The 144,179-nt window shown below is 44.7% G+C and overlaps 1 protein-coding gene across 1 annotated transcript; it reads left to right on the top strand.

The window, feature by feature from the left end:
- The first annotated feature begins 31,996 nt into the window (after nucleotides 1-31,996).
- COMP (cartilage oligomeric matrix protein) lies at nucleotides 31,997-135,085 on the top strand. Its single transcript, XM_085640005.1, has 19 exons — nucleotides 31,997-32,157; nucleotides 39,364-39,449; nucleotides 58,728-58,779; nucleotides 80,785-80,960; nucleotides 82,920-83,057; nucleotides 91,622-91,696; nucleotides 92,737-92,889; nucleotides 95,486-95,590; nucleotides 95,680-95,787; nucleotides 99,056-99,215; nucleotides 100,610-100,728; nucleotides 106,983-107,035; nucleotides 112,113-112,306; nucleotides 115,255-115,433; nucleotides 124,807-124,855; nucleotides 125,674-125,870; nucleotides 126,748-126,920; nucleotides 131,009-131,148; nucleotides 134,316-135,085. Exons 1-19 carry the CDS (start codon nucleotides 32,085-32,087, stop codon nucleotides 134,372-134,374), a joined length of 2,289 nt encoding a protein of 762 aa, XP_085496131.1. The 5' UTR covers nucleotides 31,997-32,084; the 3' UTR covers nucleotides 134,375-135,085.
- The last annotated feature ends 9,094 nt before the right edge of the window (nucleotides 135,086-144,179 follow it).

Here is a 144,179-nt window from a genome sequence, read left to right as displayed (position 1 = left end):
AAGACTTGAGAAAGTTAAAACTTGACTGCAAACGTTTAGAGTGAGCTTGGAGAAAAGGCTACATTAAGATCAATAAAGAAGCGTATAAATCAAGTCTTACGCTTTATAAAAAATTACTGACACCAAAAGGACCTTTTTCAGGGAGCAAATTAGTCAGGCTAAATCCTCTTCCAAAGAACTTTTTAAAACCATAACTAAAAGGTACTGCCCCCAACACATCAGCCCTGAACTATGTGAAACTCAAGCCACGTTTTCTCAACAAAAGGTGGAAGCCATCTTTTCCTCAGTCACAAATCTACAGAAAGAGGATAATAAGGCATCAGCTAGGGTTGTGCCCTTTGGATTCAAACCACCACCGATACTAGATAGCTTTATGCCACTGGAGACACAAGAATCTATCAAACGCTTGTCAATACGATCTGGATCCACTTTGGATCCTTGCCCTGCATCCGTGAGTAAGCAAATCACAGAAGTTATTGGGACGGACCTCACCCCCGTTTCGTACCATCCTCAACTCAGGTCAGTTCCCCAAAATATGGAAAATCGCATCTATTCTTCCATTGCTTATAAAAAAAAAAATCTTGATTCGAAGGACCCGAATAACTATAGAACCATCTCACACCTTCCACTTCCAGCAAAAATGATAGAGAAAGCTGTTAATACCCAACTTAGCCAGTTTCTCCAGACCCACAGCATACTGGATCCAACTCAATATGGCTTTCGTGCTGATCATACCACAGAGTTGGCCTTGATCAAATCCACAGAGGAGTTAAGAGAGGGCCGGGGAGGCGCCGCGATATTTATCATGTTGGATCTCTCGGCAGCCTTCGATACGGTTCATCAGGAGGTTTTGATGGACCGTCTATCAGAAGGTGGGTTACAAGGCAATGCCTGGAACCTCTTGAAATCCTTTCTTACCGATAGAACTGAAACGGTGGACCTGGACAAAGATAGGTCTAAGCCTTTCTCACTTCCCTGTGGGGTTCCGCTCGGGTCGTCCCACACTTTAATGTATACGTGTCCCCACTGGCAGCCCTGGTAAGATCCTTTGGATTTCAAGTGACATCCTATGCCGCAAATAGTGCTATCCCTCCAGCGCAGCCAAGAAGCCGAAACTGGAACAAGCTGTCACGACTGCATGAAAGCTATCTCGGGGTGGATGTCACCTAATTGCCCAAAACTCAACCCAGGAAAAACAGGTGATATTTGCAACCTGAACCTAGACGCCCGACTGGTGGCCGGAAGAATTGGGAAGTCTACCGGTCCCCGCCATGAAAGTGAAGAACCTGGGGGTCATTGTTGACAGACTCACTCTCATGGGCCACATAAGTGGTGTTGTCTCTGCAAGTTTCTCTGTTCGATTCTGAGGAAACTAAACTTCCTTCTTCCAGTAGAAAGCCTCAGGACAGCGGTTACAGTACTCATTTTGTCTCGATTGGACTACAGTAATGGACTCTACCTGAACATCCAAAAGAGACATTTGAACAGGCTCCAAATTGTGCAAATTGGGCACCTAGGCTGTTGACTGGTACACCCAGGTTTGTGTCAGTCAAGGAGGGACTTCTACATCTCCACTGCCTCCCAGTAAAACAGTGGGCACTGTTTAAAGCACTCTGTATGGTCTTTAAGGCCCTAAAGGGAGCAGGCTCTGCCTACTTGTACCAACGGCTCAAATGGTATGTTCCTAGAAGAACTCTGCGTTCTACAGAAGCTAAACAAGCGATTGTTCCCCTTGCAGAAAAGCCAGCTGGGGTGGTAGGAGCTTCATCACTTGTGCCACAAAATACTGGAACAATCTACCATTCCACCTGAGAAATGCAACCGAGTTCGCCTCCTTTAGGAAGGGGTTGAAAACCTGGCCGTTTACTGTATAGTCATTTTACCATAGCAACCAATTAAGCAGTGCTCAGCGCCAGGACACCCAGGGTATCCGTCACATGTTATACATTTTATTAACATAAATATAAGTAGTTCACATGACAGGTCTAAGATCCATATTTGGTCATTCACAAGGATCCCAGGCAACTGCCATTTCCAACCAATGTGGACATAGCCACCACAAGATCAGAGTTCATATCCAGAAAAATCCAAGGTGGTTAGCATCCCCCATCCACAACTCTAGCCTCATCCTCTCCAGGATAAAACGACACCCTAACGCCTCAAATATTACAATGCCTGGCTTGCCAACTGGCTTCTGAAAGGCAGGGCAGCAATTCATACCGTCTGAGTCGAAGCTGTGTTCAACGCTCGCCAGGCTGGTGACTTGCTGGTTATTGCTTATTTTAACTTGATTTTATACTGTGATTGCTCTTGTTTTTCATATATTAAAAATCGGCACCTTGCACTTTACTCGGCCTCGTGCTGACTTTTCGGTTATTGCTGCTTACTGGGGGAACTATTTAAAGCACCGCCATCTTGGCGGTTAGCGTTCCAGTCTTTGCTTCTTAGGTCTATAAATTACCATGCTGACGCGACCGCACAGCGGGCGCACCAAAGGTGCGCCAAAGGTAAGCTAGTCTGCACCCGTCCGCGCTCGGTCTGGGCTCAGGGCATCTCCCTCTGGTCCGTTTCTAGCCAGCTCTTTAACCTATTCGAGGGAGCAATTGTTAGGGTTGGATGATAAGTGGACTAAAGCACACTGCCCAAGAATTATCCCTCACTTGGAGGCATAGGACGAGCATTGTCCCGAGTGTTCCTTCTCTCTGCCCTGTATTATTGAGAATCGGTGTATCCTTTATGACAATATAAAGACTAGCCGAGCTCCTCTGCCACCACTTAAATGTCTTTTGTTAAACGCCAGGTCGTTAATTAAACATAGTGTGGAATGCGCTCTTTATGGAAGACAATATTAAAATATGTTTTATAACAGAATCCTGGTCTCATGAAGCTTCAGGGCCTGACCTGCTTAAAGCCACCCCCCCCCTGGCTCCCTTTGTTTCACTCAAGACAGATCCTCAAAGACAGGTGGTGGGCTGGCAGTTATTTATCACGATTCCCTTAGACCCACAGTCACTAAAGCCTCCAACCAGACCTGTGAATCTTTGCTAATTAATATCCAAATTTCTAACCACGAGACCTTTAATAACGCCCTCCTCTACCGGCCCAGGGGTGCGTTTTTAGATTCCATAGGATCTTTCCTAGAGGAAGGACTGTGTAATAAGAACTTCACAATCGTGGGCGATTTAAATTTCCACCTGGAAGATTGAATGACCCTGACAATATAAAACTGCAGCAAATACTTAGCGGGGGCGACCTCAAACAGTTAGAAGACTCTACTCATTCCGCAGGCCATACACTGGATGGAATTTTCTCCAACAACCCCAACCTTGTCTATTTAAATTCCATACCTCTCACCTGGACTGATCATGCAGCTGTCCTATTTGAACTTAAACAAACTCCACCCAATAATCATAAACTTCTGGATACAGCAACTAAAATAACCAGGTGCTGGAAAAAGATTTACCACCTTGTTTTAAGCAATCTTTTACAGGGCTCAATACCTGCACCTGTGACCGATGTAGATGAAGCCACAATTACTTATACAGACTGGGTGGACTCGGCCTGCAGGAAGTTAGTGCCAGATAAACTGTATATTGCGAAGCGGGCACGGCCAACAGCCCCATGGTATTCTGAAGTTTAAAAAAATAAAAATTAGAGTGTAAAAAGTTGGAAAGAGCATGGAGGAGGGAGTATAGAATTACTGGTAGGGAGGCTTATAAGACAGCATTGGCCAAATATAAAAAATTACTATTTGAAACAAAAAAAGTTCTACTTCGGGGAACAGATCAGAGGTGCTAGTTACTCTTCTAAAGAGCTGTTTAGAACCATCTCTCTGTTAACCTCCTACACCAGCCCTAAGATTGAAAGCAATGTAGAACTTGGCGAATCTCTGGCTGTCTTTTTTCTCCAAAAGGTGGAAAATATTTTTTCTTCCCTTGTATTTATACCCATACTTTCCAATGAGGCAGTGCCAACTGTGTGTCAAGAGCATAGTGACCCCACCCCCCGCTTTTGATCACTTTATACCTCTAGACCAGCCTGGAGTTACCAAGCTCATTTTTTAGATTCGCTCTTACTCCATTGTTTCATTCTTGAAATTGGTCGTTTCCCTGCTCTTTGGAAGATTGCCTCTATTCTCCCATTACTTAAAAAACCTAATTTAGATTTAAAAGACCCGAGCAATTATAGGCCAATCTCTCGTCTTACCTTTCCTGGTAAGATGATTGAGAGGGCCATGAATATTCAACTTATCCTAATCCGGCAATCAAATTCATCCTTAGACACTACGCAATTCGGATTTCGTGCCGAACACAGCACTGACCGGGCACTAAAGATCTACAGACGAGATCAGGGGGGCCCTAGATAAGGGCGGTGCTGCCATACTTGTCCTATTGGATCTCTCGGCTGCATTTGACATGGTCCATCATGAATTTTTGATGAACCGTCTAACAACGGTCGGGGTTAAAGACAGGGCCTGGGACCTTCTGAATTCGTTCCTAGCAAATAGATCACAAACGGTGGACCTCGGCAGAAACCGCTCTAATCCCTTTGTTCTCCCCTGTGGAGTTCCACAAGGTCTTCACTTAGCCCGACACTGTTTAATGTGTACGTCACCCCGCTGCCAATCCTGGTTAAATCTTTTGAATTCCAGCTGTCTTCCTATGCCGACGACACGCAAATAGTGTTATCAATTAAAAAAGGAGCAGAGGCTGAAACCGCCTCTAAGTGCCACAATTGCATGCAGGCAATTGCTGCCTGGATGGCATCAAATTGCCTCAAACTTAATGCTGAAAAGACAGAGGACATACTTTGGGAATACGGCCAACCTGTGGACACCGGACTGGTGGCAGACTACAATTGGAAGGCCCCCTGTTCCAGTCGCGAAGGCAAAAAAATCTTGGAGTACTCATGGACTCTAAACGGTCTTTCGAGGATCAGGTCAGCAGAGTGGTTTCATCCTGCTTTTTTACACTTAAAAATCTTACGTAAAGTAAAAAAAATTCTCCCAAAAGACTGCCTGAAAATTGCCGTTGCAATAATCCAGCTGCGATAGAATGAGTGCAGTAACAGTCTTTATATCAATATCCATAAAAAACATCTGTCCAGACTCCAGACCGTGCAGAATGCTTACTGGCACACCCAGGTTCGTTTCAGTAAGGGCGGGACTCCAATCCCTTCACTGGCTACCTGTGGCAGCACGGATTCAGTTCAAGGCCTTATGCATAGTCTTTAAAGCTCTTAATGTCATTGGCCCCGACTTTTTAAAACGTTTTCTTCTGTGGTAGGTGCCTGTAAGAGCCCTGCGCTCCCTGCAGTCTAGACTCGCTATCCTCCCTCGCTACCACAGATCCAGCTGGGGTGGTAGGAGCTTCTGCCATTGTGCCATCAAGGCTTGGAACAGCCTTACTCTTTATCTTAGGAACTCTTCAGAACTTCTTCTGTTTAGGAAGGGTTTAAAAACCGGGCTATTTTCCTAGACGATATCTTTTGCCTTCAGTTCTAACTGTCCTCTCAGGTAGGTAGTGTATAGCGCCAGGACACCTCCGGGTAGCAGTGCGCTTTAAATCTAGATAACATAGGAACAGTTGTAGTGAAAGAGCCCCACATTTCAATTTTTTCCACAAGCTTCTGCTGCAAGATACTAGGCCTGGCTTAAATGTACTAGTTAAAAAAAAAATTAATTTTTTTTATATATATATATATATATATATATATATATATATATATATATATATATATAATCTACTGGCAGTCGCCAGTAGATAGTTATAGTTAGGACTGTGTTTCCATAGGAAATCTCAAAATTCTATTTTGAATAACTTTGGCGCCGGTTGACGAATCCTCGCGAAATTTTCAAAACTAATGGGGCGCTCCGTTCAGCTCCTACCCTGAAAGTCTCGGGGTGATACGTCAAGCGGGGGCTGAGAAAAAGGGGGGGTCCCAAAACACGTTTTCCCCATGCATTTTTCCATAGGACCTTTAGTCCGAGCTACAGCCCGAACGGCTGAACAGAATTACTTGAAATTTGGCAGAGAGGTAGTCCTCAGGTCAGAGATGTGCCTTTTGCAGGTCTGGTGTGAATCTGTTCAGTAGGTCCTGAGAAAATAGCATTTAAATCAATATATATATCTGTAAGCGCGCTCCGTGCGCTTACGGTAAGCTTACCGTACGCGTACGGTGCCGTGCGCGAGCTCAATTCTGATTGGTGGTTACATGACTGTAAACATTCGAATCGGTCGAAATCAGAAAGTGTCGGCCGCCATTTTCTGTCTCTCGCACTGAAAAACAAAGGTGGATAACGTGAAAAGGGGGCAACGAAGAGAGTTGCAGACCCCCTAGCGTTTGTCAGGGGGTCCACGAAGGACCAAAAAGTACGAAAAATACATTCAATAATTTTTAAAAAAAATCGCGGAGTGCGCGTACGGTAAGCTTACCGCACGGCAAAAAAAAATAATTAAAAAAAAACGAAACAATCACATTTATAAAATAAATTGAAGGACCCGCAAGGGAGAAAAAAAAATTGTTACTGTGTAAAAAAAGGCGAGGCGCGCACGGTATGAACTGCGCAACGTGGGCGCTCGGTGCGCGAAGTGCCCACAACAGGGTGTGCGCACGGTGAAAAACCAGAATAAATACATAACTTAGCATTTAAAAAACCGTACAAATTCACTGAAAAAAAACCATAGGTTTCACACACGTTATAGTTAGCTGTACATTTCACTCGTAAAAAACCAATGAAATTCCACGTTATAGTTAGATCAGGTAACTAACTTGTGCGACCGCAATCCACAATGTGTCATTTCAGATGTCATCATTGATGTGAAGAGTGATGTCACTGACCATGTCATGAGTGATGTAATATGTGACGTCATCAGCAGTTTATTGTGGGCGCGCAAGTTATAGTTACCTGATCTAACTATAACGTGGAATTTCATTGGTTTTTTACGAGTGAAATGTACAGCTAACTATAACATGTGTGAAACCTATGGTTTTTTAAGTGAATATATATATATATATATAAAAAATAAATAATCTTTAACATGGTCCTCAAATGTGTACAGAGGAGACGGGGTGACCACAAACACCCGGGATAACCGAGTGATCCGATACTCCCTCGCCTCACCGATGACCAGCACGAGGGCCTCAACACAGAGGTCCGACTGGAAGACTTGAAGGAAGCACTGGCCGACATGGCCAGCTCCAAATCCCCAGGCCCGATGGTCTCCCCGTAGAGTATTTCCAGACATACACTCCCTCAAATCCTAGAAACCCTGCAGGAGGCCAAGAGAGAAGGACTTTTACCACCAATGAGGATCCAGATAGTTCTGCTCCCCAAACCGGGTGGGGAATCCAAGCATGCCAGGATCATATCGACCCCCATCAGTGCTGGGAGTGGATACAAAAATACTAGCGAAGGCACTTGCAATGCGGTTGAGCAGGGTTATCACATCTAGTCCACAGACCAGTGCGGACTCATGCCTGGGCACACAAATTTACATAGATTGTCCCATGTCCTGCATGCTATGGCTAATATGGATATTGGTGCCACAGTGCCAGCTTTAGACATTTAAAAGGCAGTCGACACCTTACGATGGTACTACCTCTGGGTAGTGCAGACAAGAATGAGCCTCACCCAGGAATATATCCCCTGGGTGCACCTTCCATACAATTTTCCGAGTGCAAAGGTGCACAATGGTGATTTCTGAACTCTCAATATTGAACGGGAACAAGACAAGGATGCCCATTATCCCAGCTCTTGTTTGCTCTCGCAATAGAACATTTAGCGATCAGACTATGAAGAGACATGAATCATTGGGACGTTCAGGTGGGTGGCCGGATATACGTATCCATATATGCGGATGACCCCTTGCTAGATTTAAACCGTCCAGGAGGCAATGCCCATTCTTCTAGACATCCCATTGAGTTTCAGGGCAGTATCTGGACTGAGTTAATAAATGAAAATCAGCCTTATTCCCACCCGCCACGTTAACAAATAGAGGCGCCCGACCTGCCCCCCCCAAGTTCCAATGGAAGTGTGACCATTTCCGCTATCTGGGGATCCAGGTAGCATATACGGTGGAGATGCAATATGCATTGAACATGGAGGGAGTAATTACTGGTTTAAAGTCATCCATTAACTTCTGGAATCGCCTATCTCTTTCCATCATGGACCGACTGGTCCTGGCTAGAATGGTACTCCTGCTGCGCTGCCCGTTTACCGTGCAGAATTCTTTCTACATTAACCCTAGATATACCTTAGAGACCCTGAATAGCCTCCCATGGCTGGTTTGGGCTGGAAAGCACAGTACCCAGCACTCTGGTGTGCGGAAGGCCCCGACGTGGAGAATGACCTCCTGGCGGATTGGGGATGGGAGAATAACTTAGAGATACCTTATGATGGGATCTCGGATACCCCTGGAATGCCAATTTGTGGTATGTCAAGTTGCGAGGGCACAGGAACAGGCGGTCACAAGTGCAGCGTAGTGCACCATATGCACGAATACTACCGTTACAATGGTTGCTTAATTTTTGCATACCCAAACTAATGGATTGGATGAAGAGGTTCGAGGGGGGGGGGGGTGCCTTACTGGGGGCGACCTAAATTGTAATGGGCCCTTCCTCACATTTGCTGAAGTGCAGGAGTGCTTCGGGATCCCCGGAGGGCATTTTTTACAATATGTAAAACGTACGCACTACGCGAGAGATATGGACTTCCTACTCCCAAGAACCAATAAAGTCCATCACATCAATGGCGATTTTAGACCAAGGTACCCACAGGGGATTGGTTGCCCTTCAATACCAAGCACTCCAGGTCGATCAGTGTTTAGGTCCCTCGCATTCGAAATAGTTAGTCAACAGATCTACCGACACCCCTCACATATAGTGAATGGAGGAGCTTGCGCAGGCACAGGAAGCAGCCATCAACACTCACTTCAAGCTTCTGCATTTTCATCATTTGCTTCGCACCTGTATGACCCTGCTCAGATCAGCATGCATCAATGCAGCGCGCTCCTCGGAAGGTCCCCGCTATGGAACCAGGCCAGCCATGTTCGCTCATAGAAAGTGGGATTGCCCTCAGCTCAGGCATGATTGGTTAGGGTTATTGGAGACGCTCCAAGAGGAGACTGGCCTCTGGATTGAGCAAGCTATTAAGCAATGCCTTTTAGGGGTTTTGCTGACTCCCAAAGACAAGGAATAGAACGCAATGCAAGTTGGCGAACTTGGGACTTGTACTCGCAAGACAGACTGGTACTTGCTAGAAGCCACACAGCGATACACTGGACACAACCCATACCCCCTAAAGTGCCCAAATGGATGGCAGATGTGTGAATGGGGGGTGGCTGAAGAGCGGACATCTGCGCTTAGTCCGTACGGGTGAAAAGGCCGAACAAGATTTAGAGACGTAAGGATTATTACTGAACAAATTACAGGCCCCGGAAGAGGGGGTGTGGGACCCGATATCTATTTGCAGACTGGAACCCAAGGCACACAGACGGGAAGTGGTGGAGGTACCCCTTATAGTCCAGATAATCCAAACAGATAATTGCTAGAACACCGCCTTCAGAGCCCTAACACAAGTTGGCAAGAGCTCCAACAATAAAACCAGAACTGATGAATATAGGTTGCAACCAGAAATAAAAGATCCCAAAAAAAAAAGCCCTTCTTAACACCAAGTTTATATAAGCCTACTTCAGATCCCAGAGATTAAGCCCACCATTTTTCTGGTGGCAAATAGATGCACGGATCCGGTGTAAGGACTGGCTAGAAGGACCACAGAACTAGTAAAGGACTTCACTGGCAGTCACCAATTTCACTTATTAGTTTGCCATTTACAGGTCCAGTTATAACTATTAAAGCTAGCTAGATACCAATATAGGGAACTTTCCTTTGTCTGAGATGGAAGGAGGGCACTCGCCAATTCAAATAAAGGTTTCTCAAAACGATCACGCTACACTAACGGAATGACAATCTGTTAGACCTGTCAGCCCTTTGGGTGGTCCCTCCTCATCATTATTTATTTTGTCCCACTTTTGCCTCAAACCCTGTTTGAATTTTTCCTTTTTGGGAACCACCAGACTTTTTCGTGTTGCTGCAGATTCAGGGAGCCATTTTAGCTACCCCTGAAACTTCTGTCTGAGGGCCTGGAGCACAAAATGGTGGCCACCTGTGACATCACCAGCATCCACTGGAACCTACCAGCACCTTCCAGAACATTCCAGAACCCTGTGACAGTTGGAGGCGGTTTAGAATGTTGGGAAGCTAAGACAGAGAGTTGGCAGTTGGAGCTGGCAGTTGGCACCTGACTGGTGAGGAGTGAGCAGCAGAAACCTGAAGGAGGAAGGAGTGAGGCAGCAGGGGTGGAAACTTGTGCCTGGAGTGGGGTCCATAAACCCACCCTTGATACTAGTCCCTACTGACTGAGCCCAGCCTGGAGCCCTGTGTGGGAAGAAGCAAGAAAAACCATCCTAAGGACCTGGACAGCAGGAACAGGCCTTAGAAACAGAGAACAGCAAGATCCTGACCTGGAAACTGGTTTCCCTGGAGTCCGACGTCGAGTAGCCTGAGACCTGGAGCCCGAGGTGGAGATGCGGCGCTGACTGGAAAAGCAGACGTCGTACCCGGAGCCGCCAGAGGTCGAGAGAGGGCACCGTCAGAGGTCGTGAGGAGTACCAGAGGTCGAGGAGGAAGTCACCCGAGGTCGAGTGAGCGGCGTCATCGGAGGAGTGAAGTCCGCCCTCCGGAGTCGTCGGAGACCAAGGTGAAGTGTACCGGAGGTCGGGAGTGAGGATCGCACTCCGGAGTCGCCGGAACCTGAGAGAATCGTGCCGGAGGTCGGGAGTGGAGGTCGCACTCCGGAGTCGCCGGAAACCTAAGGAGAGGAGCACCGGAGGTCGGGAGTGAGGATCGCACTCCGGAGCCGCCGGAAGTCGACATCGAGTCAAGGCCGGCCGACGTCATCGAAGTTGAGGTCGCCATCGGACCGGAGCCGCCCGAAGTCGACATCGAGTAAAGACTGCCCGACGCCATCGAATCGGAGGTCGAGATCGAGCCGAGGCCGCCGACATCGAAACCGGAACCGCCTACCGGCGTCGTCAGGAACTGACATTGTGCCGAGGCCGCCGACCTCGAATCGGAACCGCCTCACGGCGTCGACACGACTCCAGCGGCGTCGGAGCATCAGAAAAAGGGCAGTAAGTGGAGTAGAGGGCGCCTAAGGCCCTGTGGAGACCTGAGAGACTGCTCTAAGGGGCTAGGGAGGTGCTGGAACCAACCTGACTGTGCCAGGGGTGAGCTGGGACTAATCTAGAGAGGTTGTGTGGAGGGAGAGAGCCAGGTCTCTGGTATTCCCCCCTTGATCTACCTCAGTTTAGGCCTCAGCCTTGTTCAAGCCAGGGAGTAGACACCCCCAAGCCTTCCACATCCCCACAAGCTGTGCCTGGGCCAAATCAGCCCTTAGGAATTCAAAAGTGATCTGATTCTATGAGTGTCACTGTCAGCTTTTAAGTATTTATTAGGGGCACTGTATTTATTGTATTTAACCTATTTATTGCTTCACTGTATTTATTGGTCCACAGTATTTATTGATGCACAATATTTATTGGTTTACAGTATTTATTGCCTCAGAATATTTAATTGCCTGTATGTATTGCACTTATATTTATGCCTTCATTATTTATGATCACCCCTATTTATTGAATCATTAAGCCAGTATTTATTTGACCTGCACTATCTAAAAAGTTTGTATATTGTGATTGTTATTTATTTATCCAATCAGCAACTAAGAGAAAAAGAAGATAAAGAAAGATATTTTCATAATTTTTACGGTGTAGAGTCGTTTTTGGAACGGATGCACGCATGGTTATTGTATGGGTATGACGTATGCTTAGCACGGTGCCTGATTCCTGACCACTCGAGCCAAGCTACCACAGTGTGTTGAGGAGGACACCACCACCCTTTCAGTGTGGGAGTGTGTTTTTCTAACACAATCGAAAATGCTATTTCAACAATGCTGGCTTAAAACCTGAGAATTGATATTTCAAGACTGGAGAAACTTGGTATCACTTAAGGGTTGAGCTGAACGGGTTCTGAATATTCTGATGGCAGAGTAAGATTTGGCTCTTAAGCACCAAGTAAGTTGGGAGATGGCCAAGATAACCTATGGGGGTAAGGAGAAAAACAGACTGAGCCCAGATTACTCAACGGAGGCACAGTTTCTAAAGTTACGATTTTGGTCAGTTTTAAGGCCTCCAACCACCCCTTGCCTCCCTGGGTGGCACAGTTGGGTCTTCACTATCTGGAGTCTGGTTACAAAGAGCCACATTGTAGTTTAACAGAAGAAGCCTTCTGGCGTGCCACCTAGTTTTGACTACATGCACCAGTGTTGCCACATTACTCAGGACTGCAGCCAAACTGAAAGGACCGGAATTGCCAAGGCAAACTATACCACACTGTGCCAACTTGTTCCACTGCATCTCTGCAAAAACCTGGAATAGAGGAGAACAAAAAGTTAAAGCTAACTCCACCCAGAACACCCCTTCAAAGCAGACCACTCAATTGGGGGGGGGGTTGCACAAGGAAATAACAGAATTGTACTTCAGCCAAGTCTGAATGCATGCAACTGTCCCATCAGACAAAGAGCCACGGCTGCGCCCACCACACTGAAGACCATCTTCCAGCGGATGACCTAGGCTAGCGGGTAAAATACCATCTGCTACATCCCCACCGCTTGCAACAGGAAACGGTAATCAATGACATGATGAAGTCACAGGAAACAGAGGTCCACCTTCAAACCTGCAAGAAAACAGAAATAGACATTGCAATGCGCGCCGTCTTTAAAGGAAAAAGGTCGAACCGCCACACCGCACTCCCACTGAAACCCAAGACCATCCTCTCCAATAGAGAGAAATGTGCCCCCTACACAAACAACCTACCAACTGTGGCCCCTTGTACTGGTCCAAACAGGGACCAGAACCATTTAGCAACAGCCCCTAAAACTTACCAATCTGAGTGATTGCACAGATGTTACAGCTGCTGCCCCAGGAGACACGGTGAACTAGACAGCTGCCGAAAGCTGTTCTGGGGCACCATCTTCCGAAACTCATAGGCGTTACTCACCCTTGATGCGCCTCTCCCACAACCAGAAGAACAAGTCCTCCACCTTTAGTCTGTTCTCTAAGCAGTCCCTGCACTTGGATAAGGGACTTTAAAAAGCGACCCTCCCCTCGTTTGAGCAGCACCCCAGAAGATGAACATTGATGCCTTACCTTGGAACCAGTTTCATGGGCTTAAAGAGTCACCCAAGAATAAATAAATAAAGTGTAAAAAAAACACCCCAAACAGCATTACTTCACAATATAATCATGAAATCGACATGTTTAAATGGCCAACAACCTGCACAAAACGCCCCCACCCAATCTTAAAGCTCAAATTATATAAAAATGTGCCATCGTCCACCTTGAACACGGGTTCCAACAACTTGTATTGCAAAGTCAAAGAAAGTGACATTTTAGTTTCCATCATCTGCATTTCAGGTTACCCCCGAGATTTAGTTTTCCTTGCGAGACTCACAGCTGCACTGCAACCATAATATAAAACAAGCATTTACAATGCAACGGTCTCGGCATTGTTAAAGTTAGAGCTATTGGCATTGCTCATGACAATGCCGTTTCTTTAAATGTTTTAAAAACAAAAACATAAACAAAAATAATGTCATGAGCAATGCCAATAGCTCTAACTTTACCAATGCCGAGACCATTGCATTGTAAATGCTTGTTACCCCTTTTGAGTGGAACACCGAGCCCAAGTATGCACTGATTTACCACCCGGTAAATGCTGCGGGATTTTCTTTCATTGGCTGCGGACAGTCGAAGGGTGATGGGGGCCGAGGGGGAAAAGCTTTTTACTTCAGCTGGGGGAAGTTTTGTTCTGCTCTTTACATGGTGCTGTATGCAGGCAGAGGGGCTGGGGCGGGGCATGGCAACTGCATGAGACTCCTGGTTGGGTTTATCAGATCCAGAGTCTGCAGACCCGATAATTCCGGGCAAAGAGAAACCCCAAACCTTGGGGACATCACTTTAGGCAACTCCTTACAAGGGCCCACGTAAGCTACTCTAGGCGAGATATCACAGGGGGTGAAACATTCCTAGCACACGACGCATGGACGGTTAATGCACCTGCAGCGCAGAAACTGAACAGCAAGCACTCATTTGGAAGCAATGGGTGAAAATCCCCTTGTTATATAGTGCAACTTTCAGAGGGTGGCGTGACGTCACCATCCTATAGTTCTGTAACGGGTAAAGCTTCTCAACGCCTGAATGTCACAGTCAATATTGTGGGTCAGCGCCAGGTCTTCGTTTCGGACTAAAAGAAACATTCGGGATACAAAGATCTCTTCAGTGGAAAAACAAAAGAACTGGCGAGCGACACCGTGAGGAGAAAATGGGCTAAAGGGGAAATGACAAAGCTGGAGGTAACTGTAGAGTAAGGAAAGGGTTAAGGTTAAAATGTAAATGGAGAGAGTCTGTTTCAATGAAAAGGGCTGCAGGAATCCTCCCGGGTATAAATAAAAACAAATACTTTGCATTTTAATTAAAAATGATAGATAACTGCAGAAATAAAAATCGGAGCTAGAAATGAATCCCCACAAGATTAACCCACCCTGAGTACTGATTAATTAACCTGAAAAACCAGCCGGAACCCTCATGTTTTACGGCAGTTCTAAAGCAGGGGTGTCCAACATTTGTCCACAAGGGGCTAGGATGCCGGATGTTCATGATAACCTCGGACTATGAAATGAATCTTCTCTGCTAAAGCTGTTTCTTCCACTTGGCCCATGAAATGATTTGGAAAGCGCTCTATCCTTTGGTTTTCGTGCCCCCTGAAAGGCGCTAGCAGCAGATTCGGAGAATGAAAACAAAGACGGCTTCGCAGGTGGAAACACTGCAAAAAATGTGTTTACCTTCTCTCTATCCTTTGGTTTTCGTGCCCCCTGAAAGGCGCTAGCAGCAGATTCGGAGGATGAAAACAAAGACGGCTTCGCAGGTGGAAACAATGCAAAAAATGTGTTTACCTTCTCTCTATCCTTTGGTTTTCGTGCCCCCTGAAAGGCGCTAGCAGCAGATTCGAAGGATGAAAACAAAGACGGCTTCGCAGGTGGAAACAATGCAAAAAATGTGTTTACCTTCTCGGGGGAGGCTGAAGCCCGGTGAGCCCAATGGGTGTTGCGCGCCAACCAGCACCCCTAGACACATGCCTTAAACGTGGCTTTCGGTGCTCCCCAAGTCAGGCTAAAATAGGACACGTTTGCGTTTCAACATTAACAAGAAGACCCTTGGAGACCAGAGCAGCAACCGGACGAAGGGGGAGCGGACGAGCACACGACCGCCTTTCTCCGCTCCTTTTCGGATTCGGGGGCGTGTTTTGCTGTTGTCTCCTCCCTGAGACTTTTCGCAAAAAACACGCCCCCCGATCCGAAAAGGACGGGGCATGATTGGAGTGACGGGACCTCTTCTCCAATGGCTGGCCAGCATTTACGAGGCCAGCCAATGGAGAACAGGGCAGAAGAGGGGCGGGTTCAAGCCCCTCTTCTCCGAAGTCATTAAATCTCCGGACTTCCGGTCTACCGACCGGATGGTCCCGAGACCTAAAAAGTCATTAAAATAACGTACTCAAGTGCAATTTTGGTGCTTAGGGAGCTCAAGTTTACCCAAACCGGTGCTTTCCTTCCGGGTATTTTTTATGGGAGTTACTCCAGTTTCTAAAAATGAACTACAACTCCCAGAACACAATTGTATATTTATAATGAAAAAAAAAAAAAAAAAAAAAAAGGCCCCATGACAAGTCCTCTAACCATAACTACACCAAATAAAACCATTTATAATACACATTTTTTATAGTAAACAACCATACATAAACATTTACCTCAAGACGGTCAGAGTTGAAATGCATAAAAACTAACATCAGTTTAAACGTATTGTTCAGAACCAATTAATGTTTGAATTACAAATAAAATAAATACATACACGGAGTAATCAATTCTAAAACTTCAAGATGAATTACGACAGCCTCTCAAACACAAACACTGTCTGGTGAAAATATACATCTTCAAGACAGATTAGAGAAAGTTATACAACAATGCAAAGTAAAATAAATTAAGAATTACAAAGTAGATAAAACAAGTATATCACCAACACTCGTCGACTCACCTCCAAAAAACCGTTCAATCTTCAGCCTTCATCGGCGCGCTCCTTCGACTGAAAATGAACATCAAAGTCCTAAACTACAAAACAAGAAAATTACGGACACCAGTCACCCGCAAGCGTTCGGTAAGTAACAGAACTTATAATAGCACTAACGCAAAAACACGTAAATAATACACAACCTATCTTACCAGAATATAAATAAAGCAGCACAGCCGCTTCTGCCCATTTTTAAATCAATAGCGCAGGTGCGACACGTGGTCGCGTAGCCACCTTTGGACAAATCAAAAGCTCTCCGGTAATTAGAAGCCACGCCTATTGCGGTCACGTGACAAATTTCATGGCCAATCCAAGGCTTCCCTGAGATTTTGGCATCAGCAAGAAGGAGCCAGGTAGGATGGAGCCAGGGGAACCATCCAGGTACCGTTTCATTGGCTCCCGAGTGAGAGCGGAGGCTGCGATTGGCCACGTAGTATTCGGGTGAAAAAGGTTTTGAGAATTTATTTTTTCGCATGCGGAAATTAGAGTTGTATGTTTTTGCATGTAAATAAAACAAATGAACAAGTGTACCAATGCGCTTTCTAAATGTGTTATTTTTTTCCAGAAAGAAAATGATTTTCCCCATTAAGAAACCGCTTCACCTCCAGCACCTTTGGGAGGGCACCTTACCTTTTCCTCTCGGATAAGAGCACGCACATGTAGAGGGAAAGCTGAGCATTTCCTGGACAGACCCACACAGCTCCCTGGAGTGCTGCATTGATAGAGATCAGGGTGTATATAATATCCCTACTTCCACGGATAGAGTAATCTCACAGTTACACGCACATACATTCTTCATACACTAGGGCCCATTTCACTAACATACGCTCAAATACTCTACCAGCAATAACCTGTGGAAAGAAAAACTCCTAAACACCCTGCATCTATATCGGGGTCGATAAGATCTGGTTATTGAGACTGCCCTTAAACATAATCTAAACAATCTATACAATAATAATCAAAATAGGATACTCAATAATTGACAAGAAATAATAACCAACACCATATTCAAAATTATATTGCTTTATCTAAAATTAGTCAAAGAAAATCAATCAGAATAAATCATTTTTCTCATAGTTACCTATTCTAGCTAAATGTCAGAACGGGTCAGGACAAGTCTCTCGGTAAAGTCTCTCAAGACGAAGTCCTCTCAGCAACGATCCTCACCAACGCAGATTCGGAACGCGGCAAAGGCAAATGGCAAGTGGCAAAAACCCTCTCTAGGCTAACAATTCTTATAGCAAGTTGAACAAAGGAAAACATAATTTGTATTAACTTCTTCCGTCAAACCTCTGAGCAAAGCAAGAAGGAAAGGATGTAGCATCGCTACATTTGAAAATCTCCGCTCAGGAAAAATCACAAAATAAACATAACGGAACAGGAACCAAAAAATACATTTGTATCTTGTAATTCCACGTCTCCTCGGCAATGAGATCACAGTTCAGAGTCTTTCTTTAAAGCTCCTTTGTTTCCCAAAGCTGCCAAGGACGCTTCATTTCATTTGGAGATCGCCCAAACTGCTGCTGTCCTCACGGAAAATTTCAACCAGGCAAAGCAAGGACTGTGGTCAGCTGACTTCAGGACCATATTCAGCAAGGCTCTCTCTCGTCACAGATTTCTACTCGAGGCCAGGTTTTACATATCGGCCATCTTTGTTTAGGCCACAATAGGCCACAATAGACCATCTTAATTAAAAGAGACAAAAACAATGTTACCACAGCATAGTGATTGAACAGTGTTAACCCCACTAATACCCTTATGTGTATGCAATTATCTAGCTCTTGCAACATAGAAAAGCATTAATTCGAAAAGCGTTTCGTGCTTTAAAAATAAACAGCACTCAGCAACGTTTAAACATGAAAACATGCACATTATTGTTAAACAGCACACTTATGCATTCCCACGTGTAATTCTCTCTTGTTAAAACAAACGAGTTGATTAGTATAAACACTTACACAAGACAAATAATTAATAATTAATAATTAATAAATTAATATAACAAATAGACATGCCAGAGCTTCAAAACCCAGTTAATTTTCAAACTGAAAACTCTGCTCTAGCACTGCATCACACATGTTTGTACAGCTCTGAGCTGGGCGTGGGGCCGGGAGGTTCACTGTGCTTCTCATGTCTGCAAAGCAGTTGTAGGAAACGACTTACACATAATAAATATATCTATTACATGAGCCAGCGGGGTTTGGAACCCTCTTTGATTGAGTCACCCCACAAACACGTGCAAGAGACAATAGCACCTGTGAGCTTCCCGAAAGAAAGCAGAAATCCAATTCCTAATGTGGATGCAAATAAAAGTTGAAAAACGTAAACTTAGTTTTCGTATGGCCATGTAGGGTAGCAAGGCTGCCAGCCCCCCCCCCCCGCCCCCTTCCTCTACACCTCTAGTTAGGGTGGGAAAAATACAGCAATAGACAGGGTTCAGTGCACTACTCCCCACGGTCTTTGGGCTTCGGTGCCACTGAACCCTCGGCGCTATTGATAAGTACACACCGGGCACTGTGAACAACCATTTTTGTAAAATACTGCTAATTTGCGACATAGCACCTAGCTGCCTTAGAGCTACAGCTGATAGGAACTTGTATTCCGTGTATCCCCTAACTGGGTGTCAGTGGCTGTCGATGTAGAAGGGTACTGGAGTGCTTAATTGCTCACATTTTTATATATATATATGCCTGTGCTGTCCCCATATCTATCTGTTTGAGTGTGTTTATTTTTAGGTCTGACAATAGCCAAGACTTTTTAATTTGACTCCAATTATAAATTATAATTATATATATCTATATCTATCTATCTATCTATCTATATATATATATATATATATATATATATATATATATATATATATATATATATATATATATATATATATGTAGATATATATATATATATATATCCAAGAAAGAAGTGACTCAAACAGATAGATTCACCAAAGAACAAAAATATATTTATTTCCACTACAACGTTTCAGCTTCCGCCTTCCTCAGGTAGTACAAGATGGTTTGCTCTGTGGCTGCACAGATGACAGCTGAATTTTCAAAAAGCATCATGAGTGAAGATTCCATTTGGAATGTGGAATCAATGCAGTCCAGAGAGCTCTTGAGATATGCAGTAATCCGGTTGTGTTGTCAGTAATGTTCAGTCCATCTGGATGCAGTGATTTTAAACGGTACATCCAGAAGTTTTCCCTGGAGTCCAGTAGTTCTTCCTTTGAAACATGTTCCACGGGGAAAATCTTCAAATCTGATAGTGAATGATCCACAAGGTTAAAATGATTGGCTACAGGCTGGTCAATTTTCTTATTAATTATTGCAGATTTGTGGTTCCTGAATCGTGTACAGAGGTCATTCACTGTTTGGCCTACATATTGCTTTTTACAGCTTTGCCGTTGGCACTGAATCACATAAATAATGCATGTTGAGCGACATGTAAGATGCTGCCTTATTGCATAGGTCCTTCTCGTAACAGAACTAGTTACAGATGATGTTTGTAAAAGATATTCACACGTGATGCACCTTTTAGAGTCACAGCAATGAACCCCTGCATTTGTTACAGCTTGCTTGAGTTCAGCTCTCACAATAAGAGATCGTAAATTTGGAGCTCTGCGGTAAGCAATGACTGGTGGTTTTGGAAAAACCTTTTGCAATTTTTCACAAGTGGACAGTAAGGGAAATGTTTTTTGCATTATATTTCTGTAGTTAGGAGCTGATGGATGATAGTCAACTACAAATGGAGTTCTGTCACTTTTGTTTCTGCCGTTGGTATTCCAAATAAGTTCTTCTCTGGGTAACTTCAAAGACTTGTCAATTTGTTGCTGTATGATATGCAGAGGATAGCCTCGCCTTTTAAATAATGTAGCAAGCTCCTGTAGATGGTCTTTACAGGTTTCCTCATTGCTGCAGATGCGTCTTATTCTGAGTGCTTGGCTGTAGATGATGCTCAGGCAAAGCTCCAACTATACATCATCTGGTACTCTTTCAAGGCCACCATCACTCCTCCGTCTAATGTTCCTGTTCATCTCTGAAATACTCACCTGCAGACTATTAATCTTGAAAGAGAATCCAAATCACATTTCCAGGTGGCTAAACCTTGTGTTACCTATGAGTGTGGACATGCATAGCCTAGCAACCCACACACTTCAATACCTGACCTGGTTCACTGCTGCATAAAGAGGGAAAGGGGTTTGAGATCTGCCATTGTGTTGACTTCCCCACTGCACAAAAGTGTGAAACTCATAAAAGGCCCAAACCTTTGCCAAATTTTAATTCTCCAAGACTGAATACATGGCTCAGCCTCTTTCACCAGTCTTGATGCAAAACCCATCATGGTCTTTTATTTCAATGTTGTTATATATAGTACGCCGTCCCATTTCCAACTTACGTAGAGGTTTAGAGGAGTAATGGAGTGCCCATACATAACAAGTTCTGCCCTCCAAATGTTTTTTAAAAACCCTGGCCTACTGCAACTCACTTCCTCAACCCTTGACATATACCCTACCCCCTCCCATGTAAAAGAAACATAAATACCTGTCTTCCTGTCATTCACCAGCTTCGCCCGCTGAAAACTGCCCACCCCTGTCTAAACCCAAATATTAAATTAAAAAAATAGCTCCTTGCCCTACCTTCAACCAGCCTTTGCACTATCCTGCCCCTTCCTGCCCAAAACCGCTCTCACATTGAGAGCGGAAAGCCTGCACCATGTTGACAACGGTGCTATGAGAGCTGCTGGTCATCATGGGATGTTTTGTCCTGTCGGCACGAGTCTACAGAGACCGACGCTGACCTGGAAGAAGGAGTTTGGCACAGGCATAGCCCGCCTTCTCCCGCCTCCCTTGGGTCTGCGGAGTCTTGAGAAAGGGGGATGAAAGCAGGTTAGACTGACAACCACCATTCCACCACTGTGCTTGGGTCTCTGGGGACCCAGACAAGGCTGAGAAACAAAGGTGGACTTAGTGGTTCCCTTGTTTGACGTCACAACAGTGGATAAATGCCTTTGGTACCCACTGTTGTGATGCCCCTGCAGTGAGTAACTGGACTTTAACCTGATCTTGTTGGAGACTTCCTGTGTAAGCCACATATAACCATAACAACAATAATTATTATTGGTATAACTTGTTCCATTATGTCACTTACTTCTTTATTTCACCCTTTAAAAGCAGTGAGAAGCGTTCCTGCTACCCAGTGCAAACGTAAATCATTTATGACCCATATAAAAATATAAGGCCAAGCCAGGCCTGACATGATTTAAACTTGTTACTGTGGGCCACACCAGGTGTTAACAATGAGTGCTTAACTCACATGGATTATATTGCTGGTAAATGGTTCTAATTCTCTCCTGAGAGAAACATATGCAGATTATCCTCAGGCCACACTTTTTGTTTTGTATTCTTTTTTTTACATCTCTGAATAGTCTCCCTTTTGGAGCTGTCCCTTTCGTTTTTACAGGCGCCACTGCCGGGCTGCCGTTTCACAAGTGAATCAAACACACAAAAGGTGATGGGAGGAATGCTTGCAATGAGTCTAACTGCTGGCAATGGCTCGGGGTAGCACTCCAACCCATCGTTCTTTTGCTCACCATGGCACCTCAGTTTGGACCCAGCCATATGCAAATCAGTCTTGACCTGCTCCAATGGGAACAGTCCAGCCCAAACTGCCAATCCAGGTCCTCCCTGAACCGGAACACAAGCAACGCAGGTCCGGTTTCACCCTGGTTATGAGTTCATATGCCGGGCATAGCTTGGTTACAGTAGCACAGTGAGCATAGGACCCACATCTGGGCATATTTCTTTGTTTGCTCTACCGCCCTAAGTGGTGAGGGTATGCCGGCATGGGCCACTGGGCCACATCAGTCATTAGCTGTAAGTGGTGAGGGTATGCCGGCATGTGCCACTGGGCCACATCGGTCATTAGCTGTAAGTGGTGAGGGTATGCCGGCATGGGCCACTGGGCCACATCAGTCATTAGCTGTAAGTGGTGAGGGTATGCCGGCATGAGCCACTGGACCACATCGGTCATTAGCTGTAAGTGGTGAGGGTATGCCGGCATGGGCCCTGGGCCACATCAGTCATTAGCTGTAAGTGGTGAAGGTATGCCGGCATGGGCCACTGGGCCACATCGGTCATTAGCTGTAAGTGGTGAGGGTATGCTGGCATGGGTCACTGGGCCACATCAGTCATTAGATGTAAGTGGTGAGGGTATGCCGGCATGGGCCACTGGGCCACATCAGTCATTAGCTGTAAGTGGTGAGGGTATGCCGGCATGGGCCACTGGGCCACATCGGTCATTAGCTGTAAGTGGTGAGGGTATGCCGGCATGGGCCACTGGGCCACATCGGTCATTAGCTGTAAGTGGTGAGGGTATGCCGGCATGGGCTACTGGGCCACATCGGTCATTACCTGTAAGTGGTGAGGGTATGCCAGCAGGGGCCACTGGGCCACATCGGTCATTAGCTGTAAGTGGTGAGGGTATGCCGGCATGGGCCACATCGGTCATTAGCTGTAAGTGGTGAGGGTATGCTGGCATGGGCCACTGGGCCACATCAGTCATTAGCTGTAAGTGGTGATGGTATGCCGGCATGGGCCACTGGGCCACATCAGTCATTAGCTGTAAGTGGTGAGGGTATGCTGGCATGGGCCACTGGGCCACATCGGTCATTAGCTGTAAGTGGTGAGGGTATGCCGGCATGGGCCACTGGGCCACATCGGTCATTAGCTGTAAGTGGTGAGGGTATGCCGGCATGGGCCACTGGGCCACATCGGTCATTAGCTGTAAGTGGTGAGGGTATGCCGGCAGGGGCCACTGGGCCACATCGGTCATTAGCTGTAAGTGGTGAGGGTATGCCAGCAGGGGCCACTGAGCCACATCGGTCATTAGCTGTAAGTGGTGAGGGTATGCCGGCATGGGCCACATCGGTCATTAGCTGTAAGTGGTGAGGGTATGCCGGCATGGGCCACTGGGCCACATCAGTCATTGGCTGTAAGTGGTGAGGGTATGCCAGCAGGGGCCACTGGGCCACATCGGTCATTAGCTGTAAGTGGTGAGGGTATGCCGGCATGGGCCACATCAGTCATTAGCTGTAAGTGGTGAGGGTATGCCGGCATGGGCCACTGGGCCACATCGGTCATTAGCTGTAAGTGGTGAGGGTATGCCGGCATGAGCCACATCGGTCATTAGCTGTAAGTGGTGAGGGTATGCCGGCATGGGCCACATCGGTCATTAGCTGTAAGTGGTGAGGGTATGCTGGCATGGGCCACTGGGCCACATCGGTCATTAGCTGTAAGTGGTGAGGGTATGCCGGCATGGGCCACATCGGTCATTAGCTGTAAGTGGTGAGGGTATGCCGGCATGGGCCACTGGGCCACATCAGTCATTAGCTGTAAGTGGTGAGGGTATGCCGGCATGGGCCACATCGGTCATTAGCTGTAAGTGGTGAGGGTATGCTGGCATGGGCCACTGGGCCACATCGGTCATTAGCTGTAAGTGGTGAGGGTATGCCGGCATGGGCCACATCGGTCATTAGCTGTAAGTGGTGAGGGTATGCTGGCATGGGCCCTGGGCCACATCAGTCATTAGCTGTAAGTGGTGAGGGTATGCCGGCATGGGCCACTGGGCCACATCGGTCATTAGCTCTAAGTGGTGAGGGTATGCCGGCATGGGCCACTGGGCCACATCGGTCATTAGCTGTAAGTGGTGAGGGTATGCAGGCATGGGCCACTGGGCCACATCGGTCATTAGCTGTAAGTGGTGAGGGTATGCCGGCATGGGCCACTGGGCCACATCGGTCATTAGCTGTAAGTGGTGAGGGTATGCCAGCAGGGGCCACTGGGCCACATCGGTCATTAGCTGTAAGTGGTGAGGGTATGCCGGCATGGGCCACATCGGTCATTAGCTGTAAGTGGTGAGGGTATGCCGGCATGGGCCACTGGGCCACATCAGTCATTAGCTGTAAGTGGTGAGGGTATGCCGGCATGGGCCACATCGGTCATTAGCTGTAAGTGGTGAGGGTATGCTGGCATGGGCCACTGGGCCACATCGGTCATTAGCTGTAAGTGGTGAGGGTATGCCGGCATGGGCCACATCGGTCATTAGCTGTAAGTGGTGAGGGTATGCTGGCATGGGCCCTGGGCCACATCAGTCATTAGCTGTAAGTGGTGAGGGTATGCCGGCATGGGCCACTGGGCCACATCGGTCATTAGCTCTAAGTGGTGAGGGTATGCCGGCATGGGCCACTGGGCCACATCGGTCATTAGCTGTAAGTGGTGAGGGTATGCAGGCATGGGCCACTGGGCCACATCGGTCATTAGCTGTAAGTGGTGAGGGTATGCCGGCATGGGCCACTGGGCCACATCGGTCATTAGCTGTAAGTGGTGAGGGTATGCCAGCAGGGGCCACTGGGCCACATCGGTCATTAGCTGTAAGTGGTGAGGGTATGCCGGCATGGGCCACATCGGTCATTAGCTGTAAGTGGTGAGGGTATGCCGGCATGGGCCACTGGGCCACATCGGTCATTAGCTGTAAGTGGTGAGGGTATGCCGGCAGGGGCCACTGGGCCACATCGGTCATTAGCTGTAAGTGGTGAGGGTATGCCGGCATGGGCCACATCGGTCATTAGCTGTAAGTGGTGAGGGTATGCCGGCATGGGCCACTGGGCCACATCAGTCATTAGCTGTATTGCATATGGAGCTTCAGCGTTTTAACTAACAATGTGTGCACATCCACCTAAAAATAGACAATTTCAGTGCCACGGTTGGTGTGCCAAGCGCTGTGATGGGTAATTGTTTTCCTTTTGTCTTTGAAAGCATAAGCCTAGCACCCTTCATTTTTACTTTTTTTTTCTTTACTTCCAATCTTAACTTGCATTGCATATGCTAGTGAAAAATAAAAATAGATTGCACGCCAAGGACAGACCTATTGGCGCAGCCAATGCTTGTTGATAACGGGCGCAAGAATAGATTCTCAGAACCTAGGGCGTACAGGCCACATTAAAGGCTAGCAGTCACTGCTCCAGACAGAAGGCTTTACAGTCAAGTTGGCAGGCAGCATGGCTTGTTCTTGGCAGTCAGTGAACCCATATTCAAATTTCGAGCGCCTTAATGCATGCCACTTGAAGCAGTGTGCCGCATAATGCTTATTAATTAAGGTGTCTGTTTTCCAACCTTGCCTCTACGTTAGACTTAACCTACCGAGCCCCCAATGTTGCTTTATTACAAAATGATAATTTCATTCCGAATTCTGAATTACAGGCTCCGAAAACCTAATTACCAACGCACACTTTTAACCAACCACTTTGAATTTATGTATGCGCGACAGAGGGGTTTTGAGCATAATTGTTTCTAATTTATTCTACATATTTTACATGAGTCAAATCCGATTATGTTAATCATTCTGCCTTTCCTTTGTACGTGTCAAATGTGTCACTGAGCAGCGTACAACAGAAAAAAACCAGTAAAACAGCAGGGGATGTGTGGGGCTGTATGTCTGTGTGCTCACGCCGCCACCCATGTGATATTCAGGGGGTACGCGTTCAGCGTGTCTAATCTAGGTCTCAATCCAGACCATGTTTTCTTGATAACCTCTCCTTATGTAAATGAATTCCATTTAAATTCATTGCATGCATATTTATCTTGGAAATCCTGAAAATCAGGACTGGATCTGGCAGGCCTAGATCTGCTGTAAAGTGTGTTTAATCTAGATCAGATTCCAGGCAATGTTTTCTTGATAACCACTGCTTATACAAATGAGTTACATTTAGATTCACTGCATGCACATTTAGCTTGGGTATCCTGAAAATCAGGACTGGATCTGGCAGATCTGTGGTAAAGTTTGTCTAATCTAGACCTGAATCCAGGCCATGTTTTATTGATTACCATTGCTTATGTAAATTACTTCCATTTAGATTAATTGCATGCACATTTATCTTGGATATCCTGAAAATCAGGACTGGATGTGACACTCCTAGATCAGCGGCAAGGTGTTTCTAATCTAGATCTTAATCCAGGCCATGCTTTCTTGATAACCACTGTTTATGTAAATAAGTTCCATTTAGATTCAGTGCATGCACATTAATCTTAGCTATCCTGAAAAGCAGGACTGGAGCTGGCACTACTAGATCTGGGGGAAGGTGTGTCTAATCTATGGTTTGTTTTCTTGATAACCATTGCTTAGGTAAATGAGTTCCATTTAGATTCATTGCATGAACATTTATCTTGGGAATTCTGAAAATCAGGATTGGATCCGGCACTCCTAGATCTGCGACAAGGTGGGTCTAATCTAGATCTGAATCCAGGCCATGTTTTCTTGATAACCATTGGTTATATAAATCAGTTCCATTTAGATTCATTGTATGCACATTTATCTTGAGTATCCTGAAAATAAGGACTGGATCCGGCAGGCCTAGATCTGCGGTAGGATGAGTCTATTCTAGATCTGAATCCAGGCCATGTTTTCTTGCTAACCACTGCTTATGTAAATGAGATCCATTTAGATTCATGGCATGCACATTTATCTTGGGTATCCTGAAAATCAGGACTGGATCCGGCTCTCCTAGATCTGCAGTAAGGTGTGTCTAATCTAGATCTGAATCCAGGCCGTGTTTTCTTGATAACCATTGCTTTTGTAAATCAGCTCCATTTAGATTCATTGCATGTACATTTATCTTGGATGTTATGAAAATCTGGACTGGATCTGGTGATGCTGGATCTGTGGTGGATTCCCCTCATTTACTCTTAAATGATGTCAGCGAATGGGATGGGTTAACTGGTTCAAATTTTTGTTGCGTAAGTGAGACTATAGGCTCATTCAGCTCACGATGGGTGTATCACTCAAAGGCTCAGGTGGTGAAGGCCGGCTGTTGCTGGCCATTGCAATACATTTTTTCCTTAAAATTTCACATCTGCGAAAGGATCTGCTTCAGGGAAAAATAACTTGCAATTATAACAAGGACAAACCTATATGGCCAACGGGACTGAGAGTAATGTATAGAAAATAAAACAATTGTCCCGGGGGCTCATTGACTGAGTTACCCTATATATCACTTATGACTCCCAATGCAATCTGTGAATTACATCCCATCGATTCAATGGTAGATTTAATTAAATAAGAAATGAATTCACCACCAGCCACTCTTCTCTGTAGTTGCAAGTGTTGTAATCAATCCAGTGTATATCCGGTGCAATATATACATTTTAATTAGGGCAGGTGACGTGGTGTTTCTGTAAAGTGAACATACATATATTCAAACAATGGACAAAAAACACTGTAAAACACCCTGGTTGCTCGGACACAGATCATGTTTGAGTAAAATATAGCATTAACCTATACAGAAAATTCTAAGTCTGAATGCATCAAATGGACAACCATGGGGAAGGGGTGTCAATGTTTTGACCTGAAATGACTCCTTGGATCTCATCGGCACTTGGTCATCTGTCTAATGCACCTCGGTTATACTCTTTATTCTAGAGGACTACCGCCATATTGTCAATAGCAAGTTCTTCCTGAGTCACGTGTCAGAAGCGATCCTGATCACAGCCCGTCTCAGCGTGTAACCATCAAGGCAGAACGTACACTGACCTCGTGGGTTAACAAATCCTAGCGCTGAGATCAAGCCAGCTCCTGAGTAATCAATAATCAACGCGTGCACAGGCTTGTTGTTGTGTCCCTTCTGGTATCCTTATCATGTATGTGAAATGGTCTGTTGGACATAGTATCATAAGCAAAGAACCATCTCAAAGGGCTCCAGAATATTGATCATTTCCTTTAATGACATGGCGAGGAAATTGAAATCCACTCGGCGTGGAGTTCTGCTCCTTTTCTAGTGGTCTTCCACGAAGCGAGGCTCCGGCAGATGTGCCTGGGGGTGCAAATGTCCAAATACAAATTCTCACTGCGCAACACCCACATCCTTCGCTTCAGACATTAGAGCCAAAAGCTCAAAGTAAAGTCATAATGTTTTTCACTGCAAAACACGTATGACTTCTCTGGAGCGAAAAGTGTCCTTTGCATAGAAACAATCTTTTCAAATCCTCACTTCTGTCTTATGATCAGAAGGTGTGGAGACGGCCTACTGAACTTGGCCATTTGTGGTCTCTGGACAGCTGAGGTGGGTATTAACCAGACTTGGGAAGCCATGACTCCCCCTCTCACGCCTCACCGGCATCCCGAGCAGAGGTAGCAGAATACTGTAAGCAGTGTCTGACATAAATGCTGTGTCCTGAATATCTTTTACAAAACTATTGCCTCATAGGGGGATGGTTTTCCATTAACTCCACACATGCAGTATTTCTGTCAACAATAGTTAGGACTAAGTATTTCTGTCGGATGACAGCCTGGTTACAATATTCTGGTTTCATCCCTCTGAAGCTCGGGAGAGAATCTTGGCTTCCAGCTTTAGGCAAAAGCCCTTTAAGGCCATTTTGAAGAGGATTCTAACATTCACATCATGGACAAATGCTTAGGCACTTATTACAGAAGAAATAGCATCAGCACAGGGAGGGGTTTAGGCAAGGGGTTTCTCCTTGGGCGGGCAAAGAGTGGCTGACAACAGTCTTTTCCAACTCTCTGGGACTTTTCCACTCAAAGGGCCCCTGAATAACCAGGCAAAAATATTCAGCTGGGCGGAGAGGACCATGTGATGTCCATCCATGCGGGAAGGGTCTGGGATTCTCTGCCATCCCCTGATTTATCCCTAGAACATCTGCCGGTTACCCTTGCATGAAAAGGATGCTGTTGGTGGGAGGTGGACTCAGTTCAAGTGCTGGCCCTGTACTGATGAGTGGGAGGTGGAGATCAGCTGGCAGCATCGTGGGGCGGCTTCTGCCCGCAGGATATCTGAACCGGTGCTTGCCTCAGATTGTAACCACCAAGGGCTGTGCAATGAGCAGACAGCTCCCACCATAGGCAGTACCATCCGCACTGGGGCATCTTTCTGCAGTGTCATGTGTGGTTGTCCTTTGTGTGCAAGGGGTGCTGTGTGGTATCTGGGTGTGTTGTTAATGCTGGCTATACAGAGTAGCTATCAGTATCCTTTGTGCAGCGTTTACTTTGTAAAAAAACAAATGAGTGCAAGGGCTCAAAGTTCTTCTTAGGAGCTTGCTGCGAATGCCGGGGTTGATGAATTCCAAGGCTGCCTAGCCTTGGTTCCACCCCATGCCTCTTTATTCCTCCACTGTGCACTTCCTGTGTCTTTATCTCATGAATACCAAGTCTGCGTGGTCTTTATTTCACCTCAAGCCTCTTTCTTTCACCCCCTACACTTCCTGCCTCTTTATCTCATGACTACCGAGGCTGCCCGGTCTTGATTTCACCTCATGCCTCTTTCTTCCAACACCCTATACTTCCTATCTCTTATCTCATCAATACCGAGGCTGCCTGGTCCCGATTCCACCCCATGCCTCTTTCTTCCACCCCCTACACTTCCTGTCTCTTATCTCATGAATACCGAGGCTGCCTGGTCCCGATTCCACCCCATGCCTCTTTCTTCCACCCCCTACACTTACTGTCTCCTTATCTCATGAATGCCAATGCTGCCTGCTCTTGATTCCACCTCCTGGATCTTTCTTCCACCCCCAACACTTCCTGTCTCTTAATCTCATGAATACAGAGGCTGCCTGGTCTTGATTCCACCTCTTGCCTGTTTCTTCCACCTCCTACGCTTCCTGTCTCTTTATCTCATCAATACCAAGGCTGCCTGGTCTTGATTCTACTTTATGCCTCTTTCTTAAGCGACTCTACACTTTCTGTTGTTTTATCTACTTCATTCCTACATTCTCCCTTTGTCACTGTTTTACTATCTTTCTCGTCCTCCTTCTTTTCACCTTTACCCTTTCTTCTGCGTTTCTCTCTTTTTCTGTGAGTCAAAATCCTATGAGGATTAAGTCTCAGTCCCCAAAAATGAATGCCGATGTCCAGCACCTGCAAGCACCGGCACAAATAAACCACTGTCTGTCTGAGTTATGGAACGCTTGATGCAAGAGTGTTTTGAGTGAACGAGGGTTTCACCAGGACTCTCTGGGAGAACTCAAGTTGGATATATACTGAACTAAGGATAACATCACTGCTCCTGGTGGGGACAGGTGCCTGTACGCATCTTACAGGAGCTACGGCCTGCACCTGTAAAGACTTAATAACAGAGCATCTCGATAAAGAAAAGGAAGTGCCTACGATTTGCTACCAAAAATGCAAGCATATCTAAGAATTAAACAATTTAATATCACTTTGTAAAATGAAAAAAGACACAAATAAGCCACACTGCGGCGGAACAGATTTCAGAAGAAACAGATTTACTGTTCTATTTTTTGAGCTTTGTATCTAATGTTTTATTTCAACTCTCTCGCTATATATATATATATATATATATATTCACTTAAAAAACCATAGGTTTCACACATGTTATAGTTAGCTGGACATTTCCCTCGTAAAAAACCAATGAAATTCCCCCGTTATAGTTAGTGCAGGCAACTATAACTCACACGACCGCAATCCTCTGCTGATGACGTCAGATATTACATCACTGATTACATATGTGTCTTTCTGAAAAATAAATATTTGTAATATATGTATAGCTAAAGATTAATGGAAGAAGACATGGGTAAATAGGTGTCTTAATACAGTGATGTAATATCTGACGTCATCAGCAGAGGATTGCGGTCGCGTGAGTTATAGTTGGCTGCACTAACTATAACGGGGGAATTTCATTGGTTTTTTACGAGGGAAATGTCCAGCTAACTATAACATGTGTGAAACCTATGGTTTTTTAAGTGAATTTGCAAGGTTTTTTAAATGCTAATTCCTAACTATAACGTGTGTGAAATCTATGTTTTTTTAAGTGAATTTGTACGGTTTTTTAAATGCTAAGTTATGTATTTATTAATATTTTTTTTTTCAGGTTCTTCCCCGTGCGCGCACGGTGCGCACACGGTGCGCGCTTATAGATATTTATATGCTTTTAAATGCTATTTTCTCAGGAACTACTGAACAGATTGACACCATATATGCAAAAGGCACATGCCTGACCTGAGGACTACCTCTCTGCCAAATTTAAAGTAATTCTGTTCAGCTGTTCGGGCTGCACCTTGGACTAAAGGTCCCTATGGAAAAATGCATGGGGAAAACGCGTTTTGGGACCCCCCTTTTTTCTCGGCCCCCGCTTGACTAATCACCCCGAGACTTTCAGGGTAGGAGCGGAGCGCCCCACCTATTTTGAAAAATTCGCGAGGATTCGTCAACCGGCGCCAAAGTTATTCAAAATAGAATTTTCAGATTTCCCATGGAAACACGGTCCTAACTATAACTATCTACTGGCGACCGTCAGTAGATTATATATATATATATATATATATATATATATATATATATATATATATATATAATATTTATCCTGAACAGCTAATTCTTTCATAAGGCCTATAGGGCTGGGAAAGTGTCAGTTGCATATCTGATACAGGATTGACTCAGCTTCAGCCCTACAGGCCTCCAACAAGTATATTCTCGAAATCTTCTAATGTCCGTGTAGGCCAGTCCCCTCTGCTTCCCGCTTGCCTCTCCATCTCTGGGCGAGGGCACGTTTATTTTGCTCCAGAGGTTGGTGCCTGCCAGTTCTCACTGGCGAGCTCCTCATAATGGCTTTATCACATTGCTTATTTCTGTAACTTCCACACACAAGACGGGCAGCCAGAAAGTGACGTGCGCCCTGCTTTGCGTCACAGAGTAAATCCTTCAGGGGAAGGAAAGAACGTTTAAAACTTGGAAACAGGTCTGGCGCTGCAGACACAACCACAGACCGAAGCTGCAAGCGGGCTGGGACATTCCTGTCAGGGAAGCAGGTCTTCTGGACTCCAAAATGTTTCTGTATTTTTGGTTGGTCACTTTCTTGGCTTTTTATGGCGCATCAAGTCAATCGTCCACTGGAAGAGGTAAGATCAAAATGCAATGTCTGCTGTGCATTGGTCAAATAAAACGCATTAATCTGTTTAGTATTCTTTTAAAACAATTTTATAGCGCCGACATGCTGTTTTTCTGCAACTTAGGTGCATTGAAATTTCATAGACGTGAATTACTTCCGTTTTTTCCCCTTACTTATAACTGATTTTAGACTGTCTTAATCCAGGAAATATTGATCCTATTAACAAAGATTTTTCTCTTGCTTAAGACTGTCCATGACACAGAATATATAGTCTTAAACTGTCTAAGATGAGGATAGTACCCTTTTCGGACAGGGCCACATTTCCAGCCGTAATATAATCCCAAGGGTGTTTTAAGGCAGAAAATACACTTTTAGGACTGTCTTTGGTTACTAGAGATAGCCTAAAGGCTGGTTTAGATTGCTGCGAAGACTCGAGCGAGAATAAACGGCTTGTAAACCAGGGCCATTTTATCTGGTTTAAGCCAGTCCTAAACCTGTTCCAAAGGAGCTATCCAGCGGCGCTCTAGAAGGCTGCTATGCTTGATGACGTCACCTTGGGTTTTAAGACGTACTGTGATGTCATTCACAGGCGGCCCGTCAAAGCCAGAAAGCTGAGTCTTAAGAATAGCTTAACTCCAGAACTACAACAGGCTGACGTCTGTTCTGGGCATCTTTTAGGACTGTTTTGGGTAAGGTCAAAGCCCCTTTACTGGTTTTAGGACTGTCCCAAGCCAGCTCAGGGTATGCGTCTTGTGCAATGTTTCATATCTAATCCATAGTTTGACCGAAGGTCTTCGTGTGAGCAAGAAGCAGCCATTATGTGTTTGAACTCAGACAGGGCTCCTCACCGGGGTCACACAGGGTAAAACGTCCCTACATCTGAAGACAGACCCTTAGAGGACCTGCCTGCGATGTAAATAACATGCAGCGCTCTCCTCTTCAATAGAATTCTCAGAATTCGAGGCGGGAAAACTGCAAACCGATTCCAGCGCGAACATTTATTGTCTTAACAATTATTGTCGCAGCGCCCGCGTTCCCCGCTCATCTGACACACGCTTTTGATTCCTTGTTTCGCTTTCTTTTTAATTCATTCTTCATGTTTTTTTCGCTCGCTTACCAGTTGTTTTGTCAACAGGTGTGGCACAGCAACCCACACCAGGTTCTGTTTGGATGTGGTTTGAAAAGTGTGGTACAGGGCCACCCCATATCCTGTGAGAATGGACCAAGGGTTCACACAGCAATTTGTAACATGTCCAAAGGATGTCCTGCTAGGATGTCAGTTCCACAAATTTCTTAAAATATTCCCTGCTGGGGCAACTTTTAAAAACTCGTGCAATGTCCGCTGATAGTTAGTGATTGGAGGGGGTTGGTCTCCTGGCTAAGTGCTGCAGCGTATTTATCAGATCACGCCGAGGGCCTAATTACGACTTTTGGCGGAGCGGTGACGTGGCCGTGGCAACCGTTGCCACTCTGCCGCCGAAGGTCGTTGCCGCCCACCCGCCAGATTACGACGAATTTTGTGGTCTGGTGGACAGGCGGTGTGGCAGTCCCGCTGCGGTGCATCTCTGAAAGAGGCACTGCAATGGGAACGCCACACAGGGTTCCTGCATGCCATTGACTTGAAAGTCCATGCCGTGAATAAATCTGGATGCATGCACCCAGGGGGGCAAATGTTGTGCCCCCCTGCATGTATCCCTAGGCTGAGGGGGCACAGGGCCCCCTTTGTTTCAGCATCGCCAGCCTTTTCATGGAGGAAAGACCTCCATGAAAGTGCTGGCAGTCCTGAAACTTGTAATATGCATGGCAGTGCCGCAGCGGCACCACCTGCATATTACATAGCCCCTGACCGCTTGCCACCGCCAGGGAACGGGGGTTCCCTTTGCGAAGCCGACAGTCCAATTACGGTCCGACCGCCCAAGTCATAGGGCGGTCAGACCGCTGGTGCAGCGTGGCTGGGCTGCCACTGCTGCGCCACCATGGTTCTGGCGGTCTTCGGACAGACTCGTAATTAGCAGGAGCGGCCTTCATGACTCATGGGTGGGGGTCACGCGGGGGGAGGTTTAATTTTAATCATATAAATGAAAGCTTATCTTAGCCGGCCTGATCCGGTCCCGCGTCGTCTTTGCTTCTCAGCTCCTCGCAGGTAGCAGGCAGCCTCCCTCCCCTCCCCTAAGCCAATCACAATTCTGCAATGGCAGCATTGTGATTGGTGGGAACGGCACCCAGCCAGGCACCTATGGGGAGGCCATTTTTTCCATGTAGGTTGCATGCAGCCTACATTGAGAAAATGGCAGAGTGCGCATGACTGGTTTGGTCGGCCCTAAACAGTCAGGGCCAGCAACATTGGGCTAGCCACTCCTCCCCTGCCCTGTTGCCGGACAGCCCACCCGCCCGCCCCCAACCAAACACTTCTGCTTTCTCGCAGTGCGAGAAGCAGGACTATCAAATGGTATCCATACCATTTTATGTTAGTGCGTCTCGCACTGCGAGAAAGCAGTGGGGCGACGCTCCTCCGCTCACATGGAGGAGCCGATGCTGGTAATTAGGCCCTTAGTTTCCATAGGGATAGATCTATAGTGTGCTGCGGGTGGACATGTTGGAATGTTCACATTTTATGTTGATCATGTCTACCGGACGTTGGATATGTTTACAGGACCTGTGGGATCTTCTGTAGTTATGTTAATCTCACCTGCGGGATCTTCTGTAGTTATGTTAATCTCACCTGCGGGATCTTCTAGAGTTATGTTAATCTCACCTGTGGGATCTTCTAGAGTTATGTTAATTTCACCTGTGGGATCTTCTGGAGTTATGTTCATCTTACCTGTGGAATGTTTAGGGATGCTGTGTTATTCTACAGAATGTTCTGTTTGGATGTACAAAGAATGTGCAACGTTCTACAGCTGTGCTACGCTCCTCTACATAGAAATGTTAGGCAAGAGTTTGGAATGGTCTACGTTATGGTCTGTTTGGATGTGATAACCATAACTATCCCGCCTACCCAATGTTGCCTCATCAGCAACCACTGACAATAGCGGTTCCGGAACGTCTCTTTGTTTGATGTCATCTGGTTGGGTTATAAATCCTATTGCGACATCATTCATTAGTTAAGGTAAGAATATATTTGACCGCGCAATCTGTCATGGAATGTGTACAGTATGCTTAAGAAGAACAGCTTTATGAGACCCCGAATTACTGATTGCCAAAGTCATTCCGCATTCCTTAGTGGACCTCAGCGTCCAACTGGTAATTGAGCGGATTTTCCCATACGTTTCCCTATACATGGCATTACTAAGGTTCTAGGTATCGATAATACCTGGACAGAGGTTGTAGCTGTCAATAGTGCAGCAGGTGCAGTGGCACCAGGGGGCAGAGGTATGAGGACCTCACTTCACCCATTTTCTGGTAGCCTTTTCACTATTAAACCAGTAGATGCGGGGCCCAATTTCCGTTCTTGCATTAGGGCCCATGGGGCCCTTGCTACGCCAATTCTCTAGTGGTGGGGAAATGCATTCCATTTAACGGACCCTAATAATGAGGGCCTATGAGAGGACGATGACAGCATGGGCACGGAGGAGGACACGGTGGGGTCCCTGGCGTCATCACTCAGACCCGGACCTCAGTCTGAGAGCGCCAAGCAACGCTGCATCCAATTCTGAACTTGATAGGAATTGCGTGACTTGCCGTCTGCCCTCTTCATTTGAGATTTTGTTGCATAATTGATTGTTCTCTAAACATATATGTCACCAGTGTGTTTTTTACAAGGCTAAATGTATGCAATCTTGCCTTTCAATTTGCATTGACTGCATGTATCAATTGTCAAACTTTCCACATTTAATTTTCATGGGCACTTTGACATTCCAGCCATTTTGAAATGTACCTACCATTGGTATTAGGGTATTTATTTATTGTATTTTAACAAATAGCTGCTGTTTTTGTTTCTGCATGCCTGAGAAAGTATGCCTCAGAAAGACATTTTTGAAAATTCTGAAAGCTACTGCAACATTTCCCCCAAAACTTTGCTGCTTCCGATCCACTGTAAGTTAAAGAGTTGAGATACTCTAGGCATTCACTCGAACAACTTACACAACAGCAGTGCAGAATGTTGCACTTGTCACTGTTTTTCGTACAAAGTGATAGAGAGAAAGAAGTGAAAGTGCCTGAGGTTCTGAGAGCAATCTCTTCTTTTCTTATCAAGCTAGGTTACAGGCTCGGGTAATAGTCTGGCAAACAAATATCCCAGCGTATGGTTAAGGGACGCCATTTTCCATAGTGCACTGTGCATACATACCATGTACAATATAATATGACATTTAAAAAAATTATATGCTCTTAAGGTAATTTTTAAATATTTTAAAAAACCTTTAGGATGTGATCTGTATAGGTGTCTGTAATATCCAAGCCTATACGAACGTTTTATCCTTTTCCTTTATTTTATTTTATGTTTGGTGTAGCTCTTTGGCTGATAGTGGCGTTGCCTGCCTCTGTTGATTTCTATGTGACTCCCTTGCAGTGCCTGTGGCTGGCCATAGGTGGTGTGTGACTTACTCCAGCGCTTCGATGGAGTACAAACGAGTCTGTTTGGGCTGCAGTCTTACTGTAGTAGATGAGGGATGAACGTTTGTAACCTACAACTGACTGGCCCGTCTGTAGGTGTTTTTTTCTATTTGCATGTCCTTCCTTGTGCCTCTCCTTAAACAACCCTTTCTTATGCCCACTCTCCATTGCCACACCTACATTTACATCTAAAATGTAACACTATGGGTGCATAGTTCTAGGGCACTCTCACCACAGAACCCCACACATGGCAAATACGAGAGGAGTAGGTATGCGTGTGTGTGTGTGTGTGTGTGTGTATATATATATATATATACACTTGTCCTATGTGAATTGCATGTATGAGTATGTGAAGTACTGATGCAAGAGTACTACGTCAGGGGCGTCGTAAACCCCAGCTTTAGCAGCTACTGTGGCGGTAGCGTTCATGATGGGCCTCTTCTGTCCGCAACTCGGCAGACAAAATCTCATCATTAATGGGAAGGTGAGTGAGTGAAAGGATGGATGGGTGGGTGGGTGGGTGGGTGGGTGAGTGAAGTGATAGAAGCATGGATGAATGAGTCAAAGGATGTATTTGAGCATGGATGAGTGAAAGGGAGGAAGGATGGATGGATGTGTGGGTGGATGGATGATGAGAGAAAGGATGGGTGGATGAGTAAGTGAAAGGATGGAAGATGAGTAAAAGGATAAATGGATGGTGGATGGATGGACGGACGGATGGAGTGAAAGGCGGATGGTGGGATGAAAGGAGGGATGGAAGGGTGGGTGAGTGAAAGAATGGATGAATGAGTGAAGGGAAGAAAGATGGATGGCTGGATGTGTAAGTGAAATGGTGGGTGGATGGATGAATGAGTAAGAGGATGGATGTAAGGATGGGCGAGTGAAAGGGAGGAAGGATGGATGGATGGATTAATGAAAGGGTGAATGGATGGATGAGTGAAAAGGTAAATGGATGGATGGATGTGTAAGTGAAATGGTGGGTGGATGGATGAATGAGTAAGAGGATGGATGTAAGGATGGGCGAGTGAAAGGGAGGAAGAATGGATGGATGGATTAATGAAAGGGTGAATGGGTGGATGAGTGAATGGGTAATTGGATGGACAGATGGATGGATGTGTGAGTGAAATGGTGGATGGATGAATGAGTAAAAGGATAGCTGTACGGTGGGTGAGTGAAAGGGAGGAAGGATGAATGATAGATGAGTGCAAGGGTGGATGAATGATGAGAGAAATGATGGATAGATGAGAGTGAAAAGATGTATCAATAAGTGAAAGGGTAAGTGGATGGATGGATCAATGGTCAATGGATCAATGGATGGACTGAGTGAAACAGTAGATGGATGGATGAATGAAAGGGTGGATGAGTGAAAGGAGGGATGTAAGGATGAATGAGCGAAATAGAGTGTAGATGAATGGTTGGATGAAAGGGTAGAATGATTGATGAGTTAAAGGGTGCAGGATGGACAAATGAGGGAATTGATGTATGAATGGATGAGCGAGTGAAATGGTGGATGGATGGATATGTAAGGATAGGTGAGTGAAAGGGAGGAAGGATAAATGGATAGATGAGTGAAAGGGTGAATGGTGGATGGGTGGATGAGTGACAGGGTGGATGGATGGATGATGAGAGAAAGGATGGATGTATAAGAGAGCGAAAGGATGTATAAATAAGTGAAAGGGTAGGTGGATGATGGATCAACAGATGGATGGATGGACTGAGAGGAACGGTAGATGGATGGATGAGTGAAAGGAGGGATGTAAGGATGGATGAGCGAAAGGGAGGGTTGATGGATGGCTGGATGAAAGGGTAGATGGATTGATGAGTGAAAGGGTGCATGGGTGGACAAATGAGGGAAAGGATTAATGAATTAATGACTGAAAATATGGATGGATGGATGAATGGATGAAGGGGGATAGGTAAGTGAAAGGATGGATGACTGACTTAAAGGATGGATAGGTTTGAAGATAGTTGGATATGTTTGGATATGGATGAGCAGACTGATGGACAAAATGAGGACAGACTGAACGTTGGATGAAAGACTGAATGAATGACAGAATGTAAAGGGGAATTGGTGATTATCAGAGGGTGGATGGAAGGAAGAAAATAATTAATCGATGCTCGGCCGGAAGAGACAAGCAAGTTCTTCTAGGGAGGATCGTAATGATTGGCTTCTCTTGCTTGGTGCCATAAGAGCTTTGGTTCAAAGTGAGGGGTATTTCATTTGTTTCTGGCTACTCTCCTATACTACATAGTATTACTACTTCTCATAAATGTCTTTCTTTAGATTCCCCTTCGTCTCCAAATATCCTGCTGCTGTGTGTGACTTTCAGGTACAATGATAATCGACTTATACCATTTGATTCCCAATACACTCTAAAGTACTATTGACTGATCTATGATATAGGTCATATACAATATATTGACCTATGCAATATATAAACAATAAATATAATTCAATAAGAAAAAGTCATCAATATAGACAAGTTATTCTGTAATCATCAAAGTAGTCATGCCAATCTGTAATCAATAGCTAACGGAAAAACAAAATACAGGTATGCAATTCTTTGGTTTGTATTAAATGTTTTAAAAGTATTTTGTCAAGCGCGTCATGTAAATAAAGTTTCACACATTTTTTGCTCGTGCAAACCTTTTTTTTTATTAGTGGCACACACGGAATCACAAATGCTTTCAGAGATGAGGCAGTCAAACACAGTGCTGAAGGAGGTCAGAGATCTGCTGAAACAACAGGTAAGGTGATAAGAAGTGAAGTATTTGTGAATCTGCAAATTCGCGACAGCAATGTAATTGAAATACTCTCTGTTCTCCAATCTCCTGATACCTCTCTAAAGCCCTGGTTATGAGTGGGACTGAAAGGGAGAAAAGGTACTTACCACACCTGGCAAATGCCATTTCCCCAGAGTGAGGGATTTAGGAAGTGCTGTACCTACCTCCCAAGCTGAGAATGCCCGCGAAAATTGTCAATTACGCGCAGAATTGGTGCATTCCAGATGCATCAGAAAATGCCAGATATTTTTCCTATGGCAAATTTCATGTGGTTTGACCTGTCAAAACGTAGCTAGAGAAAATTACGGAGCTTCAGTGTTTGCTGGACAATAATTCCACTCTCGGTCTAAATACAGATTTGCACTGGGTCCATGCAGCCATGTATAATTTTAAGTATAACTATTTATTGTGGTTTTGTTATGTATTGTATGCTGCTTTTAAGATCCTGGAGATCAAATAAAGCTTATTCTACTTATGCTAGGTTTGCACGGGGTTCATATTTAGCCACACATATCGAAAGAGGGCCTCACAAACAACTTCACAGAATGTTTTCCCTTTCCATCAACTATATAGAGATATAGCATGGGTTATAGCCATAGACACGATGCTATCTGGCATACAAAGTATAGTTCATGTGTGCAAATAGTTAGTCCATGGACTTGGTTTAGAAAAAAAAAAATCAGCTAAAAAACTTCAAAAATATTGCATTCTGGTGAGTATCATAAGAAACAAATCATACAATTCCTATTCACTATGTGTGATTTCAAATTTGCACAGTATATGTATGATATCTACACTTTGAAAATATGTGTAATATGAGCTACTGTCCTAAAATGTGTGATTTTACAATACAGTATTAATTTATGTTTAAATATTCAGGCAATGCTGACAGGGATGTCACTATATTCACAACTCAATAACTTCAGAAAATAAATGATTCAATACCCAAGCCCAGAATAGTTTCATACCCTAATACCAAGACTATTATCTTTCGATGATACTGTTATTTGGAGTAAATTTTCTTTTCTTGGAACTCATAAAGCTTTCCAGGAGTATTCTCCAGAAGCAGGTACAGACACATGCTTCATACTCCAAAGCAACGGTGTAAATTCCTATTTACACACATTCAACACATACATATCCTTAGTAAATCAAATTAATTAACTTTATTCGACCTTAACCCTTAAGGTCATAAAAGTGTGGAATTCATACATACAGTCAGTTAATATATCTCATTTTCATAACATAATAATCAGTAATTACAGATAAAAACAAGGTAAAAAGAGTTGGATTAAAAATATAATATTAAATTATATACTTAGTATACATTTACGAGGGCTTAAATATCAGGCATGAGAGTCGCTGCAATTTGTAACTTTCTTTTCCTTCATGGAGAAAATATTGTTCTCTGCAGAGGAATCCCTGACCCCAGACCCACTCATTTCAGGGGGTCCCTTCCCATGCCCACCCTGGAAGTTAATTTACACCTGCTGCTGCTGCTGGTAGTAAACCTCCACCGTTGTCTAGGGTGGGGATGGCCCAAACTAAAGTTTTTGAATACAAGCTAGGACTTTTGCTCCTTTTTTCACACTTCGGATGCGTTCAGTAAAACCTTTTACAAGAGTAAATTCACCTCTCCGTGAACCACAAACTTGGCTTCACCTTTGTGCATTTAAGTTGTATTTACGTATGCTAAGATTTTACAAATCGGATACAGTGAGTTTGGAGAGTATACCATTTTGCCAGAAAAATCTGAGGGGTTGTAGCTGCGGACCATGTAAACCCCTAAATGGTATTTGTGTATGTATGTATGTATACGATACTTCTATAGTGCAAACCTACTCAAAAGGCAGCGGAGAGCTGTACGTGTAAATGGTGTCCTTGCAAAATGATTATGACATAGGGCTAGTAAGATGTACGTGGGACAACTTTGTGATCTATCAAGCAATAACTTTCATCACTCTGTACTGCACATGATCAAAACACATGAATTCCATTATTCAAGTGTGCCACAAATATCTGGGAGGAAAGCCTGTCTCACCAAGGTCAACCGGTAATGATAGGGTTAGCAAGTGTTATATAAATGCAAACCTTTTCCTTCTATCTCTCTGTTATGTTTCTGAATCCAAATAACTGACTAACATATCCTCCACTCAAATGACTTTCATATTTCACTATAATAACTCACCACTAATCCTTTTTGGGTTCCGGAGTAGTGTGCTACTTGCAGAAAAGGAGCCAAGGAACCACCCAAGGTAAGTACCCAGGACCCCCATGGAAGCCGTGTGCAAAGTGGAAACACAGCTGTGTACTCAATGCAAGTAAATGGGGAAGTTGCGTTGCAGTTTTGAAGAAGAAGGACCCTTCCCAGTGGACCCTGAAGAAACCCAGTGGAAGATGGAAGGTTAGAGAGTCACACCACCCGTGGATACTCCAGGAACCAGGATACCTACACCAGGGAATCCAGGTGCATAGGTGTGAAGTGACGTCAGAAACCGCCGTAGACCACAATGGAGGACTTCAGTGAAGATGCTGCTGGCACAGAAGGTGAAAGAGCCCGGTGGAATCCAAGGATGGATTCTTGAAGAGAAGAACCTGCAAGCAGAGGGGACAGAGTCTATGCCACTCAGGAAGGACCAGTAGGCACGGAAGACCAATAACCACCGATGACAGAAGATGCAGGAGAGTTGATGGTGACCTTGTCGCTGCAGCTGTGAGGACCAGGCGGTGTTGTGGAAAACCAGGAGCAATTCACGAGCGGTCCCACATCAGAAGTCGAGAACCAGGGGGTCGGTGACCGGCGGGAGCACCAACAAGCCTTGGCAGCAGCAACAGACATGGAAAACAAAGAAGGTGCAGTGTTGTAACCAGCAAGGTCCAAGGGCCTCACCAAAATGCAGGAGAGTCAAAGCAGGCCCGAGCAGGCAGGGGAGCCCACTGAAGCCAAAGAAGACCCTCCAGATGACCCACAGGCTGAAGGCACAGGAGTCACAAGAGGATCTCGAGCAGATCACCAAGGATCAGGCCCACTGTGCAGAGGATGCGGTGTGGACGAAGATCTTGGTAGGATCAGATGCTGGAGGCTGGAGCTTCTTGTAGCCCAAGGATCTCTGGGGGACGTGCTGAGAAGACAGTGCAGGCCTCAAGGGAGTTGCAAAATCACCACCTGTATTGCTGAGCCTTTCGAAGTCCGTGGGACGTCAGGAGCAGCAGACCGGCCAGGTTAGTTGCAATGCCTGCAGATGCAGGGGAGTGACTCCTTCGCTACAAAGAAGATTACTTTGGGTGTCCTTGATGCCCAGTGGCCTGGAGAAAAACCTGGATGAAGCACAGGCACAGATGATGCAGAAGACTGGCAGGACAAAGAGACCAGGAGCAGCAGGATTCTTCCTTGATGCAGTCTTGGTTCCCAAAGCGAAGTCCAATGAAGTCCATAGTGCCCAGACGGTAGAAGTAGAAGTGGCTTCTGATCTGAATCTTGTCCCACAACAAATCTGAAGAGCCACCCACAGGTAAGCCCTTAAGTGCCCTAAGGAAAGGGTTGGGATGATCCAGGGATCCTTCACAGAGGAAGGGGCTGGACAGAGGGGATGATACTCTCATGTCCTTTGTCCAGTTTCACGCCAGAGCGGGAGTCAATGGCTCCCTGAACTGGTTCCAACTGGAGTATGGAAGGAGGGCACCAAATGTGCCCTTCAAGCAGACTGAATGGCGCTCGCAATCGCCCCCACCCTACCCCAGCACACTAAGTCCTGTCTGGGAGGTGGTCACACCTCCCTGTGACAGGAAACCTATTGTTCTACCTTCCTCTGCTCAAGCTCGAGCTTGGCTCAGCAGGAGGGCAGAATCATGTCTGTGGTCGACAGCACTAGCTTGCCGTTAGACCCTGGGAGGCTGGTACCGGGAATACAGGCGGTCTCCCTAGGGGAGCCCCCCAGTACATGGGACCCTACATCCAACACTGGAATCGGTGTTGGGATAGGATTCCAACATGTTTGATACTAAACCTGACCGGTTTTGGTGCACCCAGTATATAGTTAGACATCTTATAATTGACTTGATGTCCACTATATGTATTAAATGACTGACCGCACTTACAAAGCCTGGAGAATTGACTACGGGGTTTGTAGGGGTGTCCTGCTCATGCAGTGCACCTTCACACTTATAACCTAGCATCCTGCCTTCAGGATTGAAAGGCCTGTCTTAGGGGTGACTTATAGTTTTTAAGTGCAGTGACCTCAGATATAAGGAAACTTATATCTGTTGTAAGTGGTGCTAGCACCAGCTCACACAGGCTGCAATGGCAGGCCTGTAATCACAGTTTGAGTGGTCTCTCAAGGGTGACATAATACATGCTGCAGCCCATAAGAGACCCCAGGTTTACCTATGCCCTGGGTACCTTAGTACCATATACTTGGGATTTACCTGGGTACAGCAGTAGCCAATTGGGAGGGTACCAAGGTACTTACCATTGTCAACTTTAGGGAGAAAGCACAGTGACTGGGGTCCTGATTAGCAGGTCCCAGTCAGACTAGCCATAAGCACACAGACACCAGGCAAAATGTGGGGTAACCATGCCAGAAGGATCCTACCTTCCTACAAGTTTCTCCAAATAGAGCACGTGCAGGACTGTCAAAGGTCGTTAGTGGAAAGTATTGTGTCCAATAGCCCTTTTGCATCAGTAGTTTTGCTAATCACTTTTAGAGTTCGATATAAAAAAACTGTAAGAGTGTTGGGATACACCGATCAATTTGCGACTTTGCAGGTGTTTACCACCTTTCCCACCATCAACCCTAAGATTACAAATGCATAAATTCCAGCTTATTTATGTTTTTTTTTCCAGTAGTAGGTTCCATCTGCAAGTGTCTAGGTCTGCAGATCTTAATTCTATAAATCATCATTTGCCCTTTCCAGCTGAATTTTTGTATGCCCACGCGAAACTTACAAAATGAGTTGGCCTTTAATTTTAATTTTCAGCCACTGAAATCCATTGGGAAGAATAAGAGTCTGGTTGTGACTCAACTTCCTCCGAGGCACTCCCATATTCTCTGTCACTCTGCCCAAAATGGTAGAAACTCAGAAAAACATGACTATTCCCCATGCTCTGGTTATGGAGTCGGTCTCCGCATACCCCACGCCTTCATTTCGTTTACGAGCACGTAAAAATAAGAAAGATCACCATTCCATAAACATTTACTCATATTTAGAACTGTAAATATTGGGTTACCTCAAATAACCCCCTAGCACACGAAAAATTCATTTTGCCGTCATACTTGATTTTTAAGCAGATCTTTCAAATTTTTTAATTGTGTTTTGCACAGTTCAATATCAACATTTTGTGATATGATTTAAAGATTTTTAAATGAAGCTACAAAATATTATTTTCCAAAATTAAACAAAAAGGGATTAGAACCAAGAGGAAAAAATGTAGAATTAGATCACGCTTGGACGGTGTGGGAAAGTGCAATGAAACACCCAATTGCAGATGCCAGAGTTGCTGCATAATGTGTTTTGGAGATGTGAATCCGGATATCGCTGCTGAGATATTTTCCCAGTGTCACCATTAACGCGGATTTAAGAGCTCTCAGAACACGTAAGCGGTGTCGGCATAAATTTGTCTTTTGGATTTAGAAAGACTTCTTTATTCCCATGATCCACTGGCTCGGTGACAGCAGACAGAACATCACAATCCTGGACTGCTGGACATTTGGCACGGGGTGTCCGGTTGGTGCCAGAGTAAATCTGGTTGTCTCTGATGTGCAGGAACAACTTTATAAATATCCAGCAATCACTAGGAAACCTGTCTGGTTAAATTCCTACCCTTCTGAGGCCACAAGGAATTTCATAAAAGTTAATGGCCCTAGTAAACAGAATTTTTTTTCTTAGACTATTTCCTACTGTAATATCCTTATGATATTTATGCAACATCACACTGGGGTTGTAGAACTTACTTTTGAGGACAGTGGGGAGCTTTGAATTGTTTTATTGTGCCCTGTCAATGGCAAATCACAGATGTTTCAAGAGCCAGAGGTGTTGAAAATGTCTTTTTTTGATCAAAGTGTCATAGTCAAGTCAAGTGCAGGACCAAACACTGGATTGGAAACTCAGGGGAAGAATCATGTAAACATTAGCACTTCTGTAATATTCATCAAACTTTTAAAAACGTTTCCCTCCTTTTCAGCTCATTGTCTCCTTTCATTCACCTCCTTATATTTGTAAACAAGGGTTCTCTTACCTGAAGCTGTGCACTAGTCATGGCATGCAGGTAACAGCCATCTTGGTTGTGGAAACTTCCTTCCAGCTTCCTGCTGGACCTCCTTAATGACTCCATACACCAGACCTACCTGGCACCTGCTGTTCATGTTGCAGAGCAGTGTCTCCTGCCTGCACTCTGAGCTCTGGTGGAGACGCTCATCACATCTTCCGATGCGGTGATGTCAGACTCTGATCTCAGTGAAGGAATCAGCTTATCGATATAGCCCCTCAGACACCAGATGGTCTCAGTAAGCTAGGCTACGCCCCTTCATTTGATGGGCACAGTCGTGCCAGAAGTGAACCTCCTCTTCTCCTTTCGGTACTAGTCGGATGCTCAAAAAGTCAGTAACTTTCTCTATACGGCCCATCAGTAAGGAAGTGTGTTAGTTTGGCGATTGCTCGGCAGAAAACAGAGTTGGTTGTACAGTGATCCCTCTTAAGGACCCCACCGGTATGTTATGTGTGTTTGTAAACCGCACTATCTCCCGCGAGGGCATCCTGGCGTCGAGCAGAGGTGCATTCCTAGCCCTGCCCATGGAAGGTGGGTTAATTGAAAAGCCGGGTCTTCAACTTCTTGCGGCATTCAAGCAGAGAGGAGGAGGCTCTGATGTGGAGTGGAAGCCCGTTCCACGCTCCATCGCAGCAGCAGTGGTGTCCAAGTTGTACCCGCTACAAGCCGACCACTCCTGTCACTCACATTCATCTGCAAAATGCCCACTGCCGGTCCCCATTCAAGTCTCCTTGGCGGTCAGATTCATGAGTTCCACCATGGTCAGGCTGGCACAGAGGGCATGACATTGTGACTCCATACCGTTGAAGTACTGGAACAAGTACGTTACGCCCTCAGTGTCCTTGAACGGACCCACCGGTCCTTGCATCGAGTGGGCGCGGAGGTAGGGGCAAGGATGTGTCTGGTGGCTTGTCTTGAACTCATTCCATGTGACAATCCCTGCTGAGTTGGTGGGTCACTGAGTTTCCGAACATGGACCTCTATCTCAGTTGAGCTTCCAAACAAGAGGTAATAGTGATGGGCGAGCAACAGGTGACCGGAGTTAAAGGGGTCATCTATTGAATGATGTTACAATGTATCGAAAATCCTGCTGACACCGTCTGTAGCTGGCGATTGTTGGTGATTGTTTTTTGTTTAGCGATGCAGGGCGCGGTGGAAGAACTGTGTTTTTTTTTATCGACACTGGTTGGCTGCTTTAAAAGTGCACTGAGGAATGGAGGGTCTCAAAGATTTGCCCCAGGGCAGTTTTTGCTGAATTTCAGTCCTATCGTTGGGCTTGTGTGAGGGGTTACTTCTTTGCCTCTGGTTGAGGACACCTCTGGTGCAAGATGTTGGAATCGCAGCCTGGTGTGGCACGTGCATAAGGTGAAATCTGGAACAACACGCAAGCTCATACACCACTCGCAAGCATCACATAAACACTGTGAATCAAGACACGCAAACCGTACCTGTGGAACAAAAGACGACAGTGAGTAAAAAACGAATAACTATGGGCTGGTCATCGCAGGGCCTATACATTCACTCCTACCCTGCAGTGCATTCCAGCTCTGTAGGCCAGGCCTGTTTGTGTGCATTAGGAACCCCTGGAAAAGGTGGTAGTATCCAGCTGAGCACAGCTGTAGGACCTGCACCCATGCCATGGTAGATGAAATATGGGAAATGTCTGCCATGGGGCTGCTAGTGGCAGTGCAGTGCACTAATCATGAACCCTGCGAGGCCTCCTACAGTGTGGAAGAAAGAGCAGGCCAGAAGCCCTACTAGGGTGGATGTGAATAAATATAGTTCGGGTCACTGCAGACGTGGAAATCGAGAAATGAAGCATAAATGCAGCACAGGAGTCTCAAAGTAGTGAACCTACAAACAGTGCTCTGGAAAAACACAAAGGTGCAGCAGGTGCAGTGGTACCATGGCCGGAGGGCTGATTATCCCTGTATTTTATAATACAAACAGCAGCCGGTGGGGGCAAGTTCCTTCCTTGAACCAGGCCCATGGCACATCAGCTACATGACTGGGTCTTGGGACCTCTCCTAGGCTTTTAGGTCTTTGACCCCACATATGAGAAACAAGCATTTACAATGCAACGGTCTCGGCATTGTTAAAGTTAGAGCTATTGGCATTGCTCATGACATTATTTTTGTTTATGATTTTGTTTTTAAAACATTTAAAGAAACGGCATTGTTATTTACAATGTCAAAAGCTTAATCACTCTCAAATGCGAGACCTATTGCATTTGCACCCACACACACAAAGCCACCCACACACACAGAGCCACCCACACACACAGAGCCACTCACATAAAGCAACCCACACACTGCCCCCCGGCAGCATGCTTTGAGCCACAAGAAACATCCCTCGCGCGGCCTGCGCCACCCGTCCCCCCCAAAAAACCTAAACCAGCGGGGGAGCATGCCTTACAGGGGGCTGTTGGAGACAACACTCACAAACCAGATGTCACACAGCAGGAAGAAGAAACTGACGCCACCGTGCCACACCCCAGTTCACACGCAGGTTAGTACTTCACGTCAGAGCTCTCGCGTCATGTGAAGGTGACGTAGCCCTTCACCACCCTGGTTACAATTAGTGAAATACAACAACACACCAAGTCATTAAATGTCGCGAGCGAGACTGCGCAAGCGCAGCCTTCGCTAGCTGAGACCTAAAAAGGAAAAGAAAAAAAAGGAGAAAAAAAGAAGCAGAGATGAATAAGAAATTGAGAACTAAAGTAGAAAGAAAGAAAATGAAGGAAAGAAAAATAAAGAAGGAATATGAAGAAAGGAAAAAAGAAAGAAGAAAATCGGTGATACGGAGGTGGGGGAGAGGAAAGAAAAAATAACGAGAGGAATAAAAGTGATAAAAAGTGAAGAAAGGGAAAAGCTGATATTTTAGAGCATGAGAGAAAGTAAACGATTACAACAAAAACGAATTATTAAGAATAAGTTACACAATTGATTTAAATTACCCAAAGTACGTGAAAGGGGAGGGGAAACAAGAGAGAGAAAGCAGACAGATTTTTTTTTTTTTAAATAATGGGAAAGGGACGAAAGAGCAAAAAATAAACATCTAAAAGAATCCGAAGGCAAACAAACGCAGAAAGCGAGAAGTAATTCTAGAAACGAAGCGCACGAATGAATGGGGTGAACGGGGAAGTGTGATTTCACAGCCCTCTCTCCCTTCAGCAGCCCCGGACTCGCTCCACGTTTCATGCACACTTCCTGTCCCACACAAGGAAAGTTCTCGCCCCCCTTACCTTCATATCCTGCGGCACCGGGCGCTGTCCCCCATCGTAGCCCGACCTCCTGAGGGAACAGAACGGGTGTCCCAGCAGGGCACCAGGCAGCCCTGCCAGCAGCACCAACCTGCAGCTCAGAAGCTCCCAAAATCCAGAGCCGGGGGGAGAAGCGAGCCTTGTGCGAGCGAGCACCGCCCCTTCCTGTAGGCTGGCCCCTTGGCGGCGCGCACTGCAGCCCCTGCTATCCGAGCCCCCAGCAGAGCCCTCAGCCCCCGCTGGATCCCGAACCGGGCACGGCTGGAGATCCAGCACACGCCCCCGCGGAGAGTCATGCAGAAATCACTAGAGCCGACACGCGACGTGCGTGACAACCAGGGACCACGGCAGCGGCATTCCGAGCCCCGGCGTCTCACGGCGACCTGCTGCAACTCGACAGGGAAGGGGCCAGGGTGTGAGGTGACTCACCAGGCAGGCATCAGTAATGGGCTGCCTGGCCTCCTCGCCGCCCCCGGCCCCCAGCAGCCAGGAGAGCTGCCAGTTAACCCCCAAGGCACAGCCTCGGAATCCGGCTGCGCGCCTCTCTTTTCACTTTCTTTGGAAAACACGGCTGTGCTCTGGAGAGAGGCCGCTTCATGTCAGGGGGGCTAGCAGCGGAGATCACCCGTCGCCCGTAGTTGGGAGGGTGTGCGTGGCCTGGATTCATTTTCAGTGAACACACGATGCTCTTTCTCCTGTTTATTCATTCGGTTTATTCATTCAGTCATACGCCTACCGATGGAAGTTCAAGTTGAGCCAGCCGTGCAATGTCAAAGTGCCCACACTGCAACGTTTTAAAGATTGGGCGCTATAAAACGAACGCTACGATGTAGATGCCAACTTGTAAAACAACGTGCCTGAGGCATGTGTCAGTCTCACGCCTTTATCCCCTTCAAGCAAAACTAAGCCTACCAACAACTACTGCCTCGCCACATAAACCTCAGTGCCAATCTATCGTCCCCTCAGTGGAAGAGAGGGGGCAGAGGACAAGCACACCACTGCCTTTCTCCGTGGTGAGGCAGAAATGCCTCGGAGAAACGCAGCGGCGGTTTCGGATTTGGGGGCGTGTTTTTATTTTTCTCTCCTCTTGCCATTGGCTGGAGGAGAGAAAAACACGCCCAGCGAAAAGTAACAAAAAAACACGCCCCTGAATCCAAAAAGGACGGGGCTTGTTTTGCGAGACAAGCCTCTTCTCCAATGGCTGGCCAGCATTTAAGAGGCCAGCCAATGGAGAAGAGGAGAGAAGAGGGGCGGGTTCAAGCCCCTCTTCTCCAAGTCATTAAATCTCGTGAGCGAGACTGCGCAAGCGCAGCTTTCGCTAGCCGAGACCTAATAAAAGGATTGCATCCAGCCCTTCCCTGGCAAAGCGGGAGGGAATCAGAAAGTTCTTGTTGTGGCCGGATGATCACCGCTCGATGGTTCTAACCAAACACAAGTTGGTCCTGTTTTCGGAGACACCCTTCGGGCTTCTGACTGGCAAAACCGGGTTGACATGCAGGTATAAGCCCAGGTACAAACTTCGCTTCTGGAAGGTCCCTTCAAAGTGTAAACAGAACCTCCCCCTCCAAGGTGAGTGGAAGAAATGACAACCAATCCCAGAGGAAGGACGGTTGCTTAGAACGTTCCCTGCTACGTCACGCTGCCGAGACGCTTCCACCAGCGCAGAACGTTCTCACATGACCTGGTGATGTCAGGGCACCTAATGTACAGAGAGAATTAGGCCAGGTCCCTGTCACTTTCAGTTCTTCATGATTTTTTCTGAGTGAGCTCCTCCCTGGTTTTTTCTGAGACCCAGGTCTCATGTAGAAGTCTTTCCACGAATATAGCTATGAGGCAGGCACATGCACCCCTCCCCCCCCCCCCCCCACCAGAACAGCTCTTTCAAGCATCACGCAAATGGGGTTAGACTAACGCAAATTAGTCATTGTTCCCGCATTACCTCATTGACACCTTGTTGTCACGCTATTTCATGGTCCTTTGTGGTCAGCAGTACAATTTCTCGTGAAGTGCTTGAAATTGTGAACCTATAGTAAAATGAAACCAGCAGAAGCAGTGAGCATGTAGCTGCTGCCAGCGTTCTCTCCCTACCCAGGGTCGAGGAGAGTTTCCGTGCGAGTCACACACCTCATGAGATGCGGTGACTCCCTGCTGCCTGCAGACTCAGAACACGCTGGAAGTCAGTTAGAGACACACTGGGAAGTCAGTCAAAGACACACTGCGTCACACTGAAAGTTTCAAATACGCCTGGATGGATGTGAGCGTCAGTGCAAGAAAGAGGCTGGACATGCATACATGCTTAAAACGCATTAAAGCTGTTTTCAAGTGGGCTCTGGGCAATGATATCGCATAAAGCGGGATCGTTTGTGACCCCTATGTCGGTATGTGGATGTAACTGCTCTGATCTATTCACAGTAAGGTGTTACACGAAGTGACACACGTAAGATTTGAAATGTCACATTTTTGAAAACATAGTAATGTCACACATAAGCAAAATGAAAACTTGGCAGCCATGCTGGAAGGTGGCAGGAGATAAAGCGAGAGGTACAGATAGATAAACCAGCTTGAGAAGGACCCCTTGAAAGCTAAGTTAACCATGTATGGACCCCAAAGATCGTGTTGTATGAAACACATGGGTACCAGTTCTTTGGGGTAAAAAAAACACCTCCCTCCAAAATCCTTGAAGCTTCTGTGCGAAAGTCATTACTTTTGGCAACTGGAAGGCAAGGTCCCTTTTTTCCAGTGCTCCTGTCTGCCAGAGCAGAGGAAGCATACTTTGTAAGGTATCCAGAAAATGAACCATATTTTCCTGAAGTGAAAAGTACAAGACGTCCCAAGGTCAACAATGGGCTACACTTCAGCAGTTGACTTGACGCAAGACATTGGCCACTTTACCTGCCAAGCTGGTGAAACAGGGACCTCTTTCAAGCCTCTGAGGTTCCCTACATGGAAACAGATTGTGGAAATTCAACAAGTCGTAAAGAAGTGAGTATCCGCTGTCAAAAGATTTATTTGGCTACTCCAGGCACGAGGCGTCCTCCTGAGGGTGACATCTTCACCGACTCCACACAGTAGATATCGTTTACATGAGGCTTTCACAATGCAGAACTTCGAGCCCTGATGCCATGACCAGAAACCAGGCCCTGTCTTCAAATGTGCAGAAACACATCTAACAAAGAGATACTATTCTCAGACAAGAAACTAACACCGAATGAGACACTGTAGAATTGATACGCTAACATCAAAATCAACTTCAAAAGAGAGCAAATAAGACAATAACTTTGAATAAAACACTAACCTCAGCTATGGTGCAAACCTCCTGGGATTCAATATCATCAGATAAGATGCTGACCTTCTATTAAAACACTAACTTCAGTTAAGACATAAACCATGAAAGAATCACTAACTTCAGATAAGTCATTTGCCGTTGATAGGGCACTAATCTCAAAGGTAACGCTAACTTAGGATAGCACACAAGCCAAAAAGGAAAGACGAATGACCAATAAGACGCCACCAAGAATGAGACGCTAACTTCAGATAAGACATTAGCCTTTAGGGAGACACTAACTTTAAAGGAGTCACTAACTAGGGTAAGAGAAGCCGCCAAAGAGACACCACCTCAGACCAAACGCAGTCAAAAAACATGAACACTAACCTCAGATGCAACACAAACCATGAGTTAGGAACAAATTTCAACTAGAACATTAGCCTTGGAGGAGTCTCTAGCCTCGAAAGACTCACAAAATATGAAAAAAACCACTGAATGAATGAAAGATTTCGGATAAGAAACAAACCTGTTTTGAGGCTCTGACCTCCGATACAATACTAACCTCAAATAAGATTGTACAGTCACTGATCATACATAAAACAAGAATATTGAACAACAATAACCTCACATAAAATGTTAATCGATAATGAAAGACCTAGGAGCCGATTCATAATGCGATGTGTGCATTAAAGTTCACCTTAAGTGCTTTAATGTTTTTCTTAGTGCAAAACGTCACTACTGATGGACAGGATGAGGACTGCTGGAATGGGATTCTTGCAAAGGGAATTGGTGACTTTTCAAATTCCGGCAGCATGGATTTACCTCGGTCACACATCTAGGGTTGTTGGCGGTTGTATGTCCCGGGACGGTCCTCACCTAAAACTCATAATTCTGTCTGTGTTGACATTCCCCTGGCAGATAGGTTCACACCTTGGAAATGGAGGCAAATCTTTACCTGTCAATAACGGTAGTATGATCATTTTTGGGTAGGGGAAGTGTCCATTGCCCGTGTATAACTGAGCTGTCGGGGAATCTGTTCTTCCATGAAAAAAAATATTTTCCCAATTGCCAGGCAAAAAAAACCTATCACAGTTCCTAGGAGTTCTCCTTGAATGCTTTGAAAATGTCCTAACATTTGGAAGTTTGGTGCAAACAAGATGTAATCCTATGAGAGCAAAGATCTGCATGGTACAAAAACCTCAGGGGGAACACTATCCTTAAAAGTGAGACCAGCGTCAGATAAGACCCTGACCTCACACGAGGACTGTACAAAAGAGTACATCTTACTCTAGTTGCCAACCCAGCCAAGCTATTTTTCCTCCACGTCTGTACCTTTTGTAAGGTGACTTGCTGCCCATCTGCTGGTGCTGTGCGCCTCTTTGTGCGTTCATCTTCTCTCTGTTTATGTACTAAATAGCTCTATGAACAAAAACGAAACACCCAAATTAGGTTTGGAGGAGAACATCCCATTTTTAGAGGATGAATTTTCCTGAGGAGCGGCCGCGTATGTGGCAATGTCCACCCGCAATGAGACTTGTTGGTAGATCTTAGAGTTAAAACCAGAGCATGATGCTGGGGCCTTCTCTTCCTGAAGTTTCCAGTTTGGTACCTGCCTTCTAAATCCACATCCCCCCACCAACCTTCCCCAAAGTTAATCTTCAAAATGGGGGCTAAGGTGGCAATGCCAGGAGTCTTTTGAGGACAAGCTGAGAGAGTGGGGTCATGAAGGAAACATCCAACCAGGCTCCCTTGACTCCCTCTGGTCCTGTCTAAGTTATTCTCAACTTATGGAGTCGGCAAGCGAGCTACTGAGAGACAATTTATATAAGGTACATCAAATCTGAATTATTATTTGGCACCTAGTGTTAGCAGACCTGGCCCTGGCAGGATTCTAATCCTTGACCAGCTGTCTGTTTACAGATTCCAAATAAAAATTTACTGCAGAAGAGATGGCGCGTCCTAAAACATTTACGAGTTACTTGGCTTATATATAGTTTAAAGCAGATGCATCTTTCAAAGTGTACATATATTGATTTTGATAGAATACATTTTTCCCAGATTTTTATGTTTGTCTCCAGTGTTGCTGCTGTACCATGCACACAGCAAGCAAAGCAGCCCCTCACTTTTGAAGAGAGCTTCTGAAGTGTTGTGTCAGCTGTGTTGCCTGGATTCCTTTGGCGAGCCTCGTGATATTGCCATCTGTTTTTGTCATCAGTGATATTAGATGTCCAGAACTTTACAACAAACTCAGTCCTTGTTTTCAACAGTTCATAAAGGCATTCTTTGACGGTGCAAAGGCAATCTCCTGGGGCAGCTCAGCTCATCAAACGCTATTGACTGGATGTGTTTTATGTTGAAATCTGTTTATTGTGTTTGGGGTTGGACTCAACTACTTCCAATGAGCTGCAAATTTGACCCACAGTCAGGTGACTTGTGACCAAAAGATACACCCAAATGCCCCTCCCTCCCTCTCTCATCATGCAGTCGGGGTAGAATAAGGAAACACGAAGCCGTCCCTCCATCCTTCCACGCCCACTTCATGGCATTGAGTCATTCCAGGTTTGCGTGTGTATGCGGCATTCCACCTGGGATGATATGCAGGAATCGTACGTATCCAGAGCAGAGTAGCTATCTAAATACAGTTGAAAGGAAGGACAAAAAGGGTACCCAGGGCTTTTCAAGGTCTTTACGCTACTGTTCGACATACATCATCAATGTTTCCATCACTAGCAGCTTCCATATTTCATGTAGCTACTCTCTAGCGCTGAAGTGGTCTCGATTTACTCCAGAGTACTGTGTTGCTCTGTTTATCTGCATAAAGGTCTAGAGTCATCGCTTTCTCCTTGAGTGAATTCAGTGGGAATGTTTGGTTGTTAGGCAGGCCTATTGGTGTGTACGTTGAGGATCTAGGAAGCATGGTCTTGGAATATGCAATCAGTCGCTTGGAGAACATGCACCCAGTACCTGTGCAATTTTGGGGAGTGTTGTTATAAGTGGGCCAGCGGGTCTCTTTCTCCAAACTTCCTCCAGTAATCCTCCCGACAACTGTCCATCTGATGGACTCTGGCTGGGGTGTTCTACCAGTGATATGTTATTTTGGACGTTGACTCTCGTCCGTTTGAGCGCCTAACTGTCGAGTACGTCCTATTCGATATGTCTTCCCATTCTATCTGTGTGGATTTGTGCCCTAGTGCAATTTGCCCCATTTCTGAGCAGTTGATTTTCCTACCCCTGGTTTCTCTATCAGGGGGTTATTCAACTCTGGGACAAGGTTCTTACCCCCATCCTTCATCAGCAGCGATCTCTCATTATTTGTGAAGCTTCTCGATGCATGTGGTTTAATCAAGGGGTGTAGAACCCATTGTAGGATCTGACAATAGCAATACCTTTCAGACTCTGTAGGATTGATTTATTTTTTAATTTTGTCAAAAAGTGTGATGCCCGTATGGTGAAGGAATCACCAACTCTCACTTGTGCACCAGCAAACCATTTCCAGAATATGACTTTGTCTAAAGCTGGTGAAAAATTTAAGTTCCGATAGGGACCAGTTCCAAAGTCGTTTTTAAATCCAGGCAGAGCTTGACTCATTTAATTTATTGAATACGAGCACCTTTCAACCTATATTTGAGCTTTTGTTAGTGTGGGTCACATTGCAGTAATATTGGAGTTTGTCATTGCGAGAGTTCTTGACTTACTCAGTGGGTTGTTGGTAGGATTTGTGGGATTAGATTACCAGAGGAAGGTCAGAGTGGGTTTTTCAGCCTGTGTATTGACCAGTTATGGGATAGAAACCTCAATAATTAAGATAATACTAGATTTTCTACTGCTGCAGGCCCCAAGATTAGGACCACCCAATAACTTGGATCTTGGATTATCCCAGCTTTAGGGTCTCACGTTAGTTATGCTTTAGCGCCCCCAGTCTTTTGAAACTGGCTAAGAACAAGGTTAAATAGCCGGGGGTTAGAATTCTGGCATCTATGGGTCTCAGTGCTCCCAGACACCACAATATCCGCTCATGCTTTAGCCAGTGTGGCCACATTTATCGACCAACACCAGTGCGATGTGGACCTCCCTGGTATAGTGATGGACATTTTCCCAGAGAAGGGTGGGCTGCCATTACCTAACCATGAAGGCCTCTATGGCTCCATTCTAGTGGCGGCCTCCGCAGCGTGGGGATTATGTGAACATTTTTGCCAGGGTTGATTTTGTTTTCCAGTCTGGCCATGACTGAGACAGTTGCCGTCCGAGATATTATATCCAGAATATTGAGTTACTAGAATATTGTGACTGAAATGTGGAGGACCAAAATATTGCGAAGGTAAGTGTATATAGGTAAGTATATATTTACTATTCTCAACTCCATGTACCTTGAAGATATATATATATCTATATATGCATAAAGATATATAGATATATATATCATATTATATGTGGAGTTATGTATAGAAAATCTATGCGTATTCATAAATATTTACCTACCCATATTTAGCCTCTTGAAATATTGGTCACGATCTTTTAACTCGATATTCAGTTCATGATATTCGTAACCTACACCGACAGAGACCGCCTCTTACCCTTGCCAGAACCAACACCACCTGATCATGAGAAGTCTGAGAGGCATCTTAGCGTGTGCGCAATCTATATCTATCCCATATTTTTTAATTGGACAAATCTCACTGCTTAGGAGGTGGCTGACACCATCTAACTTGGGTTTCCAGTGCTTGTTGTTGATTTTCAAATAGCTCACTCCAAAAATTGGGCCTTCTGTCCATGCTGCCCTTGACCAGCTCTGCTTTAGAACTTTAGTCTATTTAAATATGTTAGATTTATATTTAGGGCTCCCAGTTTTCCGTTTTAACTGATTTTTACAGATAAATGCAGACTGAAAACTATTTATTTTCCGCTCTGTATTTATTTTTAAATACAGAAAAATACGGAAAATAGGTCTTCTCTGAATTATTTTTTCTACTGTCAATCATGAGTGCCAGGTCAGTAGGTGTACAGATTGAGAGGTTCATTTATCAGTTAAATAAATGTAGAAAAATACTCATTGCAGATACATTTATAGGGAAAGCACAAAATAAAAATGGATAAATACAGAAAAAATAAGCAAAAAATAAATATGGATAAATACAGACGGAAATGTAGAAAAAATAAATACCATAAAACCGGGAGCCCTAATTATATTCATTTTAATCACTTCACATAAGCAAGTTGATTTCTTTGTGAAAACAGGGACAAATGGAACGTATCTTAAATGTCTCATAGAAATATCCTCTGAAACGATTTACATTGCTTCCTGAATCCTATACCCTTGCTAGGGAATTAATAGACTTTTGTGGCTGCTCCCCCATGATTTTAATATAGTACAGTTTTGCAGTTGAATAATGACTTTACCTTCTATTTGGCGCACTACGCCTTTTTTTTCATTGATGGATTTTTCATGTGGGGCGTTTGTGTCGCAAGAAGCGGTAAAGAGCCTCGAAAAAGCAAAATATTTTTCAAATTCTTGCAATGATTCAGAGTTTGGGGAGGAGCCAGAACAGAACTGTACAAAACTGTAATGAAGCGTCAAGAGACTCCAGGCCGCCTTCCAGGCGCTCTAGACTAGGTCTGGGCTGAGCCTTTACAGTTTAACCGGATTGCGAAAGTCAGACGAATTTCTGGAAGAAGTTGCAAAATCCAGTTTTTAATTTCTATTTCAGCTGGTCAGATGCTCCACGAATTGCTGCGCAAGTTGCGGTGTTCTTTCTGCAGCCTGTATTTTGGAATCCTTGCAGGCACAAAAATAAGGAGATTTACGGATTAATGTAGAGTTCATTGGGAACGAATAATCCATCGGTTTATGAAGGAAAATGCTAATTCTGGGTCAAAATTCTCCTGCTGAATTTTCTCCTTCATAAGTTATAGTATGGCAGAGCCTGTGGTTTCACCAAAGAATTTAAAATTAGAGGATTTTTTTGTTACCAACAAACTCTAAACCAAGGTATTATTTATTAGCTAAAGCTCTATCTTCATATCTGTTCTTCTCAATCCAGGGATCTTTCCCGCCTTCATGTTGTTCCAGGAGGCCTGGCACTTAAAGGCCCTTTTTCAACTTCATCACTTCCTGTGCTTTCTCTTGGAGCAGGAAGTGGCGTTGGGTTAGCAAATTGTAGGGCTGGGAGTAGCCAGTGCTTGAAGGTGCTAGCACAGCGGTTGAGTCTGGGACCAACCTTGGACTTCAAAATTCTAAAATATTAGTACACTTGACTGTTATAATATTTATTACTTCATAGATCAAGATTTGAGCATGCTGACATAAAAAAAAGTTATTAGTAAAACCAAACTGTTTAAAGATTATAAATTGCTAAACAATTAAACGGATTGAACTAGTTATTTTCTTCTTCTTACCTGACTATTTTTAGTCCTTTATCAAGAGTTGACATATTCACCTTTTTTTAACAGATCAAGGAGATCATCTTCCTGAAAAATGCAGTCATGGAATGCGATGCCTGTGGTATGTTCATACATTTGAGAAGGCATTGGATATTATATGTTTAATGTTGTGTCCTATATTCTATCCCGATAACATGTCTGAGGTCTCTAGATGTTGAGTGTTTGGGAGGGTCTTTGTCGGGATACAAGTATCTCAAAGTAGGCTTGTTCTGGCATTCCTCAACATAGTTTGCTGTTTCCAAGAGACGGCCGACTCCACGGTTCTTCATTTGTACATAGTTGTCTTCTTTCCGGATAAGTACGTACTATAAGGTAGGTACTATGAGTTCCAAGGATGAGGCCTAGGCTCACTGTCTGAGACCTCTTGGATCCGGTGTTGATGAGATCAATGGCTTGGGATCTAACCCTTCACGGATGGACGTCACTTCCCATTCACTCTGCAATGGAGAACGGCTCAGTGTACGGTGGTCGAAGAAAGAGGCATGAAGTGGAATGTGGACTAGACAGCCCTGGTGTTCAGAAGACAGAGAGACAGCAAGTGTAGAGTGATGGGAAAAAGACGCATGAGTGGAATCAAGACTAGATTGTCTTGGTATTCCTCAGCATTCAGCAGAACCAGGAAAACCATGAGCCGCCTTTTTTTTGTTTTACTTCACAAATTAAGCACTGAACCTGGGAATCAGTGTTAGACCCTAGATATGGGCACATGTCTACAATAACACTTCTAAGTGCAGGGCCCAATTCTCAAAGCTGTTTGCTTGAGCGTGCATTTATGAGAGTGAATCCAAGTTTCTAATTGAGAAAAGTAGGTTCCACTTTTGGAAAAAGATTTAATCACAGAAGGATTTTCATGTGAGTAAATCTACTCAATGGGAGAGGAGTGGGAGGAGAGTAGGTGTGCGTTTTAAGGCAGCGAATTCATCTCCCCACAAACCTACACATGTTTGGCTAATAACAAATTTGTCTTAGATCTTTTCCCACCTTAAAAGGGTCAGACATTTTCTTCGGTCAAGGACTGGAGTAAAGTCCTTTCCATGGTTCAAAAGGGAAAGGTGCCCCCCCTAAGATAAGCGGGGTGTCTAGGAGTAGGGTTACGTCTTCGTAAAATATATTTTTGCCAGGGACAGCATTCATACTTACCCTCAAACGAAAATATAGGTGTACATATTTTCACACACAAAAATGACAAATTCCCCAACGTTTTCCAGGACTTAGCCTGGAAACCTACAACTGTCACGTGCTTCCAGGCGAACCTGGAAAACATTTGTGAATTCCTAAAATGACTAAATGTATATCCGTGCAAGAAGCCAACCTCTGGGCGTAGACTTCTTGCGCTTTTAGTCTTCTTGTGCAGACCGAGACAGTCAACAAACACTTTTTAGGGCGCAGGCAAGCAGCACAGTAGTAAGAAAGAATTTATTCAGAGAGCAGGGGTCCAGAGCTGGTGACAGCTAAGCCTGGAGGGAGCAGAAAGTGGAAGGCAGGAAACACAAACATACAGTGGTTGGGACTAGTGCCAAGATATACCAGGGCTAAGGCTTCAATGTGCTGGAGGATGTCCACCATAAATACAGCGTGGAGGTTCTTCAGCCCTAAGTCAAGACAAAGTGGGGGCTTTGATGCACCTTCTCAGGGCGCGAAGTCTAAACATCAGTTTTAGCAGAAATGCCAAAGCGCTGAATTAAATTTGCTGGGATTTTCTGAATTAGTCATAAAGCCACATGTACATAGATGAGTCCACAAGGCGAATGGCGATACATTTACGAGGCTGTCACATAATGCAGGGCTTGTGGGTGGGTGTGGCAGTGGAAATAGTGTTTCATCCTAGAAATGCAAACACTGAATCAACATTCATCATTAGAACATTCATAACTCCACGCCAGCCAATCAGACACTTCTGCTGTCATCCTGATGCAAACTGTCAGTCAAACCTCAGAACTAGTCAAGTTTGGTTGGACAGTGGTGTTAAGGTTCTTTTCACTCTTTTACTATACTTGTTAGCCAGTATCAAATAGACAGTCAAACATTCAGAAAAGGGTGTGCTTCTCACCAACAGGGAGGCATTGGCCTGACACAACAGAGGTGGGACTGGCCTTTGTGTGACCGAGTCCTGCGTCTGCCATCCTGCAGCACTGCAGTTCTAGTGGGGGATCGGGTTACCTGCCGTCAGTTTTTAGCCCCGGTGCCAATCAAGCTGGACCAGTGGCAAACAGTGCACCGCTTCCACAGTTCCATTTTGTTGAAATGGAGTCACCATTGAGTTCCATCCCTCTTCATCTCTTTTTACTCTAAGACTTCTGTTTTTACCAGAATTAATTAGTCATAAACAATGGTGACCAGTTCATACAAGTGAACGTAATGGTTGCCCTTGGAGGCCGGTTAAGTGTGGTACCAAATTTGAAGGGCAAATAAAAAAAAAACATTAAAATGTTAAAATGGTGTCAACGCTGATGGCATAGTTTGTTAGGTACCAGTTGCCATTTAGTGTAACTAAGTTAATATCCAAATATAAACTAGTAACACAAACTGTTCAGCTCAGTTGTTACTCTGTTATTTCCATGTGTGTGGACCTCCAAAACCTGCCACACATGGCTTGAGGAAGACAGTCTTAATGAAAGACAATGACACAAAGCCAATGACAAATATGGGGGAGAGTGGGCAGGGCTGCTAGTGCATACCCTAATACAGCATGCCTCGCAGAGCGAGCAGTGAATGCGCACTGCCGCTAGGGTCGACCAAAAATAAAAAAACTGAGTTGACCATACATTGTCCTTCCACACCACATTTCTAACATTGGCCAGGGTGTCAGCCCCACTCTTAACCGGATCTCTCTGACCCATGTACTGCCACGCTTCGCTCCTCCAACAGGGGAGCATTAAGAATATCAGGACCACCAAGTCTGCTTTTCCTCTTGACTCGTTTCCCTCAACTCTGAACGCCACGGAGATGAATGCAAACAAGGCAACGCTGATAAAAGCTAATGTGGACCCTGAACCCCCCACAAGTGAAGCCCCCATACCACGTTCAAGCCAAATTTATAGATAAACCTGTTCGTTTCCAACTTTCTAGCCTCCTTGAATCTCCCATCAGTCTGTACCCTGCCAACTGTACAGTGAGGAATTGGTTCTAGAAGCAACCCCAGATTACAAGCAACTGATTTTGGGTTACAGAGGTATCTGAGCCCTGATACACCTTTTGGTCTCTCTAACATTAGATCCTTTGATACTCAGTTTTCACCAATGCAGATGATAAGCAACTACTGGTCTGCTTCATGAGCACCTCCCCACATGCAGCAAAAATGCAGCGGAAACTATTACTAAGAATCTTAGATTCACCGTTAAAGCAAAGGCTTTAATCAGACCAGTTTTTAGTGCTTTCGTCATTACTGAGATCTTTTTTGCAGACAACGCACCCCGCCAACCTCCCCGTCAATGTAAGTTTCAAGTGGCTAATTTGCATTTTACACGACGTCTGACTCCTAAATGAGGTTTATAATTCAATCATATTGCTTTATTAACCTTCCTGCTTCCTCAAATTTGCTTGAAAATTCACCATTTAGCCACTCTTTTTTAAAAGTTTTCTTGGGGGGAGAATCCCCCCCCCAAAACCCTCATAGGTTGTTCTGACTCGCTTGCTACTCTCGCTCGCGGCAGTGCAATACGGCAATAATTTTACGGCACACCACTTTCAATTGTCACCAGCCGTCACTGATCTCCCGGTTACTGTTCAAGTTTGTCTTTTCCAATGTAAACCCCGATAGAGGCCTTACAGCCACCCTTACGGGACAAGTGAAATTCCCTGGGTATAAGTCTTAAACAACGAATACCAAACTACGCCCCCCCCCCCCCCCAAAAAGACACAGTTTCGAGAGCATGTTGGGTGTAGCCGCTACACACTCAATAACCGAGACCGGTCTCCCCGTCTGCTTACTCGGACTCGGAGAACGCTGATGAGAAACACGTTGGGTCTCCCCGCCTTCAAAGTGGGTCCAGCCTCTACACGCTCGGTCTCCCTGCTCACAGACCGGTCACCTGCCTTCATTCCCACGCCCGCCGAGATAACCATCAGTGTGCAGCCAGCAGCATTTCAGCACAGAGTCCCTAATCACACTGAACAGAGACATAGTGGCTATATAGGCAACACTCCCCCCAGTATGAAAAGTTAGCATGCACAATGGAATAAATAAACACACAACATAATTGTTTGTTGGGAAAAGATTGCTGCAGGTTTATTCCATACAAAAGTATGCAACATGGTGGGTTAGCTTATGGGCGATCCAAGGGCAGGCAGCGGTGACTGACCTATGCTGCCCTGCCCGCCTGATGAACCAAATTGCACTGCGGCCAACCCAATCAGTGCTACCAGCTATGATGGGATCCCCCTTCCTTGGATCCCGTGGACCATTGGTCCACCATCTTACTCATGCCCCTTTTTCGGGCGGAACGTTGCAAGGCCAGCCCCCGGTTGTTCAGGCTTACAACCGCCCTAAGGACTAGCGGGCGCCGATTATTTTCTTTTAGGACCCTGCCATAAGGACTCCTGGGATTTGGCACTAGCACCCCTATTGTGCGCCTGAAGAGGTACCCGTCTGTACTCTTCCGCCTCCGGATCGCCCTGTAACTTCGTCTGCAACACAAATTAAAACATTAAACAGTCCTACCTAACCATGCTCCCCAGCCAACACTCCGGTTATGTGGTAGGGCGGGAGATGGCGTGTCCGGCAACAAAGAGGGTGCCCAAAAGGCGGGGGAGGTGTAAGTACCTTCCCCCAACCCTCTGTGCGCCAGAAAGGACGCGGCCCGCGCGTCGGGCTGTGGGACTCCTCCCCAGGGTCCCAAGACTAGAGGGGTGTTTGTGTGCCTCAGTGGCACTAAGGTGGCCGCACTTTTAGTTGGCCCACTGCATGAGCCACGGGCAGCCGCATAACACCGAATCTCTGCCCCCGCATACAACCAGCACCATTCACATTACACACACCAGTGACTGCTGCACATACGGACATTGCATCACAGAACAGGGTAGCTGATTTACCTACACGACTGCATGAGTGGGAAAGCGATCAGCTGAGGAGGGACCGTGACTGAGACGGGAAGAACAGTCCTATCTTGCAGTCTAGAAGGGGGGGGGGGGTACACCTTAAACTCTGTCCTGCCCCCTGCCAGGGTAACATAATGCCATTATTCGGTGACCACTCTGTGTCTCACCCCCTTCCCTTAACCTTGTTAAACCGTGAGAAGTGCACAGCGGCGGGCCAGCATTGGCTGGGAGAGGGCCTGATGCGTCCCCCAGGGGCCCTTCACAAACACCAGAGAGCGAACGTTGTGCCACCTCAGGTGTGGGTAGTTCGTCCAGTCCTCTGTTTATTCATTGCGATATCTGTGATACATGCAGTTGTAATGCTCTCGCATTAGAAATACGGTATTCCAAGGGCAGGTACCCAAAAAAAACAATAGAGCGCCGAGAAAACGACCCGCAGCTAACCTGATCACATAACAGGAAACAAGAGAGAGCTGTTTATTGAGATCAAGACCAAACTTCCCTCTGCTGCGCAGGCCCCGCCCTTTTTTTCCCCAGTTCTGTTCAGGGAAGAAAAAAAAACACAAAGTCCTACCTGCCAATCAGACAAGAACAATGAGCCAAAGTAAAAAAATAAATAAATAAACGGAGCTCGGTGTCCCTGAAGCCAGCGCCGCACTCCGAATTAAAGTAAAAATAAATAAATAAATAAACAGAGCGCGGTGTCCCTGAAGTGGGTGCTTCGCTCCGAATTAAAGTATAAATAAATAAACGGAGCGCGGTGTCCCTGAAGCGGGTGCCGCGCTCAGCATGAACATACAACAACAACAAAAGCAGCCGCCATTGTCAAACTAAATAGTACTCACCCACTAGATAAAGCATGCCATGTTAGGAGCAAAGTAAAAGGTCCAGTCCTTATGGGTGGTAACAAATGGAGACAGGGCGGTAACAAGGCGGGACTAACAAGCCTCATAATGAATGGGAAGCCAGCGATTCCAGAGGCCAATGACACAAAGCCAATGACAAATATGGGAGGAGAGTAAGCAAGGCTTCCACAGCACACTTGACTACAGCATGCCTCGCAGAGCGAGCAGTGCATGCGCGCTGCCGCTAGGCTGGACCTAAAGAAGGGGAACTGGACATGGCCAACAATGGGGCACAGCTTGGGGGCAACTTCTTTTGTTAACACAGACTTCTAGAAAGCTGGTCTGTAAACCCAGCAAGGCGGGAAGAATCTTTCAAAGTGATCTGGGGTTGTTGAGGTCCGCTTGTTTGTTCTTTGAGACAGTAAAATCCGCTCATATAAAAAATAAAAATCAGTGCAGTGTTTAACAATCTATGCTAGTGAAGTTGGCACAAAATAACCTATTTGTATATAGCGCTTTATAATGCACGTCTGCTGTTTTGAAGCGCGATAATCAAGTGTTACTAGTTTCTGACCTGAGCCTGCAGTGCTGGAAAACAGCTTCAGTGAGCATGGGCTGTCTTGTGCGCCCTTCATCCATGCCCTGGAGAGCGCCTTCTGCATGTCCCGTTGAACACTCGCTCGATGCATCGTCATCTTTTCCAGTCCGCTCACTCTAAGAATCCAGGCCACAGTTTACCAGCCCCCTCAAGTGGGACAAGCACTTTCGGAGTGGACAATGACTGTCCACAGCCTGGGTGCTGCTTGCGAACCCACAAAGAGTGCAGCGCCTCAGAGCCCTTTTTCTTCCCACTTCCAAACAACTTTCTGAAAAGTGGGCCACGGAAACCGGCTTTTTCCACACACAGACTCGGGATCTTCCTGGAAACCTGAAGGACAGTTTGACCCAGGGCTTTAAGTGGACCGGGTCTCACCGATGCTGAGCACCAGCAGTTTTTAACTTTTTAAAACATAAATAAAAGGCATAGTCATTTACAATGCCAATAGCTTAAAGTCGCGTAAATGCGAGACCTATTGCATTGCAAATTCTTGTTTAAAGGAGGCCTCGAAACGGGTCTCTATCGGGCTCTGTTTTGTGCCCTGGCACAGGCGGACTGCAGTGACAGGAGGCACATCCATGTACACTGCTCACTTCTCACTAGTGGAGAAGTTAAGGCATGACATCATGCCAGGTGAGCGTTGGAGGGGAAGGGAAATCCTTTAAGGAGAATCATTTTCTCTCTGGATTTCCCTTCTCTTTTTGAAACTCAGGAGCAGCAACATTGTCGTGGTGTCACCAGAGCTTTAAGTGGAAGCTTTTTCAATATTATATACAAGCCATAGCTGCTGCTTATTTATCTTATGCAACTAACAACCTTTGACAAAGCCAATAGTCGTGACTTGTTGTAGGTTTGATGTTACTTGTTGTATCATATATCTGGATGCAATGAAAGAAACAGCAAAATACAAGTCGGGCGGCACACTATGCTAAACACAGATTTTTAGGTTATGTGTTTTAAGCCACGCCCTTAAATACATTGGCCACGCCCCTTTGAGACCCCCCCCCCAGCTTTTTCATCCCACATAAAGCCCCGGTTTGACCCCGACTGCTCCATGGATCACCCGGGAGTTTCTACCCGCAGACACCGGACTGTTCTCTTCGTCCCACTTTTACGGATTGTTTGGGGTAAATTTACCACTTGCTGTACATGCTTGAAATGTGCATATTACATACACACAATGTCGAGCGCGATAGGTTCACGCTGTGCAGTGGTTGGAAATTTTTAGTTACGCATTGAACTCTCTGAGCTGTGAGGTCCATGTGATATTACACCGTCTACCAGTCAGGGACGATCAAAGGCATGAGTAAAGTGGGCAGTTGCCCAGGGCCCCCACCTTCCAAGGACTCCCCTGTGAAAGTGAACTTTCTCTCTATTTGACCTCCGCCTATTCTATGTCTTTCTCGCTAACCCCCTCCCCCCCCTCCCCTCTTCCTCTCTCTGCCTAACTCTACTCAGTCAGTCTCTCCACTCAGTGTCATCTTAACGATCTTTGGGGTCCAGGTCTTGCCATATTTCAACTGCTGTGCTACTCTGTTCAAGTTTAATATTTAGTATTGTTTGGCATCACAGAGGGCATGCATTATTGTAATTGCATTTATATAGCGCTTACTACCCCTGACGAAGCGTCAAAGCGCCTTTTGGCAATTATCAGGAAATGGTTAAAAAAAAATCACATTTGTCCCGTACAGATGCCCCCAAAATGTCTTGCCTGGGGCCCCCAAAGACCCTAAGATGTCACTTCTACCACCGCCTTTCATGCTTGCAGGCTTCGTGTCTGGCAAGAAGTGCCATACCAGCTCTGGTTATGACCCCCTTTTGGGGGTATGGAAGGGTGTAGGGGCCTCGGTGTAGGTGTGGGGGGCGCATTTTAGTGTTTTGGGGAGAACGAGAACTGTTTTCTACGTCACAGTATTGGAAGAGTTAAATAAAGGGACTGCTCGGGTTTATTGGGGCGCTTCTCCCCAAGGTTTGGTTGGGGGGGGGGCACCTGAAATCTCCCCGAGGTGGCAGCGAGTGGCTCGTGACTGTCATCGTAGCCGCGAGGCAGCTTTGTAGGGAGAGACCATGTGTACGTGTTACTATGTATGCCTTACTGTTGTCGAAAGTACATGTAGTCAAATGCTACTATTTTCAAGGTGGATCAAAAACGGTTTTGTGTTTCAGAGTTTAAGAAAAGCAGGTGCTGTGAATGTTATAATAATAGTGTCATCGATTAAATACAAACTCCACGTGCCGTGCTGCTGACGGAACTGCCTCTTGGTGGTTAAATATTAGCGGTAGTTAATATCTAAGTTTGTGGTACTCATTTTATCTGCTCACATAGATGAAAGTAGGAGGGACTCATTCGAACGCGTGTTGCCATGGTAACACTGAAAGCTCTAGAGCAGTCGTTTAACCCGAAGAGCTGTCTTACCCTCGCAGGACAAAGCCCATCGCCAGAAACAATATTAGAAGTTTTATGTAATTTGCGGAGTATATAGCGCTGTATGCCATAGCCAGGGGCGGCTGGTGGAATTTGAAACTGGTAAGGCGTATGCAGAGCGAATCAACGCATGCGAGCGAGCGCAGCGAGCGAGGCCAACGGCAATAAGGGGGGCTAAGGGGGGGGCATCTTTTTGGTAAGATTTTCAGCACTATATCTGTGATAAATGGACTAAAAATTCAGTAGTTCTAGGCATTCATAAAGGAAAACTCAAACATTATTTCTGGGTTGCCAAGCAAGTCTGACTTCTGACGAGGGCTAGGGTACTAAGCAAGACTGCTTTGGCTCTACCCTTTCCAATAGAAAACACTAGTTAGCGATGTGAACAAGTTCAATGGAAAAACCTGGGGTCGAGGTAGAGTCCCTCTCCTGAGTAAGAAATTTAAAAAAGGTTGGCAAATGGTGCATTTTAAAGCAAATGAATGCAGCGATAAAGCAAGGCTTATTAAGCAGTGGGAACGTATAGTCTTGAAATATTAAAACATTAAAAACTGCCCTGTATCTTCTTGCATTAATTTGTTCCACAGTTACTGTAATATGTAAATTGTACAGCATGACAACTTTAGCCCTTTAAAATGTATGCTTAGCTTGCCCAGTGTCTTGCACTGCATGCAGCATTAACTTTGGAAAGTGATTGCTCAGATCCAGCACTCCACAGAGCCAGAGCCAACGGCTGCAGCTTCTCTCGCCTCAGGACTGGAACAAGCTTCCAATGCACAACACAGCCACCTCCTCAGTCCTTGAATTCCACAAGAAACTGAAGACATGGTTCTTTACTAGACCTCAGACTCAATCTGCTCAGCTCCCTTCTTAGCTAGCACCTAGATACCCTTAAGGGTGAGTTGTGCGCTCTACAAATAGTCGTCACAACATAGCAAAGGGGTCTGCGAAGGCCGCTTCCAGTGGAGCACCGCTAGTCATAGTGAGGGAAAAGTGTCTTCGTGCATAGGCTTTGCTACGGACAGTTTTTAGCTTAGCTGCTAATAGGCCTCAAGCGTTTCCCCATCTGACGTCCATAACACTGTCTGATATGAGGCTAGGTTTTTTTCGCTGCATTCTTGTAAAGTACTGCTCAATTTATAAAGGTATGAGCCCTTGGCGGTAGGCCCATATGTAACCTGTAATGTCACATTCAGCCATCTGTTTTTGTTGTTGTTTTTTTTGCATATTTATATAGCGCGAACTCGACCCGAAGGTATTGGAGCGCTTTACATGAGCACCGTATTAACATTACACGTTCAGGCACGGGGAGATGAAGTGATTTGCCCAGAATCACAGGATGTGGACGCGACCTCGAGGCTCTCACTCTGGTTTCCAGCACCAAAGTCGGCAGTTTAAGCCGACAAATCACATCCTCTCCCCAAATCTGTTGATGTGCTCGCGCATGATCAGCTTACTCAGCGTGAGCTACCACTTTACAAGGTAGAACACAGGCATGCAGCTGAAATTACTTACTGAATCAGCCATACATGTGTGGGATGCCTCACTGATAAAATGTTGTGCCTAACCAGCCGTTAAAAACGTTAGCTGTGTCCACGCTCTGTGAGAACCTTTGAAGAGCTGCAAAAGCAGACACGTGCTGTATTCAGATTTGTGACCATCCTCTGTAGCTGCAAAAAAGTGACGTGTAGTACATTCCACCCCGGGTGTAAGTCAGACCGCCATCTAACCTAGACTGCACAGACTGCACCGACTTTTATCTGCAGCGCTTTCTCCTGTGATCCTTCATTCTACCCGCAGAACAGTACACACGCCATTTCCGGAGTGGAGCACGCGCACAGTGTAATGGACCAGCACAATGTCCAATTGAAGATCCAGAATGCTGACAACGCTGAATGGGCCTTCCTGTGTGGTGCTATGCAGCTCTACAAAGCAGAAGTTCGTTTTACCCGCAGTGGCACCGAGCCGCATGTGCTTCTGAAGCCCATCTGGCATGCCTTCACTCCATGATTAGACATCGACAAAACAGGAAATGTTTCCAAGTCTCAGTTGAAGGTAACTGGCAGTGCTGTTTCTTGGTGACCTCTTGGACTTTCACTTTTTACTGTGTTCTCGTACACTTCACAAGTTGCCTGCTCACTCCCTCCTCTTCCCCGCACTCACCTTGCCTGCTCACTCCCTCCTCTTACGTTGCTGTTCCTGTCACCTGCCAGCAGCGCCAGGATTGGCTTAGGGCACGGTTACTGCTCGCCCGCGTGCGTGCCCATTAGGAGACCGAGGTTTGAGCCTTTGCTCAACAATCGGTCTCCTAATGGGCATGCGCCAGCCAGAGCACACACTAGTGCGCATGACTGGGCACGGAGCGAAAATTCGCTCACCTTCCCCAATCATGCGCACTTGTGCTGCTGCCTGTTGCCCCTGCCTGGTCCGTCTGACCATCATGTCAGTCAACATGACGCCGGACCGCCCACCGGCGGTCCGACGTCATGCTGACTGACATGATTGTCAGTTCTCCCTCTGCTTCTTTGAACTTAAGTAAACTGATTCAGTTTACTTAAGTTCAAAGATAATACCCATCAGTCTGTGCACCCCTGCTCGTGTACACCAGAGGCCTGCCTAGGCTCCGAGGCAGCCTTTGCAATCACACTCTAGGGGAGAGTTTAAAGAAGACTCGTGTGGGGGGCACACTATCCCCTGTGACCCCAGGTATACTGGCTAGTTCTCCCCTTTTAAAGGTGTCGCCCTCATCTTCAATTAAAATATTGCTGTATGGTGTCATTTCATGCCTATATACCCAAAGCATCTCTTACTCCCGGGCTTACCCGATCGCCTTTCATTTGTCACCGGTGACTCTCTCCCCCATCCTCAATCCTCATTTCCTTTCTGCCCCTCTGTAGTGCTTTGACACAACTTTGGGGCGTTTAAGCGCTGCACAATGAGATAAAATAAAAAAGTAATTGTATTTATTGAAATTTTACACAATACAAGACATCACTTGCTTCCTCAGTCCAGCAACATGGAAAGTACATAACATAATATGAATAACAGAAGCATTAATATAAATAACAAAAGAGGAAATAAAAACCAATTATAATCATAAAAGAACCACAGCAGTGTCTACAGAAATTCACAATGAATATGTCTATCCTTTATACATACACAAGGAACTTACTATCTATTGGTAAATGGGTTTCCTGCAACAGGGCAATGTCTATAATTTGTCGTTTTAGATACGCAATGACATTCCGTACCTTGCGGAAATTATTAAGACCTCTGACATTCCATGTCAGATACCTGATCAGGTGTCCGTCGTGTTGGGTCATCGTAGTGATGTCTGGGGATCTATGGTGTGCCTGACTATCTCTGTGGTGTCCAACCGAGTCAATTGGTTAGCTTGTCTAAAAAAGTTACATTTAATTTTGTATTTGAAAAAATTGTCTCAAGGATGGGCTTAAATGCCAGGCTCGGGTTGCGAGTGGCAAGGCGGGTGGGTACCACGGGAGGCTTCCTTGACACCTGGTACACTGCTGGCTCATGTGCAGGGCCGGACTGGCCGTAGCGGGCACCGAGCAATACTCCGGTGGGCCGCATGTTTGGGGGCCGGTTTTGGGCCCCTGGGGGCCGTTTTTGTTGCAGGGCCGTTTTTGCAGCAAAATCGGCCCTGTAACAAAAACAGCCAATAACCGGCCCTGGCAAAGAGCTCAGCGGCACCCCCAAACCCCCGGGGGAGGGGGGCGGCCGAGCACTTTGCCAGGGCCGGTTTTGGTTCCCAGTCCGGCCCTGCTCATGTGGCACGGCTTGAGTGCTTTCAGGGTGGTGTGGGCAGCTCTGCACAAGAAAGGGAGCTCGGCAGACAGCAAAACAAGCCTCCGTACTTTCAGCTGAGAGCGTGCCATAATTTATTCTCAGCTCTAAACGTTGTTATCAAAAATGTAGGGCGGCCTCTTACTGCCCTGCATTGCCATTCTCTTTGTAAACAACATGGAGTGCTGGACTGAAGCAGCCCATACGAATGCAGTTCAGGGTGCCGCAGTCTCCTTCATTGCACCCCTGTCCTGACTGTGGTTTCCCCTCTTACTCTTGCACTACTATGTAAAGCACCGCATTGCATGATACCCTTATGCTCTGTACCGCTGCTCGCCTCTGGCTCCGTTAGTGCTACTTATCTATTAAATTCTCCACATATTAGTTGAAATGCACTACTACCCCTGGTTGCTTCCGTTTACAGGCAAGTCCTGCTATACTTGGCATGCACGTACCGCAGGTCTCCCTTACCCCACCGCTCCCTCTGCAGATATTGAACAAAGAGCAGGGACGGGGGCGCTTCGAAGGTCAGCTAATTTGTTTATGGTCTAGGGTCATCTTTTAAATGTAGTGTTTCAAAAACATGCTACGGCCATCTCTGTTGGGGGTGTTTCATTTCTCTGCTACAAACAAGTTTTTTTCTGTTCCTAGAAGAGGTATTCACGTCTTGTTTTTAGGCTGAGCCTATAGCGGCAGCGTGCACTCGCTGCTCGCTCTGCGAGGCATGCAGTAATGGAGTATGCAGTGAAAGCTCAGTGGAAGCTCCGCCCACTCTCCACCCATGTTTTTATTTGGCTTGTATCATTGTCTTTCGCAAATGCTGCCTTCTGATTGATTATGAGGCTTGTTAGTCCCTCATTATTATGGCCATGTCGTCATTTGTACCCTCCCATGGTTACTGGCCCCTTTACTTCGAGTGTTACACAGTACGGTACGAGTTGTTTAGACTCCGAGCACTACTTTGTGCCTGCCTTCTCGCCCTCTTCTCCCCCCGCCAGCACTCCCATTGTCCATGCTTCACTCTTTTATACCTGCCTTCCATCTATTTGCACGCTCTTTTTGTTTGCCCAACTCTTCTTGCCATCTGTCTCATTTTATTTTTAGGTCGAGCCTAGTGTTGCAGCCCATGCGCTGCTTGCTTTGTGAGGCATATTATAGTACGGTATGTTGTGGAAGTGCCGTGGAAGCCCTGCCCATATTTTTCATTGGCTGGTGGCATTGTCTTTGGTAAACGCTGGCTTCCGATTCAATATGAAGATTCTTAGTCCCTCCTTATTACCGCCCTGTCTCCTTTTGTGACCGCCCTTTAAGACCGGATCATTTATTTGCCGAGCGGGCTGCTTTCACTTTAGCGGCTGCGCTTGTTTATTTAATTAATTAGCCACACAGGCCGAAAGGGAGCTTTTCTAGTCACTAATTTAACAAGCATTTGTACCACCATCACCAGTACCACCACGACCACTACCAGAACCGCCACCAGTACCACCACCACCAGTATCACCACCAGTACCACCAGTACCACCACCACCAGTACCGCCACCAGTACAACCACCACCCCAAGTACCACTACCCCAAGCACCATGACCAGTACCACCACCACCACCAGTACCACCACCACCATTACCATCACCACCACCAGTACCACCACCACCACTACCACCACCAGTCCCACCAGTCTCACCACCACCACCACCACCACCACCACCAGTACCACCATCATCACTACCACCACCAGTATCACCAGTACCACCAGCAGCACCACCACCAGTATCACCAGTACCACCACCAGTACCACCACCAGTACCATCACCAGTACCACCACCAGTACCACCACCACCACCACCACCACCAGTACCACCATCATCACTACCACCACCAGTATCACCAGTACCACCAGCACCACCACCACCACCACCAGTATCACCAGTACCACCACCAGTACCATCACCAGTACCACCAGTACCACCACCAGTACCACCACCACCAGTACTAACATCACCACCACCACCACCACCACCACCACCAGTACAACCACCACCACAACCACCTGTACCACCAGCAGTACCAGTACCACCAGTACCACCACCAGCAGTAGTGCCACCACCACCAATACCACTACCACCAATACCAACACCACCAGTACCACTACCACGAGTACCACCTGACCAGTACCACCACCGCCACTACCAGTACCACTACCACCAATACCGCCACCAATACCACCACCGATACCACCCCCACCAATACCAATACCACCACCAATACCGCCACCACCACCACCTCCGCGCCTCTCGCTCACTAGTAATAGCGGGGGCACTGTACCAGGCCGGAGTTGCAGCCGAGACCATACCTCCCTCCCTCCATGCATGCCATAGAGCACAGCCCGCCCTGCACCAGGAGGTGAAGCCAGGGCCCTACTACAGCTGGAGTGTTTATTAGGCCAAAGATAGCAATAACATTACGCAATGCCACACTGCACAGTCAAATCATGGAGAGGGCAGGAAATACCCCCCCACCCGCTCTTCCTCCTAAGCCGCTTCAGTGTAATCACAGAGCGAAAAGGTGTTGGAGCGCGTTGTTAGTTTTTATTGCTCAAATCATACGTAACTCTCACTTCACACTTTGTGTCTGTGTAATTTACAACACTTACACATCTTCACTATGCTATTTATCACTACTTGGATGACGTCGCAGGCCGGTCTCTTCCTCTGATATTTACAATCTAACATGCGGTCCAGAAGGCCCTTTATTGCAATGCAATAGGTCTCACATTTGCAAGAGTTAAAAGCTATTAGTATTATAAATGACAATGCCTTTTATTTATGTTTTAAAACCCAAAACATAAATAAAAGGCATTGTCATTTACAATGGCAATAGCTCAAACTCGCGTGAATGCAAGACCTATTGCATTGCAAATGCTTGTTTTCTTGCTCTCTGTGTTTAGCTCTCCCTTTCCTTCTCGGTCTCCCTCCCCACTTTTCGCCCTTTTGCTATAACTGTATATCTACGTTTCTACGCCGTGGTAAGGATGGTGTTTCTTACTGTGATGGGAGTATATTTTAAATGGAAGAAAGGGTGCAGGAGTCTGACGTAACAAAATGAAAAAGAAAACAAGATTTACTGCAAATCAAAGTTTATTTTAGAATAGTGGAATTTGCCTGATCATTCAAACACAGACGCTGCTAACTAGATTTGGTGGACGAGGGGTCTTTAATGATTGACAAGTCAAATGGCCTTGAATAGACGGAGGGGAGGCACACAATCAGGAATGTGGGGTCCAGCTGCTCGAACCGCATACTTAGAAAGTTTGCATAACCTTTCCCACCCGAATGTGGCAAATGAATTCCCCTGAACTGCAGCACCTTGTACCCCAGATTAAAACCCAAGGCTAGCCTGTATTTAAAATGCCTTTCGTCAAAGCGCTGGGGAAGCTGGTGCGACTGGGCGAGTCTGCTTCCGGCTTCAGCATGAAGGTGCTGGGGTGCTCAGTCCTGCTGATACTGTGGGCCTGCTGCGGTGCACAAGGTAAGATGTAGGGGCCAAAGAACGACTACAGGAATACTGGACCAGGTATAGGGGATGGGAAACAACCATTACAATGCAGTCATTACAACGCACTACATTTACAACGCAGTCATTACAACACAACTGCCTTTACATTGCCTGATATTACAACATAGCCATTACAAAGCATGTCACTACAACGCATGCCATTACAACGCATTATAAGGTAAGTAATGGGGAATAGTAATTTTACCCCTACACTAGCCAACACTTACCCTACTGTTGCACTCACTGGAGTGGGAATAGTAATTTTTACCCCTACTCTATCCAACACTTACCCTACTGTTGCACTTACTGGAATGGGAATAGTAATTTTACCCCTACACTATCCAACACTTACACTACTGTTTTTTTTTTTTGTAAAACATGTTTATTGGCATTTTAAATTATTACATACATCACATCTTATATTACAGATGGCATTGGCGTACAAGTGATCCCGCACGAGGACATAATACTGTGACATAAGAGCATGGGGTTTGGAGGTCGTTGAGCCTTTACGCTCTGTCTGCTAATTGGCGATGACCCTCATGGGTCTGTGTCCCTAGACAGGTAGCCTTCACGCATGTCACGCGCCGCATCGCACTGGGGGTGTGATGTGCCTGGTCTCCCCGCACCGGGGGCTCATAGAGGTTTTTAAATATCAGCCATATGTGAACCGTGAACAAACTTGGGGTAGAAAAACTGGGATGAACTGTGTCTGATGTTGTGATTACGTGTATGTGGACGCCTGAGAACATCCAACACTTACACTACTGTTGCCCTAAAAGTATTATGCATTGTAATGTTATGTGTTGTAATGGTATGCGTTGTAATTGAATGCGTTGTAAGTGTAGTTTCTAAAAATGCGTTGTGATGGCATGCGTTGTAAAATGATGCATTGTAATGGATGTTGCGATGTAAAAACTGCGTTGTAAAAGTTGGCGCTGTCCTATTCCCCGCATTCATATCTTGGAAAGTCTTAGCAAAACTGAAAGCAATATCTTTATCTACAGGTCGAGACAGCATGAAAAACATCTCTCTTTTTCTGGTAGTCACGTTGAACAATCACAGATGCCTTCGTCCTAGGTGAAACAGATGTGGTAGCTTTACCGGGCATGCTTTGGAAGTAATGCGATTCTGGAAAAGGACTAACATACGATTAAATTATACAGTCAAATTCATTAAAATGTAGAACGTTATCCACGCTAATGTGAAGTAGAATTGAAGCAGTGCCCTGACCATCACGCAAAGCCCTTGAGAAGTCCACAAGTTCTGGGTAGAAAAGGTATTCTGCTTCCTGGTCACTGTCTGTCTTCTCACATTAAAATGAAAATAGATTTTAAACAAGCATTTGCAATGCAACAGGTCTCGCGGTTATGCGAGTTTAAGCTATTTGCATTGTAAATGACAACGTGTTTTATTATGTTACTAAAACCAAAACATAAATGAAAGGCATTGTCATTTACAATGCCAATAGCTCAAACTCTCGTAAATGTAAGACCTGTTGCATTGCAAATGCTTGTTTTTTTATGTTGGCCTGGGGCAGCTGCCACAGGATGGAACAGAGAAGATAAACACATTTTTCAAGGTTTGCTGGGAGGCTGGTTGTTCTGCCTGAGCCCTTCTTCCCTAATTTTTCCCTTCTTTCCTCTGCTGTCCATTCAGTGCTTTTCCTTAACTCTCATTGTCTTGCCTCAGCCCTTTATCCCTGATTTTTCTAGTCCTGTCACAGACTGTAGTTTCACTTTTGGTTAAACATTAGCAAAGCCAATAGATCTGCCTAAACACTTATAAGGTCCCAAAGGCGAGACCTGTTGGCTATGTCTGTGCTTGTTTTTTTAAATGTATTTGGTAAAGTGCAACACTACCCAAAAATTCGTTTCCAGGCGCTAAATAGAAGTAAGACTGTGGTACAGGAAAAAGGGCGAGAGATATGGGAAAAATACAGGCAACTTGTAGGAAGAGGGTAACACAAGAGAAACGTCTTAAGGGTCTTGCAGAGGTATTGCTGTTTGTTTTGTAGGGTAACTAGGCAGCTGGTTCAGGAGCTTTGGGGATCAAGATCCCAAAGGAGATATATATCTGGGCTTTGAATCATTGGTGCAAGAGGTTTTTCTGAAATGGCCCCTGCATCTTACCTCTAATGACACTTCAGCCACCCTAAATACCAGCACGTCCATAGTTCTTTCCTATAGGCACCGGTGCCACTGCACCCACTGCACCGTCGATATCCACGCCCCTGTCACCAGTGACCTAAGACGTTCCCACATCACCAGTGCCTCGTGTGCAGCTTCAGGGCATCCCATCATTGCCATGGTGGGTTTCGCAGAGGGCGTGAAAGCCGCCCAACCTGGCTCATGAATAGACAATGAGCCGGCTGTTCTGAAGCAGTGGGAGGAATGTCCTGGGGTGGAAAGAGGACAGAAGATTCTGGCCAAGATGCACAGACATGAAAATAATTTATCAAAAAAGAAAAAAAAAGTTGAGCTTCGAAATTAGATCACGGAAACACATTTTATACATGGACCTAATGAGGAATTAATTTTGCAATTTTCATCAGAAATAACCACAGAAGAGACATGCATTGTGTACACTCCTAGTCAGACTGCTTTAGACTCCTCATACATTTAAAAGACGAGCATCTCAAACCTCGAAATAACACAGATATATTGCTAGACAGAAATACTTAATTAGAAGTTTTCCTACTGTGCCGGGCATATCAGGAGTGAGTAATATATGTTATGTCCATGAGATATTTGTATTTCATCCTGAAACCTTTTGCAGTTGAAAAGCCTTGATTTCCCAATGCAGGGTTGTTTATTGCTTTTTTGTATCCTCCATTTTCTATACTTGAAGCACAAGCAAATGACGCCCCCTCCCAAGCTTTCCTCAGACCCACCCACCAGCACAATTCTTCTACTAAGAGCCGGACGCCCTCTTCTACAGCCAACAGTGGCGTCTGGCACAACCAACAGCGTCATCTAGCACAACCAACAGCGTTGTCTAGCACAGCCAACAGCGGCGTCTAGCACAACCAACAGCGGCGTCTAGCACAACCAACAGTGGCGTCTAGCACAACCAACAGTGGCGTCTAGCACAACCAACAGTGGCGTCTAGCACAACCAACAGTGGCGTCTAGCACAGCCAACAGTGGCGTCTAGCACAGCCAACAGCGTCATTTAGCACAACCAACAGTGGCGTCTAGCACAACCAACAGTGGCGTCTAGCACAACCAACAGTGGCGTCTAGCACAGCCAACAGTGGCGTCTAGCACAGCCAACAGTGGCGTCTAGCACAACCAACAGTGGCGTCTAGCACAGCCAACAGTGGCGTCTAGCACAGCCAACAGTGGCGTATAGCACAACCAACAGTGGCGTATAGCACAACCAACAGTGGCGTCTAGCACAGCCAACAGCATCGCCTAGCACAACCAACAGCGTCATTTAGCACAACCAACAGTGGCGTCTAGCACAACCAACAGTGGCGTCTAGCACAGCCAACAGCATCGCCTAGCACAACCAACAGCGTCATCTAGCACAACCAACAGTGGCGTCTAGCACAACCAACAGTGGCGTCTAGCACAGCCAACAGCATCGCCTAGCACAACCAACAGCGTCATCTAGCACAACCAAAGTGGCATCTAGCACAACCAAAGTGGCATCTAGCACAACCAACAGTGGCGCCTCTAGAAGTGATTATATGGGGGGTGCACACTAGGGGCCACAGATACAACTGGTGGGGGCCACCTATAACATGCAGTTATTGTGGACACCTGTGTAATAAAGTATGTAATATATATATAAATATTTTTTATTTTTTTTGGTTTTTGTTTTTGTTTTTATTTTTCATCGGAAATGCAGTGTTTTTCATTTCAGAATAAGTTTAGTGCTGTTTGATGAATCTTCACTTTCAATAAAAAAGTTTATCCAACTCCTCTATTTCCTGGAAAGTTTCAGGGTGATCCATCAAGTGGAGCCGGATAAAAAGTTAAGGTTCAACTAAGGTTCCAAATTTATGGATATGTAGAGACGCAGGGACACAGCGGATAGGCAGATCGAAAGAGAAGGTCTGATTGGCTGCCTCAGATCAACAATGATGTTTGGCAGCCATTTTAGGACTCAAGGACTCAGAGGGGGCAGGGAAGGAATATCCAGACCCAACAGGCCTTGCGGGGGTGTCCCCGAGGAACCCCCCACTGAGGCCAAAAGTGGAAGTTCTATGTGCTATGTGCTGTTAATTTTTTTATTTATTTGAATCCCTCCAGGTTGGATCAGAGTCCTGGTGGTGGGCACATTAATTTAGTTTGAAAAAAATATTAGGAGAGGAGGGTTTGTGAGCCCCCCTTCCCGGGCCAGTTACTGGCCAGTGTTCTTATCCCCTGCGTCCTGAGCAGATATTTATTTTTTCCTTATATATATATTTGGGAGGGGGGGCCTGTACTTGCCCGCAAGAGTGCAGGCAGGGAACAGGGAATGTGTTCCTGCTGCAGAAGCAGTAAAGACTGCTCCACCGGCGGACGCAAATTTAGTGTTCCTAGCTCCCACTGACACCCATCATGGGTTCTGGCTGGGGAGTCGGCAAGCCTGCTGAGGTCTTGGGCCTTAACCCAAAGACCGCCATCATTTACAAAAGTTGTGGGGAGACGTGGGTGAGGCCAGGGCACCCAATAAAAAAAGAAGCAAGTCAAGATCCTGCCGACAGCCAGGATGGATGTCTTCTGGAGTGCTGGCGGGGTCACTGGGGTCCTAGGTCTCGGACCTCACCCCTCAGCCCCCAAGGTGACATAAACTTACTGGGGGATCCGGGCAGACCTGGGCATCCATAAATGAACAATAAAACAAATTTAGATGGCAGGAATATGAAACGAGTTGATCATCTCATATTTACTGCCCATAATGCCCTGCAAGGGTTTTTAATGTTTATTTTTTTTTCCTTCTGGTGCCACAAGAAGAATCAGGGGTGCCACCAACTTTTTTAAAAAATATTGTGGTGGGCTGCAGGGAGAGCAGCAGTGTCCCTAACAACATTTAAATACCTCTAAGTAAGCCTCCTCATTCATTGAATACATGACCACAGGATATCTAATCATCTTTTTTTAAGTACTATGCTTTTCAGCTTGAACGTGGGGGTCCCTTATGGTAGGTTCCATGTCTGCATTTCCTGGGCTAGAATGTCAAAGAAAGTCTCAAATACAAGTCTATGGTTGTTTCAATCCAATAAATCTTTATTTAAAATATGTTTGTGGCAATTATTATTAAGTATTGAGATGTGTGTACATGGGAATACATAGAATTATAGGTAGTGAATATTTATTGTGGTGATTTATTGACAAAGCCAATAGGCCTCCTTGTATATATTGAGATGCCAAGCCAATAGGCCTGCCTTTGATATTTTGGTATTCTGACCATTTGACAAAGCCAGTAAGCCTGCCTTACTTACAATGGCACCCCTTTATACAGCTACTGTACATTGAAATAAACCCTAGAAATTCACTGAAAAACAAAGCCTAAAGTGACAGTATAGTATAATGTCTGTTAAAACCTAAGATTTTAAACTAAAAACAAAACACTGAAATTCACCAGTTATAGTTAACTGAAGTAACTATATGTTGCACCCTCCCCATGCACTGCTTATGACCTCACGTACATCACATATAATAACTATGACATAATCGATAACATCAATGCGACATCTGAACTGACATCATTGATGACAACACTGTGCATGGTGGGGGCACATGTTGGTGCTTCACCCCTAAATTGACATTTATATCTGTGGATCTGAATTGTATTTATGTCTCATCTCGATCAGGGATAAATCCTGGAGCCATCGGACCTGGAATCAGCGTGACTGCGTTTAAAAGAAGGTGTATCCCAAACCCATGTTTCCCCGGGGTGTCGTGCATAGAAACAACAACGGGGTTCTTGTGCGGCGCATGCCCGCTTGGCTTCACTGGTAATGGAACTCACTGCATGGATATCAATGAGGTGAGGAACAAAAAACATGGTATTCCGATTTATTTCTGCTCCACCGGGGATGTATTTCTTGCCCACCAATGAGATAGACCTCTTTTCATTGGCCTGACTTGCATTTCACCCCATCGCACCTGCAGAACGTCAAATAAATCAAGAACAAAAAAAACACAAAAACCTAACTTTCTTTAATGTAATGTGGTGTAAATTAATTATTTATTTAATTTTCCTTTGTGGCCGTCTGTCAAATCACCCCCTCGCACCCCCCCCCCCCCCCCCCCCCTTAAACCGCCCCCAACGTTCTTACTTGCACAGGCCGTGGGCTGAGGGAAAGTGCTCTAATGTCCTTGGACCAAGTTTGTGCTTGATAAAAACTGCACAACAAATAACTGGCCACATTCTAACAAAGTTGGGAAAGGAGGAAATCAGAAGCACAAACAAACATTACCTGGTTTCAGTATTCTGTTGAGATGTCATTTGCGCCAATGTGCACGCGACAAAGGGTCTAATCACCACATTTTTTGTCCAAAGTTGAACATTCTCTTCTTCTGCTTCATAGAAACAGTGGACAGCTCTGCCCACAAATCATTGACCCTGTAAAGTCAATTTCACTGGCGGTGGGCAATTTTGAACTGTTTCCGGACAATATTGCACCAATGCCTGGCAATTTATTTAGCAAAAAGAACACCTGTGTCAGTTGCCGAGGCATATAATGGTCCAGGACTTGTGTATAATTGGCGGGCACCAATTCAGAAATTGGCCAGCCTTCGGCAATGTACATGATCTGCCCTCAAATTCGGTCCTGCAGAAATCAGCTGGTGTTGAAACTTGCCCACTGGAGTAAAATTAATATAGACAAGGCGTTCTTTGCCTGCCACCAAGCAACAAGGTGGGCAACACCCATAAAAGTGTTGATGTTTTGGGTATTTAAAAAAACATTGCAGCTTCTTTTCTACTCTGTAATTTATTCATGCGAAAAGCAGAGGGCGGAAGGGAAAGGATACACGTATTACACTGATGTAGCAAAGTTAAAGAAATTTAAAAAAAATTAACAATTAAAAAAAAAATCTTACATGTACATTTCCACCCCCAATTTGCAGCAAATTATCCTCATGCGGAAAATTCGATGATCTAATCATAGTAAATCTTGAGTATGCGTGGAAATCTGCTGCTCACACACTTTCCCATTAAGTACTCAGACCCAGAGTTACTAATGCTTTACCCTGGGCTCGCATTACAAAAGTGATGCAATCCTGGCCCAAAGTGCTGGAGTGGGATTTACTGTCCAACTCAAACTATGATTTGCATTGCAAAGTTCTCCAGAGTAACAAAGTTGCACTAAAGACAACTTTGGCTGAAGGGATGTGGTGTTCCATTTATTGCACAGTAATTGTCCCATCTGTTGAGGTTCTACTTGGCTGCAGAAAGGTCTTTCCTTGGTGCAAGTAGGTCTTTTCTTTGTTTGCGAATAACATAACATTACATAGGTGTTTACCTTGGGTGTTTTTGCCCCTTCTGTCTTTCAGTTTCAAATAAACATGTGCTTGTCAAACCCCTCTGTGGTCTCGCATTTACCTCAAGCAACATTCATAATTTGTTTTTATATACTAGTTAATACCATCCTGTCGCTGTTTCCAAGCGCTGCAAGTGGCAGGTGTTACTATTATCAAATGTAACAATATTGCATTTATCAGTCTCAAAAACATGGAAGGCTAAGTTGCCCCTGCCTAGATTCATACCTACAATCTGCAGATCATACAAGTGTCAGTAGTGTTTACTTAACCAGCTGAGCCATCTTGTAGGCTAGTGGGCCTCCTACATCAGGTGTTAGCAAAGCCAAAGTTTCCTGATGCCTTTCTAGCCAATGTTACATGTTTCCATGTACTGTACATGCATCTTGATGTCGTTTGGAGATTTAGCGGATCTTTTTTGCAATGCACAACGACTCATGCAAGTTTCTTATCTTTGTTGCAGTGCAGCGTCAATCCATGCCTCACTAAAGCCGGCTGTATCAACACTGCACCTGGTTTCTACTGCGAGCCTTGTCCTCCGGGAAGCAGAGGGCCAGAAGTCAAAGGTGTGGGCTTGGCATACGCGAAGGCACATAGGCAGGTACGTTCATTAACAATATGTATGCCAGCATTTACCTTTATCAATGGTCAACAACTTTAACCCTTTATGTATTTGCTGCTTTTTGTGACCGAATTGCCAGAAAGACAAATCCGCCACAAGACCTAGAGCATAACAAAGCAAAGGAGGTGTAAGTTCCCGATGTTCTATATACATTGTGATGGTGTGAATTTTCCTCACTGATGTATTCTCACGAACAGAGGTCTCGCCGTTAGTTTCAGCCAGTCACCTGATAAGTCATATGGGCAGCAGGACTCCAGAACCACTCGAAAGAAATTAAATGGCGAACCAGTTCCATCCATGTCACCACCTTCCATAGAATAGTCACTTGAATCAGAACATTCTGACACCTTTTTTTCATTCTTCCCACCTAAAGGCCTAACTGTAGACGCTCATGTGGTTTGTGTTTATGGTCACATTGTTTTCCGGTTTGTTTTGCCTCTACAAATATGTAACACCCCTCTTGTTCGGATTCCACAATTTAGGAATGTGCTTTGTATATTTGTCTTCTTTCTGAAGTTGATTTTTGACTGATTTTGTAGTGGTGGTTCACTTTCACAAGTCGGCTTGGCTTCAATTGATGCACAAGTGGTGCTCAATTCCTACTTTTGTGGATGGGCAAAATAGATGTGTAAACAAACCACTTCCGTACTTGCAACTCTTAAATGGCTGAATTACAATTGGGATGTGACCTTTGCAAAAGATTTAGAATTGGGTGGGTAATGGAAAGTCTTTAAATTGCTGGTGAAAATAGTAAAACAAGAGAAGACTACATAGTTAGAATTTTCTCCATCACACTCTTCCCACGGAGATGGATATTACACCAGTGGATTTTAGGTGGGATTCAATATTTCCTTCTGAAACTGTGCGTTAGGCCCCAAATAATCAAAATATTGCCAAAACAATTGTACAAAGCTGATTATGAAGGATTACTTATTACTCTAACTTGGCAGATAGCCTCCAGTAAAATCCAGTATAGATCTTTCTTCTAGACACTGTATTCTAAAAGTAAATCCTTAACAAGAGTAACACTGTACTGTTGATTTTCAATTTGCCTAGTGCTCCATAATCAATACAAATCTGAGCAGCACGTTCATACCTGTGTACAAAGAATAGTGGAGATTTTAGTGGTGAGGGTGAATGTCTGATATATTTTTTGATGAAATGTCTGATCAATACCCTCTGAAAAGGTTGTAGACTTAATTTCTGTTACAGACAAACACAATATATGCATTTCCTGAATTAGGACATTACTGCAGTAGAAAACATATCGGATTCAAGAGGCATGGCGGTATCTGTTCCCTTAGTTCAATGCAGCCATACCTTTTTGCTAATTCTAACAAACGTTCTTTGAACTGTTAAAGATTACTGATGTTTTTGTAAAAGTATGACTTGTCTCACATGTAACTGATTTATCACAAGATTATAGCTGATGGATGAGTTTTGAGAAACCAACATTCCAAAAGGTAAATAAACTAAATTTCGATTGAACAACGGACTTTGTTTCTCGAGCAGGGTATTTCCGAAAAACCTTTAAAAATAAGCACATCTTAGTGCCAAACGATTGGTTTTCCAGTGATTTCAACTTACCATAAGAAAGGCAGTGGTCTACGGATCCTTATGCCAAAGCCAACTCATTGGGCTAACTTATCCAGTCATTTTGTAAGAAGTGTGGGAGCCTTTTTTATGAACACAAAAGTTATCAGTGTATTTTCTGTGTACTGCTAACTCTAAAAGAGCTCAGAAATCAAGTGTCTCTATTCTACCGACAAATCACAGGTTAGAACCAAATGACCTGAATTACTTACAAAAAGAAAGGGGATTTTTATGCTCAATAGGCCTCTGCATTATTGATCAGCTTTGCTGTGAGAGTTAAAATGAAAACAAGTGCATCAATTCTCAAAATTGTTTTACAAACTAACAATAGATTTACATATTTAATTTATGTTGCTATCTTTAATTCTCTGTGATAAGTTTCACTTGTGCAAATTTGCATCAGTTCAGAGTATGAGAAGTATTCATCTCCAATCACACCTGAAAACATACTTATTGCTGACTTTGGAAAGAACAACATGGATGTGTGTTTCCAGGGTAAAACTGGTATGTCCATACACACAAACTTACAGGTATGTGATGTTCACTTAAAACTTAGTAGTACTACTTCCAAAAAAAACACCCAAATTCACCTCCCTTCCACTGCTTTTTCTGCATACACCATTCTGGCGGAGTTTCCATATTTGTAAACACATTCTGTTAATGTAAAATTCCATTACTCTTGAGTCTGGTTTTTAGGATTAATTCATTTTGATAACCATGTTGTTGTGTTATGTAGAGGTCAATGAAACCATGTTAGTCTTTCAAGCCCCACCGCAGCCCTCCCCGGCTGCAGTTCAGCCACCACATGGAAATAATCAGATCTCTGGCCCTCTCTAGGTGGATCTACTGCGGATCACCAATACAAACCTTACCAAATAAACACTTGCGGAAGCTTCAAAGGATTCAGAATTAGGACATGAGACTGCACCACCAAAACCAGAAACATATGACCACATGACCCTGCCCCCGAGACCCCACCACCTGCTCCCAGCTGAACAGAGGATTCTTTTCAAAACATCATGTACAGTGAACAGGACCTCCTGAAGCACAGGACCTGGGTCTTTACAGAAACTGGATCCCAGATATATTCCTTTAGAAGCCTCAGGTCCAACAGACGAAGAGATATCAAAAGCTAAAGGTCAAAGAGAACAAGCATGGGTGAAGATCCACTGAAGCAGAGCTCTACCGCTCGGGAGTGCCCCGGCCCGACTATTGGTAGTTCAGTAGAACAACCTTCAACGCAGGATGGAGCCCCTGCCACTAAAATCTAAATCAGACCTTTAGTCTTTTACAACCAGTTAGAACACCCCCTGTGAGCATTCTGATTGGTCAGTCCATGGACTGTATATAATAACATCTTTTTAATATAATGGCACTATGGTCTTGTGCAGAGCACGTGCGTGCAGACAGGCTCCTCGTCATCTGTGGGATTGTAGTTGTTGTGTCTGTGGCGACAAGGTGAATCAACCCACAAAGGTACACTGATAAAGTATTTTTTCTTTGTGGTAACCTCTGTGCACATTTGTTCTTCTACTTTGTGGGACGCTTGTCTACACCAATGCAGTCCCTGCTCTACCGCACGTTGGCGAATCGCACTCCTCCACAAGCTTACGGTCCAGTCCCGGTGTCCAGGGTCTTGGCTGTGGACTTGGTAGGATTTTGTGAAGGATGGACCCACTTCCCTCACAACAGCTCCCCCCTTCTTGGAAAAAATTACACTCCTCTGAGTAAGACACCAAACGGCTGCCAAACCCGAGTCCCTGGAACCAACTCTCCGCCAGAGTTTGCATTTCCTGATGGAGTGTGACACCCCCTGAAGATACGCAACTGGCGATGAACTTCTGGGCCTTGCTCCCGATGCTCACTTGGTTGTCCTTAAAAGAATGTCAGCCAAGGTTGATGAATGGCGAACCGTTGTTCAAGTGCCAGACTCCCATGCCCACTTTGATTGATGGACTGCAGGAGGATGCTCACCTCAACCAACAGGGAGCTCTTGTAATGCCTCAATGGGTCACTCCAGGCCACAGTGAGTCAACATTCAGGCTTAATGTGCACTTCACAAAGCCCCGGCTGTTCTTGGGATTACATCATTGGTAAGGAAATGGAGATGTCGGCTACTTGAAAGTTAAATATAAGTTGTCCGGTTGCACTGTGCAGGTCAATGATTTGCAGTACCAGTGCACTTCTGCTGTCCTCCAGGGAAGAATGGACTCTTGCCCAAAAGATGCCAGCGCACAACAGCCAGAAGCAATATTTGAGGTATTTCTATATACTCTAGTCTAGGCAGTGATTTATGGTGCCAGTGTGATGCCAGTTTCAGCGCATCTCCTTGTGTTTGCCAGAATTAATACTGTCACTCATTTTCCACCACCCGCATGCGATAAGAGTTCTATGATCGATTTGATAGGCCAGTATCAGTCTTGCCCATGCATTAGCATCCTGGGTAGAGATGGTCCTTCTACATCAGTCACACACACCCCTTCACATCTGATTTGGAAAAGAGAAGAGCCCTATCAGTAGGAGAAGAGTGTTGGGGAGCAAAAAGTTTATAATGAGCTTCTTGTGTCTCGTTTGTCGCATTTTCATTACTCCAGAAATGAGACGCAGGCACTTAACAAGCTTAAGGTAAAATAAGCTTCGGTGTTCAGCGAGGAGCTCACAGAGCAGAGCCAATCCGCCATTGAGTACACAGAAAAACATTGGCGCACAACAGAGGAGAGCACAAGAGATGGGCCAATCAGGAGAAGAGAGACAGAAGAGGAGGATCAGTACAGGCTCACTTATTGGGTGTGTCTCACAGCTTGAGTGTCACTCGTAAGTTTAACTTCTTGGAGCACTGACTCACACATTTGGTGCATGTCTATGCACCTAGAAGCACATTCTTTCTTGTTGGAATACGTCTCTCACATGGAGCCCAACAGCCTTACATAATGAGTGTAGGTCTTGTGTCTGATATAACGGGTTAATCAATCAATCAGAATTTATAAAGCGCAGCAAATCACCCATGAGGGTCTCAAGACGCTGGAGTTGCTAGCTGCTTCACGGTGCTCTGTTCATTCGAACAGCCATGTAAACAGTAAAAAAAATAGGGAAAAGCAGGAGAAAGCACTCAGAAGAACGGGGGAGGGGAAGGAGAAAGCAGTAAAAACGAGGCAAAAGCAGGAGTAAGAACTCAGAAAAAAAAGGGGAAAGGAAGGAGCAGGCAGCAAAAAATTAGGGAGAAGCAGGAGAAAGCACTCAGAAAAATGGGGGAAAGGAAGGAGAAAGCAGTAAAGCGAGGCAAAAGCAGGAGAAAGCACTCAGAAAAATGGAGGGATAGGAAGGAGAAAGCAGTCAAGCGAGGCGAAAGCAGGAGAAAGCACTCAGAAAAATGGAGGGATAGGAAGGAGAAAGCAGTCAAGCGAGGCGAAAGCAGGATAAAGCACTCAGAGAGACGGGGAGGAAGCAGAGCGGTGCAGCAGCATGGGGGAGCTGGGTCTGGGACCTGCTGGGTGTGGGTCTTATGTTTTGGAACACAGTTCCACTCACTGGATATGATTCTCACTACTTGGGGGATATTCTCACTAATTGTAAGTCTAATTTTCTGGAGCACTGTCACTTTTTAGTTCCTCACCTTCCAGCACAGTCCTTCTCTCTTGGTGTCTGTCCAATGCTTGAGTTCGCAGTTATGAGGTGCAAGTTTCACTTCTTGTCGCAGTATGTCTGTCATCCTTTAAGTGAGAATTTCTCACCTTGGAGCACAATTGTAACTCACAGGGCCTGTTTCACAAGGGCAAGTGTACACTTTTGTGTAAGTTACGATTTCTTTGGTATTCACAAACTACGAGTTAATAGTAAGTTTACAACTGCTTAGACTCTGCAGTCGGGTGGAAATTTCCGCACATAAAACGATAGGTCTGTTGAGGACAGACCTGTCCTTTTATGTGCAGAGTCCTCCGCACGACTGCGGAGTCTCTGCAGTCGTAAACGTACTAATAACTCACAGTTTGTGAATACTAAAGAAACAAACTGATACAAAAATGTAAGTTTACCTTTGTGAATGAGGCCCACACTATATGAGTGTCATGTGAAGATCACACTAGTTGTTAGTCCCATCCTTTTGAGGCACGGTGTCACTCTTTTGGTGTGAGTCCCACACCTTAAAGTAGAATCTCACTCAATCGGAGTGAGTCTCACTTCATGGAGCACATTCTTATTTGTGTACTTTCTCAATGGATCCATTGATTTTAATAGCACAAAAGGATTTTGGTCCAAAACCTCACGAATGTCTCCTACTTGAACTCTTGGCCTGGAGATCTCTACCGAACCCTTGCCTCGGGCCGAGTATTCAGGACTTTTCCTCAGTAGGAAGAAAGAATCGGGCAGCCGTGTGGAAAAGTGCAGGAGTTCAATAAATACTTTTGCTTGGAGCAATCAGCATAAAAACTGGTGGGTCACCATGCCTTCAGCTTGTGACCTGCTTGAGGGGAGAAAACTTTTTTAATAAGAGGCAGAGGGGGTAGAATGATAGGATATAGTGGTGTGGGGAGCAGAGAAGGTAACAGGGATAAGAGTGAACAACTTACAGAAAAAAAAATAGCCAGTTACCACCAACACAACTTGGTGACTTCCTTATAGAAGACGTGACTGGGACAATCTATGTAGAATCTGAGGTCTAACAGCGGTCAGATAAAAGAGGTAGGAAAAAAGAGGGCACAGAAAAAACATAGGACCACGGTTACCACATGATAGGTTTTGTGTGCATGAGGGTGCAAGAAGAGCATGGGGAAGATACACCGTGGCAGGACTAATGATGAGAAACGGGAGTAGGGGACTAGAGATAAACAAATCATGGCTGCCATTTCAAAATGCCAACCGGGGGCTGCTGGAAGAGTCACGAACAGCCAATGGAGAGAGTATATTGTAAGTGCAATCGCATGGCACATCTCATGGGGAGCTGAACTTGGGAAGTCTTCAAACCTCCTAGAGAGACTAACAATTGCCCTAGAAGACTATGCAATACTATGACTACTTCCGGCCACCGCAGGAGCCCCGGAGACACGGGCGTGAAAGCTTACTCACAGGTTATCAAAGATGGTTACTATTTCGGGCAGGTTCCACTCACTTAAGAACTTCCACATTAGAACATTCAATATTTTGACCCATAAATTTCTTTTTTGTACAATTGATTACAAGTTTTTCCTGGTGAAAAAAACCAAAAAGTCCAGGGAGCATTGGGTGGAGGTGGGTATAATTTATAGTAGAATGACGTTTCTGAAGCAACCAGGTGTGCACGTGTAATATCTGGAAAATGACAGCCAAAAATAGAGGTGAAGAGCAAAAGAACAACTTAAAAACTAATTAATTATCCATGCTTATCTTTTGCTCTTTTTATCTGTATTTATTTTGAGAAAACATGAATATGATACTAATATATTTGCATATTTATTTCACAGATAAAGATGTACGTGGAATTGTATTCCTCATAGTTTAGTCCTATAAGAAGTCATCTATAATGCATCGCTGGAATGCAATACACACATTTTGGTGCATGTGCACATCACCTGTTTAAAGCTTCTGTAAGAAAACTTGTCTCCCTTTTTTATGCACCCCTGAGTGTACACAGCTGTTGGAAAACCATTTGTGATTTACAGCATTAAAGAGCACTAAAATGAAGACCTGTTTTCCTCATCTTTCTTATTTAAAGATTTAAAAAAACAGAAAAATTGATGATTTTCTATCTGTTTTTATCTATAAAAATCAGTTAAAACAGAAAACTAAGAGCATTAAGATAGTAATTGAGACAACATTGTGATAAACAAAATCATAGCCACTACTATACCAAGTGAGATGTAGTGAACATTCCTAGGAGTCGGGATTGTCTATTTGTCACATGAATCTATCTTAGCCTAGGACCATAACCAGAGCCCTGAAACTGCTTTAGGAAATCTACTCACCATGGAGTAGAGCTGTATTTAGAACAGTTTATAGGTAAATGTATCTTATGTGGCTATCACGAAGATCTTCGGAAGGGCTGCTCCTGATGCTAGGAGTAGTTCCGGGATTCACGTATTCACTCAGTGCCCGACATCCACGGGCTTAGTTAGCCCGACAATTAAAACATATTCCGATTTCTTTTTTTAAAACATTCCATGTGAATTAGAACACTTATTTCAATATTGTTGTAGGACCTCAATTCATAAGGTCAATGAGATTTCTAATCAGCACTACATTTTAATTCTAGGTTGAACACTTTTACATTTGCATTGAGCATCTCATCTGCGATGCTCGCAGAACTAAACAGTTATTCTTCAGATCATGAAAAATTGACTTGGATCTGATCCTCCTGGACATCCGCAGGCGTCCACTACTCTAAATGCAAGTCTTGAAATATAACCTCTGTGTCCCAGTTTGTGAATCCATTTCCCATTAAGGTTTTGGCTTCTTCTCTTTCTGTCATTCAGTCTTTATATGTGTCCATGTGGACAACATGTCTTGTGTTATATTTGGTTACGCCAATTGGCATTTATATAGCTAACGCTTGGAAGTGGTGTTGCCTCTTAGGGCTGTTGGCTGCCCACAATGTGTATCGCTGCACATACTAAGGTCTGGCCAGTGCTTGTAAGTCTTGTAAGACAGCAGTCTAATGGCGCCATCTTGTGATGCAGTTGAAATACTACAAAAGGCCTGAAAACACACCTCTCCATGTATGGAGAGCACTCCAAGAGGCACAATTCAGTTTCCTGTCTGAAGTGTGCCCTCCATCACATTACAGTTTAATAGTAAATCTACAATCTAGTGTTTGTACAATATGCTATGTGATTTATAACACGCATATCTCCTTCCATTCAAGGCTCGTCAAATGGTAAACCAAATGTTTTAATTTTGGAAAAACTGGGTCATTGATGCTTTACAAATGACTACAAATGCAGCATCAATAAATAAACTTAAAGTTTTCTTTATTTTTGTAGATGTGCAGTGACATAGATGAATGCGAAAGCCCGGACAATGTATGCGTCCCGAACTCGATCTGCATCAACACGCTGGTAAATACAGGCGGTGCATGCTTTGTGATACCATGTTGCTTGCTATTGGCAGAGGAAAAGCATCACATGGCAGCCTACTATTTACATTTTTAGAGTTTTTTTTCTTTTTAATGTGACACTTAAAATAAAATACACACAGGCCCACGCAGACCCACAATTGCAGACATCCACAAAAATTAAACGTGTTCTGAATAATGTTTGATTTCTTGTAGTGTATTGGGGGTTATTCAGGTTGGAAGCAAGGTTTGTCTAAGGTACCATGACACTGACGCAGCTTGTGATGTATGTTCTTTATGGCTTCTGTTTTGGTCCACTAACTTTGTACATATCATTTCGGGGTACATATCTACAATCAGTGAGAACATTGTAATTTACATTACTTGAAACATTTGCTTTATGTTCAAGCAGAACATGTCTTGCGGGAGACCCGCCAATGCTTGAATCTTTTTAATTTTTGTGTTTTAGCACACTTATAGCCTGAATTATAGGAGAGTCAAGACCTCCTTCAGACAATTATTTTCTTGAAAATGTCTGGATCATTTTTCACCATTTTAAAAGTGCACTCCGGCTAAATTGTACTTGCAGGTCAGATGTGGTGAAATTTGATGGCGACCGTTTTGAACTATTTGACAATTTTCTGATTTTGTTTTATAAAAACACATATTTTTCCTATACCTCTAGCAAATGGAGTACTACAAACATTGTAATAACCCAGGTTTGAAATATTTTAGAGTAATAAAAAGCAGTGTCCAGTGTAGGGGCGTAGGAGTCAACTCCACCCAAGATTTTCAGGCTATCCTGATAGCCCCATAACATAAATTGACCAGCAATTTATCTGGAAGAAAAGAATTTACAAGTCCAGTGGCTAGCCTGAAAATCTGTCCTGGTTCCTTCTCTCGTGGACCTATGTTGGATTTATGTTGGACCTATGTATCTTTACGTATGCAAATGTTCTCGCTTGCACACACTTGCATTGGTTTTGATGTTATGAATCAAAAACAGCTGTATTTAACCATAGAAACCTCTCCCCTTCATTCAAGACATCATACAAATGTGGGCCCTGTAAACCTGGCTATGTTGGAGACCAGACCTCTGGTTGCAGGTTGGAGCGAACGTGTGGAACTGTGCACTCCACCCCGTGCCACCAACGAGCGAGCTGCATTATTGAACGCGATGGGACTGCATTGTGCACGGTAACTCCAAGGGTTTTACTCTTTGATGAATGTTGTAGTGTTTCTGGTCCTGTGTATAATCTGCTGATGACATTCTTCACAATCAATGTAGCTCTCATTCATGACTCTGACATACAACTCCTGTGGTATTACCGCACACAGTATTACCACATTTAAAAAAAAAAAAAAATACTCCATGTCTTACCTGGGGGACTTTGTTCCCAAAAAATGGTCTTGACTTGCAGGCACTCACTGATTTCTGCATGTTATGACCTATTCTATAGTGGTTTTTAGGGGAATAACTTGTAAAGTCACTATAGTACCGCAACCTATTCACCCTGGTATTGTATGTAATACGGGTATTACCACTTAGGAGTTAGGACACTTGTAATGTTGGCCTAGGAGGCCTTGTGCTCCACACTTTTCCACCTGCATACGACAACTGGGAGGTCAGTGTTTCATTGAAGCCATTTTGAGACCCTTTTTTGAGTCTAGCTACAGTCCAGAAGTACTTCGAAACGACTGACTCAGCAAGTCATGGAGCAGGGTGGGTTTAGCGCAGATGGCGCCAGGTGTGACAAGCTTTTTGGCAACTCCCCATATTACCCCCTCCTCCGATTCCCTGACTTCCACCCAGCAAAAGTGCCCCTCTCATCTCTCCATAGTCACTCTCTCACATATATTTTACTAGGTTTAAAGCGCTGGTGAAGGCTGGCTTTACCAATCCACTCAGCTTTCAATATGAAATACATATCTGTGCTTTGCAGCAGGCACATTAAGTCACTGACCAACTTTATAGATTGTCAAAACTGCCACCAGGCAAAACTCCCATCTCTCTCTCCAGCAAGAACATTAATCAAAAGAGTTATCATGACATTTTTATTGCTGCCTGAAAGCTGGACGCACAAGGAACTCTGCAGCAGGTGCTTTTAAATCGTTCTTTATTTACAAACACAGCCCCCCCCCCTGAGGTCAGTCCCCCCCCCCCCACGTCAGCACCCAGTGCTGCTGCACCAGTCGCACCGCCCTAAAGCCGGTCCTGTCAAGGAGTTCTATTGATTGGACTGCATTTAAATTATTTCTTCTAGTTTTGGAGCCTTGGGGTTTTTTCTTGCAATAGCTTCCACAAATCACTCCACACTTCCGTTGCCCAGATACCGATTATTTTTTTTACAAATCCCTTTGAATGCCCTGTCCTCTGATGGGCTCTCATAATCGAAAATCACAAACCGAGGGCATCCTGCCAGGAGCTATTCTCAACGAGAGTGACTTTTCTGCAAGCCATTTCTAGAATTTACGCTTCTGAAAAAAATAAATGACTTCTAAAATAAAAAGCAGAGAATGTTATGTCTTCCCAGGAAAAAAAAAGACGAACGAAGCTCTGCCCCCCCTAATCCCCACCCCCCTCCCCAGCTCAACGGAATAAGGCACCTGGGAGAGGGGGGGGATAAGTAGAGGTGCTGGGCCAATCATTGTATGTTCTACCCATACCACCTTTAGAGCTGGCCCCCTATACTGTGAACACTATGGAGATGTGTTCCTGTCGGGTTACTCCTCGGTGTGACATAAGAATTCACAAAACATTCCAGGACTTCTTGGAAATTCCAACTGTTACAAACACATACCAATGTTATTAATTCTACATGTTGCCTGCCTACCCCCCCCCCCCCCCCCCCAGCTGTTTTGACGGTGTTTTCTTCCCATGACCGTGCCAAAAATGCATTTCCAAGTGTATCTGGCCAGAGAAAGCATGTACATCTTTGCTCAAACACCAACAGGTTTGTGATTCTGTGTCTGTTCCCTACATTCCACTGACGGAGCCTTCCAGGAATGTATTAGAATTAATATTTGATGGTTATGTCACATTTCACTTTTGTGCTACATTTCAATATTCTGTGCATTTGTAACTTTAAAAAAAAATGTAATCTTAGTTTTTTCAGTGTTCCATGAATAATGCATGAGTTTCTTTGCTGATAGTTGTCAAGCCGTTTTAATTCTAAAATATTTCATTCAGTGTATTCAGCTCTAATAACTTTTCACTATTTTCCCTTAAATTGGCGCTCACAACTGTGCTGCAATGTGCATTACGGGTCATGTTACGGTATTTACGCCTGCGACATACAGCATCTACGCAAGATACAAGGAATTTAATTCCAAGTCCGACACAAATGTGGTACTGTAACATGCACAATTTGCAAAGAGTCAATCAATCAGTATTTGTAGAGCGCTGCTAATCACCTGAGAGGGTATGCAGGCGCTAGGTTGCTGGGCTCAGTCGAAAAGCCAGGTCTAGAGTCTCCTCCTGAAGTCCGCTAGCGAGGGTGATGTCCGGAGGTGGAGGGGAAGGCCGTTCCAGGACCTGGCGGCGAGGTAGGATAAGGAACGGTGGTGAGCAGATTTTTCCTGGATTCAAGGAGCAAGCCAGGACTCTTCCTGGTTAACTCCTGGATTACTGTTGGAATTAAGGAGCAAGGCAGGAGTACTACAAGAGAAAGTCACATCTAAAGATTTGTGAATAGGGCCCAGTTACTACAAGCACACTTCTGGTAGTGCTTGAAGACAAGTCTACGAGAGTGAGAGAGTAGGGACGCTAACTCTCCCTTCTGTGTCCGTGCAGTGTGATGTCGGCTGGGCTGGAAATGGCTTCATCTGTGGCCGCGACACTGACCTCGATGGATTCCCCGATGAAAAACTGCGATGCTCGGAAAGAAACTGTAAAAAGGTGAGAGGAACATGTCAATCCTGAACAAACGGTGCATCTTCCAGATTAACACAATGCATTAACAATCGACGAATGTACCCCTTTGCTAGGATAACTGTGTGACCGTGCCAAACTCTGGCCAGGAGGACGCCGACAGGGACGGCATTGGAGATGCCTGTGACGAGGACGCTGATGGTGATGGGATATTAAACTCTGAGGTCGTAAATTTAATTATCCCTAAAATTTATGCGTAGTGTTACATTTTTCATAGATCACTCCCTCTCTATGGCTGTGATTATCTTTGTGCATGTTAGCTCATAAAAGTAAACCTTTGCTGCTCAAATACTTCTCTCTCCCTCTTTTCCTCTAAAAAGAATTAACACAATTATCCTGTCCATTGTATCTGCTTTTCCCTAATCCTTGATTCTTTGTACGTATGTAGAGGAAAAAGAGAGGTAGGGCGTCTGCCGATGCAAAACATCTGAAAGCTGCCACAAATTTGGAACTCTGTGGCATGCACAGTTAAACTGCAGGAGGTGTCTGGATCTGGGAACATGTGTCCATGTACTCCAATAAAAAGTTGGCGTATGTGTGTGAAGGTTGGGATCGCCTCCAATCTCAGCGGGTGCAGTGGAAGAGATTTATCCAGGTGGGAAAGTAATCTGCATGCAGACAAAAGTAGGTGCACAGCTCTCTTTAGATGGGTATGTATGCCCTGCATGGGATAGGCGGGGGTAGGGCAGCAAAAAGTGAGAGCTCCCTGAAGACCTCTTGTGCTTGCCTTTAGTAGCTGTGTGAGCAAAACATGCTTCTCTTTAGAACCAGGTTGAGACATAGGGGCTGATTACAATGCAGGGCGGATGGCGATCCGCCCTACAGTTCACTCCGCCCGCCGCCCATTTCCCTCCCGCTATATTAGTATGGCAGAAGGGACCTCGGCGGAAGGAAAGACCGTCCGCCGGTTATCCGCCGGTCGACCGGGCAGAAAAGGGGCTAAATATGGTGGCGGTGTCTGCTAGACACCACCATCCATATTAGCATGGGTGCGGGAAGCAGCCTTTCCGTGGTGGCATGTGGAATTTACTATCGGGGGACCCTTGCAGGCCCCCAGGGTATTGGGGGGCTGGGGGGTGCTGTCATGGACAAGGTGGCAGGCATCGGGCGGTGCCTGTCACCTTGTGCATGACCATGCACAACGTGCATTCCCACCATTGTGGCGGGCGGTGCTGTGAGCACCGCCCTCCACAAAGCTGGGAATAGAGGATGCCACCTCCACCGTGGCATCCTAATTGCAGGTGTGGGACCTCCGCACTACTGATGGCTTGTCCCAGCACCGCTAGGTTGGCGGGCAGACGAAAGTCCGCCCGCCATCCTAATCGGCCCCATAGTGTATAAAAATCAGGCCCTGTCAAAATACTTGCACTTAATTTAAAAGAAACGTATAAATGAGACAAAACACGTTGATTGAAATATCTGGGTTCGGTCTGTGGGCCAGTAGCCTCTTGGCGGTTTTTGCAGTCTTTGGCCAGTGAAAAGTGAGATGAAAGGAACATGTAGTTTACTACATGCTGGAGTTTAGAATTAGCCGAAAACTACATGAAAAGGTTCCTGAAATATTGCAGGTCTTTCTCTCAGCAGAATGTGTGTGGCAATGTGCTTGCTCTTCACCAAAGGTAAGAGGCTCCCCTCTTCTTTAAACACTGTCCAGAGACTATGCAGGTACTTTTCCTGCTGATACTCTGGTAAATTGGGAAGTTCTTCTGCACATCTGTCAGCTTATGCTTGGACAGTGCTTAATTTGTGCAAGTGGTTTCCGGTGCTTGGCACTGGCCCTTAAGTGTCAACACTGGCATTTATGACAGTCAGCCACATGGTGGTGCTGTTTGCCTTATTTAGAGAGCAAGACAACAACAGTTGTTTATTAATTCAATATACATTAAAAAATGACAATTACCTTCCACCAAATTCTTATGGCTTTGGGGCCAGGACACGTCTGAATTGTTACACTTGCAGCAGTGTGATTGTTAGTAGTTGTGTTGGTGCTGTCATTGGCAGTGCTGGCCGGGGCAATGGGTGGTACAAGCTATAGTGGCCTCCTGACGAGGGGCCCGGCACTTATGTTTTTTATTCAAATTAAGCACTGTTTTGGCCCTCATGTTTAGGACAGCAACTAAGATGGGAGTAATAATTCGGACCTTTGAATAGCAATAGGCTCTTCTTCTCATCACTGTAACACAGTTCAGCAACAAAATGGGTGCTCAGGTACTCACTGACCGATAGCGAGGACCAGACGGCAGCCAGCAAATACATAATTATCCTTGCAAATTCTACATTAAATTATGTCTTCAGCATTTGTGTAGTACGTCTAACATTAGCAAGGACACTAAAGCTGTTTTATAATCTAGGCACCCTTTTTGAACTTTTATTGGGTTTCCTTTGATCGAATGGTTGCTAGGTTGTGTTGGAGAGAATTGTGAAATGTCTAGTTTGGCCAGTTCAGAGATGGCTTGTGTTGGTTAATGTTAAAGTACAGTAAGTTGGATGCCCCCATAGGTTTTCATTTGTATTGTCAAGTTGGGTAGTTTGTTGTCTGTAGTTCTGCCTCCTAGATTGCTTTCTGGACAGGTTTGCCAGCACCGACTCTGGCAGCCCTATAGGTATCCTATACAAATGCAGCACGTCTCATTAAATGTTTGAAGAAGTTTGTCAACATGACCCCAGTCATCTCTCCTTCAAGCCTGCATCATCATTAAGACCTGCTGCTTCTCCTACAAGGCTCTCAGCCATGAGGCTCCTACATAGCAGGAACCATACTAGGAACCAGGTCATTGCTAGATTGGAGATGAAGCGTTGGCACTCTGGGAAGACTGGCGGGATGCTCTCCACTGCCCCGGCGGATTACAGTCCCTCATATTTAGAGATCTCCGCCAGCAGCCAGAGATCTTTGTGCCTACAGGGATGCTGCCACCATGGCAGCTCCTCTGAAGGTACTGAAGCTTTACTGTGAGGATACCGTGTTCAGTGCGTCCACACTGCAAAGTTTTTTTTGTTTTTCAAAAACAGACTCCCAAAGCGAAAGGTTGATTTTGAAACACTAAAACTAAATGGCCCATACAAGCCGGGTTTTTTCCCCTGCATGTGGGTTCATTTATTTGTTTCTCTAGTGGGCCCACTGGCCTTCTCAAGTGACCCCAAAGCACCACTCCAGACCATCCACCGTAAACAGGGCGGATGGTGTCAGATACTTTGACCAAAATTCTCAAAGGAGTCCACTGGTGGAGCCAGCAGAGCACGACCGGTGGTAATATGGCGATTTACCGAGTTCTCTGTAGAGCGTGGGAACTGCAAGTTTGGGAGACAGGATACTCAGCAACATTTTTGGCAGAGTACTATGTCCGCCAAACTTTAAATCGGATTATTTTCCTATAAACTATGAACTTGTGAATACCCAACGAAAACTGACTTGGCGTTACTTCTTCCCGACAGGATAACTGTGTCTTTGTGCGCAATGTGGAGCAGAAGAATGCAGACAAGGACAACTTTGGAGACGTGTGCGACAACTGCCGGAATGCTAAAAACGATGACCAGCGAGACACTGACCAAGACGGGACCGGCGATGAATGCGATGACGATATTGATGGGGATGGTGAGTCATTTATCAGGCCTGGCCTAGAGACAGCATTAACTGTGTCGTCAACCATACGTTTTCTAAAAAGTTCATAACAAAAGTACATAAATGTATGCAAACATAGAAGAAATTGGTGCTGGAAACCAGGGTTCGAGCCTCGAGGTTGCGTCCAAATCCTGTGATTCTGGGCAAATCACTTAATCTCCCCGTGCCTGAATATGTAATGTAAATACCTTTGGGTCGAGTTCGCGCTGTATAAAAGATGCAAAAAAAAAAAAAAAACTGGGTCAGCTGTGAGGAATGCCATTTTTCTTGATCACATGTGCGCAGCCGCTTGAACATTAGTTCATTTTGGGGCAGGGGATAGTGTGCCTGGGCTGCTGGGTCTCTCCTTCATTTTTATATTTTTTATGCCTTTCCAATTTTTTTTGTTTTGTTCACATATTTACATAACTGAATTAAAAGAACACTGCATGTTTTCCAAGGCAAAACTTATTGGATTTGCAAGCGCTTACAAAGGTCGAGCCCACCAGACAGCACAGATGTCTGGTTGAAAAAGACCTATTGTGGGCTTACCAAGAACTTACGGGGGACTGAAGGCTCGTCCATTGTTTGCCATTATTGTTACTCTCATTTCCTTGCTTCTCATTTGATGGCTTGCTTTGTCCATCCTATCCCATCTTATGTTTGTCCCGCCCCTGGAGCACAGCCTCTTTACCATCCTCTTAATCTGGCTGACTTCTGCCATTCCACTTCTCACGTTTAGGAAATGACTTTCTCTTAGCTTTAGCCCTCCAGGAGAGTGTATGTGTTAGCCAGCTCTCTCCCTCTACCTTGTGTGCTCCCCCAAATGCTTCTGTGCTTGGTGTTTCTCTCTCGTGTACTTCTCCCCCCTCTGAGCTGTACTCTCCCTTGTGTGCTTTTCCCTTGCTCCGTATTGCTGTTACCCATGTGTGTTGCTTGCTCCCTCGGGTGCTTCTTTCCACTATCCGCTCTCCATGTTCTTCTCATCAGGTGCCCATCATTGTACGCTTCTCCCCTGCATTGCTTTTCCACCCACCCCATTTGTTGTCGTCAGCCTTGTGCGCGGTTTTTCCACCCTACACCCCTCAACCCACTCCTCGACCCATTTCGTCTTTACCCTCTCACCCCTTAGTCCTATTTTTTTTTTAAACTTTGTGCTTTCCTGCAAAGCAATCTCCTGGGGCGCTGTTCAACCAAATGCCAGTCCTAACCACAGGTAATGACCGCCTTCTCTCCATTCATAGTAAGTTATTGAGCCTGGAAGTTATGCCACTTTTGATTCTGACTTAATAAAATCCTTTTATTGGTAAATTGTACATTTAAGGCACCCCTCTGTACCTTCCGCACCATGACACACAAGTAACCTTACAGGCGCCATCTTGTTACAGGGATCAAGAACATACTGGACAACTGCAGACGAATCTCAAACCGCGACCAAAAAGACCGCGACGGTGATGGTGTAGGAGACGTGTGCGACAGCTGCCCCAACATCAGCAACCCAGACCAGGTAAAAATGAAGCCCAGTCTGTTAAACGAGTTGAAGGAGAGATTGTTAGGAGGGATTTAAGCCTATCTCTCAACTTTTTCAGTCGCCAAGGAGGGTGAGATTGAGTGGCTTTAGGGGTGAACCTGTTAAAATGACTGAAGATAAACTTTAGGATGGGGAGGAAGGTTTTCAAAGTCTGTGATCCCACTGAAGGTTTTTGCTTGCTTTGAGGGTGAAGTGCTTTCCAAGGAGGTTGGCGCCCTCCCTAGAAGGTGAGTTGTGCTTCCTTTCTTCACTTGACATTGCTGCCTCTTACTATAAGGCCAAGTGGGTTTTGAGACCTGGGATTGTTTCGAGGAAGAACGTGGTTTCAAGAGCAGAAGTGACTGTTACTGCGTCAAGTAGGGTTCATTAAATAGGTGTAGCTTCATCTCTTCCCTAAATTGGAGCAGGGTTGGGGCTGTCCCGATGGATACGGGTTGTCGTTCCACATCCTCACCGCGTATACGGAGAAGGCCTGTCGCTTTGCTTTTGGTCAAAGGACGAGGAGACATTGCTGGACCAATTAGAGTCCTGCAAAATAACTCCTACCAAGGGCAGGACCACCCAAGAGTGTGAGGCCAGGAAGCGCGCGAAAATGCACACAGGCAATTGGCCGCGTGATCTGAAGCGACCAGTAAGGTAGGGTGGGGCGTGGCGGTCAGGAGGTCAAAAGCCAAGGGGCCGGACCTTCGCCACTGTCTGACCTCGCCAATTTGGCCCACCCACCAACACCAAAAAAAGCAGGCATCACAGCTACAGAGTGGATCGGGCAGGGAAGCTCAAACTGGGTCCTTGGAATGCGATCGGAGACTGTGTCCTTGGGATGCCTCACGGCAGGGGCCACATGGATCCGGTGATCGGAGACTGTGTCCTTGGGATGCCTCACGGCAGGAGCACATGGATCCGGCGATCGGGGACTGTGTCCTTGGGATGCCTCACGGCAGGGGCACATGGATCCGGCGATTGGAGACTGTGTCCTTGGGATGCCTCACGGCAGGGGCACAGAGATCCAGCGATTGGAGACTGTGTCCTTCGGATGCCTCATGGCAGGGGTACAGGGGCTGGTGTGGTAGACACAGCACATAAAAGACACATTGATAGCACAATAGCTGAAGAAAAGAGCTGCTCAAACTGTGTCGTTGGGATGCCTCATGGCAGGGGCACAGGGAGTAGGCGATTGTACGGCAGGGGTCAGCTGCTGGCGGACAGTGCACTTGCAGCCCGGATTGGGCCTAACGTCCACCCTCACAGATATCGGTACCAAAGGAAGTCTAGAGGCTGCAAACACTAGTCACCTGCAGAAGGAGGCCGTTGCGAAAAGGGCTGTGCCGGAAGTGCTGTCCATAACTAATATGAACCCACAAACATGAACTGATTCATTAGCAATAACAGTTGTGTAGAAGGTATTTTGAATAACCCATGGAGAGCGCAGATGACCAGTACACTTTGATGTTTACCATCCATGTGTTGTACGGTGTAAATAAACTGTGGCCGGTATGCACCAACGGTGGCTCCCTGTTGTGGTTACTAAAACAAGGAGGGAGGCTGCATGGGGCGGGCCCCAGGCGGAAGGGTGGTCGCTCACACATCTGGGAGGGATATCATTTTACACAAACTCAGACTTGTTTGCTCCCCGCTGTCCACCATCTAGTTCCGACACTGTGTATCCTTGGAGCTGATGAAGTCTGCCCAAGCCGCATGTTGTCCTTGGTCTGTATCTGAACATTATGTCTCGCCTTTATTGCACAATAAAGATGTTTTGTGCTGTTTTATTGGTGGCCTGATCGTCGCCTTGCTCCACGCCGCACCTCATTGGACGCCATCTTGTGACCTCTTCTCGCAGCCTTGGATTCCCAGAGCATGTTTTACCCCCAGCCCTTTGTGCTTTTTCCACAGTGCAGGGGGGGCTTCCGGGCGCACGTGCATGTCCCCGTGCGCCTAACGCTGCCTGTTCCGACCTTGTCTGGGCGCTTCGGTCCGCGTGGCCTCGTTTATTCCCTTTTTTTATTACACGCATTTTATAGCGAAGAGAAGGGGGCGGCTGCAAACATTGTGCCCGCAAAGATTATTGCTGGAAGCGCTCTAGTCGCGGGGGACATTGTGCTTGCATTTTTTAAGCATTTAGCAACGCTGCCGATGTTTCCATGGAGAAGTGCTTTTGCATTTATAGACGCTTTTTTCCCCGTCTCATGTTTTTGTTGGTAGCAAGGCCGCTCTCGGATTTCCAAGCTGAGATTGATTGCATCTCTCAGAACAGGCAGTATGTTTATAGGGAAAACACTATTTTTGCCTGTATGGTGTTCATGGCACACCCATCATGAACAAAAATATGTTTTCAAATGTAAGATTTAGTTTGAAAACGTTCTATAAAGACGGGGATTGCCTCACTTAACCGAAAATGCACTCTTGCACACTTTCTCTTAGTTATGGTAGAGCCAGGGCTTTAAGTGGGAGGAAAAAACTAGGGGCGTGGCCGAGGTAATTAAGGGCGTGGCTTAAAACACTGATGCTAAAAATCTGTACTTGGCATAGTGCGCTGCTCCACTGGTATTTTGCTGCATCTATCACTGTATCCAGATATATAACACAAGTAACACGACACCTACATCAAGCCAGGACTATTGGCTTTGTCAATGGTTGTTAATTGCATAAGATAAATAAGCAGCAACTATAACTTCGTTGTATATAATATTGAAAATGCTTCCGATTCTGTGGGTGAGGTTGTGGCGTAAGTCTAGAGTTGAGAAAGCAGATTTGAGCCTGACTTCGGCTCAACATCCTGTGATTCAAAACATGAAAATTTAACTGGTGCTCATGTGAAGTGCTCCAAGCTTGTGCTGTCTAAAGCTTAAAAATGGGTTTCTTTGAAGTTACATCAGAAGCAGTGATGGCTGGTACTATTGCAGAGTTAAGTCCTTTTTTTTCACCCTGAGGTTAAAAACGGAGAGCCCGATAGGGGCCCGTCTCGGCACCTGCTTTTAAGAACTGCCGATGCTGAGAACCGGCAGGACCCGGCCCACTTAAAGCCCTGGGTAAAAAGCATGTAACACATTACCCTGCTGGGGAGAGATTTGAGCTACTCTGCTCTGTCACTTTAAATCTCCACCCTATTCGCCCTTCTCCCACACCCTGTGACCGCCCAGCCGCCCCATAGAAGAAACTAAATTTTTACTCACTAAGAGTCTCGCATCTTATGTTTAAAAAAAAAAAAAAAAAATAGTAAAAGCTTCTGTTGAATTTTGTATAATACAGAAAACTGGTAAAAAGTAAACCATATGTTCAGATTCAGACCGTAATATATATCAATCAATCAATCAGGTTTTTATAAAGCGCGCTACTCACCCGTGAGGGTCTCAAGGAGCTGGGGGGGGGGGGGGGGGGGGTAGTGGGGGGTGCAGCTCCGGTTCAGTCGAAGAATCCATAATATAAAACATATAACAGATAGAGGCTGATAAAATAGCATAGTGCCTAGAAGTAAAAATATTCTTTAAATAACACCCCTCAAGCAATGTGTAAAGCTGTACCTAGGTTAGTGGTGTCCAAAATAAGTCCAGGAGAGTTGGATTCGATCCATATTTTCACGCTAACCACAGCCAATGTCAATGACTCCCATCTAGAGACAGTGTATATACATTTTCTAATGTATATATCCTGAAATCCTGGCATGGATCTGGCCCTCTTGGCCCTAAGTTGGACATCCCTGACTTAAAGGATAACATTCTTGATAAGAGCTTCTTTAAAGTAATCAGTTCCATAGTGAGAAGGAGGGTGTATGTCTGGGGATACAGGCGTAGAGAAAGCAAACTGTGATGATGAGGTGTGTGGTACATGCAAGAGTGAGTGGAGGAAGACGCTGTTCTACGATTGAGGTACTGGAGTATATTTCAATCGTTGTTTGAGGTAAATTTGAAACATCACTGATTAAATGTGAGGATCAATCCAATTGTCCCTTCTTGAGGAGGTTACCCTAATCAAGAGATCTGTGGCTTTATGTGCAGCAAAGACATTTAATCCTGGGATGAGGAATTACCAGGAACATTTCCTTGAAGGAAGTTATGCATTGGTGGGCACATTAAGATGCCCTTGTCGAGGCACTGTTTGTCTCTGACGATAGCCTTTCATATCTAACGTCTTATTTAGAGTTTCGCATGCGCAGTACTGTCCTTCAGGGTGGAGGAGGGCGTAATCGCTGCCAACCAGATGGACTCGAGCCTGCCATATTTGCAGATGGCCGTCAGCCCAGTGGTCATTTCTGTACATTGAAGGGAAGTGCCGTCATTGCCGTTTGGTAGACGGCCGCCGTTGGTTTTGTCGACCGTCCACCAAACGTTTTAGAATATTTTACAAAGATAGACTCCCAAAGCTGGAGTTTGTTTTAGATAACAAAAAACTCTCCCAGGATGTGTGGATCAGGATATTTTTATTTCCTGTCCTTCACCGCCACTTATTACCGACAGATAAAAAAAAAAGTAGACATTACACCTTCGACTGAATAGGGTGGACGATGTAATGTCCTTCCTCTCACGGCCTCTACTCTGTTGGGCAGTCAGGGGAAGAATTCCATCAAATGAGCCAATAGGGCTTCATCTATAGAATTCTTCAGGTCTGACGGTCTGTAAACGAGGAGAGCGACCCAAGGTTTTTTTTTTAAAAATTGTTTTTATTCGTCAACAAACACATACATTACCGGCCCCTGTAAATCCAGGAGTTCCGGCCCAAGCATTGCCCCCATGATGACGTTGACATTTTACCAAAGGAGGATATTTGAAAATGCATTTCAGTTGAAAAACAAACCACCCCCCAACACCCCCGAGCGACCCAAGGTTTGACGTGCACGGTACTCCGTCGCCCTTGCGGCAGTGTACCCTGTCCGCCAAATTCTAAATCAGCCCGTAAGTGTGAAGCAGATGGAGCGTTGTACCCTCATGGAGAGCCGTGGCAATCATACGTTCTTAAATGTTATTGTAAGTCTAATTAAGAGATATACGGTAATGTGAAAACCACTGTGTAGCAGGTCGCAATGTGCTTATGGGAAATGAAGTTTTTCTAGGAAGATTTCAGTGTTTCTTCTCTTTTTATTGCTCCTGTGAGTTTTCTTCAATTGAAACTTCTCAGGTGTATCTGGATTGCAAGACAACGGAGTGACACTGTACACGAGGAGCACAAAATGACCCTGTGGACGGGCCACATTTGCCTAGTTGCAGACCTCTAGGTGATCTTCCCCAGGTTTTTCATTTACCTGCATCTTTTTATCAATTATTGACAAAATGGCCCAGTAATGCTATTGTGAGACCCCCATTGTTTTCCAAGGGTCTTCTAAATGCATTGGCCAGGATAAACACCTTTTTATTGGTCTTCCAACTCAAACTTCAAGCCTCAATTAGGTGTGCAAGACTCACTCAGTACATTCCCAGGTCTGACCCACCAGAGCTCACTGACGCGCCCCGGCAGCTGTTCAGTTCTTATTATATCTCTTGACCCTGCCATAATCTTGCAAAGCAAACACAACTGTCCCTACGTGTCTGCTCAATAAATGTGTGATCTGCCTACATCCTGCCATTTATATCAACTGTGGCTGGCACGCAGACTGTCCCCGCGTTCCCTGAAAATCTAGATTTGTTCATATACTCACAAAGTAATAACTTATTTAACTTCTTGGCAGGTTGTAAATTTACTTATTGGGTCTTTTATCTCGCACCTCCTTTTTCTAATCCTGATTATTTTGACAAATTTTTTATCTTTTTAAAAATTAGGTTTTAAAATCTTAATGGTAACGTATTGTATTGAAGATTTATATATCGCTTACGACTCCTGACAAGTCATTGAAGCCCTTTGCAGACGAGTAGCACGCTACTCCATGGATCCTAGAGTTATTTGTAGGGTCAGTTTTAAACGCGGCAGCGAGTCATGTAACATCCCACGTTATTGGAATTGGTATATCCATTCGTTGTGTAAAACTTCCAATCCAGAGGAAAGCTAGTTGTTAATTGTTGTTATTGATGCAGATGGGTCAGTTATGTATACATTTGCATTCTAACTCTGTCTCTTTCATTCAAGGGCATGGATGGAATGTGTATTTTTCTGTTGCTCTGGGTCACTGTGGGAGTGGATGCAGTTATGGTGGTTAGAGAATACGCAGCTGCTTACTGTTGGCCGCGCGTTTACAGGCTGGGTCAGCGGATCTTATATCCTAAACTTAAAGGTTTACATCATTTTCATCTCTCTTTTATTAGGCAGATTCAGATCATGATCTTGTGGGTGACCCCTGTGATACAAATAAGGACAGGTAAGCCTCATAAGGTTTTTTTTGGAAGATGCACTTATCCTGTACATGCACATATCCTGTAGATGCACTTATCCTGTACATGCACACATCCTGTAGATGCACATACCCTGTAAATGCACATATCCTGCAGATGTACCTATCCTGTGGATGCACATTTCCTGCAGATGTACCTATCCTATGGAGGCACGTATCCTGTAGGTGCCCATACCCTGTAGATACAGTTATCCTGTAGATGCACATACCCTGTAGATGCACATACCATGTAGATGCACATACCCTGTAGATGCACACACCTGTTAGATGCACATACCCTATAGATACACTTATCTTGTAGATGCACATACCCAGTAGATCCACTTATCCAGTAGTTGTACATACCCTGTAGATACACTTATCCTGTAGATACACTTATCCTGTATATGCACATACCCTGTAGATGCAGATTCCCTATAGATACACCTATCCTGTAGATGCACATATCCTGTAGATGCGGATACTCTGTAGATGCACATACCCTGTAGAACACTTAATCTGTGGCTGCATGTAGCCTGTGGATGCACTTACACTGTAGAGACACTTATCTTGTACATGCACATACCCTGTAGATGCACATACCCTGTGGATACAATTATCACGTAGATGCACATACTCTGTAGATACACTTATTCTGTAGGTGCACATACCCTGTAGATACACTTACCCTGTAGATACACTTATGCTGTAGATGAACATACCCTGTAGATGCACATACCGTATAGATACACTTATCCTGTAGATGCACGTATCCTGTAGATGCACATACTCTGTAGATGCACATACCCTGTAGATGCACATACCCTGTAGATGCACATACCCTGTAGATATACATATCCTGTAGATACACTTATCCTGTAGATGCACATATCCTGTAGATGCACGTATCCTGTAGATGCACGTATCCTGTAGATGCACATACCCTGTAGATATACATATCCTGAAGATACACTTATACTGTGGATGCATGTATCCTGTAGATGCATGTATCCTGTAGATGCACATACCCTGTAGATGTGCATACCCTGTAGATGCTCACACCCTGTAGTTACACTTATCGTTTAGATGCACATACCCTGTAGATGCAGATACCCTGTAGATGCACATACCCTGTAAATACACTTATCCTGTCGATGCACATACCCTGTAGATACACTTATCCTGTAGATACACTTATCCTGTAGATGCATGTATCCTGATGTGGGTCCCGTGCTCTCCATGCCACTGGAATCAAGCTAACCCAACTGAAGAGGGGTGAAACCCTGAAACCGGTCCTAGGATGCTTGTTTCCAGTCCAGGGAGGACCTGGCCTGGCAGTTCGGGCTGGACTGTTCCCATGAGGCACAGGGTCGAGACTGATTTGCATATGGCTGGGTTCAAACTGGAACGGCATGGTGAGCAAAAAAACGATGGATTTAGGCCCAGATCTCTGTACTGGGGTGAATGTATGACATTGTTCTGCATTTTGTTCACCAACTGTTGTTTTTGCATGTATCCTGTAGATCCACATACCCTGTACTGTTTATTTCTGAGAGGTTTTTGGTGTGGGAGGTTCGCTTGCCATCTCTGCGGTAAGTGCTGTGCACTATCCCCCTGTGTACTAAAATAGGCAGAGCCAGTGACGCTTAAGCCTCTGTCCACTACTCATGGAGTGGTAACATACACCGGGTCATGCGGAGCATGCTCATGTGAATTGAGGGAAGTTATGCAGAAACGGGAGTTTAGTAGAACTACTAAGTGACAAATGAGAGCATTACTGAGGGCAGTGCCAGGAAGGAGGCCTCCAGTTGTCCCTTCAAACCACAGAGTACATTGATGCTTTTCTCACTGCTAAAGGAAAACAAGCATTGGCAATGCCAGTAAGTCTTGCTTATGGGAGCTATTGGCTTTGGCAACGTTTTATAGCCATGCTGTACAGCACCACAGATGCTTTGCAGTGTGGCTAAAACTAATTTAAAAAAGTGTCATAATGCAGCCAGGGCTAAAAAGCTTTTATTCAAAGTGCTTCAGTGCTGGATGCCTCATAGTCCTTTTTAGGTCTCGCCTGACCCAGCGCATGCGCTGGTCTGGCGAGACTTATTGAGAGGGCTCCAAAAAGTGCTACCAGGCCAGCCTGGAGCTACAGTGCATGTGCGCGGGCGCGCGCGCCTCACTTGACCGCGATTACTTTCAATTTCGCGGCCGCACGGCCCCTTGGCATAGCCAATAGGTCTTGCTTTTGGGACCTTATAAGTATTTAGTTATGCAACTGTTGCATGGCTAAACACTTATAAGGTCCCAAAGGCGAGGCCTATTGGCTATGCCAATGCTTGTTTCAATTATGTTTTAGCCATGCTGCTATACAGCATGGCTACAAATTAGTGCCAAAGTTGGCAATGCCCATGCTGTACATCATGAACAAGTGGTAGAGTCGATAGTCTCAAAGGTGAAACCTTTTGGCTTGGTGAATGCTTGTTAGGACTCAGCACAACACCCTTGTGATTCTGAGCAGATCAGGAAACCTCCCCACACGTGAGAAAGAAAACAAATATGACATTTGGCAAAAAAGTATTTCACAAAGAGAAAGCACTGCACCCATGTCCGTGGCTTAGTAAAAATACACTAGGGGGCAGATAACACCTGTGTTTCGTGGTCATAATAAACATCTGCTTCAAAGGAGCAAAGGGCATCTTTGAAGTGTGTGGGGCATATTAAAATAAAGCAACAAATGGCATGAGATAGATAGATAGATCGATAGATCGATAGACACATGCTCGACACATGGTCCCAGGCAAAGGTTTGTATTCTGTGTGTGAAAGTTGGGTGTTTGGGTTGACACAATGCTATTCTTTCCTGTTCCAATGTTATTCGTTCCCGTTTTGTTTTTTAGCGAATGTGTGAAAGATATGGTGATCATAAATACGTATAAAATTATGCCTAACGCATTCATTAAAAATTGAAGTATTAAGAATTACATTTATTTAAATGTAAGAATTAAGAACTTAAGAATTAAGTCTTTGCATTAGGGGCATTGCTGTTTAAGTCTGACTTGACAGCACTGCTTTCTTTAACACCTGTTGTTTTCAATTCTCTCAAATATACTTAAAGTGGCCCGTGGCTCTGCCCGGGGAAGAAGTCCTCTCTTACCAAGTGGTAGTGGCTGTGCGGTGCATCATTCCACCTCCTATCGAGTGCTTGTATCTCAAAGGAACACCGAATCATGATATTATGGGCCAGATGCATCAAAGGGTTTTGCCTATTCTGTGTCTATGGGGAAATGTGTTGATACACCTGGCCCTAAATTCTTAATCTCATAGTTGCCTAAAGAAAGCAATAGTTTTTGTTCTGTTGACTGTGGCAGGCTCTTGTTTAATGATTAATTTGGATCTCACAATGCAAGCTAGACCTATTGGTTTTTCCAATGATAGTTTGCTTTGCAGAAAGAAATGCACACTTCGGAGGTTTGCTTTTGAAAATCTAAACAAATGCTGCCATGGCATCCCGCCTGGCGGTGGAGCTTTTGCCAACAGGAGCACTTTCTGTAAATAAAATCCCTATCAAACCGGCAGGCATCACAAAATATGGCAGGCGGGTCGCTCTACGGCTGGTAGAAGCTGCGTCTCCTCTGCTCTGGTGGCTGTACCACCCACCAGCTAAGGCTTAGATGAGCCCGTATACTTTTTAGTACAATTTGTGTGTATTAAAAAAGACAGACATTCATATTAGATCAATATTCAAGGATCATAAAAGTCATGGATGGCACTCCAGAGAAATATCAATCTCTATCTACCTATCTATCTACCTACCTATCTACCTATCTACCTGTGTGTGTTGTGCATCCATTGCACATGGTAATTTAATTCTGTATGTATGATTGTCCTAAAATATGAAGATTTATTTGTTGTTCTGAATTATGGACCTATACTTACTACAACTAGTGGGAGTAAAAAGAGTCCCCGGAACCAAAGTTCCACCCCGAGTCTACCACACTCATCCACCACAAGGAGTCACCATAAATAAGCGGATTTGCTGTTCAGATTGCGTGTTTGATTTTCATTGGTACCCTAACCGGTTAAGACTTTGGACCTTCCTCTAGCCTCCTTTCTCATGGGTCCCGTAGCACCTCTATACCGCTTTACCTTTGTTCTTATTTTCATCTTAGTCTAGCGGTGCTCAGGTGATTCATCCCACTAAGCCCCAGGCACTTACCTTAGGTCACGGGCCTTTGCAGGACATTTGCTGCTGGGGACTGAGCCTCTTGGTGGCTGCTGGGTTGTCCGTTCCTCATTATTATGATCCACGCCTCCGGTCTTCTGCTGTCGTCGCCCGGACCTCTCGTCTTCTGCTGCTATTCTCTGCTCTTGCCAGGGACTGGATGCGAAGTAGGTCTGCAGAGTGCCCTTTGAGCCACACTGTCACACTGCACAGAATACTATATATAAAAAGGTGAGAGGTGTGTCCTTGCGAGGGTCACTCTAGGAGGAAAAACCTACCAAGGAAAAAAAAACACAATCAATGATGTAGTTTGTGATAGAAGATGTAAACTCCCTTGATATAATCAGCAAAGCACCAAACTTCCCCTGACATCACAAAGGAGAAAAGAGGCAGGTCAGAACAACTTCAGAAAATTAAAAACAACAGCAACTGATGCCAAGCAAGACGATAGATTAAAAAGAAGATTTCCAAAGGAAGATTTCTTTCTGGTGAGAAAAATCAGAGACAACATTTATTGTAAGGGGAAAAGCATGTGACATAAAAATCAGAGAATCAATGTATTATGACTCATACTGCATTTTCAAACGCCATTTGTTATACGCATAAAAGGGACCCGGCCTCACAGGGGGAGATTCCGCCACAGCCACATGGGGAAGTCCTAACCACATTCTTGGTGGACAATTTCTAGCACACCCATTGGTGCAAATCACTACTCAATTGCAAACATTTCTGTGCTTTTGCATGAGATTGCAAAGGGCAGTTCAACTAAATGTAACTTACTCATATGTAAAGACAGATTGATGCAAATGTCTAGAAACATTCTTAAACACGGACTGCTTTTCTTCACCAGAGATGGGGATGGCCACCAGGACTCGCGAGACAACTGTCCAACAGTGATAAACAGTGCACAGCTGGACACTGACCGCGACGGACTAGGAGACGAGTGTGACGATGATGACGACAACGATGGGATTCCAGACTACAGTCCTCCCGGCCCGGACAACTGCAGGCTTGTTCCTAATCCATACCAGGAAGACTCCAATTGTAAGTATTCCAGGTTTGAAGAATTCAAAGATGATCTCACAAAAGACTGAGTTATGGGTCTAAATTGTGTATCTTTCAAACACGAGGAATTTAGAGGGGTGGGATCCCACCTGATATTGCAAAAAAGGTACAAAGTTCCTCTAGTCGAAGAAAGAAAAAGGGATTGGACTGTCGTGTGTCAGGGAGGGGGAAACCCTTGTTGGAACTAGGGCTCTCACACACCCAGCAAGCTAGGTGTCATGCTTCATCATTTGAGCCTGCCCCTCGTCAGGTCGGCGCTGCAATTCCTGACGGGCTCCCAATAATGGGGCTCTTTGGCGGGGAACTTTTGTTCCTGCCGAAGGGTGCTGTGGGGGTAAGGGGCCCTAGAGTGTGTAGATGTAGTGAAAATATTTAAAATAGGTACTGTTGGTCCACGGGTGAAATTTATTAAAGTGGTGAACAGCCTAATTAAAACCAATAGAAATTGAGGTGGGTATAGCCACTAGTGTTTATGTAGCTAGTTATGTATGCCCTACGCTCAAGAAGATCAACATGTTTCGTGCCTAGGTAGCCAAGAAATGGTCACGGCACTTCCTCAGGATCAAAGATACGGACTATCTACACCAAAGGTGTGTGAAAATTCTACATACCTAACAGGTGCTTAGAAGTAACCTATGCTGCTAACAAGGCAACCTTGCAGCAGTGACCGGCGGGCAAAAGGACTCTAACGTGGGTCCCGCGTCGGTTGACGCGAATACTCCTAAACCTACCCCTGCCGCCGGACCTGGGATGGGTCATGTGTTGTTTTAGGGGTACACCTGTGCATATCCTGTGCATTCCAAGGCCTTTGTATATCTGCAAAGTGAAACATCTGAAGGAGCTTTTATCACATCTTCATCGTATGCAAATTATGCTTTGATAAGCACATCTCAAACAACTGAGAAATCAGTTTACCTTAAAACAGATGAGATTTCTAATCTGTCAGAGGCGGCAATCAAGTCTACAGTCAACCAGAGAATGGAATACAAAATGCACAAATAGACTGAGGTCATGTAAAGAGACAACTAATTCATTCAGAAAGCAGGAAAATTGTCTCAAAGAATGGGCTGTTCAGACTTAAAGGATATAAGCCATCACCCACCCAAGGGTGGCATGCGTCATCATAAGGTCCCGCCTCACACCACAAACGTATGCAAACAATGGAGCAGACTACAAACCTCGGTGGAATGGTTGGTGAGCACTTGAGTAGTGGATCCTTTGAAGACATTGGTGTGGGAACAGGGATGCAGAGGATAAGGAAAGTGATTAAACCTACTTCTTGATGGACCTTACATTTTTTTTTATTCTCTTCCCCTGAGTTACCCTCTGGGGGCAAGAATAAACATTTATTTTGAAGCTTAAAAATTGAAGGTTAAAAGTAGGGTGTTTAATTCAACACACTGAAGTGGTCAACATGTTTCTGACTATATCTAAGAAAATGTGTGTAGATCTTCTTCAGGACCATGAAATTAATCACTCTGCCAGTATTATCATATGCAAGGAAAGGATAGGAACCAGCGGTAATCTCAGTGGTATCTATACAGTGGTAACTGGACCCTCTCGGAGTAGGGCAACCAACCTCAACTTGGGCAGCAAGGGTGAGGCATAGGTACTGCTTTTGTAGTCTGTGCCCTCCAGTTTGGTGTTGAGCCATGCCGAGGAGGCTAATCAGCCAGAGGCAGTGGTATCCGAAAAGAGTAAAATTTGCTATCTTGTATTTTAGGACACAGGTAACACTGAAGAAGTAAATCCTAGTACAGACTATGGGCAATTTTATAAAATATTTAATGCTACCTCTGTCCTTTATTAGCAGGGTTAATACTTTTTAATTCAAACTCTAGTAATACATTATCCAAAAGAAGTAGCAGCAGTCAGAAAGTGAAAAAGTAATTTTACATAAGAAAATAAGGCTCATTGGACGCAAATGAAAAATTTGAAGTAAAAGGTCATAGTAACGCTACCTGCAGGTGAACGTCTCTCACGCAGCTGCACTCCACAGGCGGTGTTTGCTGGAGGGGTCAATTATCCTTGGTTGTGCCACTTATCTTAGTGTGTCCAACATATACTCACAACATCAGTCCCATCTCCCTTCGAGAGACGCCAACTTACTAGAGCAGACTTATCTTAGAACCATATATGTAGACACAACTATACATAAATGCGATTTTCTAAATAAATGTTTTCTTAAGTGGAACAAATATGCTTGGAGTCATGTGTAGAGGCAAGGCCTGAATCAGTCAGAGTTGTGGCAACCGATCAGCAAACAGTACCAAACCATAACCTAGACAGCAGGCCAGAATTCAGGCAGGAATGTCAGGGAACCGAAGGAAGTGACAAGGGAACATAACAACGAAAGGTGAGGGACGCAACAATGGTGAATGAACTGAGCAAAAGTGAAGGAGCCAATACAACACAGAAAAGTTGCCAGGCACCTCCTCAAAGGGAGTGGATAGTTTAAGCAGCGCTGCTGTCACGCATGACCTGGAAGACCCTCCCCTTGACCTCCACCAGTGACGATTCTGACACCTCAGCAATGTCCTCCACAGCAATCATGATTTCTCAACCATATTCTGAGGCAACGAGTTCTAAAGGCGAATCTACGAGTCTGCGTAACTCCCTTTTTCCGTCAGATTCCAAGCTAACTTCATTGTGTTTAGTGAAAAGATTTGTTGCCAATTTTGAAGAATGAACTTCACCAGACCACAGCCTTATCATATTTTGAATATTTGGTTTAATATAATAACAATGAACATTGAGTCGAAAATGAGCTCAGGTCTTCTTCATGCGATGTCATCAAGTTATGTCACGTTTGTGATACCTATAATTTGGGTGTAATTGAGCCACTGAGTTTTGCCATAAGGGATCGAAGATATTCAGAATACCTGGAAGGTTTTACCACTCATTTTCTCTGTATTTTTATTTAACAGCGAATGGAATTGGAGATGCTTGTGAAGGAGACTTCGACAGAGATTTTGTGATCGATCGAATCGATGTCTGCCCTGAGAATGCGGAGATTACATTGACTGACTTCAGGGCCTTCCAGACTGTGGTTTTAGACCCAGAGGGCGACGCACAGATTGACCCACACTGGATTGTTCTCAACCAGGTAGGAAACAAGTGAATGCTGTTTACAAATGAATCGCTGAACTTGTTGAGCAATCCCGTGCCAGGGGTAAATCTCCAACCATTCTGAGGGAGGGTGGGAAGAGGGGTCAGAGAGCAGTTTGTAAATACCCACAGACTCGCAGTTTGATGGACGCTCACAGACCATTAAGGCAAACAACGCTTTGGAAGGCCCACCCCCACCTCTTGCATGTTATTTACTCTTTTGTAATGTTACGCCACCATAGAGTAATATTACCCATTAGTAAAAGGGTTTCTCACTACAACTCCATATACTCTGAAATCACGCCGTTTACACCCGCTAGTCCACATTATGCCTGTAAGTCAAACATATACATTCAAATGTCTATGTAAATCAAGCCAAAGGAGTCTGAAGACCCCACTCAACACCCAAGTAATGTCGGTGTATGAAATGACTACGATGATCTCATTCGGCTCCTGGTGGGTGTGCTGCGTGTATTTATAATTGGCGAGCCTTACTTTACAAAACGATGCACCATGAAGCCTACCTTCATTAGTTTGTGCCCACTGGAGAATCTGATGAGAAATTTGTATTGTAGCTCAGTTATGTCTTTTCACTTTCTAAGGGACTTTTCCAATCCACGATTATCAAAGCAAATAAATTCGGAGGAGGGATTCACTTAGTAATGGCCACCAAGAACTTTAAAAAATGTGCACAGTGCTTAGAGGAGAAAATAATCAAAAGATTTAGTCAGGCAATCTTCAAACTAAGATGGAGGAGAAGGAGACAAAGAGCATCCTTTGAAGTAGAATTAACTAAAACATGAGTCTCTCCCGCGGAGTGCCACACATCCAAGCTTGTATATTTAAGAGTCTCTGGGTTTCTTGGAATACTAAAAGTAGGTTTGCTGTCGACAACAAACACTCCCGCAACTCTGCCACTCACCACCGGAAAGGGGAGCGTTGGACATGCTGGGGCAGATGACCCAAGATGAGATTTAGATCAGACATCAGGATGTTTCTTGGGGGTCTTACCTCCATTCTTCCTCTTGCGTCCTGTCATATCACCGCTTTCAGAATACATTCGATAGTCCTAAGAACGGGTGTACAGTGTTGGGCAGGAATTACGATGACCATCTGAATTCTCCTGTATATAGATTCCAATTCTATTGGTAACTGATGTTTTCTTTTCATTTCTGTACCTGTAAATTCTTCTGCTTTCATGTAAAGCGCTCTGCTAGCCTGGCGGGTCTTGTTCGCGCTATACAAAATTGCAAATAAATATATGTAAGTACCTTACCCCTCTTACTGTAGCTGTTTGGGTGTAGACAAAGAGATGTTCATAAGGTGAAAGGTGTTTCGTGATGCAGGCATGTCAAAAGTTAGGGTGAGTCTAGCGTCAAAACTTAAAGCGAGGCGCTCTGGAGGCGTCTTCTGTTTTTTGGCAGGTCCCACAAGCACCTTTTTCTTAGTATTAAAAAAAGGGCTAAAGGGAACGACGATCTTGTGCAATCTAGTAGACGGGCCACATAAGCTGCCTTATTAATAAGGAAGATGAGAGGCTTGCTTGCAATAAAAAAAATCTATAAATAAATGCTGCTAAAGGCGAGAAGGGTACTGGAATGCCCGGTCGTGGTGCATGATGCCGCTATGTCGCCCGCATTGTGGGGACCCAGCAGCAGGGATCTCAAACAGACAATAGCTTGCACGTTGAAGCACACTCGCTTCATATTGTATTAGCCTTTCTGCTTCTAGTAGTATTTGTTTGGGGCACTTCTGGCTGAGCTTCCATGTCAATGCAGGCAGACTAGCTGAGATGTATTCTAGGTTCAAAGATGCAAGCTTCTCAACTAGGAGACGGGTTCCAATCCCATTTTTGGCCCTTGGCCCTTGACCCTTAAACGGGAGATGTGAACCTATCAGACCGCTTGATTTTATATGCATTGAATTTCAAATGTATGTAATGAAAATGTACATACTGTGAAATTTAACTCTCTCATTTACAAGCTTCTCATCTTCATATCTTCATGCATCCTTAATTATCTCTGTGACCCTTACTGTTCGAGGTACAACGCCTCCTATTTATTCAGCTCCTGCTACGTTAGAAATGTTCACTCTCGAGTGCTCTGCTGCTACATCAAATCCCTAAAACAAATAATATATAGAATTACAGATGACTAACAGTGAATAACGGGGATCTTTTTCACCAGGGCACTGGGAGTGACATCAAATAGACGAGAAGAGCGAAGCTTGAGTTGTCTGTGATGTCACTCAGAACCCAGAGGTGAACAATAGCCCCGTTAGTTACTCTCACCCATCACTTTCAAGAGCTCTGAAAGGGTGGAGAAGTCTTGGGTCGGCCATACAGAACATGGGCTCACCCACCGCTGCCCCCTGCTCAGTTATACCCAGGGTGCTGCCACCCCCCCCCCCCCTTCTGGCTGCCGCCCCCCTATCACTCCTCAAATGAAGACAATTAATACCCAGCATCCTGCCATCCCCCCCACACCACCCAACCATTACCTCTGCACCTGCTGTCCTCCCAACCCACCTCTGCAGCCTCCCTTCCCCTGCCCTCCAGACCGTGCCCTCTGCTCTCCATCGGAGCAGAGAGCCGGCGCCTCTCTGACCGACTCAAGACCCCCCGTCAGCATTGACGGACATCTCCTCCATGATATGGCGCTTTCCAAGTGTCATATCACTACAACATATAATCTGAGGCTAGTGAACACTTGGGTTTTTTCATGGCAATTTTCCTGTGCTGTCTTGCTACCATGGGATACGTGACCTTTGCCCTGTAGTAATAGCTGCATGGAGGTGAGTTTATTAGTACAGTTGCTCTAAAAAATAGTTGTACCAGGCCACATTTGGGGACAGAAGCTCCTGACTTCGCTATCTTTCTAAGTTTGATTGCCAGGTCAGCCAAGTATGAAGTCTGCAGTAATCACTATTCTAATAATAAATTCACCCAAACTACTGAACGTGTTTACACCCACCCAAGCAAAGACACCTCCCTGAGTGGAGTTTTACTTTCAGGCCAGATTGGTGCAAATCTCTGGTCAGTTGATTTCCTGTAGCACAGTCCAAAAGTTGCTAAAGGACTTAAAATGGTAAAAGTAACTCTTTTGCTGGCCCCCGCCTATTCTGCTTCCTGCTTGACAGATGTGCCTGAAACTTGCCATGCTGAACCAAAATCAGGTGGACATGTGTTTGGAAAGATTTTAGCAAATTTATTGAATGCACGAAACAAAAAAACGCTTTTCAATTGAAAAACAGACCTAACCACAACACACATGTGCCACTGCCAACACACACTGATAGATACGGGTACATATGGATAGTTATTTATATAGGTATAGTTGCATGCATTCATAAACATTTATATAGGTATAGTTATATAAGACAGAAACATCCAATCAATTTAAAAGAGGACATAGAAGCACTTCTAGACTCTTACATTTCTCTGCCAGGTTTCCCTGGTACTCAAAATAGCACATAAAATATAAAAACATTGAAAAGGCCGCTCTTTCTATTTGCGAGGTATCTGCCATGTAACACTTCCTTGGCATGAATGGAGAGTGTCTGGCTGCATTTATTTTTATGAAAGGTGAATAGCAATTAATGGAATCCAGTCAGGAGTCTGTCGCCCGGGAGGGCGTGCGGCGGGGACGCCCCGCTACTGCCACAGAGATGGCAAATCACCCACTCCAGTCGAGTGAGCCTCTTCTGGCTTGATTTTCCAAATTGATTAATTACTGTTTGCACGAGGCATTTCTAATTTATGAGCAACTGCTTAATTTGGCAGCAGCTGGGGATCTGGAGCGGGCTGTGTCCAACAAACCTCCTCTGCTTGCAGCGCAAATGAGCGTTCAGATGGTGAGTCAAGCTCGCGGCGGAATGTATACACATATTTATATCCCCATCGTGGAAACTGCTATCGACTCCATCTGCTATAGTTTCCACCAGAATTTAATGCAAAAACTAAGGACTCGATTCACATAGCCCTTTTTTGCTGTAAACCTACGTTACATCATCAGGTGTGCACAACTGATGCGTAGACGATGTAAAAGCGTTTACTGTGTACTTGTACGGCACAAGTGCATAACTTAGGAGTAAACAAAGTCGGAGTGGGCAGCTCAAGGTATGGTTTGCCTTAAGAATTTGTAAACACCCACAAACTCGTGAGTTGGTTGGCATTCACAGCCTCCTCTACAATCCTTCCCATCATGGACACCATCAGAGTTTTACTCAAGGAAAGGACTGGAGTATATCCCGGTCCAGGGTCGGCAGCAGAACAGAAAACACCCACAGCTTGTGGGAGCCGGGGCAAGGGTATTCCCCACATAGAAAACATTTTCGCTGTCGCCTTAAATAACAAAAACAAAAAAAAGAGTAAATAAATCAGACATTGTGCATGTAATTTGAAAATGGGGAAATAGCAACTAAAAAAAATGCCATCTGGCTTTCTCCGGCCCTGTGACTACTGAAGCTTTCAAGCCCTACTATGGGGGGATGTATGTGAATTCACAAACTCTTACATGTCAGACCACCGCAATCCTTACCTTGAGCCGGCGACGAGACCTTGCAGAGACGATATGTACCAACTCCACTGTCTCTTTCCTCTTACGTGTAACGTATATCAACTGGACAAGAAAGAAGGCTGGGGTACGGAGTAGAAGGTCCTGTTAGAATCAGGTGAAATGTCCCTTCAGGGTGTGAGTGGTTGTATCCTAAAGAAAGAAAAACAAGGTCAGTAACCGAGGATACATAGGGCATCCCTGTGAAATACCACCTACCCCTAGACCCTAATAACTAGACTCTAATAACTACCTGAAAAATGTGGTGTAAGTGCAGAATAACACGTTGTGAGGTAATGAGGAGCAAAAAGATTGTCGCCTCACTCAGCGTGAAGGGTTCTACAGTAAAGAAAAGGAATGTGTTATAGTAAGTACCTATGTCGTATGTACACATACGCACAAACAACATTTAAATAATGAGACGGTAAGGCGAGAGTATTAACCTGGGTGTGAAAGGTGATCAGGTGAGCCCGGAATTCCGAGGCAAGACTCAGTTAACCTAAAAGTCTGGTGGTCTGAGGACCGCCAGACTCATGGTAGAGTGGCAGTGGCAGTCCACCACCGCCATTCCCTGGCAGTGGCGTGGCGGTAAGAGGGCACAATATGACCACCGTGGTCTCGCCAAGCATTATAGGAGTTTCCTCTCCGCCAGGGTTTTCATGACAGTTCCACCGCCATGAAAACCCTGGAAGAGAAGAAACAAAGAGGGCCCTACATGGCCCCTTTGTGCCTCTGCGCTCTGTGTATGCACACACGGGTGGCACAACATGTGCCCTCCTGTGTGCATGCACACCAGTTCTTGCACGTCATGGGCGTTACAGTCCATGCTGTGCAGGAACATTGTGAGGCGTTACCATTACGGTTTCTTTTTCAAAGGCACCGCTGCCTTTGAAAGGGCACAGCAGGGGGGAACCGCCACGCCGCCCGCCTACAAAAAACTTGTAATCGGGTGGGCGGGAGTGACTCTTGGCGGTGCGGGGGAGCAGCGGTTTCAGTTCAGAGGTCATAATCGGGCCCTGAGTGTTTCGCTCAGATGCTATGCATTCCGTGGTGCTCTTAGGAGTCCAATTAGAATAAGGAACAGGACCATCCAGCGAAAGCGCTCCAAGTGCGGCTCATAGGTGCATGTATGAGCGCTCCAAGCGCATTCAAAACAAAATGATAGATGAGTGCTCCCGCATGAGAGAACAAACGAAATAATAGTTGAGCGCTCCAGCAGAGAAAAACAAATGCCCAGAAAGCGCGTCCATCGCATAGAAAAGTAGTAAGATTTCAAATAAGCACTCCAAGCACCACAGAAAATAAACACACAGTTTAGCGCTCCAGCGCTAAGTCTTAAATACTCACAGTTTGCGCTCCAAGCGCATAGGGACGAAAATGTGGAAATATAGTTTAGTGTCCATTGCTATATCAAGGAAAGCTCAGAATGCGCGTCTAGCGCATGGCAGAAAATGTAGAAATACAAAGAAGTGCAACGAGCAGATGTAATCACATATCATAAGGATGCTGCGCTCTTCTAGTGCGTAGAGGGAGCATAGCTGCCGAGGAAATATGCGTCTTGATGAATGCCACTGAGGAAGCCAGTCTCAAGAAACAGAGTGGACGCTCTGTACACAAAGCCTTTGGAAGGGAGCTCCTTAAGTGCTCCTGGAATGTGACTACGTTGAATACTGAACGCAAGAAGAAGCAGCGTTGGGTTCTCTGACCCGGGTCTAAATACCATATGACCCGGATGTCTAGACCCAACTTGCCATGTCCTCACGTAACACCAAAAGTCAGAAGGGCTAGACGGCTGGCCGTGCAAGGATTCTGCCCACTTCCTCATCACACATAGTCGACTGGTAAGGAATGATACGTTATAATGTCAAGTTCCCGCTCTCAGTCATTCAACATTCGCTCTTCTGCGTGCGCTATAGCGTGTGTTATAGGGAACTTTAAATAGGGTAAAAGAGGTGTCGAGGGTCAGATCCAAAATATTACATTTACACAGATGCACAGGTGTGTGTATGGGTGTAAACTTACAAGTTTTCTTTGTGACTCTTGTCATGAATATAACACTTACATCTTATCTTGGTTGAGGCCCCAGTTGTTCAGTTGCAATGGTGTCCATCGATCCTCCTGAATCATAGAGATTATGGAAATTTGACTGTATGTGTTCAAAACAAAACAAAAACTGATTTTTCTGCTGATCACTTACTCTTCCAAAAACACTCATGGCACAGGTTGGTTCCAATACAGACCCATTTGCAGCTAGCCTACTGTAGGTTGCCTTATCAACATAGGACTTGTGCCCAGCGCTGGTTCAAAAGGGCTAGATTGAGGCCAGATTGTTGGATATCTGCATAAGATAAAGTTAAATACAATTAATCTAAATAACCATTTACAAAGTCTGTAGTAAACCAGAAAATATGGCATGGATCTGGCAATTAAAGACCAACATCTAACACTCCTGTTTTAGAGGCAGCAGCCTGATGGAAGGGTTTACCTTCCGATACTTGTTTTAGGGTCACTGCACTTTAAGGTGAGTTCCTTTAACATTAAGTCTTAGGTCTTACATAAATATATCTCTATCTAAAATGTTTACAAATGTTAATGTTTAACATTGCAAAACAAATGAAGTAGTCATCCCCATTTTGTGCAAGATTAAGCCATATAAAAAGTATTGATTGTGTTAATAACTACTTTAGCTAATTAAACCACGTCAGTTAGAATTTGGCCGCGTGGCAGAGAAACTATAACCCAGTGGATATCACGCGTTGCCAAACCCGCTGTTCCCCTGCCTCAATTATAGACGTCAGGGTTCCAACAGCGGAGAGAACTCCTCCCCCATGAGAAACCTTTGATTGGCGTCTCATCTGTGCCCCCTAGCTTGTAAATGTCAGAATGCATACCCTACTGCGGACGGGCCTTCTGACTAACATTCTTCCTGCCAGTGTCAGCCACAGCGCGGAATAAAACAGCAATTTCCACAATCACACATTGACAAAACTTTATGTACTTGATAGACATTTTTTTTTTTTTCTGCTTCTCGGAGAGTAGAAAAGAAAAAAAACATACTGAGCAGGCCGCTGTGACATGCCAGCCTGTCCGATGTGTATCTTAGTCAAAGGATTTTCTCTCCCAAAAGTCACCGCTGTTCATGCCGCCTCCGCTATCCCCCTCCACAGTAACAACTTTCACATTGATAGACTTTTTACAGTTATAAAACACTATATGCCAGCTTCTCTAACTCTTTATTCTTGGAGGTATGAATGTGTCTATAGGAAGAGTGGTGCGACCTCACTCAAACAAACCAGCTTACTACTCATTTTTAAGATGAGAAGAAAGTTGATCCCCGAGATAGGTAGGTGTGGCCTCTTCTGTGTTCATTTAACTCTTACTGTTACTGTTATGGTCCTTGTAGCCCCTCTATTTTCTCATTATTGAGTCTGTAATTAGAATTTCAAACATACATGTTCTGCATTTCTTAGAGGAATACAGAGAAGGTCTCCAACCTAGATTTCGAGACCTCTGCTTGTTCCTAAATGGAATGTAGGCTGCAAGCTTGACAAGGATCCGCCCCTTTAATCTCAGATAAGAGGAGTGTGTCCTTCATTTGCACCTTTCTGCAGAAAAGTCTCATTTTACGCCACTGATTTTCAAGCCTTGGGCCTTGATACGTGTGCTCTATCACATCTTAATTATGGCAACGCCCTCTGCTTATGGATCGCTAATCCACGATCTAGAAACTTCACCAGATGCACAAAATGCAAACATTTAGAAATCTGATCACATCTCTGTGACATAGCAGTTGCTGCACTGGTTGCCTGTGCAATAATGCATTCACTATCAACCTTATGCATAGTACACAATGCCTTTACAAGATAGGACATAACCTATGTGCTTGTAAAGCGTACCTTCCCACCTTGGAGCATCCTACCGCTCAGTAACAGATGTTTATTGTTAACTAGATCAGGGTACTCATTTTAATGACCTCAGAAGAGTAAGAGGGCGAGTGAACCAACTAGGATTCAAACCTATGGGATCTTGGACGCATTAGTCTACTGCGACCTTCCTTGAGCACCCTTTAGGGCACGGTTCTCCAAAGTCAGTCCTGGAGGGCCAGATCTTTACCATATCCTATTTAGATAAATGTAGTTATCTTAAAAATCTGGCATGGATCCTGGCCTCCAGGACTGACTTTAGAGAGCCCTGCTTTAGAGCACCGAGGTCAGGAGCAAAGTGATTACTATGTTTAGAAACGTCTGTTGTACCAAACAGCTTTCAGATAACTCGGACCCAAAATATGGAAGGATTCTGCATCCTATAGACAATCATTTGATGTTTTGTAGAGCAATGAAAAATAATATTTTCTGTTATCTGCACTTACCTTTAGCATGGTTAAGGCATGCCCAACACATCTACTACCTTAAACCTTGTGTCCAAATCCTCATGCAAAAATCCCAACCTCCCTAACATTTCTGACCAGTTTTAAAATGGCATATGAAATAAAATTTACCTTAAATATATATTTTTCAATTGGACAATTCAGTTTCAGTTTGTTATCAATGAAGTAAATTTGGTAAATATTTTCAGACATTTTTTTATCTTCTATATAATAGTAATATTTTAAAAATGAACGAAGCATTTCAGAAGAGCAAAAGTAATTATTTTATATTCGTAAGGGATAATATTTTGGAATAGTTGAAATAATCCTTAGTATTAAGCTTATTTTTTAAAATGAGGTGTTGCAAGTCAATCCTGCCAGACACTTTGTTAATTTGCATGCAAATATGAAAGAATCTAATTATTGATGGAGCAACTTTCAAACCTTTACAGGGAATGGAAATTGTTCAGACGATGAATAGTGACCCAGGACTTGCTGTTGGTAAGGAATGCCTTGGCTATTTTTTCTAGGGGTTAGCGTCGTTCCCCCAAAGTACAGCTGTGGAGATGGATGTAGGGTTTTTACTGTGGGGAAATGTGCAAAATTAGATTTGAGACACACTTTTTGATCTAAAATATACCCCTTACATTATTTATAATATTTTTATACATTTTTTAATCTGAAAACATTTTAATTCAAATGTAACTAGTCTTTTTCTAACAATATTGTGGAACTATATACAATAATTTACTAGATCCAGTGGCAGAATATTTTGGACTGGGAGCTTGTTACAGATCCAAGACATACACTTTTTCTCCTTATAGTTATCTAAATTGAAATATTAGGGTAAGTTATTAATACAGTGATTGTTTTTCTATACATTAATTGAATGGCATTTTTTCTCAATAAAAACTTCTAACACATTGCTTTGAACCAGTTTATTTTTCTACCAAAATACCTTCTTTGGAGGAAAGCTACATGTTGAGATTTAAGATGTGAAACGACTACTGCATGTCGGCATTACTATGACTTTTTGGGGGCCTTTAGTTATTGGTATTTCATGTGATATATTAATTTACTGACTTCACTTGCTAACATGGTATGTTATAATTTTCAGGACTCTTGCTAGATTTCCATGTGCATGGGTACTTTATGTACCCAACTCTAATGACTTAGGACTCAGGGAAGGGAGAGGGCTTCCAATCACTGTGTTGGTTCTCATAATCTCAGGGTATTGACAAAATGGCAATCATATGTGTGTTATATTGTCAACTTTATAAGATAGCAGAAAAAAATCTTTGTGTCCTTCCATGGTTCAGGTTACACTGCATTCAATGGGGTGGATTTCGAGGGCACCTTTCACGTGAACACCGCAACAGACGACGACTATGCCGGGTTTATATTTGGCTACCAGGACAGCTCTAGCTTCTATGTAGTGATGTGGAAGCAGACCGAGCAAACATACTGGCAGGCAAATCCCTTCAGAGCAGTTGCAGAACCCGGCATTCAGCTCAAGGTAAAGGTTTGCTGTGAAAATGTATATAAAGGAACATAAGAACGGTTGCATTGTTATTCACAGAGAATTACAAAGTACCAGAATAAACCCTCTTAGAACAGGTCTAGGAATGCACATGTCCTGTCTCTTTGCTTACTTATCAAAAGTGCTCTAACTGGCATTAAAGACCTTCTTTTCACAACTCCAAAGCTTTTAGTGTATTTATAATCCACTAGCCAATTAGAAGAATTTGACGGTCGTACATTTAATGTTGCTTACCTCTTCTCAGATTACCCTTTGTCATGTCATACCACAGTTTCAGTTAAGTTGACATTTCTTAAACAGTATATTTTCTAAACCTCAAAGTCGGATGATAGCTCATTTTAATTGTTAAGTGCCAGAGCTCTCTTAACCCCGACAGTCCCAGAGAGCATGTTTTTCCCAAACCTCACACATATAGAGAGATGCACCTTTTGTGCATCTAGCAGGACCCCATAGACCCTTTACTGAGCTATAAGTGAATCTCATTGTCCCTACAGCACTTCTCTGAAGTACACATTAAAATCTCTGCTGAGGTGTCTGATTTCCAAGGATTCCATATTCACCGCCTTTGAGGGTGCAACATAAAAACTCGACTGAGGCGTCTGTGTGTTCCCCTTCTGTAGGATTCCTGTAGATTCACTACTGAGGTTTCTCTTCTAATTAAATGCCCTCCCTTCTCCACCTTTGCGTGCCTCCAAAGAGCCACCACTGTGGCACATACAGTTCTTGCCACTACCACGCCACTGTGAACCCCACAGTGAGGAATTATGTTTTTATGAGTTGGGTATTATACATCAGTCTCTTTGATGTGTGACCTCCACATCTGTTTGTCTTGTTTTTCTATATTCTTGAAAAGGCTGTCAAGTCTACGACAGGCCCTGGTGAGTATCTCCGGAACTCTCTTTGGCACACCGGAGACACCTCCAACCAGGTGAAACTGCTATGGAAAGACCCAAGGAACGTGGGCTGGAAGGATAAGACATCCTATCGGTGGTTCCTGCAGCACAGACCACAAGTTGGATATATAAGGTAGGAGATGAAGAAGCTGCTCTTTCACATCATTGGGGCCCTCATTCTTGACACCAAGTCAGACTTGGGCAATACAAATCTTAGTTTATGATTGCAAAACTACTTTCTAATTTCGAAAACACAATTTCACACTCCGAAATCAATTTCGTCACATAGATATTTCTTAGGGAGTAAATCTACAGCCTGATGTATGTACGGTTGCGAATAGTGGGTGACAATTGCGTACCAACATCTTGAAACCTCCCTGTCATTTGGCTGCTGCAAATTATGTACCAATAAGTTGGATCACAAAATGTCCATTGGGGAAGGTCTTAAAATGACCTGTATAAGGAATATTAATCAGGGAGTTTGCTGTTTGCCATCCCATGCGACGGGCTAGGAACATAGGGATGGTGGCCTGCAATAGTCAGAAGACCTCCTGACCTGCATTCACATTCTCAAACAGGAAACGTTTTTTAAAGCAGCCTGTGTCCATTAGAGGAAGATTTTCTGCTCCAAACAAAATGTTGGGGCAAGCAGTTGTCCCTTGGGGCACTTTCTTCTCCCTCTGAAGCCACATGAGTTGCTTCTTAATGGAGAAACTCTCCCCTAGAGACCACCTAACGTGGGAGTTGGTCTCTAGTGAATGGTTTGCGAACACAGTTGCATTCTCAACTCGATTCATGTCTTTGTGAATCACATTCCGACTTGAAAAGGGGTTTAATAACTAATATGAAAAAGTACTGCAATTGCAAACCCTGCGAGTTTGTGAATAACAACGTGCGCAACTGAAAAATGGTTGTGTACTTCAGGACTTAGCCCTGTGGGTGAGGAGTGCATGTTCCAGGGCAGGAATGTCCTGAAGTCTGTGCACATCCACAGCTGATCACTTTTGTTGCTATTCACAACTCATTTTTTCAACCACTTGCTCACTAGAATTGATCAAATATTTACTCCCGTCAATGGAAGCTGTAAACCCCTTTCTCTGGTAGAAGGGGTAAGGGAACACTACACAAAAATGATGAAATATTTTCTCTCTGGAGAGTGTGAAAATACACAAGGGAAACTCCAGCATGTAAAAAAAAAAAAAAAAAGAATGAACAAAACATTTCCAGGATTATACCCAGAAAGCTGTGACTGGCATACAAAGCCGTACATATGTGGGCGTAGATTTACTCATGTCTTTCAGAAGATGAGTTGTAACAAGATGTTCTGTACAGAGGTACTTGACTCCTGTTTCTATGGGGACTTGGTTTGTCGTGAGCTGCTCTTCACAATATGTGCGTGAAACGCGGGTTGCTGCCGTATGCGAAACTGCTTTTGATGGCTCTTTTTAGGTTATGGGACACTCCATGGGTTTATTGTGTCGCACTTTGATTTTGTATATTTTAAAAATTCCTATCATTTTGTTGAGGAAAGGGGCTCTGTTCTAGGTGAGTGAGTTGCCTTGATGATGTTGTTGTTGTTCTGTGTGGTTGCAGTTTTCTCATTCATTTCAGGTAGTTTATCGTTTGGTTGACTGCCCTGCCCATCACTAATTCACCTGTTGGTCTGCCCGCATACAGACACTAAGGCTCGAGTCAGGTTTGGTAACAAAAGAGAAGTCACTGCTCTACTTAGTATTGGGCGGGGAGTTCGCCAGGGGTGCGTTTTAGCCCCACTCTTTTTTCATTTGTATGTTACCAATCTCAGTAGGGAGCTTAGTAAGTGCACCCCAGATGTGCCGATGGTGAGCAGTTCCCCCATTCCAGCATTATTGTACGCAGATGACGCAGTGTTAATTGCTCATACCCCCAAAGCTTTGCTTCATCTAGTGCATTCCGTTGTCAATTTTATGGCCAGGCAGGATTTATTAACTAATTTTAAGTCTTTTATAATGACCTGTGGTCCTAAGCCTATGCGATCCTTAACTATTACGGTGGATAACTGTTATTAAGCACTAGTTCCTTGTCTTACCGGAATGTTAATCTCTGCTCGTCTGGGACATGGTCTGCGCATATCGTACAAAGTAGGACCAAGTTCTCCAGGGCTGTTGCCCCCCTGCTAAGTCTTCCATCAACCAAAGGAGAGAGGGGTCTTACATCCCTTTTGCAAATATATTCGCACAATATGTTCCTATAGCAACTTATGGGGCACGCATATGGGACTTGGGTGACTTGACCACCCTCCAAATGGAAAAAAATAGTTTCCGTAGGAGTGTATCGTCAGCCCCCGCGTCAACCTCCAGCTTTATTTGCCAAATGAACTAGGATTAGACTTTCTGAACGATTTTATTGTAGCCGGTCAATTCTCTTGTGGCTATCTACCTGGAGCTCAGAAGAAGCAAAATTATCTAGCGAGATAGCTGTGAACTGTTTGGCATGTGATAAGGGTCTTTTTATCCCCCTGAAGAGCGTACGTTAAGGAAGTCATTGGATTAGCTGATATGTTTTTAGACAGAACGCCGCGGGCAGAAAGCAAGTGCAAGTCTTGCTGCTATAGTGATCTAAAGAAGATAAGTTTAGGGCTGAAAGACACAAATCAAGTGCTAAGCATTATTTATATCTTAATCCCAGGGCCATTTCTATCAACTATTTGCAGAATACTAATAAGGGTATAGTAAAATATTTTCTTTGTTTTCCGTCAGGACACCAACCTCACCTCGACTCTAGAGAATGCCCATGTAACTTGCAAAAACAAACTATGGTACATTTTCTCCCATTTGTGTGAATATTCTAAAATGTATACCAAAAAAATCCTCATACCATTTTTAAGGCTTCAGAATCTACGGCTTTGCATGTAAGCATATCATTTTTTTACTTGCATTACCAGATGACGAAACACGTGAATCTTTTCTTAAAGCTCCAGTCCGCTCTAGGAGGTCGATGCTTTTAGATTAATTTTTAGTAGAGTGATGAATTAGTACCAGTCTCTGTTTTAATTTCGGTTTTGTTCATCCCAGCCAGCTTTGTTTAGCTTGCTGGTTATCAATTTCCCAAACCTGATGATTTTATGTATTTTATTTGCGTGTTTTTAATAATTTGCGTGTATTTAATTGATATTTTGCTCATATCCTGCATGCTTTTATGGCTGTTCGCAGCCAAATAAAGAGAATTCCGATTCTGCATGGCCTACATTCCCCTTGCATTTGGAAAGCTCATTTTTACATATTAAAGGCGCCTGCATACCAAGATGTGGTTTTTCTTTTTGTTACGTTCAGCGTTTCTAGTGCAAATTCAGTTTTATATTGGTTATTCTTTGTGAAAGGCTATTAAGTTCTCTTCCTTCTGCTCCTCCTTTGGGATTTGTAGTTTAGTTTACATTGTTTTGTCTTCTGTTACTCTAAGTTTGATGCCGGTGACTGGCTATTTTGAGTTGTCCATTTCCCAGTGTTTTAATGTTGATATTTAAAGGGATAAGCATGTGGTCAGACCAGTTTAGAATTTGGCCATGGTTAGTTTGTTTTGTTATTATACAGTCCAAGGTTATTTTTAAGAAAAAAAGTATACTTGTCCTGTAGGTAAAAACAAAGGGTGCAACACAGTAGATATTGGATGTGCTCTCTCCCACCCCCCACAAAAACTAAATTTGAATAGTGTCCTCCACAAAGAAATCTCAAAGGGACAGAGACTAGACATCCTCCCATTACTAGAAAGGACGAAACAAAAGAACTTGCATTGGAAAACCATGATGCAGTAGTTGATGGGGGGACATTACAAATACTAGGCCAGGGAGAATATTAAATTACGCCTGCGAAAATTATCCAAATCTCACATTACGCAATTTCACATCATTTTTTGTGTTCAGCAAGCCATTTTCTGCACAAATTAGCTTGCCGAACGCAAAAAATGATGTGAATTTGCGTAATGTGAGATTTGGAGAATTTTCGCAGGCATAATTTTCTGCCCAAAACCAATCTTCTGAGAGAAACTAAGTAAAGTAAAAAAATTGCATTGTACAAATGTAAGTAAAGAAAAATGAGGCAATGTCAAAATTTATAGAAACAGGGAGATGCTCAGCCCTGGCTGAGCGAGGAAGAAATGGATCATTTTGTTGTAACTGTAGTATATTTACTTACACATGATCCCTGCTTGAGAACTAATTGTAATTGTCACTTTTGTACGTTTCAGAGCAAGGTTCTTTGAAGGTACTGAAGTGGTGGCGGACACAGGCGTGATCCTAGACACCACAATGCGCGGAGGACGACTGGGAGTTTTCTGCTTCTCCCAAGAGAATATTATCTGGTCCAACTTAAGATACCGCTGTAATGGTGAGTTTTGAGATTCTACTTCAAAGACATTTCCTTGGGATCTTTGAGAGCAGAAAAAATCCCTTCGGTGTGTTGTGTGGGAAAGGAAACCTTTGGCTATTTGTTTACAGGCATAATTTCCCCTTTTTGTTTTGCTGGAGACAGAACTGTAACCAGTAGGGGCTTTCAGTCTCTACCTTGCTAACTAGGGGGTAGCTTTCTAGTCTATTTCATTTCCCTGCTCCCAACTCAATGGATTGCGTCTTTCGCCTTGTATTCGAATGCCATCAGGTGAGCGATGCGAGTAAGCGCTACTCATTCTAGATGCGGTCTCTTCTATTCATCTATCTCTCCACCCGTTTAAGCCCTTCATGCATGCATCCATCCTTTCGTCATTCCAACCTTTCATAATTTGTCTTCCATCCTTCCTTCCAATCATTCATCCATCCCTTTACCTATCCATCATCTATTCTTTATTATCCATCCATCAGTTCACCCTCCTTTTATCAATCCATCCTTTAACCCCTTCTATTCGGCTGTACATTAATCTATCCACCTATTCATGTAAGCTTTCAGCATTCCAGCCACCTTCTTTCACCCACCTATGCAAATGTTGTTTTACCCATGCATAAATCATTTTGACTCTTCCTTCTCACAATGTCTTCATTATTTTCATATGTCCTTCTTTCATTCTTCCTTCCAGCTTTATTTCCCTATTTTTCTCTTCATTTCCTTATTGTGAGTAACTTTACACCCATGACCTCTTATCATTTTCCCTAACTTTTGTTTTTTAAAAGCTTTCATCTGCAGAGCTACAGACTGGACAGATTCATAAATAACTATAAGTCAGTATCACCCTAGCTTAAGCTGTGAAAGCGAGGATTTCTCGAGTGGTTTTCTGTCTTTATTTTAGGTTAATTACAGTAGCCATTTTCAATTTTTTTCACACCAAAAAAATCAGTTTTTATACATTTTGGCTCCACATAATGTTGCCAGAGAGAGTTTTCCAGTGTTTGAAAAGTTCATCCACCACTGGATCATCTCTAACATTAGGTGTTAAACAAAGCAGTTTTACATGCTTATTTTTGATGAGGCATTTCTTTGATGTAGTATTTCTATGTAAGATAACTTGGTAAGTTAATAGTTTTAACCTATTGCTGCCTGGCCTGCATCGCGCAGGGAACAAAAGGCCTGCCAAGGCGGCAAGCCCAGCATGCATGACCCGATCGGCGTGCGGAGTAAAGCTTCAGCTTGGCTGCATCCCGACCATAATAGGAAGGCCTGCTAGAACGCAATGCCCAGCGGGCATGGCTACCACACTCAAATGCAAAACGAAGTCCTGATTGGGTGCCAAGTCCAGCTGGCATGGCCACCACACACAAATTAAAGGTTTTCCCGAGCAACAAGCCCGGCAAACATGGCCACGGCACCTCTGCTAAAAAAATAGATTATCTCCACGGGCACCAAGTTCAGCAGACCTCTCCCCAGTAGGGGTGGGGAGCAAAGTGCCAGCTCGCCCCCACCCTAATCTTACAAATACTCATGCCAAACCTGGGAGGCACGGCCACTCCACCCCGTCAAAATACAGAACGTCTGCTGGGGCACCCATATTTTTTCTTCTTTTTTTATTACGGTTCAATAAACTTATCAGCCAACGTAAGCATGACAAATTTCAAGCAATTGTATATCAGACAGCTTCTGGCATACAGCATGACATTATATATAGATATTTTAATCATTGAAGACCATTGCCTCTACCACCAGTGAGCATCTAGGTCTCTCTATATTCTCAGTTCGCTTCTAAAGGATCTATCAATTCAGTCCGGTCCCCCTCACTACATAGACTGATTGTTTCCTCGTTTTGCCTTATTCATTGTGACTCTTGAAATTTTCACCACATGGCCCAGATCGTGTCAAATTTCCTGCGGCAGACTCCCGCCTTATAAGATATAAAGATATCCATCACATCAGGTCTAAAGATGATGGCCATTAAAGAACAGGACAACAATTTTAGAATATACAGAACAGCATTCTAAATAGCCACCTGCAGCTATTGGTTTTGCGAATGCTTAACCTCCAACCGTACTAGCCCTGGCAAAGGTATGGGGGGCAACACTGCGATTGTACAAGCATTTCCAAAGCCAATATGGCAAGTGAGTTTGCCAACGTTTGTTCAAAAAGATGTTGCTGCCAATCGTCATTAAATTATATTAAGCTGTATGTTGAATAAGTTAACAGATTGTAGGACAGTAGTTCACTGAAGAGAAAAAAATAATGATTTCTCTGTATTGATTATTGCTTTGGGCATCCAAACCAGCCTGCTGACTGGAAGCCTGATGTAGTAAAAACACTTTTGGTGAAGATCATGTAATCACCCCATTTGAGTAATTTGGTTAAAAGAGGTAGAAATGAAGGAAGAATGCCAATTTAAAAAAAATATATATATATGGATAACTGAGGCAGGCGTCAATGAGGTACAGAATGGAATGTAAACAGTGTGATTTTGAGAGGCAATTCTTCCATGTAGCATTTGATATCAAGAAACAGTACATTTTGTCATTTCCTACAGATAAAATAGAGAAAAACAGAGAAAAGAGTTATGAATGTTTTACAGAAACTTTAAAGCATTGGTGTAACTGGTCGATGAGGCAGAATCTTCCTGGCTCACGTTACCGTAGGCAACCTATTAAAAGGACACAGCATGCACATCACTAGCATATGGACAGAGTTAGAACAATGATAAGGCTCTATAGGTTATCAATCGGGGATGTTAGGGGTGTCTTTTAATGTTAAGATCTCCAGCGGTTCTATTAAAAATAGTATCTCCTGCACATAAAACACTCAGAGCCTCACTTATTCCCAGAGCGCAGTTCAGGTTAAGGAAAAACTGTAATTTAGGAAACGTACAGTTCTTATCTGGCCAGTGGATCGATCCCTTTGTGGTCGCTACCTGCTCTTCTCATTGAGAATTCCTTGTTGCTTAGGATAGATCCGGATAGCTAATGCCCTGGTGTACATTTACTATTGTCAATCCTTTGTCTAATATTTCCAAGTGCAGTCGTAGGGTGGAAAAAAAAGCTACATCCTGGTCAAACTTTGAAAGCCGTCTGCAGTCCCCTTGACTATACTGGCAGGATCCGGATATGTATTATTAAATAAACTATCTTTTTTTTCCTTTTTTCCCCTAGATACAATTCCAGATGACTATGACAGTTATGTAATCAAGCAAAGCCAGCTCAATGCATGAGCACATTCCCCCAGGAAGCTGAGCAAGAAGCCTACTTCATGCAGCCTTTCCTAGGACACTACTAACCGACCCTTCAAAAGGGTTCATTATTACAATACTCAAGGTCTCTTTTCTTAGCTCAGTGACGAGTATTTCTGTGGACCAATCACATTTGCAAAACCTGGAAATCTGTGCATTACCTAAAACTCCTGCAAGAGGTGAACCTTTACCATTGGGAATGATTGCATCATATCATGGCTGTCAATATTAGGAAATCCCTATAGAGAATGAACCTGCAGTATGGCCAGGGCCGCAAAAACTATAGAGTAATCCAGGACCATATTGAGCGGCAAGATTGACTCGATGTGTCGAGAAGAGGCAAATCATGGGGCAAGAAAAGGCAGATTATGCAGAACATTGAGAGAATAAAGGAATATTATGTGTCATCTAGGTAGCTTGACATTTTAACAAAAGGTTCCCAGTGCTGAAGAAATACTTACATTTCTCAAGAAATTCAACAAATGTTCTCCAAATGTTGGCCACCAGCAATTTATTGGTTTGTCTTGCATGGGAGCACAGCAAGACCATTTTCTAAACACTGTCCTTTCTGCTTCCCTTTGAGAAATAGAGTGTGTAAAACGTATACATTATTGCACTAGTGCGCTCAGTGGAAAAAAAATGTGTGACACGGTCAATGCTTATAATAAAGCTCTGCTTGATTTATGTGGAATATCTAGGTCTTGAGGTCTTGTTCTAAAACTACTCTTCAATTTCACTTTCACCATATATTCATGTTACAGAGCCTCTGAAGCCCATTTTTCATTAAGGAAAAGCCCCCTTCAGAACAATATTTTACATTTCAGAATTATTGGGTAAGGATTTCACTAGGAGGTGTGTTAGAAATTAAGGCATCAGACCTTAAAACAAGTGAAACGTGGGATTCTTCTAATGTTTGAGAAGTCTCTTGGCTTAACTGATGACCTGAGACCAGTGTCTATAATGTAAACATGAATTTCATGAAAAGAAATTGTTTGTTGCACCTTATTTAAAGTAGGTACATTTGGGTACTTTATCAGGTTTAACCAATATGAGCAACAATATCACATCCTAACCGTCTTATTACAACGATCACTCGATGAGACGTGGCAAGTTAACTTTTGCAAAGTGTCAGATATAGCATTGCACAGCGTGTCTAGCAGTTTGAATAACATTCCATCTGGTTGAGTTAAAACCAAAACATTATTTGTTGAAATGTACAATTGTGCAGCAGATAATACATAAGGAAGCAAGTGTGGTAGGTTGATATTTATACATAAAAGCGTGTTTTTCCTTTTAGCTCTGAATATACCCATATTGAATTTTCACCCTTAGTTCAAGATAAAACCATGTCACAGGTTTCATTTTCCACTAATTATATAAAATGTCTTGATGTAGATTACTCCAGACAGAGGTCATTGCAATGTTGGGAAAAACACAAAGGCATATATAAATACAAGCCAACATTTGGGTGCAGATGTACTTGTAGCAAAAGGAATACATTGCTAAAGTGAGAGGAAACTCAACCTAAAAAGGGATGGAAGATAGCTCCCTTGCCTGCTGCAGATCACAGACATCCATCACTGGGATTGCAAAAGAATGGTTGGTGCATTCAGAGGCAACATTCCAAGACACCATGAGTGATGAGAGAACCAGTGTTTAGACAACGAGGCCTATATTAGTGTTTTTTTAAGTAGAATAACTACACACATTAATGATACAGTTAATTTTCCTTGCAGCAATTTCCATATTAGCAAGATCACATTTCTGTTAAATGAACATTTAGGAATCGGAGTCTATAAAAAGCGGGTAAAATTAGACACACTCTGCGTGTTCTCGCTTACATAAGATAGTCATGGTTAATATATAAAAATCTTCAGAAATCAATTTACAGAGACTAATAGCATTGAAACTTTAATAAAGCAATACAGTACAGAGAATAGATCAGAAATACTTTATCTTCCATTTCCTAAAAATATCATCAGCTTTTTCTGCGCAGTGCAATCGAACGCCACCTGGTAAACGCTTTCATCACTGCTTTACATTGTGCATACACCCTCTTGTTTTAAGGGCATCCGCTCAGTCCATAGTGGCCTTGTTAGACTGAACCACTGCCCAATATCATCCTGTTTATAATACCCTCTTACGACATCTTTAGGAATATGCACCCTTGACTCTGTTAAATTGCTGCCACCAGAGGGAGAGTGGTTTAGACTCTTGGCCTTGATATCCAACTCCCTCATTTTTACCTCATGCTCCATGGCCAATCTTTGTCTTTCCATCTCCATTTGAAGTTTTGCCATCTCCACCTCATGTGCGCGTGCAGCACTCCTGTCGGCCATCTCCTCTGGCGACAGGCCTCTGCCAGGCTCAGGAACACCTTCTGGGGGTATCACCTCTCTTGCATTCTCTGGGAACTTTGATTCGTGCCAGTCCCTCAGCGCCTTTATGTACTGATCCTTGGTGGTCAATCCACTTTCTTTAATTCTGTACTTGGAGAGGTATCCTTTCAAGACTTCATTAGTGCACTTTCTCAGTGCCTCTTGTTCCCAATCTATGTCATCAATCCCAGAGAGTATGGAGGACACTCCGCCTCCACTGACTGAGCTAGGCATGGTTTCTACAAGTGGAGATTCTTCAGCAAAACAAAATTCAACCTGTGGCTGCGTTATAGGTCTGCTCTCGCTACGTGGTGATCAATAATTCACTGTATGTAAATCACAAATGCAAATCCGAAATCCTCACCGCTGCCACCAATGTTAGAATGGGGAACCCCTGGTTGGCACAGGTAGGTACTTGTGACAAGCAGTGGTCCCTTCTTCTATTCAGGGCGAGAGAATTACCCCTTCAGAACAACCCCTGCTCACTCTATAGGTAGTGTGGCGCGAGCAGTCAGGGCTAAACCTCAGGGCGTTACGTCAGTTAAGCATTTATGAGCACACACAGTAAATCACCAGATCCCCCACAAATGGACGCCAGGCCTAAGTTGTATCAAAAATACGTATACTTTATGTAAAAGGTTCTTTGTTATGCAGACTTAGTACAAGACCATAAATAACGTTTGGGAAAGGGGAGCCACAAGATGACAATTCGGCACAGTTCTCTTTTGTTGGTAAGTTCTTTGTTACGGGCGCTCCGTACCGCTCTCTTGGATCTGTCCAGCCACGGTGAAACGCCGTGCGCCCAGGGTACAGAGATACGGGGATATCAGAACGTTGCGGACCCCGAGTCCGATAGAGTGTTCACTGTACCTTGGTTCGTGCGGCGGGTTGGACGCATCTTCGGTGGGGGTGCAGCTTTGGCACCTGGAGGGACTCCGGATCTGGAATCAGCGGGCGGCTTTCGGACGACAGGCGCGGCCCAGGGCCTCCGACACGGACGGTGCGGGAGGTCACCTCTGGGGGCGACGCGGTCTGAATCTTGCGGGGAGGCGAAGCGGGGCGGCCGGATCAGTTACGACGTACGGGCGGCCGTCCGGGGCTTTGAACTCGCGGTCCGAGCAGAAATCCGGCGGGAGGGCGAGAGGGCACCAAGCCCACTCCAGCAGCAGGCGGGTGACAGGGAAGCAGGGCGGCCAGACCCGAGGGGTCAAGAGCGACTCAGGTAGAGCGGGGCTCTCGGCGAGTGGAGGCGGCCAGGCTTCTGGGTGTCACGGCCCTTGGAGGGGGGGCAGGTGCGCAGAGCACTCCGGCGGGAGAAAGCACACAGCTCGATTCACAGACGAGCGGAGGCACGGTGAACCCACTGGTCCTGGGGTTCAGTTCAGGGGGCAAGCTCAATCAAGCCCTTGGAGATTGCTGTGAGCACAAGTCTTTGAGTCAATAAATAAAGCAAGTCTTTTGCAGGTTTTTTCTCTCCTTTGGCAGCGAGGCAACCACTGCAGGCAAGTCCTCCAGACTTTGGGAACAGCGTTTCCCCCTTCAGCTTCAGGTTCCTCCTCCTCAGGCAGAGCGTTCTTCTTGGTCACGAGCAGGATCTGATTTCTTAGGAGCAGGGCTCCTTCTTTTAAAGCGCAAATCCTTTGTTCTTTGTCGCCAGGGGGTCTGGGCCTGGCTCAGTCCAGTTTTGGAGCACTTTGTTGTGGTGACTCTGCTCTTTCTTTTCAGCAGCAGGGCAGAGACATCAGCCGCTCCACAGGGGGCGGAGCCGGCTTTGTGCTGGCAGAGCACAGGTCTATTCAAGAGTCAAGGTGTACTCCTCCCACCCATCCTGGTGTAATCTTTCTACCCACCACCTGACAGCCAACCTGTCTCCTGGAATTCCCCAGCCCTGCTCCTCTTGTTACTAGGCAGAACACACACACAGCGCAGAGGCGGACTGGATGGCCAGATCAGTAAATACTAACTTTCTAAAAGTAGTATTTACAAACACAGGATATTAAAATAAACTTTACTAAAAGAAGTATTTTATTATTCTGAGTTCAGAGATACTAAACATGACTTTCTACCATGCTCTATGAGTCCACTGGGATCACAGCGTGTAGCAATCCCAGCAGCCCATTCTGGCCTATGGAGAGCAGGTAGCCTTCACTAGTGAAAAACGAAAAGGGCTGTAATTCACTAGTAAGACATGCCACACACATCAGGGCATTTCCTACCTTATGCCTACAATGCACCCTGCCCTTGGGCCTACCAGAGGGGTGGCTAACATGCAGTTAAGGGAAGGTTTAGGGACTGGCAAGTGGGTGCACTTGCTTAGCCAGCGCGACAGTACCTGACTGCGCGCAGGTTCTGCAGTGGCAGATCCTAGACACATTTTACTAGGCCGCTTCTGTGGTTGGCACAACCAGTGCTGCAGCCCACTAGCGGCATTTGTATTTACAAGCCCTGGCACTCCTGGTGCGCTTCACTAGGGGCTGACAGTAAACCAAATAAACCAATCGTGGAAGTCAATTCACATAATACATTTTACCATAGGGAGCACTGGCCCCGTGGCACTGGATGGCAGTGGCACAGGGCCCTGAGCAGCTAACACCAGCACAAAAATACATTGAGGCACAAACAAAAATGGAAGGGTGACCCACGCCAACGGTGCCAGGTCTAACAGGCCTCATATAACACTATAAAAGAAGGTCAGAACGATGGAGCGTAAAGAGGAGGTCTAGGCGACGATAAGAAAATGTCATAACTGCTGGAGGGGCGGATCTATTGACCAGCAGGCAGGTATCCCCCCTTCTGGACACTGTACCCTGAAAACCTGCCTTACCAAAGATGATGCAGGTATTTGAGGAATGGCGAGGCGTCCATGTCTAGAGGACTAAGGAGGTATTGGCGATAAACAACTTGGCATCCCAAATGCCACGCCATAACAATGCAGGTTTATGGTCAAGGTCAACTTGTAGTAGATGGAGAGCTACATAGAAGCGGCCAGTGCTGCTGACAAAGAGGGGAAGTCTTCTGCCTTAACTAGGCAGAATGTCAACACTCCATGGTGTGTGCTACCTTTGCTCTGGGCATGAAATGCAAGTGGGAGCTTTGCATACAGGCCATTTCTGTAGCATACATATATTGCCACATAGGAATGGCCCAGTGACCTAAGCTGACCAGTACAATTTAGTAACTAATGGCTAATATTATCAATCGTAGATGCTATACGGCATGGCTAAAAATCAGTGACGAAGCCGATAGGTCTCAAAGATGATGCTTGTTTGTCTTAGCTACCCCTCCCTTCATGATGGGAGCTGCTAAAGAAAGACTTAAGATGAACGTCTCTGGGGAAAATATAGCTGAGGTTTTCTCCCAGTGCGTGGAACACATCTGTTCTCTTTGTGGCAGGTGTCCTATTACCATCCACCTCCAAATAATGCCCTTCGTCTGTACAAGATAATTTGCGGGTTTACCTGAAGACTTTATCTTCTCAGGCACCGGCTTTTAAATGTTTTTGCTCTGGTTTGAAGCTATTGATGTTGCGTAAAAATGGGGGGGGGGGGTGCGTGGGGAGCACCGATGACAATAAAGTTGAGTTACCAATCAAATATAGCTGAAGAAGGTAATGTTCTTCGGTGTGCTGCTTAGTAATGTATCTGAAAAGACAAGGCGAAGATTACTGCATGACATCCCGCCCCTGCACCTTCACATGATGCATCATGACAGCCTGGCACACGCAAATGCGAGTGGGCGGTGCTAGGAGACCGGAGCTGACAAGAGAAATTGCTGCATTCAGAGCCTGCAGTAGGAATGATCTTGTGCAGAGATCAGTCGATGTGATAAAAAAAGGATCTGCATATTCATGGTAGAATCCTGGCAAGCGTGGGATGCAGAAGAAACGATGCCCTGGCCTTCTACAGCAGCCCGCGCCACCATCTGCTACCCACTGGCTTCACCCACTGCGCCTGCTAAGAACACTCATTTCCAGACACTCAGAGCTGAACACATTAAATTGCCTTTTCTTTAGTCAATCTGCAACATTTTTGTTGCTTTAATCTAAAGAATTATGCATTTCTACTGCATTTAGTACTGCACAAAGGACAGGTTATTTGGACACCAAGGTGCATATTTACTAATCGTCCACTCGGGGCAGGATTCTGCACTGCTTTGTGTGAAAAGGAGAGTGCAAATGCTCAATATTTACGAAGATATGGAACATTTCTGCTCTCTCCTTGCACTGGACATCGTTTGCAGCCTAGCACCAACGCAAGCACCCTTGCACCATACTGCAAAGGTGCTTCCATTTCTGCCAGGACTAAAAACAATCCTTAGAGGCATTTTCCTCCTCCTATATATGACGCAGAATGCCGCATAGAGAGAAGTAACGTGGAGAAAAAGATATTTCTCCTTGTTACGCCTCACTGTGGAAAGCGTAGCATTTTGACACTTTCGCAGATTTACTGGCTTTACAAAATCCGGGAATGCACCGAAATCAATGGGTGGTTGCATGGGAACATCCACGCTCCGAACTCATGGAATGCATCCCAGCATGAAATGTAGTGTAATGCAGCGCAAGCTGCTACATTGCGTTAGATTTCTTTATAAAGTCACGCAAGGCCGCGCAAATAGCCCCTTGCGTAGCTTTGTGAATATTACTGAAGCTTTCGCGTTGTTGTATTGCATTGCAAGGCCAGTGAAAAGGCTTGATCAATCAGGGGCCAACCCTGGCGACTCCAGGGCTTCATTCCAGTTCAGACACAGCAGTGCCTCATCTCAAATAGTTCCTTCCACCTCTGATGTAAAACATCATTGCAAATCCAATAGTTCATTCCACAGCTGGCACAGTGCATCATTCTGCCACCAATAGTATAGTCGACTTCTGGTGCAACATTCCAACTGCAATTGTTCAATCCAGTTGTGGCTCAAGGGTGTTAAATGCCAACTCCAGTGGTACACTCCACTTCAGACACATTGGTGCATAATCCCAGGGCCAATATTTAATTCTACTTCTGAGACTAGGTCTGGTGTTAGCGGAGATATTTAATTTTGCTAAAATTATTGATATAATACTCTTAGTCGCGGCTCGCATGACTCGCGGGGGGGGGGGGGTCGCACTCGGGATTTAAAAAATAAATAAATACAAACTTACTTTACTGGATCCCGCGTGGCCTCCACTTATGGCCGGTTCCATGCCCACATTTTCCTGCTGCAGGAAGCAGGCATCCTCCCTTCCCTAAGCCAAACACAATGCTGTAATTGCAGCGTTGTGATTGGTGCAGACAGTGCCCAGCCCGGCGCCTGTAGGGAGGCCATTTTCTCTATGTAAGGTGCATGCAGCCTACATAGAGAAAACTCAGAGTGCGCATGACTGCTTTGGTTGGCCCCAGAGGGTCGACCAAACAGTCAGGGCCCATAATATTGGGCAAGCCACTCCTCCTCGACCCACCCACCTGCCCCCAACCAGGCATACCATTCTGCTTTCTCGCAGCGCGAGAAGCAGAAACATGAAATGGTATTTAAAATACAATTTTATGTTTCTGCTTCTCGCACTCGCATCATAGGGGATTTCAGCATGCCCTCTTCACCCATTGATCTGTTGTCTCATTCTCAATTTTCTTCCGCTTACTTCAGCATACTAGCTGGGGCACCACTACGCAAATTGTGCCGTGTGATGCCCTAAAACTTTTAGTCAGTTTAAAAAAAAAAAATTTTTTAAATTTTTTTTTTAAACATCGGCAAGGGCCCAGTGGCTCCTGAAACATTCAAAAATCATGACACAACAAATTAAAAAATAAAACTTGACAAAGCCAAAATGCTTGCAGCCAACTCCAGACCTATTCACCTTACCAATGCCTTATTTTTGGCGTTGCACCACATCATTCAAACAATTGCATTTATATAGCTCTTACTACCCCTGAGGAGGCGTTGAAGCGCTTTTTCGGTGAGTAGCACTCCACTCCGGAACCTTAGTGAATTAGTATAGTGAAATATGAAAGGGATTTGAGTGGTGGATATGTTAGTCAGTTATTTGGATTGAGAAGAATAGTGGAGAGATAGAAGAGGGAAAAAGGTTTGCACTTGTATAGCGCTTGTTACCCCCGATGGGGTGTTGAAGCTCTTTTTAGGCTAGTAGCACGCTACTCCGGAACCCATAAAGGATTAGTAGTAAATTAGTACAGTGAAATATGAAAGTAATTTGAGTGGTGGATATGTTAGTCAGTTATTTGGATTGAGAACTTTAGTGGAAGAATAGAAGAGGGGAAAAGGTTTGCATTTATATAGCGCTTGCTACTACCCTTGTTGGGTGGTTCATTTCACGTCTGATATGGAAGTGCAGGAAACTGTTTTTTTCACATTGCACGGTTCCCTGAAAAACTGCTTTTTATATACCTCTGCACTTAAAAAAAACAACAAAAAAAACACCCAACTTTCTATCTATACAAAAATAAACATACACTATTGAATTTCAGTAGGTGAAAGCTATAAATGCTTTCCGGGGATGCCGCAGTTCTCCGAAAAGAAAAAATAAATACTGAAAGTGTGAATACAGCTGACAAAGCCCAATACCTTTAAATATATGAAGGGCGTCAAAGAACTAGCTGGTGCCATGCTAATATGAACCAAGTCATCAGCGCTATTTATTTATATAGATATTTTGACCTTGAAGCTGGCCTTGTTCTTGAAATGAATGGGCAGAACTAGCTATAAAAAGCATCCAAAAGCATTTCCCTCTTTAAACGATGATGACCTTTTAAGTAAACTGTCCTCCAAAGTGCCAGAAGGCACTGTATTATAAATTGTACAAATCTTGATGCAAGTCTGTGTCTGCACCAGCAAGTTATAAAATATATGTAACGGAAAAGAACACTGTAAACAAGCACTGCTTCCTGGAAAGACTACTATTTAAACCCTCAGAGAAATTATAAGTGTGGAAGATTAATAAAAGCATTGCAAGCATCACTTTTTGTTTTACTCAATGTGCAACACTAAGGGGCTGATTCTGATTAGGCTAGGAAGGCCTCCTAACGGCAACTGCTCCGTCCAAATCGGATCGGGAACGTGTCTTCCCAACCAAGGCCCAGGAAAGCATTCCCACCTAGGGACCGATTACGATGCGATTAGGAACACTGGCTCCCATTTAAGTCAATGGGAGTACAACCAAATCGTATCTGGAAGCATCCGGATGCATCGTACTCGGTCGGTTGGACTGTCCCGATCCGGTTCGGTTGGAAACCATTCCCAAACCCATTCAGTCGGGAAGCTTTCCAAACCGCATCAGAATAGGGCCCTATGTGTAGCACATATGCCCAGGTGTGTTTTTATAGCTAGCTGTGCCATAGGACTAAAGCTGACCTTCACTGGTGATACCCAAAATAACCTAATTTGAACTTTTTGGGGTTTAGGAGATATGTGATCCCATGCAG

The sequence above is a fragment of the Triturus cristatus genome, chromosome 12, assembly GCF_964204655.1.
Source record: "Triturus cristatus chromosome 12, aTriCri1.1, whole genome shotgun sequence".
NCBI classification, from domain to species: domain Eukaryota; kingdom Metazoa; phylum Chordata; class Amphibia; order Caudata; family Salamandridae; genus Triturus; species Triturus cristatus.
The sequence above is the reverse complement of the archived record's forward strand: the minus strand, read 5'-3'. Positions and strand labels throughout refer to the sequence as shown.

Coding starts and splice junctions, on each gene's coding strand:
- COMP (XM_085640005.1), top strand. CDS start 32,085: ATGTTTCTGTATTTTTGGTTGGTCACTTTCTTGGCTTTTTATGGCGCA. Junction 95,591..95,679: donor CGGAAAGAAACTGTAAAAAG/GTGAGAGGAACA, acceptor CCCCTTTGCTAG/GATAACTGTGTGACCGTGCC. Junction 107,036..112,112: donor TGTGATACAAATAAGGACAG/GTAAGCCTCATA, acceptor TTTCTTCACCAG/AGATGGGGATGGCCACCAGG.